This window comes from Ovis aries, chromosome 3 (genome assembly GCF_016772045.2).
Source record: "Ovis aries strain OAR_USU_Benz2616 breed Rambouillet chromosome 3, ARS-UI_Ramb_v3.0, whole genome shotgun sequence".
Taxonomy (NCBI): Eukaryota; Metazoa; Chordata; class Mammalia; order Artiodactyla; family Bovidae; genus Ovis; species Ovis aries.
In genome coordinates this window covers 13,183,548-13,312,285 of record NC_056056.1, presented here as the reverse complement: position 1 = coordinate 13,312,285, position 128,738 = coordinate 13,183,548, and the positions used below count along the sequence as shown (strand labels likewise).

Below are 128,738 nucleotides of genomic sequence, written 5' to 3'. Positions count from 1 at the left end.
GGTACACGTGTCTCTTTCAATTCTGGTTTCCTTGGTGTGTATGCCCAGCGGTGGGATTGCTGGGTCATAAGGCAGTTCTATTTCCAGTTTTTAAGGAATCTCCACACTGTTCTCCATAGTGGCTGTACTTGTTTGCATTCCCACCAACAGTGTAAGAGGGTTCCCTTTTCTCCACATCCTCTTCAGCATTTATTGCTTGTAGACTTAAATGGTCGCTATGTTACTGGGCCAATTCCTTTCATTTTAGTCATATCTATTTTCCATTCATTCTTCCATTGCCCCACAACACATATGCAACTTGTGGTCTTCAAAGCACCAAACTCCATATTGGTGAGATATGTGATTGGTCATTCTAAATACATTGTGCTTTTCTTTTCTTTTTTTTTTAGTATTTATTTATTTGGCTGTGTTTTAGCTGCAGCACACAGGATCTTTGTTGCATCATGTGGGATCTTTCTTTGCAGCACACAGACTCTCTGGTTGTGGCCCAGGGGCTCAGAAATTGCCACAATGCAGGCTTAGCCGCTCCGTGGCATGTAGGATCTTAGTTTCCTAACTGGAGGTTAAACCTGTGGCCCCTGCTTGCAAGGAAAATTCTTAACCCCTGAATATGTTGCCCTATTGTTTTAACTTCCTGAAGAGAGAAAGACTTGCTAAGACAATAACACACATCAACCACCTCTCTTTAAAAGGAAAATATGACAGTGGCATTTTGTGCTTCCTTTTTAATGATGAAGCCAGGCTTGTTTTAAATGAAGGCTAAGATTAGAGGTGTGAAATATGGTTGTATGTTGGATCAAGCTGTACCTTCATGGGCTTCTCAGGTGGCTCTAGTGGTAAAGAAACTGCCTGCCAATGGAGGAGATGAGGGTTAGATTCCTGGCTCAGGAAGATCCTCTGGAGTAGAACACGGCACCCCACTCCAGTATTCTTGCCTGGAGAATTCCATGGACAGAGGAGCCTGGCGGGCTACAGTCCATGGGGTCACAAAGAGTCGGACTGAAGCCGCTTAGCAAGCATGCATGCATGTACCTTCTCATACCCTGGGTTTCTGATACTCAGGTGGTAGATGGTCAGAATTCTCTAATGTGTTACAACACTTCACTTTCTATAATGAAATGAGCATTTTGGAATCTCAAGTAGAGTCAGATTAAGTTTTACGGAATATTCTTTTGATAAGTTAAAGAACCCTCCTTAGTAATAGGTGATATAACTTTTCGTTATAACTTAGAATTTCTATCTGCTTAAGTAAATTAGATATAAACCTTTAGAAATAAGTCCTTTATTCTTTCTTGTCTAGTGTTTTCCAGACACAAATATTCAGTTAAGTTTCTAATTTTTACTTTTAATGAAGTCCAGAATGCTAGCTTCTCACTGCAGAATCTAGCTAATAAAGTACTTTTGATGGTTTGCTAAAACTGAAATAGACTCTAATTTGATTGTACCCGTGACAGTAGCAGACCACAGAGTAGTCAATCTGATTACCAAATTTCTCCATTCTAGGAAAACTATAATTTTTCCATCTAAATTAGATTTTTGTGTTGAGAACAGCCTCCTGCTCTCTGATTAATTTTAGTATGGGAAAATAAGGGTTGTCTTTTACCCAGACATCACACTTTTAATAGGAAAAAACTAAACACATGAACTTACAGTTAATGCACACAAAAATATTTACTGCATGACTACTAGGTGTCAGGCAATTTTCTACATTCTAGGAATACAAGTTAAAAAAAAATTGATCTGCTTGTAGAGTTTACATTCCAGCTTGCCTGATCCTGCTCATTATGCTCCTTTTTTTTCTGTAGTAGTTTTGAACCTTCCAACACACCATAAGCTTTTTACTTATTTTTTGTCGTTGTTACTTTACTGGAAAGTAAGCTCTACAGAAGATGGGTTTCTGTCTGATATAGATAAGTTCTAGGTTTGTTGGTAGGTAAAAACTTCTATGAATAAAGGAGACTTAAAAAGGGGGATCAAGAGTGCTAGGGGTGAGGTCTGACTCTTTGCAACCCCATGGACCGTAGCCTGCCAGGCTCCTCTGCCCATGGAATTCTCCAGGCCAGAATACTAGAGTGGGTAGCTGGTCCCTTCTCCAGACAATCTCCCCAGCCCAGGAATCAAACCCAGGTCTCCCACATTGCAGGCAGATTCTTTTCTGTCTAAGCCACCAGGTAAGCCCATCACAAAAAGGGGGTTCAAGAGTGCTAGGGGTGAGATTCATAATTTGATTTCACATGGTCCAGGTAGAGTTCATTGAAAAGATAACATCCAAAGTTGTTAGTGAGGACAGGTAAGTGAGCCATGGAGCTATCTGGGCAAAAGCATTTGAAGCATGGAAATTAGCACCTAGAAATGCTCTGAGGTGAGATGGTGCCTGGCCTGTTCCAGGGACACTGAGGGGCCTCTATAGCTGGACAGGGACGAGTAGGGGAGGGATGGCAGGTGGTGAGTTTAGAGACATCAGAGAACCAGATCTGTAGGGTACTTAAGGTCATAGCAGGTGTATTAGTCAAGGTTCTCTAGAGAAATAGAACGAATAGGGTGTGTGTGTGTGTGTGTGTGTGTGTGTGTGTGTGTGTGTGTGTGTGTGTGTGAAAGAGAGAGATTCATTGGAATTGGCTTGTGTAATTGCAGATACTAGCAAGTACAAATTTGGCAGCGTGGGTTGGCAGCCTGGAACCCATGGACAAGTTGCAGTTTGAGTCTGAAGGTAGTCTGGGGACAAAAGTGCCTCTTCTTTAGGAGAATCACTCTTCTTCTGGTGGCTCAGTCGGTGAAGAGTCTGCCTGCAATGTGGGAGATTCGGGTTCAATTCCTCGGTCGGGAAGATCCCCTGGAGAAGGGAATGGCAACCCACTCCAGTATTCTAGCTCAGAGAATTCCATGGACAGAAGAGCCTGGTGGGTTACAGTCCATAGGGTCATACAGAGTCAAACACGACTGAATGACTAACACTTCCTTCAACTAATTGAATAAGGCCCACCTACATTATGGGGGACAATCTGCTTTAATCAGAGTCCAGATTGCAATGTTAATCTCATCCAAAAATACCTTCATGGAAACATCTAGAGTTGTGTTTGACCAAATAGCTGAGTCCTGCAGCCTAGCCAAACTGACACATAAAATTAACCATTCTAGTAGACTTTATGGTTTTCATTCTGAGGATTTGGGAACCCGTTGAAAGGGATTCAATAGAGGAAAAACATGGTCATACTTGATTTTGTTATTGTTTCTTTAAAAGCACATGGATTTGGAAGGTTATAAATGGCATACAATAAACTTTGTATGTCTAAAGTACACTATTTGCCCAGTTTTGACATTTGTATAGCTCATAATGATTATGAATTTTCCTAATGCCTACCTTACTGCTCTCTCTTTGCTCCTCCCATCTGTCCCCCAGGGAAAATACTAATCTGTTTCCGCTGCGTGGTTTAGTTTGCATCTTCTACAAGTTAATTTAAGAAGTTTATTTAAGTTTATTACAGTGTGTGTTCTTTCATTCAGCATAAGCATTTTGAGATTCATTTGTGTTGTACTGTGCATCAGTAGTTCATTTTTAAAAATTGATGAATAGTATTCCATTGTATGGACATGCCACAGATTTTTTTGATGGGTATGTGGCTGTTCCCAGTTTCTGGCTATTAAATAAAGCTGTTATGAAAATTCTTGTATAAGTCTATATATAGGTATATTCATTCATTTTCTCTGGACAAATACCTAATCATGCTAGGTAGTATATGTTGAATTTTCCCTCTTTTTGGTACTTCTATTTTAAAAAATATTTATTGGAATATAGCTTATGTTCAATGTTGTGTTAATTTCTGCTGTTCAGCAAAGTGAATCAGTTATACATATACACATATCCTCTTTTTTTTTTTTAAGATTCTTTACCCATATAGATCATCACAGAGTATTGAGTAGAGTTCCCTGTACTATGCAGTAGGTCCTTATTAGTTATCTTTTTTAGTATATATTTAATTTGGTATATATTTTGGTATATATAAATAAATTTCCAAACTGTTTTATTGTCCCACAAGCTGTTTATATGAGTTCCAGTTTGTCATAGCTTCAACAACATTTCAAATCAGTGGTCCTTTCCATTTTAGCCATTCTAATGGGTGTAAAGTAGTACTAACCAGTTTACAGACTTGGAGCCACTTGATTGGACAAATGTCTAGGTTTCTGAGAAAAAGTAGTCTTGTAACACTGGCTATTTTCTGAGCTTCTTGATTCTCCCTAGCTCCATGCTGATTTTTATCAGACCCCAGAGCTTTTCACCATTTACCTGCCATTCATTTTGCATTAACATTTTTTTTTTCTACACCTCCTCTCATCCGAGTATGTGTTCCACAAAAGGGATTTATTTCTGTTGATATTATTTGCTGTTTTGTCTCCAGAGCATAAATAAGTGTTTACTTTAAAGAGAGTCTTAATGATTATTTAAGTGAATGAGTGAATGAATAAATGAACAGATGAATTCATTCAATAATTACTAACCAGAATTGTCTATCATGAGCCATAGCTGATCCTTGTCAATGTCCAAAGACATTGACAACAAACCCTACCGTTTGTTAAGCTTTCATTATGTGTTCATGCAAGCATCCTTCAAACTCACATGAAGAATATGATCATTGTTTCCAAGTTGAAGAAACTGAATCTGAGCTCTTTGATAACTTGCTCAGGTGTGCTCTCTTACTAGAGGAAGAGCCCTGAGTCTTTTTTCCAGAGTTATAGATTCAATAAAAGTGAATGTGAAAGTTGCTCAGTTGTGTCTGACTCTTTGCAACCTCATGGACCATACAGTCCTTGAAATTCTCCAGGCCAGAATGTGGGATTGTTGCCTCTCCCTTCTCCAGGGGATCTTTCCAACACAGGTATCGAGCCCTACTCTCCCACATTGCAGGTTAATTCTTTACCAGCTGAGCCACATTCTACTTCAATTGAAATATGTACAGAGCCCTGTACATTTTTAAATTAATTCACTAATTTTAATTGGAGGCTAATTACTTTATAATATTATAGCGGTTTTTGCCATACATTGACATGAATCAGCCACGGGTGCGCATGTGTTCCCCATCCTGAACCCTGCTCCCACCTCCCTCCCCATCCCATCCCTCAGGGTCATCCCAGTGCACAGGCCCTGAGCGTACTGTCTCATGCATTGAACCTGGACTGGCAATCTATTTCACATATGGTAATGAGAGTCATTTCCTAGGCAGATCGATAAGAAGTCCAGGGATCCCCAAGGAGAGAGGGGTCTGGAATTCTCAAGGAGGAAGAAAAGACAAAATTTTTTCCCCTCTACATTCCTTAGGATTATATAACAATAATGTATCCTGCTTGAGAACAGTCTCTAGAAAAAACCTTCTGGCTGATCCTGTTATCTTAAAATGTAAATTATGGGAGTAGGTCTAGTGAGGTCTTTACAACCTCCAGACATTCTTTTGATTCACTGTAATAGCTAATTGGAGAGTATATAACTCCATTGCTAACACTAGCAAGGAGGTACTCTTCCTGCCCCCTTCTGATGCGTATGTCAGAAGCTTTCTCTATCTCCTTTATACTTGAATAAAATTTTATTACACAAAAGCTCTGAGCAATCAAGCCTTGTCTCTGGCCCTGGATTGAATTCTTCTCCTCTGGAGGCCAAGAATCCTGGTGTCTTTTCGTGGTTCAGCAACAGCCTTTCAGTAATACACATGTTTCAATGTTATTCTCTCAAATCATCCCACCCTCGCCTTCTCCCACAGAGTCCAAAAGTCTGTTCTTTACATCTGTGTCTCTTTTGCTGTCTCTCATATAGGGTCATTGTTACCATCTTTCTAAATTCCATATATGCATTAATATACTATACTGGTGTTTTTCTTTCTGACTTACTTCACTCTTTATAATAGGCTCTAGTTCCATCCACCTCATTAGAACTGATTCAAATGCATTCTTATTAATAGCTGAGCAATATTCCACTGTGTATTTGTATTACAGCTTTCTTAATCATTCATCTGCCAATGGACATCTAGGTTGCTTCCATGTCCTAGCTATTGTAAACAGTGCTGTGATGAACATTGAGGTACATGTGTCTCTTTCAATTCTGGTTTCCTCGGTGTGTATGCCCAGCGGTGGGATTGCTGGGTCATAAGGCAGTTCTATTTCCAGTTTTTAAGGAATCTCCACGCTGTTATCCATAGTGGCTGTACTAGTTTGCATTCCCACCAGCAATGTAAAAGAGTTCCTTTTTCTCCGCATTCTTTCCAGCATTTATGCTCAACATCATTCATTATCAGAGAAATGCAAATTAAAACCACAATGAGGTACTATCTCACACCAGTCAGAATGAATGCTATCAAATAGCCCTGTACATTTTAAGGGGCTTTGTGTTTTAATGGAAGCCTGTGTATGTGTTGTGGAGCCTGCAGAAGCTTGCTGAGTTCCTTACACTGTCTGTACCATACACTGCCATACAGAGAATCTGAACTCATGGAGCAGAAGCTGTGGGCAATAAGCGGACTTCCACTTCCCACCCAGAGGTTTGACCAGAAGCCCAGGGTACCACTGACTTTAGGGACAATATCTCCTGTGGCCCCAGGTATAGCTCAGCCTCTCTGGACCCTAAACATACTCCCCATCAAGGGGCCAGGAGGAAGCTGGGCAATTAGCCCCAGTTGACTGCTTCTCTAGTCAGGGGTTGGTGGCTGTTTCCCTCTGGGGTTTCTTTCTGATGAGTCAAAGAAGACCTTCTTGCCTGTTGTTTTGAGGTTGCTGAATAGACATGAGAGTCTATAAAGGTCCTTGAGCCACCAAGGTTTGCTCTTTTTCTTTGGATACTGGGTCTTTTGAGCAGAAAGTGAAGAGTCACGTGACAGAAAGAAGCAGCAGAAGGTATCTGAACTTATAGCACTGTTATAGCTCAGAAGAAGGTCAGAAATCTCCAAATTGTTCATGCGTGTCTGTGTGTAAATGTGTGCATGTGTGACCATGAGAGAAATTGCATGTATCTGTGTGTGTGTGTGTTGTGTTGTATGACTATGTGTGTATGTGTAATTGGAATTCCAGAGAAGCTGGAGATTTCCTATCAGTGTGTGCTCCTTTTACTTCCATTCGTTGCTTGTGTGCTGAATGTAAGGCCTTATGCATAATTCATGATTTGAATATGTATGACTTCTTGGTCTACAATGTCTGTGGTATAGGATGCTTGAGAGTTCTCTGTGTGTAGCTGTACTGCACATGTGCATTTTTTTGTGAGTTTTGCATAGATTTGAAGCTGACTCACATCCTGACTGTATTCATCTACTAATAGTTTGAGCATGTGTGTGTGTATGTGTGTGCAAAGTCATTTTTGACTGTTTTGTGACCCAATGAACAATAGCACACCAGGCTCTTCTGTCCATGGAATGTTCCAGGCAAGAATACTGTAGTGGGTTGCTATTTCCTACTTCAGGGGATTTTCCCAACCCAGGGATTGAACCCGGGTCTCCTGGGTCTCTTGTGTCTCCTGAATTGGCAGGCAGATACTTTACCATTGTGGTACCTGAGAAGCCCAAGTTAGAGAAAAATAAAAATCCATTTGGGAGGTGTTTGTCTGTGATACTGTGTAAGTACCTTTGTGCCAAAAAAACCACTCCACATCTTGACTTACTTCACACAGAAGATACAGGTGTGTGTGTGTGTGTGTGTGTGTGCATAATGGTCTCATATTTTAGCCTTCCATTTGGATGAGACCAGAATGCACACAGGCAGCTCTAAAGGCAGCCCCTTTGAGGCACTTCTGGCATCCATTTGTCAGTGATGTAAATATTCCAACAGTACTGGAAACCCAATACTTTTGACACACTTTTTCAATTTTGGTAATACATTTTAGAAACACAATGTTAATTTCTGGTGTCACATATGTATACACTCAAATCTTTGTCTTTTCCCCACTTAAGAGCTTTGGATTTGGCCTTGGTGATGCTCAGCATCCTCTACTGTCAATGGAATCCTGATGATTGCTGAAAGATCTTGTGTGTAAGATGCTCCAGACATTCTAGACATATTGCAAGCACTTTTTCAATAGTAAATTGTAGACTCATGGAGGCTGAGACACCTGACCCTCCATTTCTCTACTTCTCAGGAGAAAAAATTTGGTATGAAGACAGGAAAATTAGACCCATCCATAGGTTCTCTCCCAATCCTCTCCGGACTGCACTCCCCCAGATTGCCACTTCTCTCTTTATTACTGAGCAATTCCCTGGCCACCTCTTTCCACATGGTGTTGATGGAATCATAGCACCACTTCTGTCTTGTTCCCAGCTCCTTGTTTTCATTATGTGTTCTGGTTGTCTTCCAAGAGATCTTTGTGATCCTGGGTTAAGTCTGACCTAGCAACTTTCAGGGAGAAGGCAGTCCTTGGCAGAATGGTTCAGAGCCTGGACCCTTCTGTCCTATGAACTGAGTCAATTAATGACCTCAAGTAACTTCCTGGTCTGGAGCAGGCATCTAGTGAGAGATTCTTATACAATGTTAATGTTTATCTTTCTCTCCCAAGCATATTTTACCTTTTTACTTTAACTTTTCACATTTCACATTTAAGTGTTGCCTCTCTACCACCCATAAAAATAAATGAGTGGGTTCTCACTCTAGTGGAAAGATTATCAGAAAATCAACCTTTGAGACCAAGCTCCACTATACAGTATCTATGTGAGGTTATTTAATTTATTTCACTACCCCTGTTAGTAAAATGATGGAAAAAATTACTGTCTTCTCTATTTTCCAGATACAAATAAACATTGATGGACTGAACAAAATTGAAGGCAAATAAAAGCCATTTACAAACTAAGTGAAGTCACTCAGTCATGTCTGACTCCTTGCGACCCCATAGACTGTGGTGTACCAGGCTCCTCTGTCCATGGGATTTTCCAGGCAACAGTACTGGAGTGGATTGCCATTTCCTTCCCCAGGGGATCTTCCCAACCCAGGGCTCAAACCCAGGTCTCCCACATTGTAGACAGATGCTTTAACCGTCTGAGCCAGGGCTGCAGGAATATGACTGTTGACAGTTATCTAAGCAGAGAGAATCCTTAAAATCTTGAAATAACATTTTTTAAGATCCTCCCTATTCTAACCAGAGAGAAAGAGAAATAGTAGAGTCACAAGAGCAGAGATTCCAATAAATTTTAAAAAACACGAGAGAATTGTGACTATAGAAGTTACTATATGATCATGCTAGCTTCCTACTGCTTCTCAGTATGTTCAAAATGAAGTTTAATAACACCTACTTCTTAGGACTGTTGACAAAATTTAATGAGGCTATTTTCCAAAAATGTATTAGTCTGACATAGTGTTCATTAAATGTCAGTAACTACCCAGCGTGAAGATCAATATTGGGAAATAGTGAACAGTCAGTCAGGTAACTGAATTCTAATAGACCCTTCACTCCTTCAGTATCTCTCAGCTCTCAGACCCCAGATCTCAGATCTCAGGTGTCTTCCTACATATGAACATCCAGACCTGAGCCAACATGAAAAACCAGAAATGGATGGAAATACATGTACAGAAAGAAGGTTTGTTTCTTAGCCAGAAGATAAACATGCATTAAGACAAGTTTTACCAGGGAATTGACACCAGTGATATCTGAACTCAGTTCACCTTAGTGTCAACGCTCAGATAGATGCAAATTTTAGGCCAGTTTTTGGACCTTTGTGCTGACCATCTCATAATACTGTTTTATTAAATCCTTGAATTTGATACTGAGTTTTTTGGATACTTGTCCTGTCATAAAAAATAATTGAGAAAATTTTGTATGTATTTTATGTAGGACGCTGTTCTTAGATATTAATATGCCTTGAATTAGAATGCTCTTATTAACTTTACGAATGTATGATATTGGTATCTTTGCATTATAGAGGCACATATGAAGCCAAGAGAGATTTAGTATCCCAAGTCATATAGCTAAAAAGATGTGGGGCCAGGATTGCAACACAAGGAATTTGGCTTCAGGTCCATAATGTTAACCAGTCCTTTGGCAGGTGTTCCCTAGAGGATTAGTATCCAGAGAGAAGAGGTCCTGCGTGACCTGTTTATTCCTGTATCTCCAGTCAAAAGCTTAATGCCAGAAACACGGTTAATTAAAAAGAAAACTTAAGAATGAATTTGCTCTGGTTTTCACCAAAAAGAATCATATTGAGCACTGAGGATGTGTTGCTTGCTCTGGCAACATTAGGTGATAAAAGGAATTTAGGAGAAAATTCTTTTTCTCTGAGAGTAAATTAGAGACCCTAGTGTAGTCAAAGCTTCTGACATTTTCCCACTCTCCTTCATCCGCAGAAGACAGAAGAGAAGCATGAGGAGGGAGAACCAGTGCATCGTGTCCAAGTTCCTCCTCCTGGGGCTCCCCCTCCGGCCAGAGCAGCAGGGCGTGTTCTTTGCCCTGTTCCTGGGCATGTACCTGACCACAGTGCTGGGCAACCTGCTCATCATCCTGCTCATCAGGCTGGACCCTCACCTCCACACCCCCATGTACTTCTTCCTCAGCCACTTGGCCTTCACTGACGTCTCCTTCTCATCTGTCACTGTCCCTAAGAAGCTGATAAACATGCATATTTTGGATCAATCGATCCCTTATGAAGGGTGTATAACACAGATGTACTTTTTCATATTTTTTGGTTGTGTTGACAATCTTCTTCTTGCAGTGATGGCCTGTCACCCTCTCCACTACACCACCATCATGTGAGGAAACCTGTGTATTTCACTAGTGGCTGTGTCCTGGATCTTCTCCTATAGCAGTGCAATGTCCCACACTCTCAGCCTGGCCTGGCTGTCCTTCTGTGCTGATAACACAATCCCTCATTTCTTTTGTGATCTTGCTGCCCTGCTTGCTCCCCTGCTCAGACACCTCCCTCAATGAGTTGGTCATCTTCACTGTGGGGACACTGGGAATCATCATACCACTAACTGGCATCCTAGTCTCTTATGTCCACATCGGGGTCTCCATCCTGAGAGTCCCCTCTACCAAAGGGATTCACAAAGCCTTGTCCACCTGTGGCTCCCACCTCTCTGTGGTTTTCCTATTCTATGGGACAATTATGGTTCTGTACATTTTCCCATCATCAAACAACTCCAATGACGAAGACATAATTGCTTCAGTGATGTACACAAGTGGTCATGCCCATGCTGAACCCTTTCATCTATAGTCTGAGGCACAGAGACATGAAGGGGGCTCTTGGGAGATTTTCCAGGAGGGAGATCTTCTTCTCCAAGTAACAATACCTCACCTTCTCAGTTTCTCATTCTGAAGAACAAAATGGCACCAGTGTCAGAGATTCCCCTTTGGAAATCTGTGCCAAAGACCTTGCCTGTTGCTGGAACCCACCACACCTCCCTGTTTCCAGCCACTTGCTTTGCTTGTTGTTGTTGTTGTTGTTGTTTTCTGTTTGCTTTTCCTGAAACCAGTGAGTTCCAGGCATGGACGCAGCAAGTGCTATTTGTTGTAACCATCTGTGTTTTTTGAACAAACTTCTTTTTGCTTTAGCTTTATTTCATGTCTCTATTTCATAAGCCTTGAGATTTGGCAATACACTAGAGGACCATCATCTTAGTTGTCTTCAAAGTGCCAAATGTCTTTTAAGTCATGAGTAGGAAGTATCATCTTTTACAATTACACTATTGACTTTTAGTTATGAATAGGCAGAAAGATTCCTTACTTTGATACATATGTTTCCTCTTTAAATAAAAAGAAAATTTGACTGCAAATTTATTTGTTCTTTAAACGTATTAGAGCAAATAACAATTTTTGAATTTTTTAAATTTAATTTTATTTATTTTAATTGGAGGCTAATTACTTTACAATATTGTATTGGTTTTGCCATACATCAACATGAATCCACCACAGGTATACATGCGTTCCCCATCCTGAACCCCCCTTCCTCCTCCCTCCCTGTACCATCCCTCTGGGTCATCCCAGTACACCAGCCCCAAGCATCCTGTATCCTGCATCGAACCTGGACTGGCGATTCATTTCATATATGATATTATACATGTTTCAATGCCATTCTCCCCAATCATCCCACCCTCTCCCTCTCCCACAGAGTCCAAAAGACTGTTCTATACATCTGTGTCTCTTTTGCTGTCTCGCCTACAGGGTTATCGTTACCATTTTTCTAAATTCCATATATATGCGTTAGTATATTGTATTGGTGTTTTTTCTTTCTGGCTTACTTCACTCTGTATAATAGGCTCCAGTTTCATCCACCTCATTAGAACTGATTCAAATGTATTCTTTTTAATGGCTGTGTAATACTCCATTATATATATGTACCACAGCTTTCTTATCCATTCATCTGCTGATGAACATCTAGGTTGCTTTCATGTCCTAGCTATTATAAACACTGCTGCAATGAACATTGGGATACATGTGTCTCTTTCAATTCTGGTTTCCTCAGTGTGTATGCCCAGCAGTGGGATTGCTGGGTCATAAGGCAGTTCTATTTCCAGTTTACAAAGGAATCTCCACAGTCTTCTCCATGGTGGCTGTATTAGTTTTCATTCCCACCAACAGTGTAGGAGGGTTCCCTTTTCTCCACACCCTCTCCAGCATTTATTGCTTGTAGACTTTCGGATAGCAGCCATTCTGACTGGCGTGAAATGGTACCTCATTGTGGTATTGATTTACATTTCTCTGATAATGAGTGATGTTGAGCATCTTTTCATGTGTTTGTTGGCCATCTGTATGTCTTCTTTGGAGCAATGTCTATTTAGTTCTTTGGCCCATTTTTTGATTGGGTCATTTATTTTTCTGGAATTGAGCTGCAGAAGTTGCTTGTATACTTTTGAGATTAGTTGTTTGTCAGTTGCTTCATTTGCTATTATTTTCTCCCATTCTGAAGGCTGTCTTTTCACCTTGCTTATAGTTTCCTTTGTTATGCAGAAGCTTTTAATTTTAATTAGGTCCCATTTGTAGATCTCAATTACAGGAGAAAAATTATTAAAAATTCTAACATATGGAGGCTGAACAACACGCTGCTGAATAACCAACAAATCACAGAAGAAATCAAAAAGAAATCAAAATATGCATAGAAATGAATGAAAATGAAAACACAACAACCCAAAACCTGTGGGACACTGTAAAAGCAGTGCTAAGGGGAAAGTTCATAGCAATACAGGCATACCTCAAGAAACAAGAAAAAAAGTCAAATCAATAACCTAACTCTACACCTAAAGCAACTAGAAAAAGAAGAAATGAAGAACCCCAGGGTTAGTAGAAGGAAAGAAATCTTTAAAATTATGGCAGAAATAAATGCAAAAGAAACAAAAGAGACCATAGCAAAAATCAACAAAGCCAAAAGCTGGTTCTTTGAAAGGATAAATAATATTGACTAACCATTAGCCAGACTCATCAAGAAACAAAGGGAGAAAAATCAAATCCATAAAATTAGAAATGAAAATGGAGAGATCACAACAGACAACACATAAATACAAAGGATCATAAGAGACTACTATCAGCAATTATATGCCAATAAAAAGGACAACGTGGAAGAAATGGACAAATTCTTAGAAAAGTACAACTTTCCAAAACTGAACCAGGAAGAAATAGAAAATCTTAACAGACCCATCACAAGCATGGAAATTGAAACTGTAATCAGAAATCTTCCAGCAAACAAAAGCCCAGGTCCAGACGGCTTCACAGCTGAATTCTACCAAAAATTTAGAGAAGAGCTAACACCTATCCTACTGCAGAGGAAGGTAAACTTCCAAACTCAATCTATGAGGCCACCATCACCCTAATACCAAAACCTGACAAAGATGCCACACAAAAAAAGAAAAGAAAAGAAAAGAAAAGAAAACTACAGGCCAATATCACTGATGAACACAGATGCAAAAATCCTTAACAAAATTCTAGCGATCAGAATCCAACAACACACTAAAAAGATCATACACCATGACCAAGTGGGCTTTATCCCAGGGATGCAAGGATTCTTCAATATCTGCAAACCAATCAATGTAATACACCACATCAACAAATTGAAAAATAAAAGCCATATGATTATCTCAATAGATGCAGAGAAGGCCTTTGACAAAATTCAACATCCATTTATGATAAAAACTCTCCAGAAAGCAGGAATAGAAGGAACATACCTCAACATAATAAAAGCTATATATGACAAACCCACAGCAAACATTATCCTCAATGGTGAAAAATTGAAAGCATTTCCCCTAAAGTCAGGAACAAGACAAGGGTGCCTACTTTCACCACTACTATTCAACATAGTTCTGGAAGTTTTGGCCACAGCAATCAGAGCAGAAAAAGAAATAAAAGGAATCCAAATTGGAAAGAAGAAGTAAAACTCTCACTGTTTGCAGATGACATGATCCTCTACATAGAAAACCCTAAAGTCTCCACCAGAAAATTACTAGAGCTAATCAATGAATATAGTAAAGTTGCAGGATATAAAATCAACACACAGAAATCCCTTGCATTCCTATACACTAATAATGAGAAAATAGAAAGAGAAATTAAGGAAACAGTTCCATTCACCATTGCAATGAAAAAAATAAAATACTTAGGAATATACCTACCTAAAGAAACTTTTGCTGCTGCTGCTGCTGCTGCTGCTAAGTCGCTTCAGTTGTGTCCGACTCTGTGTGACCCCATGGACGGCAGCCCACCAGGCTCCCCCATCCCTGGGATTCTCCAGACAAGAACACTGGAGTGGGTTGCCATTTCCTTCTCCAATGAAAGAAAGTGAAAAGTGAAAGTGACGTTGCTCAGTTGTGTCCGACTTTTAGCGACCCCATGGGCTGCAGCCTACCAGGTTCCCCCGTACATGGGATTTTCCAGGCAAGAGTACTGGAGTGGGATGCCATTGCCTTCTCCACCTAAAGAAACTAAAGACCTATATATAGGAAACTATAAAATACTGGTGAAAGAAATAAAAGAGGACACTAATAGATGGAGAAATATACCATGTTCATGGACCTGAAGAATCAATATAGTGAAAATGAGTATACTACCCAAAGCAATCTACAGATTCAATGCAATCCCTGTCAAGCTACCAACGGTATTTTTCAAAGAGCTAGAACAAATAATTTCACAATTTGTATGGAAATAGAAAAACCTCGAATAGCCAAAGCAATCTTGAGAAAGAAGAATGGAACTGGAGGAATCAACCTGCCTAACTTCAGGCTCTACTACAATTTTTGAAGTTTAGTTATTTTTTAAAATAACATTTTTTAAAAGCTGTATCTTCTCAAAGTTTCTGATGCATATATCAAGAATACAAAAAATGTCAGAACTAGACAGAAGTACTAGAATGGCTTTACAGTTAGTAATAATATGTATTTTAGCCATCACTCCTTAGTTTCACTCTCAATATTTATAATAATTTTTTTCTAGAACTATAAATCTCAACTTCAAAGTTTAAGGTAAGGACATTCAAAATGCTGGCTAATCTAATGGAGAAGATGACAGAGAAATGCTTCTTATGGTTTTTCAAAATCTTAACACAATATCACACTTTTGGCAACTTATTCTAATGCACAGCCAAGACTGATGACACTTGGACTAAAGTGATTAAGAAAAGCACAGGGAACTGAATCAAGATACATATTCTAAAAATAAATGCCTGCAATTACACTGGGAATTCTATAGAGAATTTATATGGTAGAATCCAGGAGGAAATTTTTGCCAAAGTTTTGCCACAGTTGAAAGAACATCTTATCCTTGGGAGCCTTGTAGATAACGAAATGTGGACCAAAACCAAATACAAAGAATAATAGCTTAATGAGACATTACAATACAGCAGATATAACTGAACTCTTTAGATAGTTCAGTTCAGTTCAGTCGCTCAGTCATGTTTAACTCTTTGCGACCCCATGGACTGCACCACACCAGGCTTCCCTGTCCATCACCAACTCCCAGAGTTTACTCAAACTCATGTCCTTTGAGTTGGTGATGCCATCCAACCATCTCATCCTCTATCGTCCCCTTCTCCTCCTGACCCCAATCCCTCCCAGCATCAGGATCTTTTCCAGTGAGTCAGTTCTTCGCATCAGGTGGCCAAAGTATTGGAGTTTCAGCTTTAGCATCAGTCCTTTCAATGAATATTCAGGACTGATTTCCTTTAGGATGGACTGGTTGGATCTCCTTGCAGTCCAAGGGACTCTCAAGAGTCTTCTCCAACACCACAGCATCAATTCTTCAGCGCTCAGCTTTCTTTATGGTCCAACTCTCACATCCATATACGACTACTGGGAAAACCATAGCCTTGACTAGATGGCTGAGTGCAAAAGACAGGCTTCCAAAAGGATCTGCTTTGAAAAATGAAGATGGATAAAAATACATTTCCATGTTTAAAAAAAAATACATTTCCATGTTTAATATTTTTGTGTAATGTCTTTGTGCGGAAAGTATTCCCTAGTGAGAAAATTGTGTTAATTAAGATAATGGCAGGGGGAGGTCTCATTGGAAAATATTTCTGTTGTTTGGGGGCTCTGGCTTATTTCTTATTTCTTCATTTTCATTTACAGTTTTATTGGGGTATAATTGATATACAGTCTTTAAAAGTTCAATTGAAGATATTTTAACATACACATGAACAGATGGCACCTTGATCTTTTACTTCCTAGCCTCTAGACCTGTGCCAAAAGGGGTCTACCAAAGTGGCTGTACCAATTTGTGTTCCTACTAGCACTGAACCAGGGTTCTTGTTGCTTCACATCCTCACTGGCATTTAGCATTGTCAGTGTTTTGGATTTTGACTTAGCCTTGTTACTCCTTTGTCTGTAGATAGGGAACTGATCTACTGATTATAACAATTATTGAGACCCTTCTATGTGGGCAGGCCAACTGTGGTAGGCAGTTGGACAAAGGAAAACATCAACCAAAGGGTCTTTGGCATAAATACAACTTTTTATGGTCAGAATAAATGAACCTCATCCTATTTGGAGGCAAATATGTGTGCCTCGAGCCTGATGATTTGGGAAGCTTCTTAAATTGATACACAGCCTTGAGCAGGACCTAGAAAATCATGCATTTTTGAGAGATGGAGAACACTGGAGGCAGCCATCCCAACAATTATATTGGTGGCAACTGTGACTGTGGGTTAGTTGAGAATGGCAAGGCAAAATGTAGATTTAGTATATTAATCTATTCTCTACAGATTTAATAAATTACTTGTTGGAGTGTGAAGTTTCCTCCTCAGAAAGAAATTTCCTCTTCCTTTCCTTAAATGTTATGAAAACATTCTCATTTGAATCAACTATTTTTTATTCATATCTAACTTTCTCAGGACACCTACTCTGACCACTTTGCTTAAGTGTATTTATAGTCACTTCTCATATCCCTGTCCTGATCTGTTAACACCATGATGCTTTTTACCAACTGCCAAGTCATAGACTGTTCTATTTTGATTTTTTGTGTTCTTGTTTTACTATGTAGACTTGTTTTGTTTCAAGTTTTTGTTTGTTTCCTCCCCTTAAACTGTAAGCTATGCCAGATAACATGGACTTCCCTGGTGGCTCAGGTGGTAAAGAATCTGCCTGCAATGCAGGAGACCTGTGTTTGATCCCTAAGTTGGGAAGATCCTCTGGAGACGGGAAAGGCTACCCACTCCAGTATGTTTGTATTTTATTCACTCTGTGTTCCACAGCCTAGGTTGTCACGTTTATAAAGTCTTTAGTCAATATATATGAGAAAGAAGAAATGAATACATGAAGTTAATTAAATGTCCTGAGATTTAAAAATTTTTGCTGATGTCCCCTAACAGTTACTACACATTTTCATGTACCAGGCACTGCAGTAAGAATGCTAATGTGTATTATCTCATTTAATCTTCACAACAACCTTTTGAGGAAGGTACGATTTATAGCCCCAAGTTACATTTCAGACTGAATACTGTAGAACTGAATTATATAGTTTAGGAGCTCACAGTAAGTGGCAGAGCCTAAAATCAATTCCAACAGTATCTTTGTCATAACCTATGGGGTCCATTCTGTTCTTCAATCTTCTGAGCTAGGCTCAGCCCCTGCTCTATAGGAGCCTATCCAGGCAGTGGAGAGACCAGTGAACTCTAGGCATGGCTTGTGTCAGAGGTCCAGGAGCCTTGCTCTGACATGGGAGCAGGCTTACTTTATCTCTATGAATACTTATGAGGCCCAAGACTGACTTTGGTCCCTTTGCCACCCACCCAAACAAGCAGATCAGACAGAAAGGAGACCAAGGTATCACTAGCATCAGAAACACTGTCCCCAGGGACTCCAGGGTTTCAGCCCCTCTGGCCCTTGCACAGGCTCCTCCCCTAGAGGCCAGCAGGAATGTTGTTCAATTAGCCCACATTGACTGTTTGTTTATTGATGATCCTGGGTTTTTTCCCTCGTGTCTTCCTTCTGCTATAAAATAAAAGCCTCCTGCCGGTTGTTCTGTTACTGATAAACAGACATGCAAGTCTGTGACAGTTCCTGAACCACAGAGACTGTATCTTGTCCTTTGGCTCCTGGGTCTGTTGGAAAGAAAGCGAGGACTAAGGTAATACCCCAGAGCAGAAGGTATTTGAGCATATTGATTACAAACATAGGTCAGAAGGGGCTCGTGTAAACTGATGCGTGTATGTGATTATGAGACTGGGTGTGCATGTTCTGTATTTTCTATATGTGTGTTGCTGACTCATGTATGGAAAATCTCCACCTGGGATGTGCATTGACCAGGCATGGCTAGAAATCTATGAGCAGTATATGTGCTTTAGTGGTTAAGTCTATGTTGCCTGTGTAGTGTTTGTGTGACTCTCTGTGTTGTGATTTGAATATTTATGATTGTCTGGGAGTGCCTGTACATATGCATTTCTATTACATTTTTTTGGTCAGTTCTTTGTGGGACTCTTTGTATGTTATGTGTGCTTTGCCTCTATGAGAGAATGCTTATTTATGAACTTTCTGTGAAACAGATTTGGACCCTGATCATCTTCATCTATGGCATGCATATGTCAGAGAGAATAGAAAATTATCATTTAACAGTATGTGTGTTGTGAAGTATATGTGTGGGAGAAAGAGAGAAATTACAGGTGTAGAGGTGTCTGTACTATATTTAACAAATTCACATCTCTACTAAATTCACCTAGAAGTGATAGGGGAAATGTGAGGGCTTAAATTCTAATAAAGCTGTGTGTGTGTGTAGGTGTGTTTGTGTATACATGCACATGTGTGCCTATGTATAGGACAGTCTTTCCAGTGTTCCTTGACTCAGACCAGAACCCACCAAGGCACTTTCAAATTGGATCCTCCTCAAGACCTATTGCTGCCATTGGACTTGGTGAGCTGACTTTTCCTATAATGTACCCAGAGCCCTAAACATGTCCCACTCTGGCCTTCCATATTGTTCATATTGACACTTTAGGAGCATGGTAACCTGGTTCAGTGTCCAGGTTCTGGTGCCCTAGGAATCTGGTGGTGCCATGCAATAGTTTTCTGGGCTTACATTTGATCTCTCTGAGGTCCAGAGCCTTAAGTGTAAAATAAGGTAATAATATGCTATGAAATATTGTCTGAATGTCAGGCATATAGTAAGACCTAGACAGCTGTATATTATTTCCCAAATGGAGGCTAATGTCCCTGACTCTTCTTCAGGTAACTCTAACATGAGAGAATATGTCATGTCAGTTAAAACAGAAAGTTCATGCAAAGATTCTCTCCCAAACATTAGGTTACAGCTTCAGTCCTGAGTATCTCTCACATTGCCATTTAAACACATGATGAACGCTTCCTTTCTTCTGGTTCACCTCTTGAGTCAGCTCTGTGCCTACTTCAGGCTTCCTGGTCACCCCATCCCTCACACTCCCTTCCAGAGAAGCCAGAGCTCTTGGTTGAGGTTTCACCCCAAAATTGTCAATAAGCATCCAGGCCCCATAGAGTGGGAGGTCACTTCCTTCCTCATAGTGTCCTTGTGTTCTTGAGAATCACCTTGTCTGGAATAAGAATCTGCTACTATCAGATATGCAGTCCTGCGTGTTAATGACACTTACCTATTCTAGGCATGCATCATGCATGCTAAGTTGCAAAATGCATCAGGTTAAGTTCTATCAGGAAATTAACCACAGGGCCTAGGGTGTGTAAGTCTCTGCATCTCCCTTGGGGCATTGGGAGACCATGTAGATTAACACAGCTTTGAGATCAGCTATCTGGTCTCCTCTCATTCCTGGTGTAATGAGTGGGTTTCTGAAGATTAATCCAGGATGTATCTGGATACTCACACTGGTGTGAAGATATTAAATGACATATCTGTGCCCTTACTATGTTGTTCTAATGTCATAACTCACATTGAATCATTTAATTCTTCTACAATCCCTATGTGTAGGTGTTACTGTGAGTATTCGTAGAGGTTCAACATGAAGCTGGGAGAGAGTAAGTTGATGCAAATAACTAGAAAGACTTGGAGTCAGAACCCACTAGAAGTCTCGTCACAATTATGATGAACTGAGCACATTTCTGAAGAGGCTACTCCTGAGCATATGAGCTCCCTGAAGGAAGGGTCTTTCTCTGTCTTTGTTTTCTCCAGCAAAGAGTACAGTGTCTCTCATATTGTTAAATGAGTAAATAAGTTCTCCCTGGTTTACACTGAAGGACAATTTTTGCTCATTGGAGTTTTGATAACTTCCTCCTGCTCCACTGAGGGAGGGTGGGGATCGAGGTGATAGCATGGGAGGAATATCCTGAGGAATTCCTCAGTGGAAAGCAGATAGTCCTACAGTGATTGTCATTATCATGATTTATCATCTGGGACATTTCTAATCTAAGCAGAGAGACAAGGAGCATGAGGAGGGAGAACCAGAGCAGCGTTTCTGAATTCCTCCTCCTGGGGCTCCCCATCTGGCCAGAACAGCAGGGTGTGTTCTTTGCCCTGTTCCTGGGCATGTACCTGACCACAGTGCTGGGCAACCTACTCATCATCCTGCTCATCAGGCTGGACCCTCGCCTCCACACCCCCATGTACTTCTTCCTCAGCCACTTGGCCCTCACTGACATCTCCTTTTCATCTGTCACCGTCCCTAAAATGCTGATAAACATGCAGACTCAGGATCAATCCATCCTCTATGCAGGCTGTGTAACACAGACATATTTCTTCCTCTTTTTTACTGATCTGGATGATTTCCTGCTCACCTCGATGGCTTATGATCGGTACGTGGCCATCTGCCACCCTCTCCACTACAGCACCGTCATGGGACAGGGGCTGTGCACCTTACTAGTAACTGCGTCCTGGATTCTCTCCTGTGCCAGTGCCCTGTGTCACACCCTCCTCCTGACCCGGCTGTCCTTTTGTGCTGACCACAGCATCCCCCATTTCTTCTGTGACCTTGATGCCCTGCTGAAGCTCTCCTGCTCAGACACGTCTCTCAATGAGCTGGCCATTTTCACAGCAGGAGTGGCTGTCATCGTCCTCCCACTAGTATGCATCCTGATCTCATATGGCCGCATTGGGGCCACCATCCTGAAGGTCCCTTCCACCAAGGGGATCTGCAAAGCATTGTCCACATGTGGCTCCCACCTCTCTGTGGTTTTCCTATTTTATGGAACAATTATTGGACTGTATACTTTACCCTCATCCAGCACCTCCAGGGACAAGAACATAATAGCTTCAGTGATGTATACAGTGGTCACTCCCATGCTGAACCCTTTCATCTACAGCCTAAGGAACAGAGACATGAAGGGGGCTCTCAGGAGACTTTCCAGGAGAGAGATCTTCTTCTCTAAGTAGCAATACCTCACCGTGTCAGTTCTTCCTTCAACGAATGGCACCAGTGTCAGACATTCCTCCATGGAAAACCATGCCGAAGACCATCCCTGTTGCTGGTATCCACCCCGTTCCCCTGTTTCCAGCCACTTGCTTTGCTTTTTCTTTTCTGTTTGCTCCTCCTGAAACCAGTGAATTCCAGGAATAGACACACCAAGTGCTATTTGTTGTAATCATCTGTGTTCTTTTGAACCAACTTCTTTTTGTTTTAACTTTATTTTATGTCTCTATTTCATAAGCCTTGGGATCTGGCAACACTAGAGCACCATCATCTTAGTTGTCTTCAAAGAACCAAATGTCTTTTAAGTCATGAGTAGAAAATGTCATCCTTTACAATTACACTATTGACTTATAGTTATGGATAGACCAAAAAAATCCTTACTTCGATACATATGTTTCCTCTTTAAAGAAAAAGAAATTTTGCCTGCTAATTCATTTGCTATTTAGATTTGTTAGGCATTTTAAATAGCTGTGTCTTCTCATTCTATAAGTTTCTGATGCCTATGTTGAGAATATTAGAAATGTCAGATGTGCTGTGGTTTGGAAATGGTTGTCTTTCATAGTGCTTATGTGAATCTCTTATATGAGTTTGTATCAATGTTTGTGAAACTTAGTCATGTTGGTAATTAGATCACTCTTAAAATGGTTGTATAAAATTAATAATAATCTATATTTTAGCAATCAGCTCCTTAGTTTCACTCTCAATTTTTATCATATTTTTTTCTATAGCTGTCTAAACTTAACTTCAAAGTTTAAGAACATTCAAAGGTAAGAACATTCAAAATTCTGGTTTAGCTAAAGGATCAGCTGATCAATTAAATGCTTCTTATGGGTTTTCAAAGTCTAAACACAATACTAAACTTCTGGCAGTTGATTCTAATGCACAGTAGAGGTTGAGGACACTTGGACTAAATGATTAAGAGAAGCACATAAAACTAAGTCAAGATTCATGTCTTAAAAACACCTGTACCTACACTATACTTTCCTGGTGGCTCAGATGGTAAAGAATCTGCCTGCAATGCCAGGGACCTAGTTATGATCCCTGTGTCGGGAAGATTCCCTGGAGTAGGAAATGGCAACCCACTGCAGTATTCTTTTACATATATATATATATATATATATATATATATATATATATATATATTTAATTGGAGGCTAATTACTTTACAATATTGTATTGGTTTTGCCATACATTGACATGAATCCACCACAGGTGTACATGTGTTCCCCATCCTGAACCCCTCTCCCACCTCCCTCCCCATCCCATCCCTCTGGGTCATCCCAGTGCACCAGCCCTGAGCACCCTGTATCATGCATCAAACCTGGACTGACCAGTATTCTTGCCTGGAGAATTCCATGAACAGAGGAGCCTGGTGGGCTACAGTTCATGGGGTCACAAAGAGTCAGACACGACTGAGCAACTAACACTTTCACTTTTGTACCTATACTGGGAATTGCTATAAAGAATGTATATGGTAGAACATGAGAGTAAAATTTTGCCAAAGTTTTGCAATTATCCTTGGGAGCCTTGTAGATAATGAAATGTGGACCAAAACCAAACACAAAGAATCATCCCTTGATTAGACATTACAATATGGCAGATGTAACTCTGATCTCCCATCCTTTAGACAGTTAGCTGGATGGAAAAAAAAGCTTATTTTTTCCAAAGGAATCTTCTTGGAAAATGAAGATGGAGAAAAAGATATTTCCATGTTAATTTTTTTGTGAAATACATTTGTGTGAAAGTATTCCCTGATATGAAAATTGTGTTAATTAAAATAATGGGGGAGGAGGGTCTCAATGGAAAATTTCTCGGTTGTCCAAATAAGACTCCTGCATGTCTTATTTCTTCATTTTCATTTATAGTTTTATTGGGGTGTAATTGACATATAGTTTTTAAATGTTCAGCTGAAGGTATCTTGACATCCACACGTGGAACAATTATCATAATCAAGATAACGATCATATCTATAATCCTCAAAGGTCACCCTGAACAGTTTCCTCACATGCTTCTGTAAGCCTACCCTCCCTTCACTTATACTTAATATTTTAATCTGTATCTTTTTTTTTAATCAGCTTGGTTGACAAACTATTATTTTCTTCAAAGAACCAATTTTTGGTTTTATTGTATTGTATATTGCCTTTTCTGTTTTCTCTTTCACATATTTCTGCTTTTTTATTATCATTTTCTTTGTTTTGCCTACTTTGGGTTTTGGATTCACAAAAGACCCTGAATAGGTGAAGTAATCTTGAAGGAAGAAAAACACTTGAAGCAGCACATATCATGATTTCTAACTATATTACAAAGTTATAGTAATCAAAACAGTATGACATTAGCTTAAAACGGATGCATAGATTAGTGAAACAGGATAGAGAGACTGGAAGTATTTATAAACCGACATGTATATGGTCAATTAAATTTACCAAAAAAGTACCAATAATATACAATGGGGAAAGGACAGTCTCTTCAATAAATAGTGTTAGGAAAACTGGACAGCCACATGAAAAAGTGAAACTGGGCTACTATCTTATACTCCTAAAACAAGTACAAAAATTAACTCAAAATGGATTAAAGACTTGAACATAGACTTGAAACCATAAAAATCCTAGAAAAAGACATAAGCAACAATCTCCTAGACACTGTTTTTGGTGGTGATTTTTTAAAATTTTGACACCAAACACAAAGGCAACCAAAGCAAAAGTAAGCAAGTGGTACTACATAAATGTATAAAGCTTCTGCACAGCAAAGGAAACCTCCACAAAATGAAAAGGCAATCCAACAATGGGAGAAAATATTTGCAAATAATGTATCTGATAAGGGATTACTATCCCCCCAAATTATAAAGAATTTATACAACTCGATGACAATCAGACAATCCAATTAAAAAAAATGAGCAGAGGATATGAAATGGATATTTTTCCAAAGAAGACATACAGGTGGCCAATAGGCACATGAAATGATGCTCAACATCACTAATCATTGGTTTCTTCGCTAAGTGGTATCCAACTCTTGTGACCCCATGGACTGTAGCCCACCAGGATCCTCTGTCCATGGGATTTCTCAGGCAAGAATACTGGAGTGGGTTTCCATTTCCTTCTCCAGGGGATCTTCCTGACTCAGGGATAGAACCTGGGTCTCCTGCATTGCAGGTGGACATTGAGAAAATGCAAATCAAACCATAATGAGTATCACCTCACTCCTATTAGAATGGTTATCATCAAAAAGACAACAGTAATAAGTGTTGGCAAGAATGCCGAGAAAAGGAAATGGTTGTGTACTGTTGGTGGGAATATAAATTGGTGCAGCTGCTGTGGAAATCAGTATGGAGGTTCCTCAAAAAATTAAAAATAAAGCTACCATATAATCCAGTAATTTCACATCTGGGGTGTTATCCAAGTAATATTTATTTGAAAAAAATTATACAAATTTATTTCAGAGAAAATGAAAACAGTAATTTAAAAAGCGATATATGCATCCAAATATTCATTACAGCATTATTTACAATAGCCAAGATATGGAGGCAACCTAAGTGTCCATCAGTGAGTGAATGGATAAAGAAGATAATTGTATATATATATATATGTGGGTGAAATGGGCAAAAGGAGTCCAAAGGTGTAATTTTCCAGTTTTAAAATAAAGAAGTCCTGAGGGTGTAATGTACAGCATGGTGACTATAGTTATTAATAATAATAGTATATTGCATATTCAAAAGTTGCTAAGACTGTAGATCTTAAATGTCCACATCACAAGAAAAAATATTTTAGAACTATGTATGAGGACAAATGCTAACTAGACTTATTGTGGTGATTATTTTATAATATATAAATATCAAATATCAAATCATTATGTTGTACACCTAAAGCCAATATAATATTACATGTCATTATACCCTAGTTCTAAAAACTCTTATAAAAGAATAAAACACTTCTGATAAAGAACATCTCTTTTTAAAAACCTAAAGAGCATATTATATTTCATGGTAACATTTTAAGCTTGCCTTGAGAACCCCATGAACAGTTGAAAAGGCAAAAGATAGGACACTGAAAGATGAACTCCCCAGGTTAGTAGGTGCCCGATGCTGGGAAAGATTGAGGGCAGGAGGAGAAGGGGACGACAAAGGATGAGATGGTTGGATGGCATCATCGACTCGATGGACATGGGTTTGGGTGGACTCCAGGAGTTGATGATGGACAGGGAGGCCTGGCGTGCTGTGGTTCATGGGGTTGCAAAGAGTTGTACATGACTGAGCAACTGAACTGAATCAAGATTTTTAATGAGACAAAGATTAATAATTTTTACTCTACTTTCCAACCAGAGCCTTTATACTAGTATGATAAAACTGGCAGTGTTAAGAACTTAATCTATGAATGTTACAATCTTTCAGTTCAGTTCAGTCACTCAGTCGTGTCCGACTCTTTGCAACTCCATGAATCGCAGCACACCAGGCCTCCCTGTCCATCACCATCTCCCAGAGTTCACTCAGACTCACGTCCATCGAGTCAGTGATGTCATCCAGCCATCTCATCCTAGGTCGTCCCCTTCTCCTCCTGCCCCCAACCCTCCCAGCATCAGAGTCTTTTCCAATGAGTCAACTCTTCGCATGAAGTGGCCAAAGTACTGGAATTTCAGCTTTAGCATCATTCCTTCCAAAGAAATCCCAGGGCTGATCTCCTTCAGAATGGACTGGTTGGATCTCCCTGCAGTCCAAGGGACTCTCAAGAGTCTTCTCCAACACCACAGTTCAAAAGCATCAATTCTTCGGTGCTCAGCCTTCTTCACAGTCCAAATCTCACATCCATACATGACCACAGGAAAAACCATAGCCTTGACTAGACGGACCTTAGTTGGCAAAGTAATGTCTCTGCTTTTGAATATGCTATCTAGGTTGCTCATAACTTTTCTTCCAAGGAGTAAGCCTCTTTTAATTTCATGGCTGCAGTCACCATCTGCAGTGATTTTGGAGCCCCCAAAATAAAGTCTGACACTGTTTTCCCATCTATTTCCCATGAAGTGATGGGACCGGATGCCATGATCTTCATTTTCTGAATGTTGAGCTTTAAGCCAACATTTTCACTCTCCTCTTTCACTTTCATCAAGAGGCTTTTTAGCTCCTCTTCACTTTCTGCCATAACATTGTTTTGGTCAGATTCTCAGTCACGGCTACTCTGCAAACACCCGAGGTAAAGAGAAATGCTTCTATTTAGGGTGCTCTAGGGGCACTCTGATGCTTGTACTTATATTTAGGTCTTTGGGTTTTTTGCTTGCTTGTACATACTCTTTGGGTAGTCAGAATCAGCAATCCCACCCCACAAATATTGTGATTATTGTGTTACATTAATGACTCTATGCCATAATGACTTGATCTCCCAATGCTTTGTCCTCCATCTCTATTACTGTTGGTATCCAGCCACCACCAGTGATAATTTGAACAATCAGGATGCTACCATATCCCAAATGTTATCTACCACTCATTGTCATGAAGGTGACTCAGGTGCTTTTCAAATATATGAGCAACCCAATCTCAGAATTCTGGTTTTAGTCTGTCTGTCTTTTAGCAAGGACAATGCCTGCTATCAATTACTACTTTATGTAGGGTCCTGACAACAAACAATTATACACTCAGATGGTGAGAAGGAGATACCTTTCATAGTTATGAACACAGAAGATATGAAAACACTGTCAGCATAGTTAACGTGCTCAGTCATACCTGACTCTTCATGACCCCATGAACTGTAACCTGTCAGGCTCCTCTATCCATGGAATTTTCCAGCAAGAATACTGGAGAATACATTTCCTACCCAGGGAGCTCCCTTACCCAGGGATTGAACCTGTGTCTCTTGTATCTCCTGCATTGGTAGGAAGATTCTTTACTACAGCACCACTCAGTATAAGCATGAGTATTCTAGCTGTGGGCAAGAGGCTACTTGAGATGAACTACAGCCTATAGGTACAGGGACAAAGGCAAAACAAACCTTAGTCTGGCAGAGAAGAGGAAATCTCAACCTCAAATCTCCTCCCATGGCTGAACCCTACAAGAAGTCAGAGGCCCAAGAATATCAGAAACAGAAAAACCTAGGTTTGAAATAACACTGAGGAAATAATCCTAAATGTTATTGTTTTGAAAAATATAGAAAATAACCTTCAAATATATATCCAAAAACTCAGAGAAAGGAAAAATAGGTAAGTCACCTTGGGGCATGCATCCTAAGTAGCTTCAGTTGTATCTGACTCTTTGCAACACTATGGACTGTAGCCTGCTAGGTTCCTTTGTCTATGGAATTCTCCAAGCAAGAATACTGGAGTGGTTGGCCATGCCCTCCTCCAGAGAATCTTCCCAATCCAGGATTTTGTTCCCATGAACTCCCATCTCCCATAACTCTCTGCATTGCAGGCGGCATGCTGTATCCGTCAAACATGACTGCCACCTGGGAAGCCATTCCAAAATCATCCTACCCTGGTAGCAGTGTTAAATAGTTTAACTTGAGTTGGAAAACCAATCAAAGCAAGTGAAATAAAGTGAAATGTTCAGAGGGAATTGTTACAATCTACTGCATAAAGTGAAAGTCGCTCAGTTGTATCTGACTCTTTGCAACCCCATGGACTATACAGTTCATGGAATTCTCTAGGTCAGAATACTGGAATGGGTAGCCTTTCCCTTCTCCAGGGGAATCTTACAAACCCAGGGATCTAACTCAGGTCTCCTGCATTGCAGGTGGATTCTTTACCAACTGAGACACAAAGGAATGCTGAGTTGTGGTGGCTTAGACGGTAAAACATCTGCCTACAGTGTGGGAGACCTGGGTTCGATCCCTGCACCAGGAAGATCCTCTGGAGAAGGAAATGGCAACCCACTCCAGTACTCTTGCCTGGAAAATCCCATGGATGGAGGGGCATAGTAGGCTACAGTCCATGGCGTCACAAAGAGTCAGACACAAGTGAGTGACTTCACTTCTTCACTGTATAAAGAAAGGCAATGCCAAAGAATGCTCAAACTACCGCACAATCACACTCATCTCACATGCTAGCAAAGTAATGCTCAAAATTCTCCAAACCAGGCTTCAGCAGTACATAAACCGTGAACTTCCAGATGTTCAATCTGGTTTTAGAAAAGGCAGAGGAACCAGAGATCAAATTGCCAACATCCGCTGGATCATGGGAAAAGCAAGAGAGTTCCAGAAGAACATCTATTTCTGCTTTATTGACTATGCCAAAGCCTTTGACTGTGTGGATCACAATGAACTGTGGAAAATTCTGAAAGAGATGGGAATACCAGACCACCTAACCTGCCTCTTGAGAAATCTGTATGCAGGCCAGGAAGCAACAGTTAGAACTGGACATGGAACAACAGACTGGTTCCAAATAGGAAAAGCAGTACATCTAGGCTGTATATTGTCACCCTTATTATGTTTTTTTTTAAATTTTTATTTTTACTTTATTTTGCTTTACAATACTGTATTGGTTTTGCCATACATTGACATGAATCAGCCCCGGGTGTACATGAGTTCCCAATCCTGAACCCCCTCCCACCTCCCACCCCATATCATCTCTCTGGATCTTGATGCAGAGTACATCATGAGAAACGTTGGACTGGATGAAGCACAAGCTGGAATCAAGATTGCTGGGAGAAATATCAATAACCTCTGATATGCAGATGACACCACCCTTATGGCAGAAACTGAAGAAGAACTAAAGAGCCTCTTGATGAAAGTGAAAAGGAGAGTGAAAATGTTGGCTTAAAGCTCAACATTCAGAAAACGAAAATCATGGCATCTGGTCCCATCACTTCATGGAAAATAGATAGGGAAACAGTGGAAACAGTGTCAGACTTTATTTTGGGGGGCTCCAAAGTCACTGCAGATGGTGACTGCAGTCATGAAATTAAAAGACTCTTACTCCTTGGAAGGAAAGTTATGACCAACCTAGACAGCATATTCAAAAGCAGAGGAATTACTTTGCCAACAAAAGTCCATCTAGTCAAGGCTATGGTTTTTCCAGTGGTCATGTATGGATGTGAAAGTTGGACTATAAAGAAAGCTGAGCACAGAAGAATTGATGCTTTTGAACTGTGGTGTTGGAGAAGACTCTTGAGAGTCCCTTGGACTCCAAGGAGATCCAACCACACCATCCTAAAGGAGATCAGTCCTGAGTGTTCATTGGAAGGACTGATGTTGAAGCTGAAACTCCAATACTTTGGCCACCTGATGTGAAGAACTGACTTATTTGAAAAGACCCTGTTGTTGGGAAAGATTGAAGGCAGGAGGAGAAGGGGACGACAAAGGATGAGATAGTTGGATGGCATCACCGACTCAATGGACATGAGTTTGGGTAAACTGCGGGAGTTGGTGATGGACAGGGAGGCCTGGCCTGCTGTGGTTCATGAGGTTGCAAAGAGTAGGACACGACTGAGCAACTGAACTGACTGACTGACTGCATAATTAGTATTTACTTGTGTCCCTCCAAAATTCATACATTGAAACCTATTCCTCAGTATGATGGTATTTAATGTTAATTAGGTTATAAGGGTGGAGCCCTCATGAATGGTATCAGTGCCCTGAAAAAGAGACCCTAGAGAGCTCCCTTGCCCCCTCTGCCCAGTCAGGACACAGCAAAAAGATGACTGTTTATGAACTAGGAAGCAGGCTCTCACCAGACACCAAGTCTGTTAGCATCTTGGTCTTGAACTCCCCAGCCTCCAGGACTATGAGAAAACAATGTTTGTTGCTTACGCTACCCAGTCTTTGGTATTGTATTATAGTAGCCCAAACAGATTAAGATATGCTCTTATCTACAAAAAGAAGAAATAAAGATGCAAAGTGGCCAAGATGGCAGAGTAAGAAGACCCTGAGCTCCTCGTCTCCCACAAGCACACCAAAATTACAGCTACTTACAGAGCAACTATCTAAGATAATGACATGAAGACTAGCAGGAAAGATTTTCCACAACTAAATATATAAAGAAGGAAACAGTGAGACAAGTAGGAGGGGTAGACATGTGATACTATCAAAATCCATATCCCTGGAAAGGTGACCCACAAAAGGAAAGATAATCACAACTGAAGAAGTTCTCGCCTAAAAGCCAGGAGTCCAAGCACCATATCAGGCTTCCCAGCCTGGAGGTTCTGTACAGGGAAGACAGGCTTCCAGAATGTCTGGCTTTGAAAGCCAGCAGGGCTGGCATGTGGGAGAGGGCTGTAGGAAACAGACTCTACTTTGAAAGGGCACATGCTAAATCTCGCATGCTCTGAGTCCCCATGTAGAGACAATAATTTGAAAGGAGCCCCTCAGATTCACTCGCTGATCTTGGAGAACCTCCCAGAGAGACAGGAGCCAACCAACTAGGACTCCATCTGGGAGCATAGATGCTGGCAGCAGCCATTCGTAGAAGCTTGTTCTACCATAAAAAGACTGCTGCTGGCAAGTGCCATGTGGGGTTCTCCCTCTGGTCCATTAGCACCAGAGGTTTACCCAACCACCAGTCCTGGGTCCCTCAACAGCCAGTGACCTAGTTACCCCCACCAGTGGGCTAGCATCAACCTAGGGATGACTTAGTAGTCACACCAGACCTGGCCCCACCCAGCCCCACCCAATTGAAGCCAGCAGCCAACACATGAAGTAGAGCCAGGCAGCCAACTGGGTAAGGGACCAGTCTTACCCACAAGTTCCCTACAACAGCCAGTCCTTCCATAGCAGAAGGACTCACACAGCCCACATAGGGGACATCCCTAGAACATATAGCTTAGATGGCCAGGGGGTAGCATGCTGTTAGGTACATAGTACATGTGGATAGTCCTATGTAGGATTACTTCTCCGATACTGGGAAACATAACCAATGTACCTAATACATAGAAATAAATACAGAGAAGTAGGTAGAAGTGGAGACAGAAGAACATATTCCAGAAAAGGAATAAGACAAAGCCCCAGAAGAACTAAGGAAAGTGAAGATAAGAAATCTAACAGATAGGGTTCAAGGCAATGGTCACTGTCATTTAATCGCTAAGTCATGTCCAACTCTTTGCGACCCCATGGACTGCAGCATGCCAGGCTTCCCTGTCCTTCCCCATCTCCCAGAGTTTGCTTAAACTCATGTCCATGGAGTCAGTGATACCATCCAACCATCTCATCCTTTGTCACCCCCTTCTCCTCCCGTCCTTAATCTTTCCTGGCATCAGGATCTTTTCACATCAGATGGCCAAAGTATTGGAGCTTCAGCATCAGTCTTTCCAATGAATATTCAAGGTTGATTTGCTTGAGGATTGACTGATTTGATCTCCTTGCAGTCCAAGAGACTCTCAAGAGTCTTCTCTTAACACCACAGTTCAAAAGCATTAGTTTTTAGGCACTCAGACTTCTTAATGGCCCAACTCTCACATCCATACCTGACTATTGGAAGTGCCATAGCTTTGACTGGATGGACCTTGTCAGCAAAGTGATGTCTTTGTTTTTTAATGCACAGTCTGGGTTTGTCATACTTTTCCTCCAAGGAGCAAACGTCTTTTAGTTTTGTGGCTGCAGTCATCATTGACAGTGATTTTGGAACCCAAGAAAATAAAGTCTGTCACTGTTTCCTTTTCCCCCATCTATTGGCCATAATGTTGAGTCTTAAGCCAACTTTTTCACTTTCCTCTTTCACCTTCATCAAGAGGTTTTTAAGTTCTTCTTTGCTTTATACCAATAGGGTGGTATCATCTGCATATCTGAGGTTGTTGATATTTCTTCCAAGAATCTTAAAGATGCTCAATGAAATTAAGAAAAGAATACATGAACATAGTGAGATGCTTATGAGTTAGAAAATATAAAGAAGAGATAAAAGAATACAAAACAGATCTCAAGAGCACAAAAACTGAAATAAAAATACACTAGAAGAAATCAATATATCAATAGATTAGATAAGACAAGAAAGTGGAAATCACCAAAGTGAACAGAAAAAAGAAGAAAAAGATTTTTTTTTTTAATGTGGATGAGTTAAGAGATTTCTGGGACAACTTAACGTTCACATTATAGGGGTCCCAGAAGGAAAAGAGAGAGAGAAAGAGTCGAGAATTTATTTTAAAAAAATAATTTCTGAAAACCTCTTTTACCTGGGGGAAGTAAACAGATATCTAGATCCAGGAAGTACAGAGACTCTATACAAAGACACATTATAATTAAAGTGACAAGAATAAAAGATAATGAGAGAATGTAAAAAGCAATAAGAGAGGGCTTCCTTGGTGGTCCTGTTGTTAAGAATCCACCTTGCAATGCAAGTGACACCAGTTCGATCCCTGGTGCGGGAAGATCCCACATGCCTCAGAGCAACTAAGCCAATGCACCACCACTACTGAGCCTGTGCGCTAGAGCCCATGCTCTGCAATAAGAGAAGCCACCGCAATGAGACCTGTGTACTGCAACGAATAGTAGCCTCCCCCAACGAAACCAGAGAAAGCCTGCGTGCAGCAATGGAGAACCACTTACAGTCAAAAATAATAAAATAAATAAATCTTGGTTAAAAAAGCAGTAAGAGAAAAGCAGCTAGTTATGTATATAAGACTAGCAGCTGATTTGTCAGCAGGAACTCTGCAGACCAAAAGGAAGTAACATGACACATTCAGAGTTCTGAAAGGGAAAACTGCAACCAAGAATACTATATTCAACAAGTCTATCATTCAGATTTGAAGGAGAGACAAAGAATTTTATAGACAAGCAAAAGCTAAAAGACTAAAATGGCTTTCAAGAAATGATAAAGGGACTTCTCTAAGCAGAAAAGCCGATAACTGGAAAAATGAAAATGACAAAAGGAAAAATCTTGTTGGTAAAGGCAAACATAAAGTAAAAAAAAATTATATGTAAAATGGGCAGCTAGTGACAACCTGTCATTAAGCACAGGAAGCTCAGCTCAGTGTTCTGTAGGTGGGTGGGAGGGAGGCCCAAGAGGGAGAGGATATATACAAGTAGCTGATTCACTTCATTGTACAGCAGAGGCTTGCACAACGTTGTAATGCAATTCTACTCCAATAAAAATAATAAAATCACCAGACATAAAGCTGGTAGAAAGGGTAAAGGAAAAGGCAATAGAATCATCTATAGTCACAATAGGCAGTTCAGGGATGCACAAAATAAAAAGATGTAAAATATGATGCAAAAAAAATTAAATGTAGTTAGAGGGAGTAAGAATACAGGGTTGTTAGACTGTATTCAAACTTAAGAGATCATCAACTTAATCATAATGTGTAAACAAACTGTAGTCCATTCCCCAGGATCCAGTTGTGGTGATGAGACATAAAATCCCTCAATCTTTTGTTCAGAGAACAAGAGTATTAAAGTGTTTCTGGTGTTCTTGAAATAACATGGAATCCAGAAACAAGAGACTTTGGTTAACTCACTCAAGCTCCAGTTTGGTTTGTTATAGACTCTGAAACACATTTTCCCCAATGTCAACTGAGAAAGCAAAAAGCTTTGTGAATCACCAAGTTCTTAAAAGTTGCTGTGTGGTTATTATCCATTATTCCTGTGGGGTGAACTCTCCTATTTCCTGCTGTCAGCAGACAGTTTTTCCCTCAAGGGAACCAAAGACAATGAAGGAATTATTTCCCATTTGTCTCTAACCTGTAACTAGCAGGGGGGTTCCCCTGCCACCCCCAATCTGGTCCTCTCCATTATTCATAAATTTCAAAGCCACTCCCATTGCTCAGGGGTTATAAGAAAATGTATGTCAGTACATCTATCTTATTTGGTTTTGAACTATAATTCTCCCCTTTGCAAGGTTTCTTCAATGTCCTTAGAGCCTCCACTGTTTCAGTGTACTCTTTGTCTTCTAGAGAGAAATGGAAGAACATTCCCATGCCTTGTAGCTGAAGGTATATGTGCTCACCACCTAAGAGGCAAGAGTGGGAGTAGAATTTATGCAGAGCTGTGATACATATGTTTGTGTGTGTGTGTGTGTCCAGTGTGTATTATTGATCCCTCTTGTAGTTCTACCACTTTTCTCACCAGCATATAACAGACAGTTCCATGTAAAATAATTTATCTCAAACTGATCCTCTAGCCAATCTTTGAGAGGATAGGGAAAACTATATCTCTTCTTACTTATCTTTCTTCCTCATTGTTGTCTTTTGGCTTTTCTAAATTTTATCCTAAATCTGTGATGATCTTCATCTCTGCTGTTATGATCCAGGTGTAAGCAGGCATTCTTTCATACCTGAACTACTGCAATAAATAGCCTCCTATTAAAATTCTTGCTAACACTCTTGTCTTGCTATTAATGTAATCTATTCTCTATCCAGTAGCCAGCATACAAATTAGAATTTTTCATTCACTCCTTAACTTAAATATTTTCATAGGTGTCTACTGCTCTGAGAATAGAATCAAAGCTTTCAATTACAGCTGAAAAGGTCTTAAATAAGCTGACTCCTAGATAATTCTCCAACCATGTAAGTTTCCTGTGCTTACATTGCTCCTGAATTTTACCTATTCCTCAAACACCATAGTCCTGTATTATCCAACATAACTACAAAGCCTGTTTTTATAAGCTTTATTCAACAGGATTTTTATTATCTAGAATTCACTTTAAAGAACCCGTAAGAACAGACTTCCTTACCATCTCAGCTTGTAATTTAACAAAATCACTGCAGATGGTGATTGCAGCCATGAAATTAAAAGACGCTTACTGTTTGGAAGGAAAGGTATGACCAACCTAGACAGCATATTCAAAAGCAGAGACATTACTTTGCCAACAAAGTTCCGTCTAGTCAAGGCTATGGTTTTTCCGGTAGTCATGTATGGATGTAAGAGTTGGACTGTGAAGAAAGCTGAGCGCCTGAAGAATTGATGCTTTTAAACTGTGGTGTTGGAGAAGACTCTTGAGAGTCCCTTGGACTGCAAGGAGATCCAACCAGTCCATTCTAAAGGAGATCAGTCCTGGGTATTCTTTGGAAGGAATGATGCTAAAGATGAAACTCCAGTACTCTGGCCACCTCATGCAAAGTGTTGACTCATTGGAAAAGACTCAGATGCTGGGAGGGATTGGGGACAGGAAGAGAAGGGGATGACAGAGGATGAGATGGCTGGATGGCATCACTGACTCGATGGACGTGAGTGTGAGTGAACTCCAGGAGTTGGTGATGGACAGGGAGGCCTGGCATGCTGCGATTCATGGGGTGGCAAAGAGTCAGACATGACTCAGTGACTGAACTGAACTGATTACTATCATGAATTTATACAGCCTCCAATACCATTTCTAGGAATTTATCCTACAGATATATAAGCTAACGTGAAAAAGGCATTTGAACAATGTTACTAGTGAGGTATCATTGGGAATGGTAAAACATTAGAAACAATCTAAATGCCCATAGACAGCTAGTTGGCACTTTTATTGCGATAAACTGATTAGTATTAGCATAGTAATAATTAGCAACACTGAATGTATAATTCATCTCAGGTAATAATATTAAGTAAGTAGGATTTTTAAATGCAGTAAATTGGGGAATATAGAAATTGTAGAGATAACTTGAGTCAAATTGGGAGAATTGGTAGATAATGCAAATTTCAGTTGACCCTCAGCAGGAAAGATGAGTTCTGTTGTGAGATACTTTCTCAGCTTCCAAAGAGACAGAGAGCTTTAGAGTAAATGTGCTTATATAGTATGCGAATTTTATTTTTTAGTCAATGGACCACCATGTTCTCTTGCTCTATTATTTCATGAACATTCCCATGAGCAAATCTAATTGACATGAAGAAGAAAGAAAAATGATAATTTTAGCAAAGTGTTAGAATACAACAAGGAAATATCAGTTATGAATCACTGGCATAAAACCTAGGTTAGGACTATGAAAGTTATTCAGTAAATTATATCTGCCAGATACTTAAGATGAGCTCTTTTTTTTTTTTTGACAGATCCAGGACATGATTGGAAAAAGCCAAAGCATTTACTGATTTTTAAAATTAAATTAAATTAAATTAAATTTATTTACTGGTGTTTCGAAAACTTGAATAAAATAATCTGGTTAGAATCGAGGGAATAAGTTTGGAATTTAAAAGGGAAACTGTTTTTTTTCCTCCATGTCCCATGAAAATCTCTCTACAAAGAATGATGGCAGATTGAAAATGCTGAGGAATGGGAAGCCATTCTCTTAAGAGAAGAACTGATCATATTACATGGTATGTCACTAGATCTTTTATGTTATTGACAAAGACTCCTGTCTTTAGTGCCTTCATTTGATCAGTTACATGTTTTTACCAAGTCTCCAAATCCCAGTTTCTGGGGGATACAGAGCAGTCCATTGGGTTGTCTCATCTTGATCCAATCCACAAAACAAAGTATAAGCTAAAGTGTGTGAGAGGCATGCGGAAGGTTAAGAAAGGCCAGCAGATCAATTGTAGAGTCTCTACTAGTATTTCTAATAACTGGTTACTGACATAGCCATGCAGCCTAATATTCTATTAATAATCTCAGATTTCTGTTATAAACTCCTGAACTCCTCAGGTTTGAGCCTGATTTGATATAATAATAATTCTAATGTTACATGGTTTCTCCAAAAGAAATAGTGCTGGTTTCTAGGTGGACATTTTTATCCAGACCATCACTAGTCCATTAGTGGAGCAAAGAGCATGAGCCACTCAGGCTAAGATTCATGTACTAACTTGTTCAAAAGTATGTTTCATTATGTGATAGTCATAATGATTTCTCATGCTTCCACATTTTCATCTCTTTTTTTTTCATCTCCAGCAAAAGAGACCATGGGGAGGGAAAATCAAAGCAGTGTGTCTGAGTTCCTCCTCCTGGGGCTCCCCATCCGGCCAGAGCAGCAGGGTGTGTTCTTTGCCCTGTTCCTGGGCATGTACCTGATCATGGTGCTGGGCAACCTGCTCATCCTCCTGGTCATCAGGCTGGACCCTCACCTTCACACCCCCATGTACTTCTTCCTCAGCCACTTGGCCTTCACTGACATCACTTTTTCATCAGTCACAACTCCAAAGATGCTCATGAATATGCAGACACAGAGTCAATCCATCTCGTATGCTGGGTGCATTTCCCAGGTGTATTTTTTCTTAATGCTTGGGTGTCTTGACAGCTTTCTTCTCACCTCAATGGCCTACGACAGGTACGTGGCCATCTGTCACCCCCTCCACTACATCACAGTTATGAGTCAGAGCCTGTGTTTCCTGTTAGTAATTGTGTCCTGGGTCCTATCCTCTGCTAGTGCCATCTTACACACCCTCCTCCTGGCCCATCTCTCTTTCTGTAGAGACAACCTTCTCCCTCACTCCTTCTGCGACCTTGCTACCTTACTTAAACTGTCAACCTCAGATACCACAGTCAATGAGCTGTTTATCCTCACTGTGGGAGTGGTAGTCATTACCCTCCCATTTGCATGCATATTGGTCTCTTATGGCTGCATTGGGGCCACCATCCTTAGGGTCCCCTCTACTAAGGGACTCTACAAAGCCTTGTCTACATGTGGGTCCCACCTCTCTGTAGTGGCTCTGTACTATGGAACAATTATTGGACTGTACTTTTTTCCCTCATCTAATAACTCCAATGACAAGGATGTTATTGTGGCCATATTGTACACTCTGATCACTCCCATGCTAAATCCTTTTATCTACAGTCTGAGAAATCAGGATATGAAAGGAGCTCTGGGAAATATACTTAGTAGAGGAACATTTTCATAAGGATAACTTTTGTTTCCCTATTAACTGAATCCCACACATACAATGTGAGTATCCTTTCCTCTCTGATTAGTTACTTCTTAGTGAGTCTCGATGTGGCCTTCTATCTTTAGTCTCTGCTTCAGCTTGGACATAGCTTTCTTCTCTGTTTAATTTTTTGCTAACTATAGAGAGGGAGAGATTTTACAAATATACCTGCACAACTACCATTTCCTTCCCCCCTCCTTTTTTCTGTGATATTCATTGTTCCACAAACACTGAAGAAAAGTTTTTGTAGTCACAACTCTCACTATTTTGGTGAGGGGGTGTGGATAATTTACAGACCTTATGTAACAAAGCATTTTTCCCTTCTCAAGATAACAAAAATATTATTTCTAGTTGGCTTATGATTTTATTTTATAGTTTAATTCCACAATACATTTAAAAGTTATCTTTTGAGTGACCTTAATTAGAAATCTATTATTAATTCTATCTGTAATTTCTTCTCAAAATATTACTATATTTTTACTTTTAAAACAACCTCCTGTTCCATTTTTAAAATCCCTATCTTTTAAGCTTTCATTGAAACATTTCTTTTTCTGTGGCTTTTTTTCACAAATATAATTGTATATATTTAAAGTGTACAATGTGAAAATTTGATAAACCAGACAACAATAAATGCTATATGGTATCACTTATATGTGGAAACTTTTTTAAAATGCTGATTTCATAGGAACAGAGAATAGAATGGTGGTTACCAGGGGCAGGGTGTAGGGGGAAGTGGGTAATGTAGGTCAAATGGTTCAGTTTTAGTTTGAAGAAGAATAAGTTCTGAGGACCAAGTGTAGTGTGATGGCTAGTTAATAACATGGTATTGCATACTTGAAAGTTTCTGAAGATGGTTCACAAGCATTATCAGTACACACATGAAAAGATTAACTAAAGGAAGTGATAGATGTGTTAATTATCTTAATCTTGGTAATCATTTCACAATATATATGTATTTTAAATCATCACCTCCAATTAAAATAAATAAATTTATATTTAAAAAATCATCACATTGTATACTTTTGTTTATAATCTCTTATAAAAGAAACACTAATCTGTTTTATTCTCTATGGCTTTTTTGTTTATTTTCAGCATTATGTTATTATGAAAATGAAGTGACAAATATTTTTGTGCATTACTTATTGTGTACAAGCAAGAGATTACATAAATTATATACCCAGAAAAAGAGTTATTGGACTGTAGATGTGTATGTTCAATTTAATTATCACTGCTAAATCTTCTGAAATAGTTGTACCAAGAAGTCAATTTGAAAAGACTACATACTGTAGGATTCCAACTATATAAGATGCTGGAAAAGGCAAACTGCAGAGAAGACAAAAATTTCAGTGGTTATCAGGGGTCCAGAGTTTGAGGTGGGAGAAAAATAAACAGAAGAGAGGGGATTTTTAGTTCAGTGAAACTATTCCATATGATAATATAACAGTGGATACATGTCATGATGTATTTGTCAAGAATTTTAAAACTGTACAACACAAAGAGTGAATTCTAAATATAACTATGGGCTTTAATAAAATATATCAATGATGGTTCACTCATAACAAATGTACCAAATGGATGTAAGATGTTTATAACTGGGGAGCTTAGGTAAGGGTCGGGCAGAAGTTCCTGGACATTTTCTGCTCAATTCTTCTTAAACCAAAAACTACTCTAAGAAATACTCTATTAATTTTTTAAAAATCAGCTTTAAATCAGTATAATTTAATTATTATTGTCTGATAATCTTTAAATGTCAAATATTTTCCATTAGAGCTTTTTTTCCATTTCTATAATTTTATTTATTTATTTATTTATTTTTGTTGTTGTTTTAAATTTCCTTTATTGCAATCTCTTTATTTTATTTTTTGATATAAATTTATTTATTTTAATTGGAGGTTAATTACTTTACAATATTGTATTGGTTTTGCCATACATCAGCATGAATCCGCCACAGGTATACACATGTTCCCCATCCTGAACCTGACTCCCTCCTCCCTCCTCGTTGTCTGAGTATGAGAGCTCCTATTATTTTACTTCTTCAATAATACTTGATACTAATAAATTTCTCAAGTTTTTACAATTCTGGTGAGTAGAAAATTGTATCTCATTGTAGTTTTATTTTATATTTTCCTGGTAATTGATGACATAGAACATCTTATCCAATGCTTATGGGATGTTTGTGGCAGAGATGGTTAGCTGTCCACCAGAATTTATGATCTCTTTCCCAAGTGTGAAGCTGGCTCTGGGAGACAGCTGCCACATTTCCTGCTAATCTAGGTGTGGCTCTGTGGCGTGTCCTCCCCAAGGGAAAACAATGTGTGCTATTTTCTGGCTAGAATTTTAAAGAAGGATGTGTATTTTCTCTATTGTCTGGAAGCAGATTTATCTGCAGTCCTGAGAGATCACTGGTCTTGGTCCCTCATTTACCACGTAGTGAAATGCCATCTACCCACTAGAAAACCCACTCTGCAACATTTGCAGCCATCATTGTTCCTACTGGTACAAGATTTTCTTCTGTGAGATAAATGATAATGTCTTTTCCCGCTTTTCTATTGAGTTATTTCTCTTTTTTTATTGCTGTACAGATAGACTTCATATAGTCTTCAGATTAATCCTTTGTCGTATTTGTATATATTGTAAATGCTGCCCATTATTGGAAGCTTGCTACTTTTGCTTCTTACTTTCTATTGATGTCTTAATTTTAAAGTGATTAGAATTATTAATGTATCATTTTATGATTTGTGTTATTGACTTTAAAGTGCTTCCTTGAGAAAGTCACCTTGAAAATGGCAAACATTGTATTTTACAAACAAGAAAAGGATGTGACATCAGAAAAAGTGCAGGATCTGAAGAAAGGTGGACTCAGATTTCTTGTCAGCATCATAAACGTGCATAAATAGTAGGAATACCCCAGTATCAGTTCAGTTCAGTTCAGTTGCTCAGTCGTGTCCGACTCTTTGCGATCGCATGAATTGCAGCACGCTAGGCCTCCCTGTCCATCACCAACTCCCAGAGTTCACCCAGACTCACGTCCATCGAGTCCGTGATGCCATCCAGCCATCTCATCCTCTGTCGTCCTCTTCTCCTCCTGCCCCCAATTCCTCCCAGCATCAGAGTCTTTTCCAATGAGACAACTCTTCCCATGAGGTGGCCAGAGTACTGGAGTTTCAGCTTTAGCATCATTCCTTCCGAAGAAATCCCAGGGCTGATCTCCTTCAGAATGGACTGGTTGGATCTCCTTGCAGTCCAAGGGACTCTCAAGAGTCTTCTCCAACACCACAGTTCAAAAGCATCAATTCTTTGGCACTCAGCCTTCTTCACAGTCCAACTCTCACATCCATACATGACCACAGAAAAAACCATAGCCTTGACTAGACGGACCTTAGTCGGCAAAGTAATGTCTCTGCTTTTGAATATGCTGTCTAGGTTGCTCATAACTTTTCTTCCAAGGAGTAAGCATCTTTTAATTTCATGGCTGAAATCACCATCTGCAGTGATTTTGGAGCCCAGAAAAATAAAGTCTGACACTGTTTCCACTGTTTCCCCATCTATTTTCCATGAAGTGATGGGACCAGATGCCATGATCTTCGTTTTCTGAATGTTGAGCTTTAAGCCAACTTTTTCACTCTCCTCTTTCACTTTCATCAAGAGGCTGTCTAGTTCCTCTTCACTTTCTGCCATAAGGGTGGTGTCATCTGCATATCTGAGGTTATTGATATTTCTCCCAGCAATCTTGATTCCAGCTTGTGTTCCCTCCAGTCCAGCGTTTCTCATGATGTACTCTGCATATAAGTTAAATAAGCAGGGTGACAATATACAGCCTTGACGTACTCCTTTTCCTATTTGGAAAAGTCTGTTGTTCCATGTCCAGTTCTAACTGTTGCTTCCTGACCTGCATACAGACTTCTTAAGAGGCAGGTCAGGTGGTCTGGTATTCCCATCTCTCTCAGAATTTTCCACAGTTTCTTGTAATCCATACAGTCAAAGGCTTTGGCATAGTCAATAAAGCAGAAATAGATGTTCTGAAACTCCCTTGCTTTTTCGACGATCCAGCGGATGTTTGCAGTTTGATCTCTGGTTCCTTTGCCTTTTCTAAAACCAGCTTGAACATCAGGAAGTTCATGGTTCACATATTGTTGAAGCCTGGCTTGGAGAATTTTGAGCATTACTTTACTAGCATGTGAGATGAGTGCAATTGTGCGGTAGTTTGAGCATTCTTTGGCATTGCCTTTCTTTGGGATTGGAATGAATCCTCTAATACAATTTACTATAGGTGAGTTCAACATTAGGTGTGTCTGCCTTGTACAGGGTAGAGTTGTTTAGCAAAATAATCTACAGCGAAACAGTTATGGTATGTGGGTTAACTGACTGTCACAAACATCAATCTGGTGGGGGATGTTGAGAGTCAGGGGGGCTGTGGGTATGCTGTGACAGGGGTATATAGGAACTCCATGCTTTACACTCAATTTTGCTGTAAACCTAAAACTTTAAGATCTATAAACAGTAAGATCCATAATTTAAACAGTAATATGTATAATTTTAAAAAAGACAGATATGGTACTGTAGTGTCAGTGTCAGTCTTTCAAACTCAAACATCAATTACTATCAACTGAACACACACAAACACTGTATGACAAACAGCTGTTATGTGCAAGGCATTGTCCAGAGTCCAGGGGAGGTTCGTGACTTTGGAAAATAGCAGCAATTGAGCATCTAGAGTAAAACCATGCCCCTGACCTTGTTAGTACAGCGCAAGAACCTGAGCTAGTGGTCATCAGAAATAGAATAATAAAATATCAGTAGTATATCCCTTTTTAAAATATAAATTTATTTTAATTGGAGGTTAATTACTTTACAATATTGTATTGGTTTTGCCATACATCAACATGAATCTCCCACAGGTATACACGTGTTCCCCATCCTGAACCCCCCTCCCTCCTTCCTCCCCATACCATCCCTCTGGGTCGTCCCAGTGCACCAACCCCAAGGATCCAGTATCATGCATCGAACCTGGACTGGTGATTCATATCATATATGACATTATACGTGTTTCCATGCCATTCTCCCAAATCATCCCACCCTCTCCCTCTCCCACAGAGTCCAAAAGACTGTTCTATACATCTGTGTCTCTTTTGCTGTCTGGCATACACACACACTGAGGAATCCAGAACTGAAAGAGACACGTGTACCCCAATGTTCATCGCAGCACTGTTTATAATAGCCAGGACATGGAAGCAACCTAGATGTCCATCAGTAGATGAATGGATAAGAAAGCTGTGGTACATGTACACAATGGAGTATTATGCAGCCATTAAAAGAATACATTTGAATCAGTTCTAATGAGGTGGATGAAACTGGAGTAGTATATCTCTTGCTAACAATTGAACAGGCTTCAGTTTTTGTAACACTTTGGACATCTATGTCTCAGTAGGGTTTTGTTCTAGCATTTGGTAGTATATTGTGTGATTTTCAGTGTGGTTTGTATGAAATATATCTGAATTTTTCAAAAGCAAAAAAGTATTTTCCTGACTCATGTACATAAAGATAGTGTGACATTTATGTAAAAATTAAAAATTTTGCCTCTGGTTCTTGTTATGTTTTGGCTATACCACGTGGTTCGTGGGATCTTAGTTCCCTGACAGAGATCGAACTCTGGTCCTGGGCAGTGAGAGTATGGAGCCCTAACTACTGGGCAGCCAGGGAATTCCCTGCCTTTAGTTCTTAAAACACATGGAGTTGTTTTTAATGCAGTAGGAAATGAAGATTTTGTATAATGTTTCTTCATAGTAATAAGGAACTTCTAAAATTTAATTTTTAAAGAGTTCGTCCTTTCTTCACCACTCTACAATAGATGTCCCTGACTAAAATTGAAAGTATCAATCTGGCAATTTCATCTCTATACCAAAAAATAGACTCAGATAAATGATGGGTAATTTTGATGTGGAAGTATTCCATAAGGATTTGCTCAGAAGAGTAGAACAACGGTGCTTGCTTAGCCAACTATTGCAAGAGCTGGAGAATGAAGGTCAGAGGAGTGGCCCTTGAAGGTTAAAATAGCAACAACTGAAGATTTCAGCCTAAAACGTGAAATAGATGGTTTTAAAAGTTTGATGGTTAGTAGCTGAAAAATCTCAAGCAATACTGACAGACTCCTAAAAATATCTCAACGTGCTGCAGCCATGCAGACAGCTCTTAGAAGCCCACCGGGAAATTTCTGTGAACTTCACTTTTGCTTATTTCTGCCTGTAATGTAATTACCTCCAGAAAGTAACGCCTTCTCCTTTTCTGCCCTGTAAATTTCTCATGAGTTCTCATTGCAAAACATTAAACTTGAACAATACAAAAAGGAAAAATCTGGAAGTGTTTCCAGCCTCACCGCTACAAGGAGGGGAAGACTTAGCAGCGGGTGATGAAGATGCTAAATTCGCAACAGTCTAGTAGTGCATAAGGACAAGAAAGGTGGGGTGGGGTAGGAGTCTGCAAGTCCTAGGAAGAAGGTGAGGGATGTGTGATTCAAAACCACCCCAAATGAGCCCATTTAGATCAGCTAACCTTGTGTCTCGATGGCACCCCACTCCAGTACTCTTGCCTGGAAAATCCCATGGACAGAGGAGCCTGGTAGGCTGCAGTCCATGGGGTCGCGAAGAGCCGGACATGACTGAGTGACTTCACTTTCACTTTTCACTCTCATGCATTGGACAAGGAAATGGCAACCCACTCCAGTGTTCTTGCCTGGAGAATCCCAGGGAAGGGGGAGCCTGGTGGGCTGCCGTCTATGGGGTCGCACAGAGTTGGACACGATTGAAATGACTTAGCAGCAACCTTGTGTCTCAGCTGGTAAATAATCCCCTTGCAATAATCCCCTGGGTTCGATCCCTGGGTTGGAAAGATCCCCTGGAGAAGGGAAAGGCTACTCATGCCAGTATTCTGGCCTGGAGAATTCCATGGACTATACATGTCTCAAAAAGTCGGACATGACTGAACGACTTTCACTTTCACTTTTCAAACTGCAGCTGGCCACAGAAGCATGCGTGAGACCAGCCACATCCAGAAAAACCACCATTCTGAACTGAATCAGCCAAGCTTCAACCAACCCTCAGAATTGTAAGTAACATAAACATTTTTTTTCCAAAAGAAACATCTTTACAAAAACCTCTCATGTCCTCCTCTTAGCATTTTTTAGATCTAACAATCTAGATCTTTAGCCTTCCTCTAGTTTGGGAGTCTCAGGAGTTACGGAATTGATTATTGGACATTTCCTATAAACATCTTCACTTTATGTCTTACAACTCACTTTGGTACCTGGTGTCTATCAGATCTTGGTTCCTCAGTTGAAACAGCCAGTTTGTTGTCCTGAAACACACTGCCCCCTCTACCAGTTATCATCAGGATGAGATAGAATGTGTATGTCTGGATGATTTGGATTTGTTAAGTCTCAAGTAAAGAGACATCTTCTCTAGGAAGCTTTTCATGTATCCTCTGCCACTAGGCTGAGCTAACTATTCCTCGCCAGGACACAGTGTTCCGCATACATGACTATAGGCCTTGGCAATGCCAATGCAGGAGATGCAGACTCAATCCCTGGGTTGGGAAGATCCCCTGGAGAAGGAAATGCCAACCCACTCCAGTATTCTTGCCTGGAGAATTCCATGGACAGAGAAGCCTGGCGGGCTACAGTTCATGGGGTTGCAGAGTTGGACATGACTGAGCTACTAAACAATAACAAAAACCACTCTGGAGTCAGACAGCCAAGATTCAATCCTTCTTTTCACTAATTGTGATCCTAAAGTGTTCTCCACCTCTTTGAGCCTGAGTTTCTCAACATATCTCTGAGGGTTGTTGTCAGGATTAAAGTAGAAGATTTTATCACATAGTAAATTTTTTTTTTTTACTTTACAATATTGTATTGGTTTTGCCATACATTAACATGAATCCGCCACAGGTGTACACATGTTCCCCATCCTGAACCCCCCTCCCACCTCCCTCCCTGTACCATCCCTCTGGGTCATCCCAGTGCACCAGCCCTGAGCATCCTGTATATGTATTGAACCTGGACTGGCGATTTGTTTCACATATGATATTATACATGTTTCAATGCCATTCTCCCAAATCATCCCACCCTTTCCCTCTCTCACAGAGTCCAAAAGACTGTTCTGTACATCTGTGTCTGCTGTCTTGCATACAGGGTTATCATTACCATCTTTCTAAATTCTATATATATGCTTTAGTATACTGTACATACTGTACATAGTAAACTCTTTGACTGGCACCTGAAACAATAGAGGTGACATTTATTTTGTTATTCATTATCTGCAAGGGTCTTGGGAGAAAGTAAGTCTGGGTTATATTCCTGAAGGACAAGAGAAGTACATTTATTATGTGGGAAGAGAAAAATTGAATATGTTCTGGGGAACTTCCCTGGTGGTTCCACTGAGGGGGATGTGGGTTCGATCTCTGGTTGGGAAATTTAAAAGATCGCGCATGCCTTGCAGTGTGGCCAATAAAATAAAATAAAATAAAATAAAATTATTTTTCTTTCCCTGAACGATCTAACAGGACTCAGGGTCTCTGGATGCCTAGGTGTCTGGGTGCAGGAGGAACCATATTCTCACCAAAATGGAAAATTTTTTAGATACAGGGATGTGAACATTCAAGCACATTTTATAAAACTTTAAAATCTGGGGAAGGGCCAGCCCTGACAGCTTCCATTTAATGGCACTAGCCAAAGTGACATAGCATCTTCAAAGTATTTTCCAATCCCCATTATCCAAGAAAAGAGCAAATTAAGTTCTATAAAGCATATCCCACCTTATTATTCCCCCAACAAGTGTAAGAATACTGTCAATAAAGATTTCTGAGTGACAGCTAAGAAAGGGAGACAAGGGAACCGTATTTTCAATAATTTGTATTTACCTGTAATTGAGGAAATAGAATCACAGGGACTGTTTTTAAAGGAAAGATAAATATCAGTTGGAAGAATATGTTCTCTTGCTCAAGAGTTTTCTCAAGGCCCCTTTCATGTCTTTATTTCTCAGGCTATAAATAAAGGGGTTCAACATGGGAGTGACCACAGTGTACATCACTGAAGCAATTATGTTACTGTCATTGGTGCCGTTGGATGATGGAAGAAAATATACACCAATAATTGCCCCGTAGTAGAGAGTCACTACTGAGAGATGAGAGCCACATGTGGACAAGGCTTTGCAGATGCCCTTGGCAGAGGGTACCCGGAGGATAGTGGCCCCAATATGGCCATAAGAAACCAGGATGCATACAAATGGAAGCATAATGGCTGTTAACCCTGCAGTAAAGATTACCAACTGGTTGAGGGAAGTGTCTGAGCAGGACAATTTGAGCAGGGCAGCAAGATCACAGAAGAAGTAGGGGATAGTGTTGTCAGCACAGAACGACAGCTGGGCTAGGAGAAGGGTGTGCAAAAGAGCACAAGCACAAGCAATGACCCAGGATCCAAGCACCAGCTTGACACAGACACTCTGGCTCATGATGGCGGTATAATGCAGAGGGTGGCAGATGGCCACATACCTGTCATAGGCCATCGAAGTAATCAGGAAGCTGTCCAGATCAGCAAGGAGTATGAAAAAATATGTCTGTGAAAGGCACCCTGCATAGGGGATGGATTTGCGCTTAGTCTGCATGATCATAAGCATCTTAGGGACAGTGACAGATGAGAAAGTAATATCAGTGAGGGCCAAGTGGCTGAGGAAGAAGTACATGGGGGTGTGGAGCCGAGAGTCTAGCCTGATGAGCAGAATGATGAGCAGGTTGCCCAGCACCGTGGTCAGGTACATGCCCAGGAACAAGGCGAAAAACACACTCTGCTGCTCTGGCCGGATGGGGAGCCCCAGGAGGAGGAACTCGGACACACTGCTCTGGTTCTCCACAGTCATCAGCTGGAGGGGATTAATAGGGAAAGTTGAAGGGAAAAGGTGAATGTCTTGGGATAATAAGGTGATCATCATGGCAGAGAATGATAAAGATGTTCTTTTAATTTAGGGAAGATCTTCATCGTTATTATCTTACATTTGTACCATATTTTGCTGTATAAATGTAGCAAAAGTGTAGGTTTCTTTCTCAGTCTGGTGCCAGACTCTGCAAATGACAATATTAACAGTTAATTTTTGTTAAATACTATCCTTATTCACTGTTCTTATAGCTTCTGTGTAGTAACTGATGTAATATTCTTCAGAATGGGAGCTAGGTAGGCACTATTAATATTATTATTTCCACTTTCCAGATGGGGTACCTGAGGCAGACAGTCTCCAGACCCTGAAGTAAGAAGGGAAGTTGGGATTTGGACCCAAGCACGTTGACTCCAGAATTTGTTCTCTGGAAGCAAAACAAATTATTTGACATCAGAAATCTCTTTGCCCTTCACAATTTTGTGTGTAATAACGTTTAATTCTGCACCCTCTTCTTCTGTATACCCTCCACGATTATTTCTAATTTGTTCATTGTTTGTAGACCCAGAATCTATCAAAGACAGTTAATGCATACACATTGTAAGTTTGTTGATCAAATACAAGATGTCACATCCAATTAAAATCGTTATGGTGGCCTCTTTAAGAAACTTACATCAAGGATCATTGAAGTGCATGTGTCTTTTTGAATTATGGTTTTCTCAGGGTATATGCCAGTAGTGGGATTGCTGAGTTACATGGTAGTTCTATTACTAGTTTCTTAAGGAACCTCCATACTGTCTTCCATAGTGGTTGGATCAATTCATTTTCCCACCAACAGTGCAGGAGTGTTCCCTTTTCCCCCACATCCTCTCCAGCACTTACTGTTTGTAGATTTTTTGATGATGGCCATTCTGACCAATGTGAGATGCAGATATAGAGAACGGACTTGCAAACACAGCAGGAGAAGGAGAGGGTGGGATGAAACTGAGAGAGTAGAACTGACATATATACATTAGCATGTGCAAAATAGATAGCTAGTGGGAAGCTGCTATACGGCACAGGGAGCTCAGCTTGGTACTCCATGATAGAGAGGTGGAATGGGGTGTGGAAGGAGGCTCAGGAAGGACGGGGTATATGTACACTTACAGGTCATTCATGTTGTTGTAGAGCAGAAACTAACACAACATTTTAAAGCAGTTATCCTTCAATTAAAAAATAATAAATACATTTTAAAATGCTAGTGTGAAGGAAGAAATAGATCAGCAATAGGGCTGCCACTGTTGGGGAATTGGGTGAGGAGTGTGCTGTGATGGGGGAAGAATAAACAGTGGTTTGGGAACAACAAGCAGGCTATTAAAAGGTTAGACAAGAAAAAAAACCAGAAACTTACACCAGGTCTTGTCCAAGACCCAGGCTAAATCCTAATCATCCAGGGGCCCCATGTTATTTATTTGCTATACAGTATGACAATCAAATGAGAACAATCTAAAAGCCAAATGGATGAATGGATGGATGGATAAAAAATTTGTGGTATATATACACAATGGAATATTACTCAGCCGTAAGAAGGAACACATTTGAGTCAGTTCTGATGAGGTAGATTAACCTAGAACGTATTATACAGAGTGAAGTGAGTCAGAAAGAGAAAGATAAATATTGTATTCTAATGTATATATACAGAATCTAGAAAAAATGGTACTGAAGAATTTATTTACAGGGCAACAATGGATAAACAGACATAGAGAATAGTCTTATGGACATGGGGAGAGGGGAGGAAAGGGTGAGATGAATGGAAAAAGTAACATGGAAACTTACATTACCATATGTAAAATAGATAGCCAACCGGAATTTGCTGTATGGCTCAGGAAATTCAAACATGTGCTCTGTATCAATCTAGAGGTGTGGAATGGGGCAGGAGATGGGAGGGAGGTTCAAAAGCGAGAGGATATATGTATACCTATGTCTGATTCATGTTGAGGTTTGACAGAAAACAACAAAATTCTGTAAAGCAATCATCCTTCAATTTAAAAAAAAATTAAAAGCCAAATGTAATTTTTAAAAGGAATTCTAATCTTTTTCAGTGTCTCTAAAATAGCCTATGAGATATTTATCTCCTTACCCAAATCAGTATTTATCCAAATTTCTATAAATATTTTAAAAAGAGGAGGTAAGAAATCACTAGAACCTATCAAACTTTATTATAAAGCGATACCAGTTACAACAAATGATATAATTTCAGAAGCACAGACCAATAAGGCAGTGGAGAGGAACAGAGAGTCTAGAAACAAAGACACATTTATAATGAGGACTTGGCCTCACCATCACTCTGTCAACTGGATTCCAGAGGACACCATGTACCGCCATGAAGTAAGAGACCCTGAAGTATACTAATGTATATATATGGAATTTAGAAAGACGGTAACGATAACCCTGTATGAGAGACAGCAAAAGAGACACAGATGTATAGAACAGTCTTTTGGACTCTGTGGGAGAGGGAGAGGGTGGGATGATTTGGGAGAATGGCATTGAAACATGTATAATATCATATATGAAATGAATCGCCAGTCCAGGTTCAATGAATGATACTGGATGCTTGGGGCTGGTGCACTGGGACGACCCAGAGGGATGGTACAGGGAGGGAGGAGGGAGGGGGGTTCAGGATGGGGAACACGTGTATACCTGTGGCAGATTCATGTTAATGTATGGCAAAACAAATACAATATTGTAAAGTAATTAACCTCCAATTAAAATAAATAAGTTTATATAAAAAATGTGGGAATCAGATATCAGATTAGCATATCTATGAATTCGTTACCTTTAAGTCTCTCGAGAAACCTATATGCAGGTCAGGAAGCAACAGTTAGAACTGGACATGGAAAAACAGACTGGTTCCAAATAGAAAAAGGAGTACATCAGGACTGTATATTATCACCCTGTTTATTTAACTTATATGCAGAGTACATCATGAGAAATGCAAGGCTGGAAGAAGCACAAGCTGGAATCAATATTGCCAGGAGAAATATAAAAAACCTCAGATATGCAGATGACACCACCCTTATGGCAGAAAATGAAGAGGAACTAAAAGCCTCTTGATGAAAGTGAAAGAAGAGAGTGAAAAAGTTGGCTTAAAGCTCAATATTCAGAAAACTAAGATCATGGCATCTGGTCCCATCACTTCGTGGGAAATGGATGGGGAAACAGTGGAAACAGTGTCACACTTTATTTCTGGGGACTCCAAAATCATTGCAGATGGTGACTGCAGCCATGAAATTAAAAGATGCTTACTCCTTGGAAGGAAAGTTATGACCAACCTAGATAGCATATTCAAAAGCAGAAATATTACTTTGCCAACAAAGGTCTGTCTAGTCAAGGCTATGGTTTTTCCAGTGGTCATGTATGGATGTGAGAGTTGGACTGTGAAGAAAGCTGAGTGCCAAAGAACTGATGCTTTAGAACTGTGGTGTTGGAGAAGACTCTTGAGAGTCCCTTGGACTGCAAGGAGATCCAACCAGTCCATTCTAAAGGAGATCAGTCCTGGGTGTTCATTGGAAGGACTGATGCTGAACCTGAAACTCCAATACTTTGGCCACCTCATGACTCATTGGAAAAGACTCTGATGCTGGGAGGGATTGGGGGCAGGAGGAGAAGGGGACGACAGAGGATGATGGCATCACCGACTCGATGCACATGAGTTTGAGTGAACTCCGGGAGTTGGTGATGGACAGGGAGGCCTGGCATGCTGTGATTCATGGGATTGCAAAGAGTCGGACAAGACCAAGCGACTGAACTGAACTGAACTGAAGTCTCCCAGAAACAGATGAAAGATAGTTTGCTACTTAGTCCTAGAGGCAGAAGCTTTTCTGGCCAGATTTCTAGCACCTCAGACCCAACCCCTAACCCCAACTCTTCATGGAGTGTGGGAAATGAGCAATGCAATACTCTCTTTTAATTTTCCCAAGATTCAGATATTGGGGGACAGCTTTTCTTGGGGCAACATGCAGAGTTATGCCTGTGCAGTGTGATTTGCAGATCCGCATAGAACCTCCTGTATCTCTACCCAGAATTCCACCCTCCACAGGCTGCTGGTACCTAACATTCTTTCAGTTAGATAAAAACTTAAAGGTTCCAATTATAGATTAGGTTTAGAAATAAGTAATACTGGGAGAGAGAGCCATAGGGATTCACTGAGGCAGAATGACTGGGAACTGTTCATATTTGGGGACCAGATTTGAGTGGCTGAAAAAGGGCACTGACCTCTTCAGACAAAGCGAGGAGGGACAAAGTGGGAAGTATAGGAAGAAGAAGAGTGGAGGCTGTGGACGCTGAGGGTCAGTTTACTATCTTTCCAGTTTGGCTGAATGACTACGATAGGGCTAGAAATAGACACGTTGTTAACAAAATCTTATTCGGCACTTGATCTGCACCAGGTAATTTTCAAATACTCTTTACTTCTTCCCTAAACTTTTCAAAATAGGTATTCAGATCCTCATTAGGGAGGTGAGCATTGAGACTCAGTGACAAAACTTGCCCAATCTTAGAGTACTAGTATATGGTGACCCTGGGATTTGATCCCACGTCTACCTGGCTTCAAAGATCATATTCTTCCCACTGTATTACATGCCCTCATTAACTATATCCTCAGATAAGACAGTACTTGCTGCCTCAGTTCAGTTCAGTTGCTCAGTCGTGTCCGACTCTGTGCGACTGCATGAATTGCAGCACGCCAGGCCTCCCTGTCCATCACCAACTCCCGGAGTTCACTCAAACTCACGTCCATCAAGTCGGTGATGCCATCCAGCCATCTCATCTTCGGTCATCCTCTTCTCCTCCTGCCCCCAATCCCTCCCAGCATCAGAGTCTTTTCCAATGAGTCAGCTCTTCACATGAGGTGGCCAAAGTATTGGAGTTTCAGCTTTAGCATCATTCCTACCAAAGAACACCCAGGACTGATCTCCTTTAGGATGGACTGGTTGGATCTCCTTGCAGTCCAAGGGACTCTCAAGAGTCTTCTCCAACACCACGGTTCAAAAGCATCAATTCTTTGGCACTCAGCTTTCTTCACAGTCCAACTCTCACATCCATACATGACTACTGGAAAAACCATAGACAGAACTAGACAGAACTTTGTTGGCAAAGTAATGTCTCTGCTTTTGAATATGCTATCTAGGTTGGTCATAACTTTCCTTCCAAGGAGTAAGCGTCTTTTAATTTCATGGCTGCAGTCACCATCTGCAATGATTTTGGAGCCTAAGAACATTCAGAAATACAGGGAAGGAAATCAGGAAGTTTGAGGATGAGTGGAAGATTTGTGGTTTCAAGATAAGTGCCTAGATGATCATGTCAACGATACTGATAATAAAATTATAATAACAATCATCTTTTAGCCACATATCTATTGTTTGAATAACATGGGTCAGCTGCTGCAATGTACTTTATATCATATTATATCTAAAAGGACCACAAAAATGCATCATTCTCACTAAAACAGTTGGAAAGTTGGACTTACAAGTGTAAATAATTTGCCCTAAATCATTCAGCAAGAAAATGATGGACAGATCATTCGATTCCATATTTATCTTATTTCAAGCACATGTTCCCAGTCGCCATGCTACACTGACTCCAGAAAAGTCAACTGACAGAAAGGAAACATCTGGTTACATATTCCTCAGTAAAGAGAAAAATGTGAGATCTGTTATTTCCCCCAAAGCTTTTGGGTGGATGTACTGCATCAGTCCTTAAATAAATAATCAGAAGTCAATAGAGAGACTAGGAGACCAGCTACTGAATTTATAAAGACAACTGCTTACAAAATGAATTTCTCAGAGCCCCAGTACAAAAGGAGATCAAACTCTGATCAGTATTTTTCATAGACTACCTAATTTCTATCAATAAGTGAAAGGTTAAGACAATTATGGTACACATCTATTGGAAGTAACATCATGTAGCTGATAAAATGAATTCATTAAGCTTATAATATGATTTTTGAAGGAACATAATAGAAAGCTTCCCAGGTGGTACAGTGGTAAAGAATTGATCTGCCAGTGCAAGAGACACAGGACAGTTGGGTTCGATTCCTGGGTTGGAAGATCCCTTGGAGTAGGAAATGATAACCCACTCTAGTATTCTTACCTGGAAAATTCCATGGACAGAGGAGTCTGGCAAGGTACAGCCATGGGGTCACAAAGAGTCAGACATGAATGAGTAACTGAGCACACACATATGTTTACTACTATTTGCAAAAAAAAATAAAATACAGATTATATTATTATTATTAAACCTGGAAGGTTTTGCTCTCAGCTTGCATGCATGCCAGATACCCATTGTGAAAAAGAGAACAATTTATTAAAAGGGAAGGTATAAATGCCAGGGAATTATGGTTATTACATCTAACTAAGTTATTGAGATGACACAACAAAATTATAAAAGTGCTAAGCACAGTATAATCATCTTCCAGATTTTGTACCAGACCATTCATACACACACACACACACACACACACACACACATACACACACTACTGAGTGAAATCTATACATACCACCCTTACCTAACTCAGGAGTGATGAATTCAGATACTCTGAGCTCAAAGTTATGACATGACTGAAGCGACCTAGCATGCAGCATGCGAGGGTATGAATATGAACTAATTTTTCATTTTCTGTCCAAAATACTTTGATCTGGAAAAAGAAAAAAGTCACGCACTCAGTCTTGAAGTGGGAGGAGGTACACTCTTCTTTTCACCAGATCCAAGGCAATGACAAAGGTATCCATTTTTAGCAGCTAGGTTGGGACCCAGGAGACCAAGGGTACCAATTTCTGGCAAGGAACAACTTGGTAGTGATAAATGCACTTCCCTTAACCATTCCCAGTAGATGTATCTTCTCCAGATACTACAGATAGTCGATTCCTTTGGGAATACAAATGAGGACTCATTATTTCACAGTCATTTAAATAATGTTTGCTTCTAGGAATTCATTTAACCTTCTCAATCACTTTTGAGGTAGATAGTAGCTTTCCCATTTTATCACAATGCATACTTTCTCGGTCGCTCAGTCATTTCTGACTCTGTGTGGCCCCATGGGCTGTAGTCCACCAGGCTTCTCTGCCCATGAGATTTTCCAGACAAGAATACTGGAGTGGGTTTCCATTTCTTCTTCCAGGGGATCTTCCTGACTCAGGGATCAAACCCACATCTTTTATGTCTCCTGCATTGGCAGGCGGATTCTTTACCACTGAGCCACATGGGTAGCTCTTTATCGCAATAAGAGTGGCTCAAAAGAAAATGGTCAAATGAGGATTCAAACACAAACACGCTAACTTCACATCTAAAGCCCTGCTCCATTGCACCATGATGCCTGTCTTTTCACAGTGGGCTCTGAATAGTGTGAATTTCTTCCTTCCACATTCAGTCTGGAACTGGGAGGAAAGTTGCTATTAATTCAGTCTTGAACTGGGAGGAAAGTTGCTATTAATTCAGTCTTGAACTGGGAGGAAAGTTGCTATTAATACTTGTCCCTGGGGAATAAAGACATTTAACAATGAATCATTCGGTTTCTTCTTCTCAGAAATAGAATTTTTTCCTTCTTACAGAAATAATTGAATCTATACAGGGATTTTTCGGTGGTCAGTTGTGACAAAAACAGTAGCTGGCACATAATTAGGGCTTAAAATATATTCTTTAGCCATAGGTATGAGTGTGAGAAGCCATCAGTGTCAGAAATCTACTCCATTTTGACTGGCAAAATTAAAAAAAAAGAGATACAGAATCAAGTGGAGGAGATAGCATTTTACTCAATATTTTCCAAGAGTGTCTATTTACTCATTCATAAAAATATTTTTTAACTACTATGTGGCAAGGGTTTTGTGAGGGACTTTGAATAAAGATTTGAAAACATTTCTTTTCTCTAAAAGAGCGCCCCATCTAGTGAGCAGGAGAGACAAAACCGTGTGTGTCAAGTGTTGTAACAAAGGCAAGTGATGAGAGTTATGGGAGCACAGAGGAAGGGTGCCAAATCCAAATTCAAGGAGTCAAGTAAGGTAGGTTTTAGGAAGTTACAGAAAAGCAGAGACCTAAGACAAAAAAGAAAAGGGGAATGACAGAGGATGAGATGGCTGGATGGCATCACCAACTCAATGGACGTGAGCCTGAGTGAACTCCGGGAGTTGGTGATGGACAGGGAGGCCTGGTGTGCTGCGATTCATGGAGTTGCAAAGAGTCAGACACGACTGAGCGATCGAACTGAAGACAAAAAACAAGTCAAAGGTGACATGGAGAGTGTGAAGACAGAGCACTTGAAAGAGAGAAAAACAGAGGAACAGGAAAAGTCATGGGAAAGAGAAAAGGCAAGAAATTCAGGAAACTATTCAGGAAAAGTGAAAGGCTGAAATGTACACTTCATCAGGGGAAGAAGTTCAGGATGTGGCAAGAGAAAGTAGCGGGAATGAATGGTGCAGAACCTTGGAAGTCATGTTGAATTATTTGCACTTTTTAATGTTTGCCTTGTACTGAAAAAAGCTTTCTTTAGAATTATAATTAGGAAAATATCTAATTGTGGTATACTTTTTTAAAAGATAATAAGTAGTTATAGCTTAGTTTCTATCAACGAGGGAGGGGTAAAAGTCACTGTGGTATACTCCCATTGGAATATTATGTAACTGTTAAACTGATGTTTATGTAAAGCTTATGTATAATTTTTGAAATAACATAATAGAAAATTTGTATATAGGCATATTTACAGCAATTTGCAAAGATGCAGATTATGATTTTCTTAAAACCTAGAGTCATGTGCTCCAAAATGTTAAAAAGAGTATTTTGTTGTTGAGAGCAGAGACATATATGTATTTTTTAAAAACTTCTGGCTGTAATATTTATATAACCCTGCCTTTCCAGTGTTCTTCCCTGGAGAATCCCAGGGACAGGGGAGCCTGGTGGGCTGCCATCTATGGGGTCGCACAGAGTCGGACACGACTGAAGCGACTTAGCAGCAGCAGCAGCAGCAGCAGCAGCAGCAGCAGCAGCCTTTCCTTTATAAGTATCGAAAGTATTAGTTCTGTGAACTGTTGCTGAGTCATGGGAAAGGGAGAGTCCAGGAAGAAAAATCCATTGGTTGACAAACTTTAAGAAGAGGATAGGGACTTCCCTGGTGGTCCAGTGGTTAAGAATCTACCTGCCAATACAGGGCACATAGGTTCAATCCCTGGTCCAGGAAGACTTAACATGCAATTAAGTCTGAGAGTCACAACTACTGAAGCCCGAGTACTCTAGAGCCCAGGCTCTGCAACAAGAGAGGCCGCTGCCATGAAAAGCCCAGGCACGGCAACTAGAGGGTAGCCCTTGCTCACCACAACTAGCGAGAGCCCATATGCAGCAATGAGGACCCAGAAGAGCCAAAAATAAATTAGTTAAAATTTTCTTTTAAAAAAGAAGAGAAATGTAGGTTGAAAAAAAGACCGTCAAAGATTATCTCAAGCTGTAAACACCACTTTGTCCTGTGTACCTCACTCTTAACAATCACTAGTGGCACAACAAACGATCATTTTCTTCAAAAAGTCAATTTGAAAGAATCTGAAGCTGTTAAATTTTGAGTCAACTTTTCTGGGTCATGTGTGTCAACACCCTTTCCCATTTCCAAGTTTGTTTCCTTTGTGGGTTATTTTTCATCTATTTTCTTTCCTTCTTCCCCTCCTTCCTTCTTTCTTCCCTTCTTTTTTTCCTTCCTTGAGAATTGTTTTCATTTGATGTAACCAAACCCAAGTTTGTCAAGAAAGCAACAAAATCTCTAAACAAAAAACTGCCTCTTGCCAGTTTGCATTGCATGATGACCACCAGAGAAATAAAACACAAAATCATTTCCTTTGGGTTACCTGGTGGGTATGGCCCAATAAAAGTCTTTTGAGTGGGATAGAGTTCTACCTAAATTCTCAGACACCACTTGGTCATTTGGCTACCTGGACCTCACTGGAACCAGTAATTTTTTAAAAATAACTCTCTCGAGTTTATCTTACACCAAAATGTGAATAAAGCTGGGAAACAGAGCCTGAAACAGAAGGAAAACTGAGGGTGCCTGAGATTCTTCCTCCGTGGGCTCATTCTATAAGGTTCCAACACAAACATCCTTCCCAAGGGACAGATTTCCTAGAGAAATCAAGGGGGAAATTGGGCAATTAACCCAAGTCTGATGGACATCTTTAAACTGTAAATTACAAGTTCTTTTCCCCATCCCCTAGGGTTCCTTCCTTGGCTAGTTATACTCCTCCATTCATAGATGTGGGGCTGGTAGATAGGAGTGAGAATCTGAGCTTGTAGCTTTTCTTTTTGATGCTCAAGAAACATTGATGACCTTGGGAGCTGATATTCAGGTCCCCTAAAGACAATCTCAGGACGTATTTACCACCACACACTGAGTCATAAATGCTCTTAAGGTCAGTATTGGGGATGGAATGGATTTTTTTTTTTCTCAGCAATATATAAGTTAAAGTAGGTAATGCTGCTGCTGCTGCTGCTAAGTCACTTCAGTCGTGTCCGACTCTGTGACCCCATAGATGGCAGCCCAGCAGGCTCCGCCATCCCTGGGATTCTCCAGGCAAGAACGCTGGAGTGGGTTGCCATTTCCTTGTCCAATGCATGAAAGTGAAAAGTGAAAGTGAAGTCGCTCAGTCGTGTCCGACTCTCCACGACCCCTTGGACTGCTGCCTACCAGGCTCCTCTGTCCAAGGGATTTTCCAGGCAAGAGTACTGGAGTGGGTTGCCATTGCCTTTTCTGAAAATAGGGTATGGAAGAGGAAAAATCAGAAAGCTGATTTTGGCATGGAAAAGGGAGAAGTAAAAAGAGAAAATAAGAGAGAGTAGGGAGAAGGAATAGAGACAAAGAATGGAGATGCAGAGGCAGAGAGAATGAGGACTGAGAGAGAAAGTAGGAGGAAATGAAAGGAAAAGAAAGTGAAGGTGGGAACAGGAAGAGAGGAAAAAGCAAAAAGAGAGAAAAGTGAACCAGGAGATAAAACAGAGATTCAGAGAAGCAGTCTTTCAGGAGAAATTCTACTTGCTTTGGGTCCTGACAGAGTCCAATTGCTGAATGCAGAAGGGATATTTTTGAGTCACCGTTGTGACCAATAGCAAATGCTTCCAATGGGTAGTAACCTCATGTCCTTATGTGTTAGGTAGGAGTTTGCTCTGGGAAGCTATTGTTTTTTTGTGGTATACAAGGTGTAAGTTAAGGGAGGACCCAGGGATTTTGTTGCGCATTGGTGCCCAAATAACCAAAGTATTTGAATATGCCTGAAATCCCTCCATTATTGGTATATCCGTTTCTTATTGCCACTCTAACAAATTGCACAAACTTAGTAACTTAAAAAAACCCCACATATTTATTGTGTTACAGCTCTGAAGGTCAGAAGTCTGACTTTTGGCGTTTCTCCTGAAGACTCTAAAGGAGAATTGTCTCCGTGCCTTTTCCAGCTTCCAGAAGACACTTGCACTCATTGCTTGTAGCCCCTTCCTCCATCGTCTATGCCAGGAGCATAATGTCTTAAAATCTCTCTCTAACAAACTTCTGCTCTCCACTTCTACATTTAAAGACACCTGTGATTACACTGGGCCCACCAAGATAGTCCAAGGTAATCTCATATTAAAGTCAGATGATTAGCAGCCTCAATTCCACCTGTAGCTTAATTCCTCTCCTGCCATATCCACAGATTCTGGGTATCAGAACATGGACATCTTTGCAGGTTACTATTTCTGCTTACCATAACCAACTAGCAGGTGTATTAAAAGGTAGGATCCAATAAGGAGATGAAAGTTCGGGATAGAGCTAAAATTTCACTTATTTTGGCATCTTTTGATAACAGTCCTTATTTTTTTAATGAGATGTTATTATGTTGCATAGAGAGGAAAGAGAATGTATTAAAAATGATATACTTTGTATATATAGGGCTTCCTTTATAGCTCAGTTGGTGAAGAATCCACCTACAATGCAGGAGACCCTGTTTAATTCCTGGGTCGGGAAGATCTGCTGGAGAAGGGATACGCTACCCACTCCAGTATTCTTGGGCTTCCCTTGTGGCTCAGCTGGTAAAGAATTCACCGGCAATGTGGGGGACATGGGTTTGATCCCTGGGTTGGGAAGATCCCCTGGAGAAGGGAAAGGCTACCCATTCCAGTTTTCTGGCCTGGAGAATTCCATGGACAGTACTTTGTATATATAAGATGTTACATCATCTCTTAGCCTTCTATGTAGAAAATGAACCATAAATAAATTTGCATGAAATATTTGCTGGGAGTCAGATTGGTCTTTGTTTCTTAACATAACATAGGATCCCAGAGAACGTACAACCACCAAAGAGGAGGAAGTCTAAATAACATCAAATGGAAATCTGTCTTTCCAGGAAAGCTGGAACAGAGATGTCAGCAAGATTGAGGACGGTGGGGATGAGGAAGAAGAGCTTGGAAACATAGGAGACACACACAGATTTCTTAGGGTCTTTAAACCATATTAAGGTTGTTTCACTTCATCTTAAGATCCACGGGAATCCTTTGAGAATTTTTAAACAGGGGAAGTCATTTAGGTTTTCAAAAAAGAAATATAGGTTTTTAAAAGAATCTCTCTTTGGCTGCAGGAGGGAGAATGGATTAACATAATCCAGAGTTTCTTAAGGACCCTCTGTGAATTGAAAAAAAAATACAAAATATGTGTATATGATGAGTGCTCTTTAGCAAATACAATACTTTTTATCGTTTCATATGAAAAGTATAACTGCCATACAAAATCTAACAATGGTTGTTCAAATCAACTCTTCTAAAGGTTGCTGTGCAATGGTTGATGATCCTCACCACAGAGCACTCGCGGGGCAGTAAAATAAATGGCTGCGTCATCATGTACTCACCCTCCGCGACACAAATAAATGAATGCTATTTTGCTAGTGAATCAAGAAAAGGTGGTTCTCTTTCACAGTCCCTCGCTGATAATTTTTTCTAATTCCCTTATGTGTCAACATATAAGGAGTATATAAGAAATACGTTGTTTCCCACTTCCCAAAATCAGATATATATATATTTACATGACTGCTAAAATTATTTCAGAGACCTTCATATTCTCAACCATTCTTCATCTGCAGCAGACAGGAGAGGAGAATGAGGAAGGAGAACCAGAGCAGCGTGTCAGAGTTCCTCCTCCGGGGGCTCCCCCTCCGGCCAGAGCAGCAGGGCATGTTCTTCGCCCTGTTCCTGGGCATGTACCTGACCACAGTGCTGGGCAACCTGCTTATCATCCTGCTCATCAGGCTGGACCCTCGTCTCCACACCCCCATGTACTTCTTCCTCAGCCACTTGGCCCTCACTGACGTCTCCTTCTCATCTGTCACCATTCCTAAGATGCTAGTGAGCATGCACACCCAGGACCAATCCATCCCCTATGGAGGCTGCATAGCACAGATGTATTTTTTCATATTTTTTACTGATCTGGACAGCTTCCTTATTACCTCCATGGCATATGACCGCTATGTTGCTGTATGTCGCCCCCTTCACTACACCACTATCATGAGGCAGGAGCTGTGTGCCTTCCTAGTGGCTGGATCCTGGATGCTGTCTGGTGCCAGCTCCCTTTCTCACACTCTCCTCCTGACCCAGCTATCCTTCTGTGCTGACCACACCATCCCCCATTTCTTCTGTGACCTTGGTGCTCTGCTCAAACTGTCCTGCTCAGACGTCTTCCTCAATGAGTTGGTCATGTTCATAGTAGGCGTGGTGGTCATTACTCTGCCATTCACATGCATCCTGATATCTTATGGGTACATCGGGGCCACCGTTCTAAGGGTCCCTTCAACCAAAGGAATCTGCAAAGCATTGTCCACGTGTAGCTCCCATCTCTCTGTAGTGACTCTATACTATGGGTCAATATTTGGGCAGTACCTCTTCCCAACACTGAGCGATTTCATTGACAAGGACATCATTGTGGCTCTCATGTACACGGTGATCACGCCCATGCTGAATCCCTATATCTACAGCCTTAGGAACAAGGACATAAAAGGGGCCCTGGGGAAACTCTGCAGTAGAGCAATGCTTTTCTTCCAGTGACACCCAACTTTTATGTAAATCAGAACCTCATTTTGATTCATCTCTTGTATTTGATCTTTCCATTTGAATATAACTCAAAACTTTAATGTCTCCAAACCCTAAGAAAAATGATGGCATGTTGTATTAACTTGACAAACGTTCATTGACCAGAATTTCATTCCCTTATTAGCAGTACTCTCCTGGTGTAGATAAAACTGTTGGTAGAAATGTAAGTTGGTTCAGTAACTATGGAAAATAGGATGGAGGTTTCCCAGAATTTCCATCTGATTTAGCAATCCCTCTCCTGGGCATATGCCCAAACAAAACTGTAATTCAAAAAGATATATGCACCCCTATTATGTTCATAGCAACACTATTTACAATAGTCAAGACATAGAAACAACCTAAATGTCCACCAACATTTAGATGAAGGGATAAAGAAGACATGGTATATATATACAATGGAGTACTACTCAGCCATAAAAAAGAATGAAATAACACCAGTAACAGCAACATGGATGGACCTAGGGGTTATCAATTGTACTTACATGAAGTAACTCAGAGAGAGAAAGGCAAATACATATGCTATCTCTTATACATGAAATCTAAAATATAACACAAATGAACTTATTTATGAAACAGATACAGACTCACGGACATAGAGAACAGACTTGTGGTTGCCAAGGAGAAGAGAAATGGGGGAGGGATGGACAAGAGGGTTAGCAGATGTAAACTATTATATATAGAATGGAGAAACAGCCATGTCCTATTGTATAGCACAGAGAACTATGTTCAGTACCTTATGATATACCATATAGTAAAGAATATTTTTAAAATGAATGCAAACTAGTACAGCCACTATGGAGAACAGTGTGGAGAGTCCTTAAAAAACTGGAAATAGAACTGCCTTATGACCCAGCAATCCCACTGCTGGGTATACACACCGAGGAAACCACAATTGAAAGAGACACGTGTACCCCAATGTTCATCGCAGCACTGTTTATAATAGCCAGGACATGGAAGCAACCTAGATGTCCATCAGCAGATGAATGGATAAAAAAGCTGTGGTACATATACACAATGGAGTATTACTCAGCCATTAAAAAGAATACATTTGAATCAGTTCTAATGAGGTGGATGAAACTGGAGCTTATTATACAGTAAGCCAGAAAGGAAAACACCAATACAGTATACTAATGCATATATATGAAATTTAGAAAGAAGGTAATGATAACCCTGTATGCGAGACAGCAAAAGAGACACAAATGTGTAGAGCGGACTTTTGGACTCTGGGAGAGGGAGAGGTGGGATGATTTGGGATAATGGCATTGAAACATGTATACTATCAGGTAAGAAATGAATCGCCAGTCCAGGTTCAATGCAGGATACAGGATGCTTGGGGCTGGTGCACTGGGATGACCCAGAGGGGTGGTATGGGGAGGGAAGTGGGAGGGGGGTTCAGGATGGGGAACACGTGTATACCTGTGGCAGATTCATGTTGATATATGGCAAAACCAATACAATATTGTAAAGTAATTAGCCTCCAATTAAAATAAATAAATTTATATTAAAAAATAAAAATAAATAAAATAAATAAATTTAAATTTAAAAATTGTAAAAATGTGTATCTATGTATAACTGAATTACTTTGCTATACAGCAGGGATTAACATGACATTGTAAATCAACTATACTTCAATAAAAAATTAAAAAAAAAACAGTGCTCTCCTTTGGAAACAACTTTTGATCAGAAAATGCTAAATTAATTTTATTACTTATTTCTACAACTTGAGGGCATTAATACAAAAATATACAGGTCATTTAGTTACCTTTTATTTGAGAATTTTGGAAACCGATATATTTTAGGCCCATAATCTCAGACTTTCACACTCCGAGAATCTAAAGAATTGCCTATATTATTACACTACACTCTTATGCAGACAATGCAGGATTTTCTTTTTGTCTTTATGGATCTATTAAATCATAGAATCCAAACTGTCACTTAAATAAAAGGAAACGCATAACTTTCTGCCTGTGGTATAAAATGTTACAAAAACAGCTCTGACGATAGGAGAACCTGGAGGAGATCCAGACTGGCCAGGTATTTCCCCTTTGCCAGCACAGCGTGCTTGACATTGATTAGCCCCCAACACAGTCAGCAGTGAAAGCACACTGAGTGCTGGCCTCCTTTGTATGTATAATGAAATGCACCAGATTATCCCAGTGCATAATCTCTGAAAATGTCATTGATTTTTGTTAATATCACTGCAGATTCAGCACTCTCTATCCTTCCTGGACTTCTTGCTTTCCCAAATAAAGAATGAAAGCAAGGCTTTTCAGACCTTAACATGCCTAAGAATTCCTGGAAAGCTTGTTCAAACAGAGATTCCTGAATCTATCTCCATGAATTCCAATTCCACAGTTGTGGGACGAGATCCAAGAATTTGCATTTCTAACAAGCTCCCACACGATGTGGACACTGCAGATTTGTGAACAATAATTTGAAGATCAGTGAAAAATTAAACTATGGAAGTGGTGGGATGCAGGTTTATAACACCTTCCAAGAATTCTGGGAGAGTGGGTAGAGTGAAACCAGAGAACACTTGGATTATTTAGGGAATAGAGTAATCAGTGGTTCATGGTGATATTTTCAGATTAATTCTAGCTAAAGTAAATTCCTTTTTTCAGTTTCTAATAGAAGAGGATCTTTCCTGAGCTATCAGATTCTCTTCTCTCTTTCACACACACTACAGACATATCAGACACTGCTGACTGTATATTCAATGAAAAAAACCCAAAGCTTTGAAAAAAACGGCATCGTATGTTCACTGGTATCTTCTTGTTTACATTAAGCTATGTGGAATTTCAGTGTGACTTGCAGTTTTGCTAATGTCACTCAAAAACATTTTAATATTTTATTTTTTAATTTATTTTTCATTTGGAGGAAAATTGCTTTACAAGGTTGTCTTGGTTTCTGCTGTACAACAATGCTAATCAGCCATAATTATACATGTATCCCTTCCTTCCCCTCCCCCACTTTAATATTTTCAACTAACAGCTATTTCACATATGCTGCCAAAAACTGTACATCTGTAATAAAGAATTAGCTGATCTCAGAGCATCTGTACCTCCACAAAGGGACCTTTGAGTTCTTTTTTAATAATTAATTATTTTTGGCTATGCTGGGTCTTCGTTGCTTTGCATGGGCTTTCTCTAGGTGCAGCAATCAGGGGCTACGCTGCAGTTGTGGTGTGCAGGTTTCTCACTGCATTAACTTCTCTTGTTGCAAAGTACAGGCTCTACACACATGGGCTTCAGCAGTTGTGGCTCAGGTGCTTAGTGGCTTAGGAGCTTAGCTGCTCCAGGGCAGGCGGAATCTTCCCAGACTAGGGATCAAACCAGTGTCCCCTGTATTGGCAGGCAGATTCTTATCCACTGGACCACCAGGGAAGTCCCACTTGAGTTCTTGATGGGACACTAAAAACGTTTTGTTGTATGATGCTATTTATGTCTAAAAGCCCTCATCTACCTTGCCATGTTTCTTGACACAGCACAAAGGATAGAATTTGTCTTAAATTCAATATTACGGGCATTGTGGCTACTTTACCCATCTTTTCCTTTTCTCTTTGTGTGTGTGTGTCTGCCCTATGTAAAATGCAATATGTTTATCCAATTTTGTACATAAATATAGGACTAATTAGTATGCAGCCAGCATCTGGAGTGGCATTTAGGGCTAAGGTGATGTCTCCAACTCTAGTCTGTTTGAGGTATGAAGATGGAAGTTAGAAATTTTGGTAGAAGCTTAGCATTTGATACACATGTAGAATATTTTGGTAGCAACTTTCTATTATTATTCATTTATTTCATTCATTAAGCTCTGACTTAGGCAATCCCTTAGGTGAATGAAGACAATCTGGCTGTGTTGTCTCTCTTTCCATGGGGTTCAGCCTAGACTTCCTTTCTTCATGTATTTTTATGGGTATTTTCAAAGTTCATGCTTCTCTTTTCAAAGGAGCAAGCTACAGGCCCTGGGGAACTAAGACAATGGAGCTCTTTAAAATAGATGCTTTGGAGATGTGAAAGTAACCTTGATCAGACAACCGACACAAGGCATTTCAAGTATAGTTTAATTGTTAATAAAGTTTCACAATGAATCATTGTGTTAATTCAATAAGAGATCAACTGAAACTTAAGAACTTTAAGTGGATTGATGTATTGATGCTGTGTACATTCTATGTATATGTATAGAAGCAGAAATGTAGATATTAAAATACAATAAAACTAAATTATTATAGAAAAGGAAAGCTATAAAATACCATGTGAAATAAATCCCATTTATGTAAACATAAAATTTTATGAATAAAAACCACTTTAGAAGGATAGAAAATGAATAACAGAAGTGTGAAGTACTTTGACTGTATCCTTTGTTTTCGTGTCTATGTTACTATATTTGGATTTCCATCATAAAGCAGATTTCATTTTAAAAGCAGCAAATCAAAAAGGAATTTCCACTTAGGAGAAAAATCCCTCTTCACTTCCCAAGCTGTGACTTAACTAGGAGAAGCAGTGCGCTGGAATAAATACTCAGAAACTACATGATAGCTTGAATTGCATTTGTTTCTAGGTAACCTCTTGTCCTAGTAATTCTTTATATAAACTGTGAATTCTATTTACTATTAATGATAGCTCTTGTGTATTAAATTGAGAAATTAACATCACTAGTAGAACTTAAGTCTCTAGTCTTATTTCCTGAGAAACTATTAGTTCATTTTTAAACAGCTTTATTGAGGTATATTTAACATATAAACATTGTATGTATTTAAATATTATGAAAAAAACAAAATGTACAGCTTGATATTTTGGTATGTATATGTTGTGAAATTATCACCATAGTCAAGTTAACTAAGGTATTTATCACCTCCATGTAATGGCCATTTTATTTTTATGTGTTTGGTAAGAAGACTTAATTCAAGAGCCACCTTCATAGTACATGACAAGCACACAATACAGTGTCATTCACTATAGTTATCCTGCCAAATATTTGATCTCAAAAAACTCATTCATCTTGCATAACTGGAACTTTGTACATTATGCTAGGTGAAATAAGTCAGACACAGAAAGACAAATAGTGTATGATTTCACTTACTTGTGGCATCTAACACGGTCAAATCATAGAAGCAGAGAATAGAATGATGGTTGCCAGGGGCCCAGTGAAAGAATGGAAATGCCTTCTTTGTTAAACACCCAATTTTTTAATGTCTTGATAACTTTTCCTTAAATCAGCCTGAGAATAATGGAGCCATTCAAATGATGGAGAGCAGGGATTAATTCTAATTTTTTAATTTTTAAATTCTAATTAATTCTAATTCTAATTTTTCACCAAGTTTGGCCATCACTGTCATGGTATAAAGATGGTTTTCCCACTGCCGAAGAGTTTACTCAAAGCCTCAGTCATATCTTTATTCCTCAAGCTGTATATGAAAGGGTTCAGCATGGGAATAATCACCATATAGAGAATGGCAGCCCTGCTCTCCCTCTCCTCAGAGTGAGTTGATGGAGGAAGTAAATACACACCCATAAGAGACCCATAGAAGAGCAGGACCACTGTGAGGTGAGATCCACATGTCGAGAAGGCCTTCCACCGCCCTCCAGGAGATGAGATGCCAAACACAGCCCAGGAAATGCGGACATAGGAGAGGACAATCAGCAGGAGGGGAGCAGTGAGGAACATCAGGCCCATGGTGATGATCATCAGCTCGTTAAGGCGGGTGTCTGAGCAGGCAAGCTTCAGGAGAGCACTGGGATCACAGAAGAAGTGGGGAATGGCCTTGTGGGCACAGAAGGCCACACGGGTCAGCAACAGTGTCAGTGCAGGACAGTTGGTTAGCACCCAGCATATGCTCAACATTAATGCACAGAGTTGGGGACTCATAGCTGTGCTGTAATGAAGTGGCTGACAGATGGCCACATAGCGGTCATATGCCATCACTGCCAGAAGTAAGTTGTCAAGGCCACCAAACACAAGGAGAAAATACAGCTGTGCAAAGCACCCAGAATAGGAGATGGTCTGACTCTGAGTATGCATGTTGACCAGCATTTTGGGGATGGAGGCAGAAGTGAAGCAGGCATCTGTTATGGATAGGTTGGCCAGAAAGAAGTACATGGGAGTATGGAGGTGAGGGTCAGAGGTGATGGCCAGGATGATGAGCAGGTTTCCCATCATAGTGACCAGGTACATGCCCAGGAAGATGACAAACAGGAGAGTTTGCTCCTCTGGCCGCTCAGAGATCCCTAGAAGGAGGAAGTCTGAAAGGGTGGTTTGGTTCACTCTGCTTCGTTTTCCCATCCTTTGTAGTTTTGCTATCTATGCAGATAAAACACTTCCACGTGTCAATATTTAAGTATTAGGTCAATTCACAGATAATATCTGTGTAGCCCAAACTGTTCCAGGAAAAAAAGAAGTGGACCTTGCCCATGAGAATCTCTGGATGTCATTATGATGTGAGAAAATACACATGGAACTTTAGAGAACAGGCAAACCAATACCCATGCAAACTGAACCATGTCTTCATAGCTGTATATAGTAGGGTCCTCAGGAAAGTGATCAGTTTGACCAGAGAAGTCCATGTTGGCAATTGGAGGGATAAGAATTGAGCATATCCTTAAAGGCAAGGTTGGAAAAGTCACTTTTGCTCACCAAGTAAAAAGGAAATACATGATCTTCCTTGCTGCCCCTCCCCCAACACCCACCCCTTGACATACACCATAGACAAGATAATCTATTTCTACTTGCCTCCTCAATCCCTAGAACTTGACCTCACCTATTTAGCTCCACTTTCTGTACTCTTACCTTACTAGGAACATGGATATATGGGCTGAGGCCAGGGAGTGTCATTCTCTGCATCCACAGTAGACAAACAGGACAGGGCTGCCCACCCTTGACCCTCATCACTCTCTCTCCTTTTTCCCTGAACTCTTCCCCTATTGCACATCTAGACATTTGAAAACTGGTATTTCTCTCCCCCTAGACTCTTGGACATAAGCACGATCAGTACCTCTTTGTAGATGCTTGCTATGTTCCAGAGAACTTGATGGCACTCTTTTGTTTTTTCGAGTCTGGTAGGTATTATTCTCCTCCACAATTCTGCAAATGGTGCAATTGAGTCTTAGAAATATTTGATGTACTCAAGATCAGAAAGCTAATGAATGTGACTCAGGAGCAGGTGTGTCTGACTCCAGTGTCTGTGCCTTCCCTCTACACTTGTAGTCTAACTCTCTGATATTTCTTTTCATCAAAGGGAAGGTAGAAGGAATCAGTGTCTGGTTCTCTGGGCTTGGAAATGGCCACTCTGATCTTCAGTTCTCCTAGGATTTAGAGCAAGCTTGTATAAGATGTCATTTCATGTCCTCCCTAACCTTATTAGATTTTGCCACTGTATTAGTACTCCATTTGTTCTTGGTTTATAGAGAGGCTTCTAATCTTAGGCAGACATTCAGATCGGCTACCCTAGAAACTTTTGCCTGGTCCTTGGGCTGGGGAGGGAGGTGTTTGTACAAGTATGTGTGTTTGTCCCCTACCCATCCAGATTCTCTCACCTATCAGAGCATGGATTGGTTTCAAGCATATTCAGATTCTCCAGTTCCCTCTTGTGTGTGGGAAGTTCACAATAAGGAACTCCCTGAGACCTTTCTGACCTTATAAAGCTGGGGTCTATTGAGTCCAGCAGTCATCAGGAATACCTAGAGTGTATAATGAATTTTTCAGACCTGGGAAGACAGGAGCTTTTCTTAGGGTTTTAAAGATCCCTAGAACATCATCCCCAAAGTGCTCATTAGAGCCAACCTCAGTGTCCCTTTGCAGCCTATTCTCTAGCCATCCCTGCCAAGGTCCTGGGAGAATAGAGGGCATCTCTTTCCCAGGGGTTAAGCTCTCAGATGGGGAACTTGGGGGTGAGATTCTGAGGCCTTTAGCTGGGATGCTGTGCACTCCAGCCTGACCAGCAGTCCTCCTGGGAACTCTTGCCTCTGTCCTGGACCATTTAATGCCAGTTTAACCAGGTTCTAGGTTAAACTGGATTGAGGGAGACATTAAGAGCTTAAAGTATAATGGTCCTGCTGGTGATTTCTCTAAATAGACTGTAGCCTGCCGGGCTCCTCTGATGATGGGATTATCCAAGGAAGAACACTGTAGTGGGTTGCCATGCCCTCCTCCAGGGGATCTTCCCAATCCAGGGATGGAATCCGCATCTCTTATGTTTCCTGCATTGGGAGGCGGGTTCTTTACCACTAGTGACACCTAGGTATTACCTCTCTAAACAGAGTAATGCCAAGAAGCAGCTCCCTCAAGTCCTAAACTCTCAGTTACATAAGGCAGCCTATGTAGAACACACCAGCCATAATATCTGATACACAACCACGGCAAAGATGTAACATCTTCAGTATTGTCATTAATACTAGTAGTACTGAGACTTCCCTGGTGATTCAGTGATTAAAACTTCACCTTCCAGTGCAGGAGGCATGGGTTTCTCCCTGGATGGGGAGTTAAGATCCCGCAAGCCTCGGGGTCAAAAAACGAAAGCATGAAACAGAAACAATATTGTAAAAAATTCTATAAAGACTTTAAAAATCATCCATATAAAATATCTTTAAAAAAATACTGTAGTACTTACTGCACACTTTCATTAAATGATCTCAAGTAATACAAGTTTATTAGGATAAAGAAACTATTGTTATCCCTATTTTACAGATGAGAAAACTGAGGCCCAGGAAGATAATGACTTGACCAACTAAATGGAGAGGATGGAATTCCAGTCTAGGTCTCCATGACGCTAGAGTCCACATTTTTTTATTTTTTGAGACAGATAGTGTGGGGTGTAGTGTTGGCAGACTGGAAAGGAGACAGAAGTAGAAAATCAGAACTTGGATGGAGACCTAGAGATGAAGAGTGTGCACAGGGGAAGGAAAAAAGGAAGAAAGGATGGAGTGGCTTGAGTCCATGCTCTTAACCACCGTAATTTGTCCCAGTATCATTGTTGATTTTATCATCAGCAATATCATTGGTACAGAATAATCTCATTTTCTATGTGAAAATCTCATTTTCTCTGTGTGTGCCTTTGGTTACTAGCAAGATCAACTACTTTTTTTTTTTCATTTGATTTTTAACTATGAGTAATTATTCTTCAAATTATCCTGTTAATATATTTGTCTTTTTCCTATTGGGGTGTTTGTGGTTTTAAAATGGATATTAGATACAAGAAAACAAAATTAAAACATTTTATTTGGGGTGTTTTTTATGTCCTTACCATTGAATATTTATAGAAGTTTTTTAAAAATTAATTTATTTATTTTAATTGGAGGCTAATTACTTTACAATATTCTGGTGTTTTTTGCCATACATTGACATGAATCAGCCGTGGGTGTACATGTGTCCCCCATCCTGAATTCCCCTCCCAGCTCCCTCTCCATCCCATACCTCTGAGTTGGCCCAGTGCACTGACTTTCAGTCCCTGTTTCATGCATCAAACTTGGACTGTTCATCTATTTTTTAAAACATAAATTTTTACTTTAATTGGAGGTTAATTACTTTGCAATATTGTATTTCTTTTGCCATACATCAACATAAATCCACCACAGGTATACACGTGTTCCCCATCCTGAACCCCCTCCCTCCTCCCTTCCTGTACCATCCCTCTGGGTCATCCCAGTGCACCAGCCCCAAGCATCCAGTATCATGCATTGAACCTGGACTGGCGATTCATTTCATATATGATATTATACATGTTTCAATGCCATTCTCCCAAATCATCCCACCCTCTCCCTCTGCCACATTGAAAGAGACAAGTATACCCCAATGTTCATCGCAGCACTGTTTATAATAGCCAGGACATGGAAACAACCTAGATGTCCATCAGCAGATGAATGGATAAGAAAGCTGTGGTACATATACACAATGGAGTATTACTCAGCCATTAAAAGAACACATTTGAATCAGTTCTGATGAGATGGATGAAACTGTAGCCGATTATACAGAGTGAAGTAAGCCAGAAAGAAAAACACCAATACAGTATACTAACACATATATATGGAATTTAGAAAGATGGCAATGATGACCCTGTATGCAAGACAGCAAAAAAGACACAGATGTGTATAGCAGACTTTTGGACTCAGAGGGAGAGGGAGAGGGTGGGATGATTTGGGGGAATGGCATTGAAACATGTATACTACCATGTAAGAATCGAATCGCCAGTCTATGTCCGATGCAGGATACAGCATGCTTGGGGCTGGTGCATAGGGATGACCCAGAGAGATGTTATGGGGAGGGAGGTGGGAGGGGGGTTCATGTTTGGGAACGCATGTACACCCATGGTGGATTCATGTCAATGTATGGCAAAACAAATACAGTATTGTAAAGTAAAATAAAGTAAAAATTAAAAAAAAAAAGTTACTGAACTATAGTTGTATAACAGTGTTGTGTTATTTTCTCTTTTCAGAAAACTGAATCTGCCATATGTATACATATACCCCTCCTTTTTTAATTTCCTTCCCCTTTAGGCCACCGCAGAGCTTTGAGTAGGGTTCCCTGTGCTATACAGTAGATTCTCATTAGTTGTTTCTTTTATGCACAGTAGTAAATGTCCAATGACAGGAATAGATACAGAAGTGGTGGCACATATATACAATGGAATATTATACAGCCACAAAACGTAACAAAAGTGAGCCATTGCCGAGACATGGATGGGTCTACATATTGTCTGGGTCTGACATACAAAGAAAAGAGAAAAATATATATTGTTTGTTAATGTCTATATATGAAGTCTAGAAAAATGGTAGTGATGAACCGATTTGACAGGCAAGAATAGAGAGGCAGACATAGAGAATGAATTTCTAGACACAGTTGCAGGTGGAGTTGTTGTTATTCAGTCACTAGGTCTTCTCTGACATTTTACAAGCCCATGGACTGCAGCATACCAGGCTGCTCTGTCCTTCACCGAGTTTGCTAAGGGAGAAGGAAAGGGTGGAAAAAACTGAGAGAGTACCATTGACATTTATACAGTTCAGTTCAGTTCAGTTCAGTTGCTCAGTTGTGTCTGACTCTTTGCAACCCCATGAATCACAGCATGCCAGGCCTCCCTGTCCATCACCAACTCCCAGAGTTCACCCAGACTCATGTGCATCGAGTCGGTGAGGCCATCCACCCATCTCATCCTCTGGCGTCCCCTTTTCCTCCTGCCACCAATCCCTCCCAGCATCAGGGTCTTTTCCAATGAGTCAACTCTTTGCATGAGGGGGCCAAGTATTGGAGTTTCAGCCTCAGCATCAGTCCTTCCAATGAACACCCAGGACTGGTCTCTGTTAGGATGGTCTGGTTGGATCTCCTTGCATTCCAAGGGACCCTCAAGAGTCTTCTCCAGCACCACAGTTGAAAAGCATCAATTCTTTGGCACTCAGCTTTCTTCACAGTTCAACTCTCACATCCATACATGACCACTGGAAAACCATAGCCTTGACTGACCTCAGTTCAGTTCAGTCACTCAATCGTGTCTGACTCTTTGTGACCCCATGAATCGCAGCACAAAAGCCTCCCTGTCCATCACCAACTCCCGGAGTTCACTCAAACTCACATCCATTGAGTCCGTGATGCCATCCAGCTATCTCAACCTCTGGCGTCCCCTTCTCCTCCTGCCCCTAATCCCTCCCAGCATCAGAGTCTTTTCCAATGAGTCAACTCTTTGCATGAGGTGGCCAAAGTATTGGAATTTCATCTTTAGCATCATTCCTTCCAAAGAAATCCCAGGGCTGATCTGAATGGATTGGTTAGATCTCCTTGCAGTCCAAGGGACTCTCAAGAGTTTTCTCCAACACCACAGTTCAAAAGCACCAATTCGATGCTCAGCCTTCTTCACAGTCCAACTCTCACATCCATACATGATCACAGGAAAAACCATAGCCTTGACTAGATGGACCTTAGTCAGCAAAGCAACGTCTCCGCTTTTGAATATGCTGTCTAGGTTGGTCATAACTTTTCTTCCAAGAAGTAAGCATCTTTTAATTTCATGGCTGCAATCACTATCTGCAGTGATTCTGGAGCCCCAAAAAATAAAGTCTGACACTGTTTCCACTGTTTCCCCATCTATTTCCCATGAAGTGATGGGACTGGATGCCATGATCTTCATTTTCTGAATGTTGAGCTTTAAGCCAACTTTTTCACTCTCCACTTTCACCTTCATCAAGAGGCTTTTTAGTTCCTCTTTACTTTCTGCCATAAGGGTGGTGTCATCTGCATATCTGAGGTTATTGACTGACCTAGAGGGCTGCAAAGCATGGGGAGGGTGGGGAGGGAGGATCAAGAGAGATAATATATGTATACTTAGAGCTGAATCACATTGTTATATAGCAAAAACCAACAAAATATTGTAAAGTGATGATTTTCCAATAAAAAGTAAGTAAAAAATTAAATACATTTTTAAAAAGAAATAAATTCCTAGGAATAAGAGGAGAGATGAAGTACTACCAGCTATAAAAATGCTCAGCCTTATAGACAAGATCAAAAATCAAGAACATGAACTCAAAATTCATAATTTATGCTAATGAACTGATAGGAAATATACAATAATTGTAAAGGAATACAATTCAACTATCAAACATTTACTGAGTACTTATTCCATGCTGGGATCAAATCTAGGGATGTAGAATCTGAGGTTTTGTGAATACTCATGGCTGTTATAAAGATGAGCAAATGTCATTGAGATAAGAGTTTTGCCCTGTGCAAGAGTCTCTCCAGGGCACCCTTCATGTCCCTGTTCCTGAGGCTATAAATGAAGGGGTTCAGTAGTGGAGTGACCACTGTATACATCACAGAGGCAACGGTGCTCTTGTCCCTGGAGGTGCTGGATGAGGGGAAAAAATACAGTCCAATAATTGTTCCATAATACAGAGACACTACAGAGAGGTGGGAGCTACATGTGGACAATGCTTTGCAGATCCCCTTGGTGGAGGGGACCTTCAGGATGGTGGCCCCGATACGTCCATAAGAGATCAGGATGCTTACTAGTGGGAGGACGATGCAGGTCACTCCTACTGTGAAAATGGCCAGCTCATTGAGGGATGTGTCTGAGCAGGAGAGCTTCAGCAGGGCATCAAGGTCACAGAAGAAATGGGGGATGCTGTGGTCAGCACAAAAGGACAGCTGGGTCAGGAGGAGGGTGTGACACAGGGCACTGGCACAGGAAAGAATCCAGGACACACTTACTAGGAAGGTGCACAGCCCCTGTCCCATGACGGTGCTGTAGTGGAGAGGGTGGCAGATGGCCACATACCGATCATAGGCCATCGAGGTGAGCAGGAAATCATCCAGACCAGTAAAAAAGAGGAAGAAAAACATCTGTGTTATGCATCCTGCATAGGGGATGGATTGATCCAGAGTGTGCATGTTTATCAGCATTTTAGGGACGGTGACAGATGAAAAGGAGACGTCAGTGAGGGCCAAGTGGCTGAGGAAGAAGTACATGGGGGTGTGGAGGCGAGCATCCAGCCTGATGAGCAGGATGATGAGCAGGTTGCCCAGAACTGTGGTCAGGTACACGGCCAGAAACAGGGTGAAGAATATGCCCTGCTGCTCTGGCTGGATGGGGAGCCCCAGAAGGAGGAACTCAGACACGCTGCTCTGGTTTTCCTTCTTCATGCTCCTCTCCTGTCTGCTGGGAATGAAAGGACAGTGAAAGAAGCACATTTTGATTGCAGCAGACATATATAAGTGAGTCCTTTCTCTTGGTGAATATGTTAGTGTCTGTCTGTATTGCCCTGCAAAAACCCCTAAGATGAATGGTATTACCATGTATAGGGAGGTAAGTACCAACCAAGAATTGAGTTTGATACGGAAGAGAAACTGGCTCAGTGGCATTTTTCCACCACCTCAGTAAAGAGAAAGTATCACACTTTCTTAGCAGAGAAATAGTAAGTTAAAGACCCCCCTAATTTCTCTTCTGTTTCTTGATATACAATCATAAGGTTTGACCTTCAGGTTGTGACATATTGACCTATGGAAATCTGACTTCAAAGTCCTTTCATATGTAAAGTATAAGGAGGATTGTTCAACAACAAATTCTCGAAGTAAAGTGGGTCAAAAATACACAGCCAAGGAATTTCCTGACAGTCCTGTGTTTAATACTTCACGTTGCGAATCAGGGGTTGTGGGTTCAATCCCTGTTCCACATATAAAGAAATCACATGCCTTATAGCTAAAAATGGAAGCATGAAGCAAAAATATGTGGTAATAAATTCAGCGAAGAATTTTTAAAATGATCCACATCAAAAAATTCTTTAAAAATAAATAAGCAACTAAATAGCCAGATTCCATTATGTATAAAGGTTGAAGAAAAAAAAGGAAGCTTACTTGTCAACTGAACTCAGATTTTCTAAGAGCTCAATCTTGTAATATCATGCTCTATGAAGTAAAAATATTACTGGCAGTTATATATATAGTTTTACTAACACTCATATTAATCATTCACCAATATCCTCCTGATTCAACAAAATCTCTTGTTGAAGAGTTCCCTAATCCCAAATAAAAACAGTTGCTGCCAAGAGATGTCAAAGAGATATGCCCTGATATGCCTTCTCCACTCAGCTTTAAGAACTAGTTTTAAAAAGTATCGTAGACAGAGCACAGAGAAATGCTGAACATCTGTATACACACACACACACACACACACACACACACACACACACACACACCTGCTATTGCCGTAGGATACCCAGTACTTTTCTGAACTTTATGCTTGATTGATCTAGTTGCCTTGAGTAAGAACTGGTTTCTCAGCTTCTCTGTAAGACACCTGGAGACAAGACTTATCCACTACTGTGGTCCTGGACCACTCACCAGCAACAGAGATAAAAGAGCTTGATCTTCAGTTCACCGACTTCAGACATGAAGATGTGAAGACTGCTCTGTCCACCAGGGAGGGGATCCAAGGGGACAGGGCTCCAAACTCTTGGTTAGAGACATGCATTAAACATGTATTAATTGCTCAGTTTTCTTTTTTCTCCCTCCAGGACACATGCCCTAGGGCAGTGGTTCCTAAACTTTGATGTTCCCTAGAATGCCCTGGGGAGTTTATTAAAGAGGCAGATCCCAGCTCCAACTCCACTGATGCTCATTCTTGAACTCTGCAGCAAGAGAATTCTGATGTACATGGTCCTAAGGGCCAACACTAAGAAAACAGTGTCCTTAGGAAGAACGTCATGATGACGCCCCATGGGTGTGAGCCTGAAGGAGATGTGGAAAGACCTCCTCACTGACCCTTCCTACAAGCTTCAAGTTTCCCCTAGTTAAGTCAAAGCTTGGGATGTGAGGATGGAGTTTTCTCCCAAGCCGAGATGCCTTCTTAATTTGTTGCCTTTTAAATAAATCTGCTTCATGGTAGAAATCCAAATACAATATGAGAAAGTCAAAGTATTCCCCCTGTCTTTTATTCATTTTTTATACTTATAAAATGGTTTTTCTTCATAAAACTTTACATTTGTTGTTCTATGAAAATGTTAGTCGCTCAGTCACTTCTGACTTTTTGCAACCCCACAGACTGTAGCTCACCAGGCTCCTCTGTCAGTGGAATTCTCCAGGCAAGAATACTGGAGCTGTTGTTCAACTCCAGTGGCTGTTGTTCACTATCTAAGCCATGTTTTACTCTTTGTGACCCCATGAACTGCAACATGCCAGGCTTCACTGTTTTTTGCTATTTTCTAGAGTTTGCTCAAACTCAAGTTCATTAAGTCAGTAATGCCATCCAACCATCTCATCCTCTGTCATCACCTTTATATCCTTCCCTCAATCTTTCCCACCATCAAGGTCTTTTCCAGTGAGTTGACTCTTCGCATCAGATGGCTAAATTATTGGAGTTTCATCTTCAGCATCAGTCCTTCCAATGAATATTCAGGGTTGATTTCCTTTAGGATTGACTGGTGTGATCTCCTTGCTGTTCAAGGGACTCTCAAGAGTCTTCTCCAGTACCACATTTGGAAAGTATCAATTTTGCCACTCAGTCTTCTTTCTGGTCCAACTCTCACATCCGTACATGACTACAGGAAAACCACAGCTTTGACTAAATTACCTTTGTTGGAAAAATAATGTTTCTGCTTTTTAATAGGTTGTGTAGAAATGTCATAGCTGTTCTTCCAAGGTCAAGTGTCTTTTATTTTCATGACTGCAGTTACCAAATGAAGTAATTTTGAACCCAAGAAAATAAAATCCGTCACTGTTTCCACTTTCCCACAATCTATTTGCCATGAGCAACGGAACAGAGTGCCATGAGCAACGGAACAGACTGCCATGATCTTTGTTTTGTGAATGTTGAATTTTAAGCCAGCTTTTTCATTCTCCTCTTTCACCCTCATCATGAGGCTCTTTAGTTCCTCTTCACTTTCTGCCATTAGAGTGGTGTCATCTGCTTATGTGAGGTTATTGATATTTCTCCCAGCAATCTTGATTCCAGCTGGTGATTCATCCAGTCTGACATTTTGTGTGATGCATTCTGTATATAAATAAATAAGCAGGATGACAATATACAGCCTTTATGTACTTCTTTCCCAATTTGGAACCAGCCAGTTGTTCCATGTCCCATGCTAACTATTGCTTCTTGACCTGCACACAGGTTTCTCAGGAGGCAGGTAAGGTGCTCTGGTATTTCCATCTCTTGAAGAATTTTCCAGTTTGTTGTGATCTACACGGTCTTAGGTTTTAGCATACTCAGTGAAAGAAGAGTAGATGTTTTTCTGTAATTCTCTTGATGTTTCTATTATCCAACAGATGTTGCCAATTTGATCTCTGGTTCCTCTGCCTTTTCGAAATCTAGCTTGGACTTCTGGAAGTTCTTGGTTCACATACTGCTGAAGCCTAGTTTGAATGGCTTTGAGTATAATCTTGCTGGCATGTGAAATGAGTGCAGTTGTACTATAGTTTTAACATTCTTTGGGCTTGCCTTTCTTTGGGATTGAAATATAAACTGCCTTTTTCTAGTCGTGCGGCCACTGGTGAGACTTCCAAATTTGCTAGCATATTGAATGCAGCTGTTTAACAGCAACATCTTTTAGGATATATTTACATAAACAGGATTTATTTTGCATGATATCTTAGAGCTTTTTCCAAATTTATTGCAATAATATTTGCAATATCAGTGCATATATTTGCTTATCAGTGCATAAAATATATATAACATCAATATATTAATCTTCTCAAATTTTTAGTTGCTCTCTTGTTTTATTAACTGAATGATTCTTTAACAAAGAATCTTTGAAACTTCAATAAGGTAAAATTTTGTTAAATATTACAGTGCAATCTGAAATCTTCTCCTGTGTCAGTTGTCTGATCAAGGTTACTTTATTATCTGCAAAGCATCCATTTTAACTGGCTGTATTGTCTTAGTTCCCCCGTGCCTGTGGCTTGCTCCTTTGAAGAGAAAACAACCGAACTTTGAAAATGTCCATGAAAATACTTGAAGAATGGAAGCCTAGGTTGAACTCCATGGAAAGGGAGGCAATAAAGCCAGACTGTTTTCATTCACCTAAGGAATCATCTAAGTCAGAGCTTATGGAATGAAATAAATGAATAATAAAGGAAAGTTGCATCATATTTTATACATGTATGAAATATCAAAGTCCTTCAAAATATTGTGATTTCCAACTTTACACCTCAAACAGACTAGAGTTGTGACATTACCACAGCCTTCCATGTCACTCCAGCTGCTGGTTACATATGAATTAGTTTAATTAGTGCTTATGTATAATATTGGTAAACATACTACATTTTGCATAGTGCAGGCATACACACACACAAAAGGGCAAGATGGAAAAAAGGGGTAAAAACCTGATGCTCAAAAAGAGACATATCTATGTTGATAAGAGAGATCAGATGAATAGTACAAACTAATCTGAAAAAGCCCAATAAAGAGGGAAAAGTAAAGAAACAATCGTTGTCCAAATCTATTTGCAATAAGTGAGTTTTCCAAGGTAGCAGCATTACGAAGTTGGTCAATAAAGAACAAAAATCAATGATACTTTATATCCTAACAGTGAGCACTGAGAATTGAACATTTTAATATACTATTTATAACAGTTTAAAAAGCAAAATATACATATGGATGAATTTACCAAAATACCAGTACATTAAAAACTACAAACTCATTCATGGTAAATTTAAAGAGGATGAAAATGAATAGAGATACACTTTGCACATAGACTGGATAGCTCAATATTGTTATGGAGCCAAGTCTCTCCTCCAGTTGATCTACAGGGTCAGTGCAATCAAAGGCAACATATCAGTAGCCTACTTGTAGAAGGCGATTCTTAATATTATATGGAAGTCAAAGGGAAGACAAAAGTCTTAAAATGAAAAGCAAAATGCCATAATTTATCAAATTTAAAAAACTTTTTATAATCCATCAAAAGGAAAATAAAAATAATTGCATGAGAATGGGAATATAGATCAATAGAACAGCAAATAATTTTTAAATAGATCAATACAAATAAGGTCAATTAATAGTTTACAGTGGACCAAGGCAATGTAATGTGGCAAGCATAGTGTTTCAATAAATGGTACCAGCATGGTTCAGTATCAATATGGCTTAAGTGAACATGGATTCTTGAGCCGCCTGACATGCAAAGCATAACTCAAAATGGGTCAAATGTGTAAGAACTATAGCTATAAGACTATTTTGAAGAAAAGATTGGACAAAATCTTGGTAAAAGTGAGGTAGGTTGCTGGGGTCCAGCCCCGGTGGATCCAGGGAATTTGAAGGTGGGGACAGCGTTGGCGTCTTTGGAAAAATACATATTTAATTACAGATATAGAGAGAGATTAGAAAAGGATAGTGTAGTAGGAGATAGTGTAGAAAAAGAGGCTGAATAACTTGGTCTACATGGAATAGCATCCATGCTCCAGATGGGAATTCAGCCAGAAAAACGAGGAGCAAGAAAGAACAACATGGGGGAATCAGTCTTTCTGGAAACTGATCCGATTTCTTTATTTTTAGGTTTGCTTATATACCTTTTGTTACACATAGGGATGAATACAGAGTCACGCGGGGGTCAGCAGTCCTGACCTTTATCAAAATCAGGTGCTTCACATAAAAAGGTCTTAGGGATTTTATGATCCTTTCTTTCTGATAACCGAAAACTTATTTTTTCCAAGGGTGTTTTTTCTTAAACCAGGCACCACCCTCCAAATAAAGTTACATTCCTATAGGGTGAGGGTGTAGTGAGCTACAATCAAGAAAGGAATTTATTTAACCCAAGGTTAACATGATTAATCTTAAAGGTTAATACTTATTTCTCCTATATACTTAAAGGTTAATGCTTATTTCTCCTATATGCTAGTTATATTCATTATAAGGGCAGGGAATATGGAGATTGAGCAGCAAACATCAGCCCAACAAATGAAAATCCTTTCACCAATGTTCCCCTTAAGATCTATTTAGTCTTAAGATAGTGATAAAGTTACATTTTTACATAGCAAGGACACAGTGATTTATAACAAATTACAGTGATCTATTACAAAAGAGAAAATTCATTAACTCAAAAGTCTAGTATTGCTAACCTTAAAAACTACTATATTTCCTTTTCTATGTTCCAAATACATTGATTAATATATTCCCAGGTGCCTAAGGATATGGAGGCCTGGCGGCAATCATTGACTCAACAAGAAGAAAAAGCCCTATGCTAATTAAGACTCTCAAAATACTCCAAAACTCTCTGTGCTGTTTATGGTTAAGAGGTAGTAAACAATCACGTGCGTAGTGGCAGGAGTATGGATAATCCTGTCACACAAGCTAGTCTGTCAGCAGAGAGGTTTGACCTGAAACATCCTTGTCCCACCCAGGGGAGGGAATTAGCAGCAATTATTGACACAACAAATGAAAAAACTCTTCACCAATATAATTCCTAACCAACCCACTGTACTAATAATTTCTAACTCCCCCAAAGAATTTGCCTTTAGTAAGTCTAAAACATCTCGTGCCTCTTAGGTTGGGAAGCTGTAAACAATCACAAGTGGCTGGACGAACCTATACAGTTGGGCTAGATAACCTTCAGAGGAGTCTGTAAGCTGAAACACTCTAGTCATGCCCAAGAATTTTAATTGCCTTGGAGCTGCACGTTTATTCCTTCTCCTAGAGAAACGGTTATGGGGGAGAGCCCCCTGTAAAGTCACAGGTGTAGGTGAGAGCATAAAACAGACTCTGGTTTTGGGGTTAGATGCTCGGAAACAGGGGGTTTCCTGAGGCTTGATCACGCCTTTGCGTATGCCAAGCCTCCTTCCTCATGACATTTGCCATGGGCGGAGTTCCTCACACTGGCCCCCCAGCAGTAGATAATATTTTCTTAAATAGGACACAAAAGTCATGAACACTAAAAGGAAAAGATAGAATCTTGATTTCATAAAAATAAAATGCATTTGCTCCTCCAAAGAACTTTTTTAAATAAGTTGTTGGACTATAGTTGCTTAACAACATTTCATTATTTTCTGATCTCAGTAAAATGAATTTGCCATACGTCAAGGCTATGGTTTTTCCAGTGGTCATGTATGGATGTGAGAGCTGGACTGTGAAGAAAGCTGAGTGCTGAAGGATTGATGCTTTTGAACAGTGGTGTTGGAGAAGACTCTTGAGAGTCCCTTGGACTGCAAGGAGATCCAACCAGTCCATCCTAAAGAAGATCAGTCCTAGGTGTTCATTGGAAGGACTGATGGTAAAGCTGAAACTCCAATACTTTGGCCATCCGATGTGAAGAACTGACTCATTGGAAAAGACCCTGATGCTGGGAGGGATTGGGGGCAGGAGGAGAAGGGGACAACAGAGGATGAGATGGCTGGATGGCATCACCGACTCGAGTGACATGGGTTTGGGTAAACTCCCGAAGTTGGTGATGGACAGGGAGGCCTGGCATGTTGCAGTTCACAGGGTCGCAAAGAGTCAGATACGACTGAGCGACTGAACTGAACTGAACTGAGACATATGTATGCCCCTCTTTTTAAAATCTCCTTCCCATTTAGGTCACCACAGAGCTTTGAGTAGAGTTCGCTGTGCTATGCAGCATATTCTCATCTGTCATCTATTTTATGCACAGCAGGAGACGTCCACTGACAGAGGGATAGATACAGAAGGTGTGGCACCCATGTGCAGTGGAACACTACACAGCCACGAGCGAAACAAGACTGTGCACTGCGGGACGTGCACGGGTCTACGTGGTGTCCGGGTCGGACACACAGAGTGAAAAAAGTCAGAAGGTGTGGCACACGTGTGCAGTGGAACACTACACAGCCACGAGCGAAACAAGACTGTGCACTGCGGGACGTGCACGGGTCTACGTGGTGTCCGGGTCGGACACACAGAGTGAAAAAAGTCAGAAGGTGTGGCACACGTGTGCAGTGGAACACTACACAGCCACGAGCGAAACAAGACTGTGCACTGCGGGACGTGCACGGGTCTACGTGGTGTCTGGGTCAGACACACAGAGTGAAAAAAGTCAGAAAGAGAAAGCTAAATATTTCATGTTAATGTCTACGTACGGAATCTAGAAAAATGGTAGTGATGAACCGATTTGACAGGCAAGAATAGAGAGGCAGACATAGAGAATGCATTTCTGGACACAGTTGGAGGAGTAGTTGTTGTTACAGTTGCTAAGTCTTGTCTGACTGTTTGCAAGCCTGTGGACTGCAGCACACCATTCTCCCCTGTCCTTCACAGAGTTTGCTCAGGGGGAAGGAGAGGGTGGGAAAAACTAAGAGAGTACCATTGACATACATGCACTACCATGTGTAAATTAGATTGCTAATGAGAAACTGCTCCATAGCACAGGAAACTCAGTGTGGTACTCTGTGATGACCTAGAGGGCTGCAAAGCATGGGGAGGGTTGGAGGGAGGATGAAGAGAGAGAGAATATATATGTACTTAGAGCTTATTCATGTTGCTGTATAGCAAAAACCAACAAAATATTGTAAAGCAATTATCCTCCAATGAAAAATAAATGAATAATTAAATACATTTTAAAATAGAAATAAATTTCCAGGAAATAAGAGGAGAGACATAAGTACTAAGAGCTATATAAATTCTCAGCCTAATAGACAAGATCAAAAATCAAGAACCTAAACTCAAAATTCCAAATTTATGCTAATGAACTGTTAGGAAATAGACAATAATTGTAAAGGAATGCAATTCAACTATCAAACATTTACTGAGTATTTATCCCATGCTGGGATCAAATCTAGGGATGTAGGATCTGAGGTTTTGTGAACACACATGGCTGTTATAAAGATGAGCAAACATCATTGAGACAAGACTTTTGCCCTGTGCAAGAGTCTCTCCAGGGCCCCCTTCATGTCCCTGTTCCTGAGGCTATAAATGAAGGGGTTCAGCAGTGGAGTGACCACTGTGTACATCACAGAGGCGACGGTGCTCTTGTCCCTGGAGGTGCTGGATGAGGGGAAAAAATACAGTCCAATAATTGTTCCATAATACAGAGACACCACAGAGAGGTGGGAGCCACATGTGGACAATGCTTTGCAGATCCCCTTGGTGGAGGGGACCTTCAGGATGGTGGCCCCGATACGTCCATAAGAGATCAGGATGCTTACTAGTGGGAGGACGATGCAGGTCACTCCTACTGTGAAAATGGCCAGCTCATTGAGGGATGTGTCTGAGCAGGAGAGCTTCAACAGGGCATCAAGATCACAGAAGAAATGGGGGATGCTGTGGTCAGCACAAAAGGACAGCCAGGTCAGGAGGAGGGTGTGACACAGGGCATTGGCACAGGAGAGAATCCAGGACACAGTTACTAGAAAGGTGCACAGCCCCTGTCCCATGACGGTGCTGTAGTGGAGAGGATGGGAGATGGCCACATACCGATCATAGGCCATCGAGGTGAGCAGGAAATCATCCAGATCAGTCAAAAAGAGGAAGAAATACATCTGTGTTATGCACCCTGCATAGGGGATGGATTGATCCAGAGTGTGCATGTTTATCAGCATTTTAGGGATGGTGACAGATGAAAAGGAGACGTCAGTGAGGGCCAAGTGGCTGAGGAAGAAGTACATGGGGTGTGGAGGTGAGCGTCCAGCCTGATGAGCAGGATGATGAGCAGGTTGCCCAGAACCGTGGTCAGGTACATGCCCAGGAACAGGGCGAAGAACATGCCCTGCTGCTCTGGCCAGATGGGGAGTCCCAGGAGGAGGAATTCAGACACGCTGCTATTTTCCTGCCTCTTCATGCTCCTCTCCTGTCTGCTGTGAACAAAAGGATAGTAAAGTAGCACATTTTCACTACAGAGGCAGAAAATAATGAGTCCTTTCTGCTGGTGAATGTCAGTGTCTGCCTGCATTGCCATGTCCCTGCAAAACCCTTAAATGTATGGCGTTACCATGTAAAACAGGGAATTTACCAACCAAGAAGAGGTTTGATACAGAACAGAAACTGGCTCAGTGGCACTTTTCCATCATCTAGGAGAGGGGCCATCTCTAAGTCATAATTTGCAGCTGTGTCTTTTCAACAAAGAGAAAATGTCACAGCATCTTAGTAGAGGGATAGATAGTAAGTTAAAATCTCCCTCATTTCTATTCTGTTTCTGTACATTTAAGAACAATCCTATGGTTTGACTTTCAGATTGTGACATAATGATTTTTCTGAAATCTGACTTTAAAATCCTTTCCTAAGTAAAGTATAGGGAGGAAGTTTCAACAACAAATTCTCACAGGGAAGTGGATCAAAAATACATTGCCAAAGTTTCAATTATGTATAAAGGCTGAAGAGAAAAGAATCATATCTCTTGATTGAACTCAGAGGGTCGTATATCTCAGCCTTGCAATATCACTGCTTTACAAAGTAAAAATATTACTGTCAGTCACATATTTTTTACTAGTACTCATATTTATCATTATCTAATCTTCTCTTGATCCAACAAACTCTCCTGACCTCATGAATAGGCACACCCATAATAAAAAGAGCTGTCGTCAAGAGTCAAAGTGATAAGCCATGATATGCCTTCTCCCCTTGTCTTTAGGTACTAGCATGAGAACTGACATAAATAAGACCACTTGTGCACATACATACATACACACACACACACAAATACACACCTGCTATAGGGAAAGGAAACCAGCTATGCTCTGAACTTTATGCTAATGTGATTTGGCTGCTGAGAGTAAGGACAGGTTTCTCAGTTTCTCCGTAGGACACCTGGAGACCATATGTAGCCAATTCTGTGGTCCTGAACCTCTTACCAGCATCAGAGAGAAAAAATCCATGAGCCTTGGAGTTTGTCTCCAAGGAGTTCATCTCCAAGTTCAGAATGGAGTGTGAACACTATCATCTGCCCAACAGGGAGAAGACTCAAGGGAACAGACCCCAAACTCCTGGTTAGAGACATGCATTAAACAAAGATTAATTGCTCAGTTTTCTTCTTACTCTCTCCAAGACAGATGCCCTCGGGCAGTCGTTCCTAAACTTTGATGTACCACAGAATCCCCTAGGGAGCTTGTTAAAGTTGCAGATCCCAGCCCCACCTCCAGTGATGCTCTTTCTTGAACTCTGCAACCAGGGAATTCTGATGCATATGGTCCTAAGGGCAGATTTTGAGGAAACATTGTCCTTAGGAAGAACATCATGGTGATGCCCTGTGGATGTGAGCCCCCCAAAAGATGTAAAAGACCTTCTTACCCTTCCCTTAATGCTTCCCTGAATTAAGTCATAGCCTGGTATGTGAGCAGGGATTTATTTTCCAAGTGGAAATTCCCTTTTGACTTTCTGCTTTTAAAATTAATTCTTCTTTTTTTTTTAATTTTAGTTTTTTATTTTTTAAATTTTAAAATCTTTAATTCTTACATGCATTCCCAAACATGAACCCCCTCCCACCTCCTCCCCATGCACCAGCCCCAAGCATGCTGCATCCTGCGTCAGACATAGACTGGCGATTCAATTCACATGATAGTATACATGTTAGAATGTCATTCTAAAAGTCCATTATACACATCTGTGTCTCTTTCCTGTCTTGCATATATGTGTTAGTATACTGTATTGGTGTTTTTCTCTGACGGCTGAGTAATACTCCATTGTGTATATGTACCACAGCTTTCTTATCCATTCATCTGCTGATGGACATCTAGGTTGTTTCCATGTCCTGGCTATTATAAACAGTGCTGCGATGAACATTGGGGTACATGTGTCTCTTTCAATTCCTATTTTGCAATGGTTCTCCATAGTGGCTGTACTAGTTTGCATTCCCACCAACAGTGTAGGAGGGTTCCCTTTTCTCCACACCCTCTCCAGCATTTATTGCTTGCAGATTTTGGATCGCAGCCATTCTGACTGGTGTGAAGTGGTACCTCATTGTGGTTTTGATTTGCATTTCTCTAATAATGAGTGATGTTGAGCATCTTTTCATGTGTTTGTTAGCCATCCGTATGTCTTCTTTGGAGAAATGTCTATTTAGTTCTTTGGCCCATTTTTTGATTGGGTCGTTTATTTTTCTGGAATTGAACTCAGACATAAATCACAGCAGGATCCTCTATGATCCACCTCCCAGAATTCTGGAAATAAAAGCAAAAATAAACAAATGGGATCTAATTAAAATTAAAAGCTTCTGCACAACAAAGGAAACCATAAGCAAGGTGAAAAGACAGCCTTCTGAATGGGAGAAAATAATAGCAAATGAAGCAACTGACAAACAACTAATCTCAAAAATATACAAGCAACTTATGCAGCTCAATTCCAGAAAAATAAACGACCCAATCAAAAAATGGGCCAAAGAACTAAATAGACATTTCTCCAAAGAAGACATACGGATGGCTAATTCTTCTTCATGATGGAAACCCAAATACAATAACATAGATATGAATGGAAACAAGTACATCAAAGAACTTCACCCTTCTGTTATACATTTATCCTTCTAAAGTGGATTTTATTCAAGAAATTTTATATTTACATAAATGGGATTTATTTTATATGGTATTTTATAGCTTTCTTTTCCTATAAGAATATATCACAATAATATTTGCATATCTACATCTATGCATATAAATATAAAGAATACATATAACATCAACATATCAATCTACTTAAAATTTAAAAATTTTAGCTGCACTCTTGCTGAATAGTTCTGATGAACCAACTCATTGCAAAGACACTGATGCTGGGAAAGATTGAGGGCAGGAAGTGAAACAGGTGACAGAGCATTAGATGGTTGGATGGCATCACCAACTCAATGGACATGAAAAGTGAAAGCCCTCAGTCATGTCCAACTCTTTGTGACCCCATGGACTATAGCCCGCCAGGTTCCTCTGTCCATGGAATTCTCCAGGCAAGAATACTAGAGTGGGTAGCCATTGCCTTCTCCAGGGGATCTTCCCAACCCAGGTATTGACCCAAGTGCCCTGCATTACAGGCGAATTTTTTACCATCTGAGCCACCAGGGAAGCACAAGAATACTGGAGTGGGTATCCTATCCCTTCTCCAGTGGATCTTCCTGACCTAGGAGTTGAACGGGTGTCTCCTGCATTGCAGGCAGATTCTTTACCAGCTGAGTTACCAGGGAAGAGTTTGAGCAACTGTAGGAGGTGGTGAAGGACAGGGAAACCTGACATGCTGCAGTCCATGGAGTCACAAAGAGTTGGACACAACTTAATGACTAAACAACAACAAAATTGTTGAATTAACTCAGTGATTCTTTAATAAAAAATCTTGAATTCTTTAATAAAGTTAAACCTTACTAAAGATTATACAATGCCTTGAAATCTTCTCTGTGTCAGTTGTCTGATCACGGTTACTTTCACATCTCCAAAGCTTCCAGTTTTACAGGCTCCATTATCATGATTCCCCCATGCCCGTGAGGAACTTCATGCTCCTTTGAAAACAGAAGAACCTAACTTTGAAATGTCCAGGAAAAATACATGAAGAATGGAAGGTTAAATTGAGCTCTGTGAAAAGAGAGGTAATAAAGCCAGACTGTCTTCATTCACCTAAGGGATTGCTTAAGTCAGAGCTTATAGAATGAAATAAATAAACAGTGAAGTAATTTGCTATTGTAATATTCTATACCTGTATCAAATATCAAACTCCTTCCAACATTTTGATTTCCTTCGTTACACCCAAACAGACTAGAGCTGGGGACATACCACAGACTTAAATGTCACTCCAGATGCTGGTTACATATTGTTTAGTCTTACGTTTATGTATAAAGTTGGTAAAGATCTTACATTTTGCATAGCACCAGCACACACACAAAATGACACCATAGAAGGACTGGGATAAAAACCAATGCTAAAAGAGACATATACCTAATAAGATAATAATAGAGATAAAATGAACAAGTAAGAAATAAACTTATCTTTAAAAAGGCAGAAAAAGAGGGAAAAGAAAACAAAAAAGAATCTCCCTCCAAATCGGTTTGCATTAAGTGATTTTGCAAGGTAGCAGGATTACAAAGCTGATGAACAAAATCCAAAAATCAATGGTACTTTATATCCTAGCATGGAGAATTGAAAAGTTTTAATATACTATTTATAACAGTATAAAAACTGAAAAATACATATGGATGAATTTACCAAAATACCTGCAATACTAGTACATTAAAAAGCACAAAATATTTATGGTGAAATAAAGAGGATGAAAATAGAGATATACCTTGCACACAGACTGGATAATTCAATATTATCATAGAGCTGGTTCTCTCCCCCATTTGACCTACAAGGTCAACGCCATCAAAGCTAAAAACATTAGCAGCCTACTTTTTGAAGATACCTCTTAATTTTACACAGACATGAAAGGGAAACCATAATAATTTAAAATGAGAAAAAAACTGCCAGACTTACTTTACCTAATTTCAAAACTTTTATAATCCGTAGCAAAGAAAATAATAATATTGGCATGAGAATAGGAATATAGATCAATAGAACAGTGAATAATTTTGAAATCAGTCAATACACACAAGGTCAATTAATAGTTTATGAATGCACCAAGGCAATTTAACGTGGCAAGGATATTGTTTCAGAAAATGATGTCAGCATGACTCAGTATCAATATGTCTTAAGTGAACATGGACTTTTGGCTGCACTACATGCAAAACATAACTTGAAACAGAGCAATTGTGTAAAACCTATAAGTATAAAACCATGGTGTAGGCAACATTTCCTTAGATAAGCCACAGAAGTCACGAACTCTTAAAAAAACATAATCTTGACTTCGTAATAATAAAATGCATCTGCAATTCAAAAGAAACTCTTCTTTAAAAATTTTTATTGGAGTATAATTACAGTATTTATTAGTTCCCGCTCTTGAGGAAAGTGAATTAGCCATACGTATACAATTCTGTTGTTGTTCAGTTGATCAGTCATGTCCAACTCTTTGCGACCGGATGGACTGCAGCATGCTAGGCTTCCCTGTCCCTTCTCCCATCTCCCAGAGCTTGCTCAAACTCATGTCCACTGAGTCAATGATGCCATCCAACCATCTCATCCTCTGTTGTTCCATTCTCCTGCCTTCAATCTTTCCCAGCATCAAGGTCTTTTCCAATGAGTCAACTCTTCATATTAGGTGGCCAAAGTATTGGAGCTTCAGCATCAGTCCTTCCAGTGAGTACTCAGGATTGATTTCCTTTAGGATGGACTGGTTGGATCTCCTTGCAGTCCAAGGGACTCTCAAGAGTCTTCTTCAACACCACAGTTCAAAAGTGTCAATTCTTTGGCTCAGCTTTCTTTATGGTCCAACTCTCACATCCATGTATGACTACTGGAAAAACCATAGCTTTGGACGGATCTTTGTTGGCTAAGTAATGTCTCTGCTTTTTAATATGCTGTCTAGGCTGGTCATAGCTTTTCTTCCAAGGAGTAAGGGTCTTTTAATTTCCTGGCTGCAATCACCACCTGCAGTGATTTTTGAGCCCAAGAAAATAAAGTCTGTTTTGGTTTCCACTGTTTTCTCATCTGTTTGCCATGTAGTGGTGGGACCGAATTCCATGATCTTAGTTTTTTGCATGTTGAATTTTAAGTCAACTTTTTCACTTTCCTTTTTCACCTTCATCAAGAGGCTCCTTAGTTCCTCTTGGTTTTCTACCATAAGGGTGGTGTCATCTGCATATCTGAGGTTATTGATATTCCTCTTGGCAATGTTGATTCCAGCTTGTGCTTCATCCATACTGGCATTTCTCATGATGTCCTCTGCATAGAAGTTAAATAAGCAGGGTGACAATAAACAGCCTTGAGGTACTCCTTTCCCAATTTGGAGCCAGTCCATTGTTCCATGTCCAGTTCTAAATGTTACCTCTTGACCTGCATTCAGGTTTCTCAGGAGGCAGGTCAGGTGGTCTGGTATTCCCATCTCTTGAAGACTTTTCCAAAGCTTGTTGTGATCCACACAGTCAAAGGCCTTAGTGCAGTCAAAGAAACAGAAAAGAAAGTAGAAAGAAAGTGAAGTCGCTCAGACATGTACAACTCTATGAGACCCTGTGGACTGTAGCCTGTCAAGTTCCTATGTCCATGGGATTCTCCAAGCAAGACTATTGGAGTGGGTTGCCATTTCCTTTTCCAGGGGATCTTCCTGACCCAGGGATCAGACCCGGGTCTTCCACATTGCAGGCAGATGCTTTACTCTCTGAGCCACCAGGGAATGAAGCAGAGGTAGATATTTTTCTGGAATTCTCTTGCTTTTTCTATGATTGAACAGATGTTGGCAATGTGATCTCTGGTTCCTCTGCAGTTTCTAAATCCAGTTTGAACATTTTTAAGTTCTTGGTTCACATACTGTTGAACCAGTCTAGCTTGGAGAATCTTGAGAATTACTTTGCTAGCATGTGAAATGGTTGCAACTGTGCAGTTGTTTGAAAATTCTTTGACATTGCCCTTCTTTGGACCTGGAATGAAAACGGACATTTTCCATTTCTATGGCCATTGCTGAGTTTTCCAAATTTGCTGGTATATGGAGCTCAGCACTTGAACAGCGTCATCTTTTAGGATTTGAAATAACTCAGCTGGAATTCCATCACTTCCACTAGCTTTGTTTGTAGTGATGCTTCCTAAGGCCCACTTGACTTTGCACTCCAAGATGTCTGGCTCTAGGTAAGTGACCACACCATCATGGTTATCTGGGTTATTCAGATTTTTTTGTATAGTTCTCTTGTGTATTCTTGTCATCTCTTCTGAATATCTTCTTCTTCAGTTAAGTCCATACCATTTGTGTTCTTTATTGTGCCCATCTTGGCGTGACATGTTCCATTGGTATTTCTAATTTTCTTGAAGAGATCTCTAGTCTTTCCCATTCTGTAGTTTTCCTCTATTTCTTTGCATTGTTTACTTAGGAAGGCTTTCTTATCTCTCAGTGCTCTTCTATTTAATATATGGTAGTATTTAACACATACTTGGAGAAGGCAATGGCAACCCACTCCAGGACTCTTGCCTGGAAAATCCCATGGGCGGAGGAGCCTGGTAGGCTGCAGTCCATGGGGTCGTGAAGAGTCAGACACGACTGAGTGACTTCACTTTCACTTTCATGCATTGGAGAAGGAAATGGCAACCCACTCCAGGGTTCTTGCCTGGAGAGTCCCAGGGATGGTGGAGCCTGGTGGGCTGCCGTCTATGGGGTCGCACAGAGTCTGACATGACTGAAGCGACTTAGCAGCAGCAACACATTACTGATGCTGCTGCTGTTGCTGCTGCTGCTGCTAAGCCACTTCAGTTTTCTCTGACTGAACCCCTCTCCCTCCTCCCTCCCCATTTAAATATAATAGTTTAGCACAGGGAACTGTACAGCACAGAGAACTCTTCTCAACGCTCTGTGGTGGATTTCCTTTCCATTTAGGTCACCACAGAGCACTGAGAAGAGTTCCCTCTGCTGTACAGTAAGTTCTCATTATTTATCTTTATAATACATAGTACTAAATGCCTGGTTGCTTTTTTTTCTTTTTTTTTTTTTTGATCTCTGGTTCCTCTGCCTTTTCTAAACTCAGCTTGGACATCTGGAAGTTCTCAGTTCACGTATTGCTGAAACCTAGCATGCAAGATTTTGAGAATAATCTTACTAGCATGGGAGATGAGAACAAATGTTTGGTGGTTTGAAAGGAAAGGAGTTAGACAAGGTTGCTTACTGTCACCCTGTTTACATAACTTATGGGCTGAGCACATCATGAGAAATACCGGCTGGATGAGTTATATGCTAGAATCAAGATTGGCGGGAGAAACATCAACAATTTCAGATAGGAGGATGATACCACTCTAATGGCAGAAAGTGAAAAGGAACAAAAAGAACCTCTTGATGAAGGTGAAGGAGGAGGGTGAAAAACCAGATGAAATCTAAATATTAAAAAAAACTAAGATCAAGATTGCCTGGAGAAATATCAATAACCTCAGATATGCAGATGACATCACCCTTATGGCAGAAAGTGAAGAGGAACTAAAAAGCCTCTTGAAGAAAGTGGAAGAGGAGAGTGAAAAGTTGGCTTAAAGCTCGGTATTCAGAAAACTAAAATCATGGCATCTGGACCCATCACTTCATGGCAAATAGATGGGGAAACAGTGGAAACCATGCCAGACTTTATTTTGGGGGGGCTCCAAAATCACTGCAGATGGTAACTGCAGCCATGAAATTATAAGATGCTTGTTCCTTGGAAGAAAAGCTATGACCAACCTAGACAGCATATTCAAAAGCAGAGACATTACTTTGCCAACAAAGGTCCATCCAGTCAAAGCAATGGTTTTTCCAGTAGTTATGTATGGATATGAGGCTTCGACTATAAAGAAAGCTGAGCACCAAAGAAATGATGCTTTTGAACTGTTGTGTTGAAGAAGACTCTTGAGAGCCCCCTGGTCTGCAAGCAGATCCAATCAGTCCATCCTAAAAAAAATCAGTCCTGAATATTCACTGGAAGGACTGATGCTGAGGCTGAAACTCCAATACTTTGCCCACCTGATGCGAAGAACTGACTCATTGGAAAAGACCCTGTTGCTGGGAAAGATTGAATGTGCGAGGAGAAGGGGATGACAGAGGATGAGATGGTTGGGTGGCATCACTAACTCAATGGGCATGAGTTTGATTAAACTCTGGGAGTTGGTGATGGACAGGGAGGCCTGGCGTGCTATAGTACATGGGGTCACAAACAGTCAGACACAACTGAGTGACTGAACCAAACTGAACTGAAAGGGGAGGACAAAAATGATAAGATGAAAAGCAAAATGCCATAGCTAATTTACCTAATTTCAAAACTGTTTTATAATCCAAAGCAAGGAAAATAAAAATAATTACATAAGAATAGAAATATAAATCAATAGAACAGTGAATAATTTTGAAATACATCAATACATATAAGGTCAGTTAAGAGTTTACCAATGCACCAAGGCAATTTAACATGGCAAGGATAGTGTTTCAGTAAATGGTACCAGTGTGGTTCAGTATCAATATGTCTTAAGTGAACATGGATGCTTGTGCCACACCATGTGCAAAACACAACTCAAAGTGGATCAATAGTTTAAGATCTATAACTACAAAACTATCTTCAAGAAAAACTTGGATAAATCTTGGTAAATGTGGGGTAGGCAATATTTTCTTAAACAGGACACAAAAGTCATGAACACTAAAAGGAAAAGAGTAGACTTTTGATTTCATAAAAATAAAAAGCATTTGCTCTTCCAAAGAAACTTTTTTTAAAAAAAAGTTACTGGACTATAGTTGTATAACAGTGTTGTGTTATTTTCTCTTTTCAGAAAACTGAATCTGCCATATGTATACATATACACCCCCCTTTTTAAATTTCCTTCCCCTTTAGGCCACCACAGAGCTTTGAGTAGAGTTCCCTGTGCTATATAGTAGATTCTCATTAGTTATTTCTTTGATGCACAGTAGTAAATGTCCAATGACAGAGGAATAGATACAGAAGTGGTGGCATATAAATACAATGGAATATTATACAGCCACAAAACGTAACAAAAGTGAGCCATTGCTGGGACTTGGATGAGTCTACATATCGTCTGGGTCTGACATACAGAGTAAAGAGAAAAATAATACTGTTTGTTAATGTCTATATATGAAGTCTAGAAAAATGGTAATGATGAGCCGATTCGGCAGGCAAGAATAGAGAGGCAGACATAGAGAATGAATTTCTAGACACAGTTGGAGGTGGGGTGGTTGTTATTCAGTCACTAGGTCTTGTCTGACTTTTTGCAAGCCCATGGACTGCAGCATACCAGGCTACTCTGTCCTTCACAGAGTTTGCTAAGGGAGAAGGAGAGGGTGGAACAAACTGAGAGAGTACCATTGACATTTATACACTTCAGTTCAGCTCAGTTGCTCAGTTGTGTCTGACTCTTTGCAACCCCATGAATCACAGCATGCCAGGCCTCCCTGTCCATCACCAACTCCCAGAGTTCACCCAAACTCATGTGCATCGAGTTGGTGATGCCATCCAGCCAACTCATCCTCTGGCGTCCCATTCTCCTCCTGCCACCAACACCTCCAAGCATCAGGGTCTTTTCCAATGAGTCAACTCTTCACATGAGGGGCCAAGTATTGGAGTTTCAGCCTCAGCATCAGTCCTTCCAATGAACACTCAGGACTGGTCTCCTTTAGGATGGACTGGTTGGATCTCCTTGCATTCCAAGGAACTCTCAAGAGTCTTCTCCAGCAACACAGTTGAAAAGCATCAATTCTTTGGCACTCAGCTTTCTTCACAGCCCAACTCTCACATCCATACATGACCACTGGAAAAACCATAGCCTTGACTGACCTCAGTTCAGTTCAGTCGGTCAATCGTGTCCGACTCTTTGTGACCCCATGAATCACAGCACGCCAAGCCTCCCTGTCCATCACCAACTCCCAGAGTTCACTTAGACTCATGTCCATCAAGTCAGTGATGCCATCCAGCCAACTCATCCTCTGGCATCCCCTTCTCCTCCTGCCTCCAATCCCTCCCAGCATCAGAGTCTTTTCCAATGAGTCAACTCTTTGCATGAGGTGGCCAAAGTATTGGAGTTTCAGCTTTAGCATCATTCCTTCCAAAGAAATCCCAGGGCTGATCTGAATGGATTGGTTGGATCTCCTTGCAGTCCAAGGGACTCTCAAGAGTCTTCTCCAACACCACAGTTCAAAAGCATCAGTTCGGCGCCCAGCCTTCTTCACAGTCCAACTCTCACATCCATACATGACCACAGGAAAAACCATAGCCTTGACTAGATAGACCTTAGTCAGCAAAGTAATGTCTCCACTTTTGAATATGCTATCTAGGTTGGTCATAACTTTTCTTCCAAGGAGAGAGCGTCTTTTAATTTCATGGCTGCAATCACCATCTGCAGTGATTTTGGAGCCCCAAAAAATTAAGTCTGACACTGTTTCCACTGTTTCCCCATCTATTTCCCATGAAGTGATGGGACTGGATGCCATGATCTTCATTTTCTGAATGTTGAGCTTTAAGTCAAATTTTTCACTCTCCACCTTCACCTTCATCAAGAGACTTCTTAGTCCCTCTTCACTTTCTGCCATAAGGGTGGTGTCATCTGCATATCTGAGGTTATTGACTGACCTAGAGGGCTGCAAACCATGGGGAGGGTAGGGAGGGAGGATCAAGAGAGAGAATATATGTATACTTAGAGCTGAATCACATTGTTATATAGCAAAAACTAACAAAATAGTGTAAAGCAATTTTCAAATAAAAAGTAAGTAAAAAATTAAATACATTTTTAAAAAGAAATAAATTCCTAGGAAATAAGAGGAGAGATTAAGTACTACAAGCTATATAAATGCTCAGCATTATAGACAAGATCAAAAATCGAGAACATGAACTCAAAATTCATAATTTATGCTATGAACTGATGGGAAATAGACAATAATTGTAAAGGAATGCAATTCAACTATCAAACATTTACTGAGTATTTATTCCATGCTGGGATCAAATCGAGGGATGTAAGATCTGACGTTTTGTGAGCACTCATGGCTGTTATAAAGATGAGCAAACATCATTGAGACAAGACTTTTGCCCTGTGCAAGAGTCTCTCCAGGGCCCCCTTCATGTCCCTGTTCCTGAGGCTATAAATGAAGGGGTTCAGCAGTGGAGTGACCACTGTGTACATCACAGAGGCAACGGTGCTCTTGTCCCTGGAGGTGCTGGATGAGGGGAAAAAATACAGTCCAATAATTGTTCCATAATACAGAGACACCACAGAGAGGTGGGAGCCACATGTGGACAATGCTTTGCAGATCCCCTTGGTGGAGGGGACCTTCAGGATGGTGGCCCCAATGCATCCGTAAGAGATCAGGATGCATATTAATGGGAGGATGATGACGGCCACTCCTACTGTGAAAATGGCCAGCTCATTGAGGGATGTGTCTGAGCAGGAGAGCTTCAGCAGGGCATCAAGGTCACAGAAGAAATGGGGGATGCTGTGGTCAGCACAAAAGGACAGCCGGGTCAGGAGGAGGGTGTGACACAGGGCATTTGCACAGGAGAGAATCCAGGACACACTTACTAGGAAGGTGCACAGCCCCTGTCCCATGACGGTGCTGTAGTGGAGAGGGTGGCAAATGGCCACATACCGATCATAGGCCATCGAAGTGAGCAGGAAATCATCCAGACCAGTAAAAAAGAGGAAGAAAAACATCTGTGTTATGCATCCTGCATAGGGGATGGATTGATCCAGAGTCTGCATGTTTATCAGCATTTTAGGGACAGTGACAGATGAAAAGGAGACGTCAGTGAGGGCCAAGTGGCTGAGGAAGAAGTACATGGGGGTGTGGAGGCGATGGTCCAGCCTGATAAGCAGGATGATGAGGAGGTTGCCCAGAACTGTGGTCAGGTACACGCCCAGGAACAGGGCGCAGAATACGCCCTGCTGCTCTGGCCAGATGGGGAGCCCCAGGAGGAGGAACTCGGACATGCTGCTCTGGTTTTCCCTCTTCATGCTCTTCTCCTGTCCGCTGGGAATGAAAGGACAGTGAAAGAAGCACATTTTGATTGCAGCAGACATATATAAGTGAGTCCTTTCTCTTGGTGAATATGTTAGTGTCTGTCTGTATTGCCCTGCAAAAACCCCTAAGATGAATGGTATTACCATGTATAGTGAGGGAATTACCAACCAAGAATTGAGTTTGATACGGAAGAGAAACTGGCTCAGTGGCATTTTTCCATCACCTCAGTAAAAAGAAAGTATCACACTTTCTTAGCAGAGAAATAGTAAGTTAAAGACCCCCCTAATTTCTCTTCTGTTTCTGGACATACAATCATAAGGTTTGATCTTCAGGTTGTGACATATTGACCTACGGAAATCTGACTTCAAAGTCCTTTCATATGTAAAGTATAAGGATTGTTCAACAATGAATTCTCAAAGTAAAGTGGGTCAAAAATACACAGCCAAGGAATTTCCTGACAGTCCTGTGTTTAATACTTCAAGTTGCAAATCAGGGGTTGTGGGTTCAATCCCTGTTCCACATATAAAGAAATCACATGCCTTATAGCTAAAAACTGAAGCATGAAGCAAAAATATATGGTAATAAATTTAGCAAAGAATTTTTAAAATGATCCACATCAAAAAATTCTTTAAAAATAAATAAGCAACTAAATAGCCAGATTCCATTATGCATAAAGGTTGAAGAAAAAAAAGGAAGCTTACTTGTCAACTGAACTCAGATTTTCTAAGAGCTCAATCTTGTAATATCATGCTCTATGAAGTAAAAATATTACTGGCAGTTATATATATAGTTTTACTAACACTCATATTAATCATTCACCAATATCCTCCTGATTCAACAAAATCCTCTTGTTGAAGAGTTCCCTAATCCCAAATAGAAACAGTTGCTGCCAAGAGATGTCAAAGATATACACCCTGATATGCCTTCTCCGCTCAGCTTTAAGAACTAGTTTAAAAAATATCATAGCCAGAGCACAGAGAAATGCTGAACGTCTGTATACACACAAACACACACACACAGACACACACACACACAGACACACACACTCACACACACAAATACACACCTGCTATTGCCGTAGGATACCCAGTTCTTTTCTGAACTTTATGCTTGATTGATCTAGTTGCCTTGAGTAAGAACTGGTTTCTCAGCTTCTCTTTAGGACACCTGGAGACAAGACTTATCCACTTCTGTGGTCCTGAACCACTCACCAGCATCAGAGAAAAAAGAACTTGATCTTCAATTCACCGACTTCAGACATGAAGATGTGAAGACTGCTCTGTCCACCAGGGAGGGGATCCAAGGGGACAGGGCTCCAAACTCTTGGTTAGAGACATGCATTAAACATGTATTAATTGCTCAGTTTTCTTTTTCTCCCTCCAGGACACATGCCCTAGGGCAGTGGTTCCTAAACTTTGATGTTCCCTAGAATGCCCTGGGGAGTTTATTAAAGAGGCAGATCCCAGCTCCAACTCCACTGATGCTCATTCTTGAACTCTGCAGCAAGAGAATTCTGATGTACATGGTCCGAAGGGCCAACACTAAGAAAACAGTGTCCTTAGGAAGAACGTCATGATGACACCCCATGGGTGTGAGCCTGAAGGAGATGTGGAAAGACCTCCTCACTGACCCTTCCTACAAGCTTCAAGTTTCCCCTAGTTAAGTCAAAGCTTGGGATGTGAGGATGGAGTTTTCTCCCAAGCGAGATGCCTTCTTAATTTGTTGCCTTTTAAATAAATCTGCTTCATGGTAGAAATCCAAATACAATATGAGAAAGTCAAAGTATTCCCCCTGTCTTTTATTCATTTTTTATACTTATAAAATGGTTTTTCTTCATAAAACTTTACATTTGTTGTTCTATGAAAATGTTAGTCGCTCAGTCACGTCGGACTTTTTGCAACGCCACAGACTGTAGCTCACCAGGCTCCTCTGTCAGTGGAATTCTCCAGGCAAGAATACTGGAGCTGTCAGCTCCAGTGGCTGTTGTTCACTGTCTAAGCCATGTCTGACTCTTTGCGACCCCATGAACTGCAACATGCCAGGCTTCACTGTTTTTTGCTATTTTCTAGAGTTTGCTCAAACTCAAGTTCATTAAGTCAGTAATGCCATCCAACCATCTCATCCTCTGTCATCACCTTTATATCCTTCCCTCAATCTTTCCCACCATCAAGGTCTTTTCCAGTGAGTTGACTCTTCGCATCAGATGGCTAAATTATTGGAGTTTCATCTTCAGCATCAGTCCTTCCAATGAATATTCAGGGTTGATTTCCTTTAGGATTGACTGGTGTGATCTCCTTGCTGTTCAAGGGACTGTCAAGAGTCTTCTCCAGTACCACATTTGGAAAGTATCAATTTTGCCACTCAGTCTTCTTTCTGGTCCAACTCTCACATCCGTACATGACTACAGGAAAACCACAGCTTTGACTAAATTACCTTTGTTGGAAAAGTAATGTTTCTGCTTTTTAATAGGTTGTGTAGAAATGTCATAGCTGTTCTTCCAAGGTCAAGTGTCTTTTATTTTCATGACTGCAGTTACCAAATGAAGTAATTTTGAACCCAAGAAAATAAAATCCGTCACTGTTTCCACTTTCCCCCAATCTGTTTGCCATGAGCAACGGAACAGAGTGCCATGATCTTTGTTTTGTGAATGTTGAATTTTAAGCCAGCTTTTTCACTCTCCTCTTCCACCCTCATCAAGAGGCTCTTTAGTTCCTCTTCACTTTCTGCCATTAAAGTGGTGTCATCTGCTTATGTGAGGTTGTTGATATTTCTCCCAGCAATCTTGATTCCAGCTGGTGATTCATCCAGTCTAGCATTTCGCGTGATGCATTCTGTGTATAAATAAATAAGCAGGATGAGAATATACAGCCTTTATATACTCTTTTCCAAATTTGGAACCAGTCAATTGTTTCATATCTCATGCTAACTATTGCTTCTTGACCTGCACACAGGTTTCTCAGGAGGCAGGTAAGGTGCTCTGGTATTTCCATCTCTCGAAGAATTTTCCACAGTTTGTTGTGATCTACACGGTCAAAGGTTTTAGCATACTCAGTGAAAGAGGAGTAGATGTTTTTCTGTAATTCTCTTGATGTTTCTATTATCCAACAGATGTTGCCAATTTGATCTCTGGTTCCTCTGCCTTTTCGAAATCTAGCTTGGACTTCTGGAAGTTCTTGGTTCACATACTGCTGAAGCCTAGTTTGAATGGCTTTGAGTATAATCTTGCTAGCATGTGAAATGAGTGCAGTTGTACTATAGTTTTAACATTCTTTGGCCTTGCCTTTCTTTGGGATTGAAATATAAACTGCCTTTTTCTAGTCGTGGGTCCACTGGTGAGATTTCCAAATTTGCTAGCATATTGAATGCAGCTGTTTAACAGCAACATCTTTTAGGATATATTTACATAAATGGGATTTATTTTGCATGATATCTTAGAGCTTTCTTTTTCCAAATTTATTGCAATAATATTTGCAAGTCTACTTCTATGCTTATTAGTGCATAAAATACATATAGCATCAATATACTAATCGTCTCAAATTTTTAGTTGCTCTCTTGTTTTGTTAACTGAATGATTCTTTAACAAAGGATCTTTAAATCTTCAATAAGGTAAAATTTTGTTAAATATTACAGTACACTCTGAAATCTTCTCCTGTGTCAGTTGTCTGATCAAGGTTACTTTATTATCTGCAAAGCATCCATTTTAACTGGCTGCATTGTCTTAGTTCCCCCATGCCTGTGGCTTGCTCCTTTGAAGAGAGAACAATCAAACTTTGAAAATGTCCATGAAAATACATGAAGAATGGAAGTCTAGGTTGAACTCCATGGAAAGGGAGGCAATAAAGCCAGACTGTTTTCATTCACCTAAGGAATCATCTAAGTCAGAGCTTATGGAATGAAATAAATGAATAACAAAGAAAAATTGCATCATATTTTATACATGTATCAAATATCAAACTCCTTCAAAATATTGTGATTTCCAACTTTACACCTCAAACAGACTAGAGTTGTGACATTACCACAGCCTTCCATGTCACTCCAGCTGCTGCTTACATACTAATTAGTTTAATTAGTGTTTATGTATAATATTGGTAAACATACTACATTTTGCATAGTGCAGGCACACACACACACAAAAGGGCAAGATGGAAAAAAGGGGTAAAAACCTGATGCTCAAAAAGAGACGTATCTATGTTGATAAGAGAGGTCAAATGAATAGTACAAACTAATCTAAAAAAGGCAAATAAAGAGGGAAAAGTAAAGAAACAATCTTTGTCCAAATCTATTTGCAATAAGTGAGTTTTCCAAGGTAGCAGCACTACAAAGTTGGTCAATAAAGAACAAAATCAAAGATACTTTATATCCTAACAGTGAGCACTGAGAATTGAACATTTTAATATACTATTTATAACAGTTTAAAAAACAAAATATACATATGGATGAATTTACCAAAATACCAGTACATTAAAAACTACAAACGCATTCATGGTAAATTTAAGGAGAATGAAAGTGAATAGAGATACACTTTGCACATAGACAGGATAGCTCAATATTGTTATGGAGCCAAGTCTCTCCTCCAGTTGATCTATAGGGTCAGTGCAATCAAAGGCAATGTATCAGCAGCCTACTTGTAGAAGGTGATTCTTAATATTATATGGAAGTCAAAGGGAAGACAAAAAATCTTAAAATGAAAAGCAAAATGCCATAATTTATCAAATTTAAAAAACTTTTTATAATCCATCAAAAGGAAAATAAAAATAATTGCATGAGAATGGGAATATAGATCAATAGAACAGCAAATAATTTTTAAATAGATCAATACAAATAAGGTCAATTAATAGTTTACAGTGGACCAAGGCAATGTAATGTGGCAAGCATAGTGTTTCAATAAATGGTACCAGCATGGTTCAGTATCAATATGGCTTAAGTGAACATGGACTCTTGAGCCACACGACATGCAAAACATAACTCAAAATGGGTCAAATGTGTAAGAACTATAGCTATAAGACTATTTTGAAGAAAACATTGGACAAAATCTTGGTAAAAGTGAGGTAGGTAATATTTTCTTAAATAGGACACAAAAGTCATCAACACTAAAAGGAAAAGATAGAATCTTGATTTCATAAAAATAGAATGCATTTTCTCTTCCAAAGAAACTTTTTTTAAAAAGTTATTGGACTATAGTTGCTTAACAATGTTTTGTTATTTTCTGATCTCAGTAAAATGAATTTGCCATACGTCAAGGCTATGGTTTTTCCAGTGGTCATGTATGGATGTGAGAGCTGGACTGTGAAGAAAGCTGAGTGCCGAAGAATTGATGCTTTTGAACTGTGGTGTTGGAGAAGACTCTTGAGAGTCCCTTGGACTGCAAGGAGATCCAACCAGTCCATCCTAAAGAAGATCAGTCCTGGGTGTTCATTGGAAGGACTGATGATAAAGCTAAAACTCCAATACTTTGGCCACTTCATGTGAAGAGCTGACTCATTGGAAAAGACCATGATGCTGGGAGGGATTGGGGGCAGGAGGAGAAGGGGATGACAGAGGATGAGATGGCTGGATGGCATCACTGACTCGATGGACATGGGTTTGGGTAAACTCCCGAAGTTGGTGATGGACAGGGAGGCCTGGCATGTTGCAGTTCACAGGGTCGCAGAGTCAGACACGACTGAGCGACTGAACTGAACTGAACTGAGACATATGTATGCCCCTCTTTTTAAAATCTCCTTCCCATTTAGGTCACCACAGAGCTTTGAGTAGAGTTCGCTGTGCTATGCAGCATATTCTCATCTGTCATCTATTTTGTGCACAGCAGGAGATGTCCACTGACAGAGGAATGGATACTGAAGGTGTGGCACCCGTGTGCAGTGGAACACTACACAGCCACGAGCGAAACAAGACTGTGCACTGCGGGACGTGCACGGGTCTACGTGGTGTCCAGGTCGGACACACAGAGTGAAAAAAGTCAGAAGGAGAAAGCTAAATATTTCATGTTAATATCTACATACGGAATCTAGAAAAACGGTAGTGATGAACCGATTTGACAGACAAGAATAGAGAGGCAGACATAGAGAATGCATTTCTGGACACAGTTGGAGGAGTAGTTGTTGTTACAGTTGCTAAGTCTTGTCTGACTGTTTGCAAGCTGTGGACTGCAGCACACCATTCTCCCCTGTCCTTCACAGAGTTTGCTCAGGGGGAAGAAGAGGGTGGGAAAAACTAAGAGAGTACCATTGATATACATGCACTACCATGTGTAAATTAGATTGCTAATGAGAAACTGCTCCATAGCACAGGAAACTCAGTGTGGTACTCTGTGATGACCTAGAGGGCTGCAAAGCATGGGGAGGGTTGGAGGGAGGATGAAGAGAGAGAGAATATACATATACTTAGAGCTTATTCATGTTGCTGCATAGCAAAAACCAACAAAATATTGTAAAGCAATTATCCTCCAATGAAAAATAAATGAATAATTAAATACATTTTAAAAAAGAAATAAATTCCCAGGAAATAAGAGGAGAGACATAAGTACTAAGAGCTATATAAATTCTCAGCCTAATAGACAAGATCAAAAATCGAGAACCTAAACTCAAAATTCCAAATTTATGCTAATGAACTGTTAGGAAATAGACAATAATTGTAAAGGAATGCAATTCAACTATCAAACATTTACTGAGCATTTATTCCATGCTGGGATCAAATCTAGGGATATAGGAGCTAAGGTTTTGTGAACACACATGGCTGTTATAAAGACGAGCAAACATCATTGAGACAAGACTTTTGCCCTGTGCAAGAGTCTCTCCAGGGCCCCCTTCATGTCCCTGTTCCTGAGGCTATAAATGAAGGGGTTCAGCAGTGGAGTGACCACTGTGTACATTACAGAGGCGACGGTGCTCTTGTCCCTGGAGGTGCTGGATGAGGGGAAAAAATACAGTCCAATAATTGTTCCATAATACAGAGATACCACAGAGAGGTGGGAGCCACATGTGGACAATGCTTTGCAGATCCCCTTGGTGGAGGGGACCTTCAGGATGGTGGCCCCGATGCATCCATAAGAGGTGAGGATACATAGTAATGGGAGGATGATGATGACCACTCCTGCTGTGAAAATGGCCAGCTCATTGAGGGATGTGTCTGAGCAGGAGAGCTTCAACAGGGCATCAAGATCACAGAAGAAATGGGGGATGCTGTGGTCAGCACAAAAGGACAGCCGGGTCAGGAGGAGGGTGTGACACAGGGCATTGGCACAGGAGAGAATCCAGGACACAGTTACTAGGAAGGTGCACAGCCCCTGTCCCATGATGGTGCTGTAGTGGAGAGGGTGGCAGATGGCCACATACCGATCATAGGCCATTAAGGTGAGCAGGAAATCATCCAGATCAGTAAAAAAGAGGAAGAAATATGTCTGTGTTACACAGCCTGCATAGGGGATGGATTGATCCTGAGTCTGCATGTTTATCAGCATTTTAGGGATGGTGACAGATGAAAAGGAGACGTCAGTGAGGGCCAAGTGGCTGAGGAAGAAGTACATAGGGGTGTGGAGGCGAGTGTCCAGCCTGATGAGCAGGAGGATGAGCAGGTTGCCCAGAACCGTGGTCAGGTACATGCCCAGGAACAGGGCGAAGAACATGCCCTGCTGCTCTGGCCAGATGGGGAGTCCCAGGAGGAGGAATTCAGACACGCTGCTATTTTCCTGCCTCTTCATGCTCCTCTCCTGTCTGCTGTGAACAAAAGGATAGTAAAGTAGCACATTTTCACTACAGAGGCAGAAAATAATGAGTCCTTTCTGCTGGTGAATGTCAGTGTCTGCCTGCATTGCCATGTCCCTGCAAAACCCTTAAATGTATGGCGTTACCATGTAAAACAGGGAATTTACCAACCAAGAAGAGGTTTGATACAGAACAGAAACTGGCTCAGTGGCACTTTTCCATCATCTAGGAGAGGGGCCATCTCTAAGTCATAATTTGCAGCTGTGTCTTTTCAACAAAGAGAAAATGTCACAGCATCTTAGTAGAGGGATAGATAGTAAGTGAAAATCTCCCTCATTTCTATTCTGTTTCTGTACATTTAAGAACAATCCTATGGTTTGACTTTCAGATTGTGACATAATGATTTTTCTGAAATCTGACTTTAAAATCCTTTCCTAAGTAAAGTATAGGGAGGAAGTTTCAACAACAAATTCTCACAGGGAAGTGGATCAAAAATACATTGCCAAAGTTTCAATTATGTATAAAGGCTAAAGAGAAAAGAATCATATCTCTTGATTGAACTCAGAGGGTCGTATATCTCAGCCTTGCAATATCACTGCTTTACAAAGTAAAAATGTTACCGTCAGTCACATATTTTTTTTTACTAGTACTCATATTTATCATTATCTAATCTTCTCTTGATCCAACAAACTCTCCTGACCTCATGAATAGGCACACCCATAATAAAAAGAGTTGTCATCAAGAGTCAAAGTGATAAGCCATGATATGCCTTCTCCCCTTGTCTTTAGGTACTAGCATGAGAACTGACATAAATAAGACCACTTGTGTACATACATACATACACACACACACACACACACAAATACACACCTGCTATAGGGAAAGGAAACCAGCTACACTCTGAACTTTATGCTAATGTGATTTGGCTGCTGAGAGTAAGGACAGGTTTCTCAGTTTCTCCGTAGGACACCTGGAGACCATATGTAGCCAATTCTGTGGTCCTGAACCTCTTACCAGCATCAGAGAGAAAAAATCCATGAGCCTTGGAGTTTGTCTCCAAGGAGTTCATCTCCAAGTTCAGAATGGAGTGTGAACACTATCATCTGCCCAACAGGGAGAAGACTCAAGGGAACAGACCCCAAACTCCTGGTTAGAGACATGCATTAAACAAAGATTAATTGCTCAGTTTTCTTCTTACTCTCTCCAAGACAGACGCCCTCGGGCAGTCGTTCCTAAACTTTGATGTGCCACAGAATCCCCTAGGGAGCTTGTTAAAGTTGCAGATCCCAGCCCCACCTTCAGTGATGCTCTTTCTTGAACTCTGCAGCCAGGGAATTCTGATGCACATGGTCCTAAGGGCAGAGTTTGAGGAAACATTGTCCTTAGGAAGAACATCATGGTGATGCCCTGTGGATGTGAGCCCCCCAAAAGATGTAAAAGACCTTCTTACCCTTCCCTTAATGCTTCCCTGAATTAAGCCATAGCCTGGTATGTGAGCAGGGATTTATTTTCCAAGTGGAGATTCCCTTTTGATTTTCTGCTTTTAAAATTAATTCTTCTTCATGATGGAAACCCAAATACAATAACATAGATATGAATGGAAACAAGTACATCAAAGAACTTCACCCTTCTGTTATACATTTATCCTTCTAAAGTGGATTTTATTCAAGAAATTTTATATTTACATAAATGGGATTTATTTTATATGGTATTTTATAGCTTTCTTTTCCTATAAGAATATATCACAATAATATTTGCATATCTACTTCTATGCATATAAATATAAAGAATACATATAACATCAACATGTCAATCTACTTAAAATTTAAAAATTTTAGCTGCACTCTTTCTGAATAGTTCTGATGAACCAACTCATTGCAAAAGACACTGATGCTGGGAAAGATTGAGGGCAGGAAGTGAAACGGGTGACAGAGCATTAGATGGTTGGATGGCATCACCAACTCAATGGACATGAAAAGGGAAAGCAAGTGAAAGCCCTCAGTCATGTCCAACTCTTTGTGACCCCATGGACTATAGCCCGCCAGGTTCCTCTGTCCATGGAATTCTCCAGGCAAGAATACTAGAGTGGGTAGCCGTTGCCTTCTCCAGGGGATCTTCCCAACCCAGGTATTGACCCAAGTGCCCTGCATTACAGACGAATTTTTCACCATCTGAGCCACCAGGGAAGTGCAAGAACACTGGAGTGGGTATCCTATCCCTTCTCCAGTGGATCTTCCTGACCTAGGAGTTGAACGGGTGTCTCCTGCATTGCAGGCAGATTCTTTACCAGCTGAGTTACCAGGGAAGAGTTTGAGCAACTGTAGGAGGTGGTGAAGGACAGGGAAACCTGACATGCTGCAGTCCATGGAGTCACAAAGAGTTGGACACAACTTAATGTCTAAACAACAACAAAATTGTTGAATTAACTCAGTGATTCTTTAATGAAAAATCTTGAATTCTTTAATAAAGTTAAACCTTACTAAAGATTATACAATGCCTTGAAATCTTCTCTGTGTCAGTTGTCTGATCACGGTTACTTTCACATCTCCAAAGCTTCCAGTTTTACAGGCTCCATTATCATGATTCCCCCATGCCCGTGAGGAACTTCATGCTCCTTTGAAAACAGAAGAACCTAACTTTGAAATGTCCAGGAAAAATACATGAAGAATGGAAGGTTAAATTGAGCTCTGTGAAAAGAGAGGTAATAAAGCCAGACTGTCTTCATTCACCTAAGGGATTGCTTAAGTCAGAGCTTATAGAATGAAATAAATAAACAGTGAAGTAATTTGCTATTGTAATATTCTATACATGTATCAAATATCAAACTCCTTCCAACATTTTGATTTCCTTCTTTACACCCAAACAGACTAGAGCTGGGGACATACCACAGACTTAAATGTCACTCCAGATGCTGGTTACATATTGTTTAGTCTTACGTTTATGTATAAAGTTGGTAAAGATACTACATTTTGCATAGCACCAGCACACACACAAAATGACACCATAGAAGGACTGGGATAAAAACCAATGCTAAAAAAGACATAAACCTAATAATAATAGAGATAAAATGAACAAGTAAGAAGTAAACTTATCTTTAAAAAGGCAGAAAAAGAGGGAAAAGAAAACAAAAAAGAATCTCCCTCCAAATTGGTTTGCATTAAGTGATTTTGCAAGATAGCAGGATTACAAAGCTGATGAACAAAATCAAAAAATCAATGGTACTTTATATCCTAGCATGGAGAATTGAAAAGTTTTATGACACTATTTATAACAGTATAAAAACTGAAAAATACATATGGATGAATTTACCAAAATACCTGCAATACTAGTACATTAAAAAGCACAAAATATTTATGGTGAAATAAAGGAGATGAAAATAGAGATATACCTTGCACACAGACTAGATAATTCAATATTATCATAGAGCTGGTTCTCTCCCCCATTTGACCTACAGGGTCAACGCCATCAAAGCTAAAAACATTAGCAGCCTACTTTTTGAAGATACTTCTTAATTTTACACAGACATGAAAGGGAAACCATAATAATTTAAAATGAGAAAAAAACTGCCGGACTTACTTTACCTAATTTCAAAACTTTTATAATCCATAGCAAAGAAAATAATAATATTGGCATGAGAATAGGAATATAGATCAATAGAACAGTGAATAATTTTGAAATCAGTCAATACACACAAGGTCAATTAATAGTTTATGAATGCACCAAGGCAATTTAACGTGGCAAGGATATTGTTTCAGAAAATGATGTCAGCATGACTCAGTATCAATATGTCTGAAGTGAACATGGACTTTTGGCTGCACCACATGCAAAACATAACTTGAAACGGAGCAATTGTGTAAAACCTATAAGTATAAAACCATGGTGTAGGCAACATTTCCTTAGATAAGCCACAGAAGTCATGAACTCTTAAAAAAAACATAATCTTGACTTCGTAATAATAAAATGCATCTGCAATTCAAAAGAAACTCTTCTTTAAAAATTTTATTGGCGTATAATTACAATGTTTATTAGTTTCTGCTCTTGAGGAAAGTGAATTAGCCATACGTATACAATTCTGTTGTTGTTCAGTTGATCAGTCATGTCCAACTCTTTGCGACTGGATGGACTGCAGCATGCTAGGCTTCCCTGTCCCTTACCATCTCCCAGAGCTTGCTCAAACTCATGTCCACTGAGTCAATGATGCCATCCAACCATCTCATCCTCTGTTGTTCCATTCTCCTGCCTTCAATCTTTCCCAGCATCAAGGTCTTTTCCAATGAGTCAACTCTTCATATTAGGTGGCCAAAGTATTGGAGCTTCAGCATCAGTCCTTCCAATGATTATTCAGGACTGATCTCCTTTAGGATGGACTGGTTGGATCTCCTTGCAGTCCAAGGGACTCTCAAGAGTCTTCTTCAACACCACAGTTCAAAAGTGTCAATTCTTTGGCTCAGCTTTCTTTATGGTCCAACTCTCACATCCATGTATGACTACTGGAAAAACCATAGATTTGGACAGATCTTTGTTGGCTAAGTAATGTCTCTGCTTTTTAATATGCTGTCTAGGCTGGTCATAGCTTTTCTTCCAAGGAGTAAGGGTCTTTTAATTTCCTGGCTGCAATCACCACCTGCAGTGATTTTTGAGCCCAAGAAAATAAAGTCTGTTATGATTTCCATTGTTTTCCCATCTGTTTGCCATGTAGTGGCAGGACCTAATGCCATGATCTTAGTTTTTTGCATGTTGAATTTTAAATCAACTCTTTCACTTTCCTTTTTCACCTTCATCAAGAGGCTCCTTAGTTCCTCTTGGTTTTCTACCATAAGGCTGGTGTCATCTGCATATCTGAGGTTATTGATATTCCTCTTGGCAATGTTGATTCCAGCTTGTGCTTCATCCATACTGGCATTTCTCATGATGTCCTCTGCATAGAAGTTAAATAAACAGGGTGACAATAAACAGCCTTGAGGTACTCCTTTCCCAATTTGGAGCCAGTCCATTGTTCCATGTCCAGTTCTAAATGTTACCTCTTGACCTGCATTCAGGTTTCTCAGGAGGCAGGTCAGATGGTCTGGTATTCCCATCTCTGAAGAATTTCCCAAAGCTTGTTGTGATCCACACAGTCAAAGGCCTTAGTGCAGTCAAAGAAACAGAAAAGAAAGTAGAAAGAAAGCGAAGTTGCTCAGACATGCACAAGTCTATGAGACCCTGTGGACTGTAGCCTGTCAAGTTCCTATGTCCATGGGATTCTCCAAGCAAGACTATTGGAGTGGGTTGCCATTTCCTTTTCCAGGGGATCTTCCTGACCCAGGGATCAGACCCGGGTCTTCCACATTGCAGGCAGATGCTTTACTCTCTGAGCCACCAGGGAATGAAGCAGAGGTAGATATTTTTCTGGAATTCTCTTGCTTTTTCTATGATTGAACAGATGTTGGCAATGTGATCTCTGGTTCCTCTGCAGTTTCTAAATCCAGTTTGAACATTTTTAAGTTCTTGGTTCACATACTGTTGAACCAGTCTAGCTTGGAGAATCTTGAGAATTACTTTGCTAGCATGTGAAATGAGTGCAACTGTGCAGTTGTTTGAAAATTCTTTGACATTGCCCTAATTTGGAACTGGAATGAAAACGGACATTTTCCATTCCTATGGCCATTGCTGAGTTTTCCAAATTTGCTGGAATATGGAGCTCAGCACTTGAACAGCGTCATCTTTTAGGATTTGAAATAACTCAGCTGGAATTCCATCACTTCCACTAGCTTTGTTTGTAGTGATGCTTCCTAAGACCCACTTGACTTTGCACTCCAAGATGTCTGGCTCTAGGTAAGTGACCACACCATCATGGTTATCTGGGTTATTCAGATTTTTTTGTATAGTTCTCTTGTATATTCTTGTCATCTCTTCTGAATATCTTCTTCTTCAGTCAAGTCCATACCATTTGTGTTCTTTATTGTGCCCATCTTGGCGTGACATGTTCCATTGGTATTTCTAATTTTCTTGAAGCGATTTCTAGTCTTTCCCATTCTGTAGTTTACATCTATTTCTTTGCATTGTTTACTTAGGATTTCTTATCTCTCCTTGGTATTCTATTTAATATATAGTAAAGGCAATGGCAACCCACTCCAGTACTCTTGCCTGGAAAATCCCATGGGCGGAGGAGCCTGGTAGGCTGCAGTCCATGGGGTCGTGAAGAGTCAGACATGAATGAGAGACTTCACTTTCACTTTCATGCATTGGAGAAGGAAATGGCAACCCACTCCACTGTTCTTGCCTGGAGAGTCCCAGGGTTGGGGGAGCCTGGTGGGCTGCTGTCTATGGGGTCGCACAGAGTCTGACATGACTGAAGCGACTTAGCAGCAGCAACACATTACTGCTGCTGCTGCTGCTGCTGCTGCTGCTGCTGCTAAGTCACTTCAGTTGTCTCCGACTCTGTGTGACTCCACAGATGGCAGCCCACCAGGCTCTTCTGTCCATGGGATTTTCCAGGCAAGAACACTGGAGTAGGGTGCCATCACCTTCTCCCAACACACAATACTGCTATGTATTAAAATACAAAAATTTAATATAACACTACTATATTTTATTTTATTATTTTTTTAATATGCCCAACCTTGTTTTTCCTTTTTTTAATATAAATTTATTTATTTTAATTGGAGGTTAATTACTTTACAATATTGTATTGGTTTTGCCATACATCAACATGAATCCGCCACAGGTATACACGTGTTCCCCATCCTGAACCCCCCTCCCTCCTCCCTCCCCGCTTAAATATAACAGTTTAGCACAGGGAACTGTACAGCACAGAGAACTCTTCTCAACACTCTGTGGTGGATTTCCTTTCCATTTAGGTCACCACGGAGCACTGAGAAGAGTTCCCTCTGCTATACAGTAAGTTCTCATTAGTTATCTTTATAATACATAGTACTAAATGTCTGGTTGTTGTTTTTTTTTTTTATCTCCGGTTCTTCGCCTTTTCTAAACCCAGCATGGACATCTGGAAGTTCTCAGTTTGCATAATGCTGAAGCCTAGCATGCAGGTTTTTGAGAATAATCTTACTAGCATAGGAGATGAGAACAAATGTCTGGTGGTTTGAAAGGAAAGGAGTTAGACAAGGTTGCTTACTGTCACCCTGTTTATTTAACTTATGGGCTGAGCACACCATGAGAAATGCCGGCTGGATGAGTTATATGCTAGAATCAAGATTGGCGGGAGAAACATCAACAATTTCAGATGGGAGGATGATACCACTCTAATGGCAGAAAACAAAAAGGAACAAAAAGAACCTCTTGATGAAGGTGAAGGAGGAGGGTGAAAAACCAGATGAAATCTAAATATTAAAAAAAAAAACCAAGATCACGATTGCCTGGAAAAATATCAATAACCTCAGATATGCAGATGACATCACCCTTATGGCAGAAAGTGAAGAGGAACTAAAAGCCTCTTGATGAAAGTGAAAGAGGAGAGTGAAAAAGTTGGCTTAGAGCTCGATATTCAGAAAACTAAAATCATGGCATCTGGACCCATCACTTCATGACAGATAGATGGGGAAACAGTGGAAACCATGTCAGACTTTATTTGGGGGGGGGGCTCCAAAATCACTGCAGATAGTGACTGCAGCCATGAAATTAAAAGATGCTTATTCCTTGGAAGGAAAGTTATGACCAACCTAGATAGCATATTGAAAAGCAGAGATACTACCTTGCCAACAAAGGTCTGTCTAGTCAGGGTTATGGTTTTTCCAGTAGTCATGTATGGATGTGAGAGTTGGACTGTGAAGAAAGCTGAGCACCAAAGAATTGATGCTTTTGAACTGTGGTGTTGGAGAAGACTCTTAGGAGTCCCTTGGACTGCAACCAGTCCATTCTAAAGGAGATCAGTCCTGGGTGTTCATTGGAAGGACTGATGCTGAAGCTGAAACTCCAGTACTTTGGCCACCTCATGAGAAGAGTTGACTCATTGGAAAAGACTCTGATGCTAAGAGGGATTGGGGGCAGGAGGAGAAGGGGACGACAGAGGATGAGATGGCTGGATGGCATCACCGACTCGATGGACATAAGTTTGAGTAAACTCCAGGAGTTGGTGATGGACCGGGAAGCCTGGCGTGCTGTGATTCATGGGGTTGCAAAGAGTCAGACACGACTGAGCGGCTGAACTGAACTGAACTGAACTGAATATTCCATTGTGTATATGTACCACATCTTCTTTGTCCATTCATCTGTTGATGGACATCTAGGGTGCTTCCATGTTCTAGCTATTGTAAATAGTGCTGCAATGAACACTGGGGGTACATATGTCTTTTTCAACTTTGGTTTCACTTGGGTATATGCCTAGGAGTGGGATTGCTGGGTCATGTGGCGGTTTTATTCCTAGTTTTTTAAGGAATCTCCATACCATCTTCCATAGTGGCTGTATCAATTTACATTCCCACTAACAGTTATGTGCCACATTTTTATCTATTCCTCTTTCATATACGTTTACTGTTGTTGTCGTTCAGTTGCCCAGTCATGTCTGACTCTTCATGACCCCATGGACTGCAGCATGTCAGGCCTCCCTGTCTCTCACCATCTCCTGGAGTTTTCCAGAGTTCATGTCCATTGCATCAGTAATGCTATTGAAACATCTTACCCTTGTCTCACTCTTCTCCTTCTGCCTTCAGTCTTTCTCAGCATCAGGGTCTTTTCCAGTGAGCTAGCTGTTCACATCCGGTGACCAAAGTATTGGAGCCTTTTTCACCCTCCTCTTTCACTTTCATCAAGAGGCTTTTTATTTCCTCTTCACTTTCTGCCATAAGGGTGATGTCCTCTGCATATCTGAAGTTATTGATATTTCTCCCAGCAATCTTGATTCCAGCTTGTGTTTCTTCCAGTCCAGTGTTTCTCATGATGTACTCTGCATAGAAGTTAAATAAGCAGAGTGACAATATACAGCCTTGACGTACTCCTTTTCCTATTTGGAACCAGTCTGTTGTTCCATGTCCAGTTCTAACTGTTGCTTCCTGAACTGCATACAGGTTTCTCAAGAAGCAGGTCAGGTGGTCTGGTATTCCCATCTCTTTCAGAATTGTCCACAGTCTATTGTGATCCACACAAAGGCTTTGGCATGGTCAATAAAGCAGAAATAGATGTTTTTCTGGAACTCTCTTGCTTTTTCCATGATCCAGTGGATGTTGGCAATTTGATCTCTGGTTCCTCTGCCTTTTCTAAAACCAGCTTGAACATCTGGAAGTTCATGGTTCACGTATTGCTGAAGCCTGGCTTGGAGAATTTTGAGCGTTACTTTACTAGCGTGTGAGATGAGTGCAATTGTGCGGTAGTTTGCGCATTCTTTGGCATTGCCTTTCTTTGGGATTGGAATGAAAACTGACCTTTTCCAGTCCTGTGGCCACTGCTGAGTTTTCCAAATTTGCTGGCATATTGAGTGCAGCACTTTCACAGCATCATCTTTCAGGATTTGAAATAACTCAACTGGAATTCCATCACCTTCACTAGCTTTGTTCCTAATGATGCTTTCTAAGGCCCACTTGACTTCACATTCCAGGATGTCTGGCTCTAGATTAGTGATCACACCATCATGATTATCTGGGTCTTGAAGCTCTTTTTTGTATAGTTCTTCTGTGACTTCCTTGGTGGCTCAGATGGTAAAGCATCTGTCTACAATGCAGGAGACCTGGGTTCAAGCCCTGGATTGGGAAGATCCCCTGGAGAAGGAAATGGCAATCCACTCCAGCACTGTTGCCTGGAAAATCCCATGGACAGAGGAGCCTGGTACACTACAGTCTATGGGTCACAAAGAGTTGGACACGACTGAGCAACTTCACTTCACTTCACTTCTGTGTATTCTTGCCACCTCTTCTTAATATCTTCTGCTTTGGTTAGGTCCATACCATTTCTGTCCTTTATCGAGCCCATCTTTGCATGAAATGTTCCCTTGGTATCTCTAATTTTCTTGAAGAGATCTCTAGTCTTTCCCATTCTGTTGTTTGCCTCTATTTCTCTGGATTGATCACTGAAGAAGGCTTTCTTATGTCTCCTTGCTATTCTCTGGAACTCTGCATTCAGATGCTTATATCTTTCCTTTCCTCCTTTGCTTTTTGCTTCTCTTCTTTTCATGGATATTTGTAAGGCCTCCCCAGGCAGTCATTTTGCTTTTTTGCATTTCTTTTCCATGGGGATGGTCTTGATCCTTGTCTCCTGTACAATGTCACGAACTTCTGTCCATAGTTCGTCAGGCACTCTGTCTATTAGATCTAGTCCCTTAAATTTATTTCTCACTTCCACTGTATAATCATAAGGGATTTTATTTAGGTCATACCCGAATGGTCTAGCAGTTTTCTCCACCTTCTTCAATTTAAGTCTGAATTTGGCAATAAGGAGTTCTGATCTGAGCCACAGTCAGCTCTCGGTCTTGTTTTCGCTGACTGTATAGAGCTTCTCCATCTTTGGCTGCAAAGAATATAATCAATCTGATTTCAGTGTTAACCACCTGGTGATGTCCACATGTAGAGTCCTCTCTTGTGTTGTTGGAAGAGAGTGTTTTTTATGACCAGTGAGTTCTCTTGACAAAACGCTGTTAGCCTTTGCCCTGCTTCATTCCGTACTCCAAGGCCAAATTTGCCTGTTACTCCAGGTGTTTCTTGACTTCCTTCTTTTGCATTCCAGTCCCCTATAATGAAAAGGACATCTTTTTTGGGTGTTAGTTCTAAAAAACCTTGTAGGTCTTCATAGAACCGTTCAACTTCAGCTTCTTCAGTGTTACTGGTTGGGGCATAGACTTGAATTACCTTGATATTGAATGGTTTGCCCTGGAACGAGCAGAGACCGCTCTGTCGTTTTAGAGATTGCATCCAAGTACTGCATTTCGAACTCTTTTGTTGACCATGATAGCTATTCCATTTCTTCTGAGGGATTCCTGCCCGCAGTAGTAGATATGATGATGATCTGAGTTAAATTCACTCATTCCAGTCCCTTTTAGTTTGTTGATTCCTAAAATGTCAATGTTCACTCTTGCCATCTCCTGTTTGACCACTTCCAATTTGTCTTGATTCATGGACCTAACATTCCAGGTTCCTATGCAATAAATATTGCTCTTTACATCATCGGACCTTGCTTCTATCACCAGTCACATCCATAACTGGATATTGTTTTTGCTTTGGCTCCATCCCTTCATTCTTTTTTTTTTTTTTTTTAGTTTAAACACATTACTAAAACTCCATCAAATTTTATTATAAATGAACAATATTTTCCATATTATGACAAGTCTTGTCATTTTCCTTCAACCAGACATTATTTAAATTTAGAACCTTGTGATTCTTACATGTTAATAACACCACCCACTTACCTATGTCTTCTGGAGTTATTTCTCCACTGATCTCCGGTAGCATATTGGGCACCTACCGACCCAGGGAGTTCCCCTTTCTGTAGCCTATCATTTTAACTTTTCATACTGTTCATGGGGTTCTCAAGGCAAGAATATTGAAGTGGTTTGCCATTCTCTTCTCCAGTGGACCACATTCTGTCAGACCTCTCCATCATGACCCTCCCATCTTAGATGGCCCCCACACAGCATGGCTTAGCTTTTTGAGTTAGACAAGGCTGTGGTCCATGTGATCAGACTGGCTAGTTTTCTGTGGTTTTGGTTTCAGTGTGTCTGCCCTCTGATGCCCTCTCGCAACACCTACCATCTTACTTGGGTTTCTCTTACCTTGGACGTGGGGTATCTCTTCATGGCTGCTCCAGCAAAGCGCAGCCACTGCTCCTTACCTTGGATGAGGGGTATCTCTTCACTGCCACCCCTCCTGACCTTCGACGTGGAGTAGCTCCTCTCACCCCTCCTTGCCCATGCAGCCACCGCTCCTTGGACATAGGGTTGCTCTTCTCAACCACCTCCCCTGACCTCGGACATGGGGTAGCTCCTCTCAGCCAGTAATGGAATATTACTCAGCCATAAAAAGAAACACATTTGAGTCAGTTCTAATGAGGTGGATGAACCTAGAGCGTATTATACAGAGTGAAGTAAGTCATAAAGAGAAAGATAAATATCACATACTAATGCATATATATGGAATCTAGAAAGATGGTACCAAATAATTTATTTGCAGGGCAGCAGTGGAGAAACAGACATGGAGAACAGATTTATGGACATGGGGAGAGGGGAGGAGAGGATTTGAGGTATGAAGATGTGGCAGATATACACAATGGAATATTACACATCCAAAAAATGGATCAAATTGTGCCATTTTCTGAGACATAGACTGACCTACAGACTGTCATATAGAGTGAAGTAAGTCAGAAAGAGAAAAAATATATCATATGCTAATGCATATATATGGAATCTGGAAAACAGTACTGATGAACCTATTTCTAGGTCAGGAATAGAGATGCTAACAGACGCACAGAACAGACCTATGGACACACCAGGGAAGGAGAGGGTGGCACAAATTGGGATATTAGGATTGACACATATACACTACCATGTGTAACATAGACAGCTAGTGGGAAGCAGCTATATAACACAGGGAACTTAGCTCAGTGACTGTGATGACCTAGATGGGTGAGAAGGCTGGGTGGTGAGAGGCAGACTCAAGAGGGAGGGAATACATGTATACTTACAGCTGATTCGTGTTGCTGTACATCAGAACCAACACAACATTCTAAAGCAATTATCCTCCATGCAAAGTAAAAAAAAATAAAATAAAATCTGAAAAAAGAAAAATAAATAAAATACAAAATTAAGTAAAATATGTAAATGAGAGGAGAAACATAAGTACTGCCAGCTGTGCAATTTCTCAGTTTAATACACAAAATTTATAATCAAGAATATCAACTTAAAATTAACAATTTATGCTAATGAATTGTAAGGAAGTAGACAATAACTGTCATAGGATGCAATCCAAGTTATAAAATATTAACTGAGAATTTATTCCATGCCAGGATCTGGGGTTCTGTTAACACATGTGTCTGTTATAAGATGAACAAATGTCATTGAGATAAGACTTTTGCCCTGTGCAAGAGTCTCTCCAGGGCCCCCTTCATGTCCCTGTTCCTGAGGCTATAAATGAAGGGGTTCAGCAGTGGAGTGACCACTGTGTACATCACAGAGGCGACGGTGCTCTTGTCCCTGGAGGTGCTGGATGACGGGAAAAAATACAGTCCAATAATTGTTCCATAATACAGAGACACCACAGAGAGGTGGGAGCCACATGTGGACAATGCTTTGCAGATCCCCTTGGTGGAGGGGACCTTCAGGATGGTGGCCCCAATGTGTCCGTAAGAGATCAGGATGCATATTAATGGGAGGACGATGACGGCCACTCCTACTGTGAAAATGGCCAGCTCATTGAGGGATGTGTCTGAGCAGGAGAGCTTCAGCAGGGCATCAAGGTCACAGAAGAAATGGGGGATGCTGTGGTCAGCACAAAAGGACAGCCGGGTCAGGAGGAGGGTGTGACACAGGGCATTGGCACAGGAGAGAATCCAGGACACAGTTACTAGTAAGGTGCACAGCCCCTGTCCCATGATGGTGCTGTAGTGGAGAGGGTGGCAGATGGCCACATACCGATCATAGGCCATCGAGGTGAGCAGGAAATTGTCCAAATCAGTAAAAAATATGAAAAAATACAGCTGTGTTATGCACCCTGCATAGGGGATGGATTGATCCAGAGTGTGCATGTTTATCAGCATTTTAGGGACGGTGACAGATGAAAAGGAGACGTCAGTGAGGGCCAAGTGGCTGAGGAAGAAGTACATGGGGGTGTGGAGGCGAGGGTCCAGCCTGATGAGCAGGATGATGAGCAGGTTGCCCAGAACCGTGGTCAGGTACATGCCCAGGAACAGGGCGAAGAACATGCCCTGCTGCTCTGGCCAGATGGGGAGCCCCAGGAGGAGGAACTCGGACACGCTGCTCTGGTTCTCCTTCCTCATGCTCCTCTCCTGTCTGCTGGGGAGAAAGGACAGTGAAAGAAGCAGAAACTAACAATCAGGCACATCAAAATGAATCCCTAGCATAGCAGAGGGATGATAAGTTAAAATCTACCTCATTTCTATTTTGTTTCTCTACCTTTAAAAACAGTCATAAGGTTTGAACTTTAGGTTGTGACATATTGAACTTTTGAAATTTGAAAATCCTTTAGTAAGTATAGTGAGGAAGTTTCAATAAATTCTCAAAGGAAAGTGGATCAAAAATAAATAGTCAAAGTTTCCATTATGTATAAAGACTGAAGGAAAAAGAAGCTTATCTGCTGGTTGAACTCAGAGTGCCTTAGAGCTCAGTCTTGCAATATCACTGCTTTACGAAGCAAACTTATTACTGGCAGTTGCATATTTTTACTAGTACTCGTATTTTTCATTCTCCAGTCTCCTCCTGATCCAACAAGTTCCCATGACCCCTTGAACTTCCACAATTCATAGTAAAAAATGCTGTTGTCAATAGGTGTCAAAGAGATATACCGTGATATGTCTTTTCCTCCACCACCATCTTTAGAAACTTATAATAAGAAATGACATAAGCCAAGAGCACAAAGAGGTGATGACCACCTGTACACATACACACACACACACACACACACACACACACACACACACACAGTTGCTTTTGGTTGAAAGAGACTAAGTTCTACTCTGAACTTTATGCTCAAGTGATCTAGTTGCAGGGAATAAGGACTGGTTTCTCAGCTTCTCTGGGCCTTCCCTGGTGGCTCAGATGGTAAAGAACCTGCCTGCAATCCAATGAGGGAGACCCCGGTTCAATTTCTGGGTTGGGAAGATCCCCTGGAGAAGGGAATGGCAACCCACTCCAGTATTCTTGCCTGGAGAATTCTATGGACAGAAAAGCCTGGTGGCTACAGCCAGTGGGGTCACAGAGAGTCAGACAAAATGGCTTCAGCTTCTCGATAGGATACTCCAAGACCAGATTTAGCCATCACATCTGTGGTCCCGAACCTCTCACCAGGGACTTCCTTGGTGGCTCAGATGGTAAAGCGTCTGTCTACAATGCCGGAGACCCAGGTTCGAGTCCTGGGTTGGGAAGATCCCCTGGAGAAGGAAATGGCAATCCACTCCAGTACTATTGCCTGGAAAATGCCATGGATGGAGGAGTCTCGTAGGCTACAGTCTATGGGGTCGCAGAGTCGGACATGACTGAGCGACTTCACTTCACTTTCACTTACTTTCTGTGGTCCCAAACCTCTCACCAGCATCAGGGCTAAATAAGCAGACTCCTCAATCCACAGTTTCAGAAATGGAAATATTAAGACTATGCTCTGCCCACCAGGGAGGGGACCACAGGGACTGGGCACCAAGTTCTTGGCTAGAGACATGCATTAAACATCTATTAATTACTCAGTTTTCTTTATACTCCCTTCAGGAAAGATGCTCCCAGGCAGTGGTCCCTAAACTTCAACATTCCCCAGAATCCCTTGGGAGCTTGTTAACGATGAAGATCCCAGCTCCACCTCCAGTGATGCTCATTCAGGAGCTCCAGGGCCAGGGAATTCTGAGGCATGTGATTCTAAGCGCCGACATTGAGGAAACACTGTCCTGAGGAAGAACATCAGGGTGATGCCCTGTGGGTGTGTGCCCAAAGGAGATATGGAAAGATCTCCTTACTGCCCCTTCCCCATGGCTTAATGTTTCCTCTAGTTAGGTCATAGCTTGGATATAGGGATGGATTTTTTTCTCCCAAGTGGGAATTCCTTTTCGATTTGATGCGTTTAAAATTAATTCTGCTTTATGATGGGAATCCAAATACAATAACATAGACATAAAAACAAAGGAGAAAGTCAAAGTACTTCACTCATCCATTATTTATTTATCCTTCTAAGATGGTTTTTTAAATTAATTTATTTTAATTAGAGGGTAATTACTTTACAATATTGTGATGGTTTTTACCTTACATCAACATGAATCAGCCATAGGTATACATATTTCCATAAATGAACTTTACTTTATATGATAATTTATAGTTTTCTTTTCCTAATGTAATTTATTATAATAATTGTGTATATACTTCTATTCATTTCAATACATAATGCATCTGTTCTTCAAAACAAACCCTTTTGAAAAAAATTTTATTGGACTACAGTTGCTTTACAATGCTGTGTTATTTTCTGCTATACAGGAAAATGAATCAGCCATATGCATACATACATCCCTCTGTTTTTGGATTTCCTCCCCATTTAGGTCACCATAGAGCATTGAGCTGAGTTCCTTATGATCTACAGTATGTTCTCATTAGTTATCTTTTTTATACATAGTAGTAAATGTCCATCAAGAGAGGAGTAGATAAAGATTTGGCACTTACATACAATGGAATATTAATCAGCCATAAAATGGAACAAAATTGTTCCATATAAGGAGACATGGATGGACTTACAGACTGTCATACAGAGTGAACTAAGTCAGAAAGAGAAAAACAAATATCATATATTAACACAAAAAAAATGGGAAGGACTGATGCTGAAGGTGAAACTCCAATACTTTGGCCACCTGATGCAAAGAACTGACTCATCGGAAAAGACCCTGATGTTGGGAAAGATTGAAGGTGGGAGGAGAAGGGGATGACAGAGGATGAGATGGTTGGATGGAACCACCAACTCAATGGACATGCATTTGAGTAAGCTGCAGGATTTGGGGATGGACAGGGAAGCCTGACATGTTGCAGCCCATGGGGTCACTAAGAGTAGGACACAACTGAGTGACTGAACTGAACTGAACTGAACACAAAGGAAATTCAAAATAGAAAGACAGGCTTCAGACTGGCAGAAAATATTCTCAAAATGTATTTCTGATAAAGACTTGAATCCAGAACATATACAAAAGACAAGCAATCCAATTATTTGGAAAAAAAAATGTGAAAAATTTAAACAGATATCTCACCAAAGGAAGATATATAGCAAATTAGTGTATATAAAGACACTCAATGTCATTAGTCATTAGATTAATGGAAATGAAAACCACAATGATATAGGACAACAAACCCACTACAATGGCCAAAATTCAGATAAATGGCAATTCCTAGTGGTAGTGAGGATGTTAGAACTCTCATACATTACAGGCAGTATTGCATAATATAGAACTGTTTAGGAAATAGTTTGTCAGTTTCTCCTGTAGTTAAATATACCCTTGGCCCTGCAATTCCACCCTTAGGGATTTATGCAAAAGAAATATAAATTTCTCACACAAAGATCTGAATGTACAGCTATGTGCAACTGTGCTGTATTTAGTCAGGCAGTTGTGTCTGACTCTTTGCAGCTCCGTGGACTGTAGTCTGCCAGGCTCTTCTGTCCATGGGGATTCTCTAGGCAAGAATATTGGAGGGGGTTGCCATGCACTCCTCCAGGGGAACTTCACAACCCAGGGATTGAGTCTAGGTCTTCCACATTGCAGGCAGGTTTTTCACTGTCTAACCCACCAGAGAGCCCATGAACACTGGAGTGGGTAGCCTATCCCTTCTCCAGTAATCAAAGTGGGGTCTCCTGCATGCAGGCAGATTCTTTACCAGCTGAGCTACCAGGGAAACCCACACAGCTATACACATACTCATATATTGGTACATATGGCAAAGGTGATCCTGAAATGCCACAAAGAAAAGATGGATTTTCAACAAAGGGTGCTAGGGTAGTTGAATATTCATAGAGAAGAAAAATGAATTATAATTCACACCATAGGAGAATCAAAGATGGCGGAGGAATAGGACGGGAAGACCACTTTCTCCCTCACAAATTCCTCAAAAGAACATTTCAACGCTGAGCAAACTCCACAAAACAACTTCTGTAGGCTGGCAGAGGACATCAGGCAACCAGAAAAGCAGATCATTCTCTTCAAAAACAGGTAGGAAAAAATATAAAAGATGAAAAAGGAGACAAAGGAGGTGGGGAGGGAGCTCCGTCCTGGGAAGGGAAGCCCGTCCCGGGAAGGGAATTTTAAGAAGAGAGGTTTCCAAACACCAGGAAACACTCTCCCTGCCGAGTCTGTGGCGAGCCTTGGAAACACAGAGGGCAACATAACAGGAAGGGAAAAATAAATAAATAATTAAAACCAAGAGATTACAAGCCCACCAGTAACTCCCCCAGCGGAAAAGCAGCACAGACACCTGCATCCGCCATTGGGAAGTGGGGGCAGGGCAGGGACGTGCGGGAGGCTCGGGCTGCAGTGCTTTGTCAGAATCGGGCAGGAACGCCCGACGCACAACCAGAACAATCTAACTTGGGCTAGCAAACCAGACTGTGGGGTAGCTACCACGTGAAAAGCTCGAACATAAGATACTGCCAGGACCGAGCACAGAACAAAGGACGGAATGGAAAAAGCCGGCTGCAGACCATCCCCCACCGGGGACAGGCAGCCAGAGCCATAAGGACTGGCAAGGGGCAATTGCAGACCCAGAGAGACCTTACTTACCTAACTGCAAGCAGGCTTCTTTGCTAAGACTTCTGGGGGTGCTGGACAGTCACCATCTGCCTCACAAGGGGTGCTAGCAGTCCACCCAGAAAACTGAGCAGCAGAGGCAGAAAAGGCGACAAGTCGCAGCGAACGTGCTCGCCAAACTCCTGAGCTACTCGGACCTGGGAAGGGCACAAAACGCAGTCGCAACTGAATCTGTGCCTCTGAGGGCTGCCTGAGTGCTGAACCTGAGCGGCTTAGACTGGGGAAGTGCACGCAGCCTAGGGCCAGCCTCAGACGGTTCCCGGCTGAGCATCGTAGATGCTCCCTGCCGCGAGCAGGGACAGGTCAAGCGGGGCTGAGACACTGTGTGCACATGACAGTGCTATTTGTTTGCAGCATCCCCCCTCTCCACAGTGCGACTGAACTAGTGAGCCTAAAAAACCAGCAAACAGAAGAAGTTAAACAGAGGGAACTGCCTTGGAAGTGACCCCACACTGCCCACAACATCAGAGAAGAGCCAGAAATATTTTTACTATTTTTAAAATCATTCCTTTTTTTTCTAACTTTTTTAAATTGTTAAGTCTTTTATTTCTCCTCTAATTTTTATTTCTATAACTTACTATTACTATTTTAAAAAAAGACTTTTTTTTTTTAAGGCAAACACCATATATAGTCTTTGGGTGGTTGTTGGTGTGTTTTCTTGTTTTGTTTTGTTTTTTTTTTTGTTAATAATTCTTGTTTTTGTTTTTGTTTTTCTCTCTCTTTTTTTCTTTCTTCCTTTTTCCTTCTGCTTCTTTTCTTTAATATTGTATTTTTGAAAATCCAACCTCTACTATAGATTTTCAATCTTTGCTCTTTGATTTTTGTTGTCAATTTTGTACATTTAAAAACCCAAACTTCACTACCCAATTTTACCTGAGAGCGAGATTACTGGCTTGACCACTCTCTCCTCCTTTGGACTGTCCTTTTTCTCCACCAGGTGTCCTCTGTCTCTTTCCTCCCCCATCTCTTCTCTATCCAACTCTGTGAATCTCTGTGTGTTCCAGACCTAAGGAACTGGTTACTGGCAGGATTTGTCTCTCTCCTTCTCATTCCTCTCTCTTATCCTCCTAGCCACCTCTGTCTACTTCCTCCATCTCCTTTTCCCTGTATAACTCCATAAATACCTCTAAGCGGTCCAGACTATAGAGCGCACATAAGGAAGTGACTACTGGCTAGCTTGCTCTCTCCTCTTTTGATCTCACCCCATCTCATTCCAGTCACCTCTAACTACCCCCTCCCTCTTCTCTTCTCCTTGTAACTCAGTGAACTTCTCTGAGTGTCCCTCAATGTGGAGAAACTTTTCATCTTTAACCTAGATGTTTTATCATCGGTGCTGTATAGATGGAGAAGTCTAGAGGCTACTGTAAAAATAAAACTGAAAACCAGAAGCAGGAGGCTTAAGTCCAAAGCCTGAAAACATTAGAGAACTCTTGAAGTCAGGGAACATTAAGCAATAGGAGCTCATCAAATGCCTCCATACCTACACTGAAACCAAGCTCCACCCAAGGGCCAACAAGTTCCAGAACAAGACATACCTCTCAAATTCTCCAGCAACACAGGAACACACCACTGAGCTTCAATATACAGGCAGCTCAAAGTTATTCCAAAACCTTTGATGTCTCATAACCCATTACTGGTCACTCCACTGCACTCCAGAGAGAAGAAACCCAGCTCCACCCACCAGAACTCCAACACAAGCCTTCCTAACCAGGAAACCTTGACAAGCCACTGATAGAACCCCACCCACAGTGAGGAAGCTCCATAATAAAGAGAACTCCACAAATTATCAGAATATAAAAAGGCCACCCAAAACACAGCAATATAACCAAGATGAAGAGACAGAGGAATACTCAGCAGGTAAAGCAACAGGAGAGTTGCCCACCAAACCAAACAAAAGAAGAAGAGATAGGGAATCTACCTGAGAAAGAATTCCGAATATTGATAGTGGAAATGATCCAAAATCTTGAAATCAAAATGGAATCACAGACAAATAGCCTAGAGACAAGGATTGAGAAGATGCAAGAAAGGTTTAACAAGGACCTAGAAGAAACAAAAAAGAGTCAAAATATAATGAATAACGCAATAAATGAGATCAGAAACACTCTGGAGGCAACAAATAGTAGAATAATGGAGGCAGAAGATAGGATTAGTGAAATAGAAGATAGAATGGTAGAAATAAATGAATCAGAGAGGAAACAAGAAAAATGAATTAAAAGAAATGAGGACAATCTCAGAGACCTCCAGGAAAATATGAAACACTCCAACATTCGAATTATAGGAGTCCCAGAAGAAGAAGACAAAAAGAAAGACCATGAGAAAATCCTTGAGGAGATAATAGTTGAAAACTTCCCTAAAATGGGGAAGGAAATAATCACCCAAGTCCAAGAAACACAGAGAGTTCCAAATAGGATAAACCCAAGGCGAAACACCCCAAGACACATATTAATCAAATTAACAAAGATCAAACACAAAGAACAAATATTAAAAGCAGCAAGGGAAAAACAACAAATAACACACAAGGGGATTCCCATAAGGATAACAGCTGATCTTTCAATAGAAACTCTTCAGGCCAGGAGAGAATGGCAAGACATACTTAAAGTGATGAAAGACAATAACCTACAGCCCAGATTACTGTACCCAGCAAGGATCTCATTCAAATACGAAGGAGAAATCAAAGCTTTACAGACAAGCAAATGCTGAGAGAATTCAGCACCACCAAACCAAGCTCTCCAACAATTTCTAAAGGATATTCTCTAGACAGGAAACACAAAAAGGGTGTATAAACCCGAACCCAAAACAATAAAGTAAATGGTAACGGGATCATACTCATCAATAATTACCTTAAACGTAAATGGGTTGAATGCCCCAACCAAAAGGCAAAGACTGGCTGAATGGATACAAAAACAAGACCCCTCTATATGCTGCTTACAAGTGACCCACCTCAAAACAAGGGACACATACAGACTGAAAGTGAAGGGCTGGAAAAGATATACCACGCAAATAGAGACCAAAAGAAAGCAGGAGTGGCAATACTCATATCTGATAGAATAGACTTTAAAACAAAGGCTGTGAAAAGAGACAAAGAAGGCCACTACATAATGATCAAAGGAACAATCCAAGAAGAAGATATAACAATTATAAATATATATGCACCCAATATAGGAGCACCACAATATGTAAGACAAATGCTAACAAGTATGAAAGGGGAAATCAACAATAACACAATAATAGTGGGAGACTTTAATACCCCACTCACACCTATGGACAGATCAACTAAACAGAAAATTAACAAAGAAACGCAGACTTTAAATGATACATTAGATCAGTTAGACCTAATTGATATCTATAGGACATTTCACCCCAAAACAATGAATTTCACCTTTTTTTCAAGTGCTCATGGAACCTTCCCCAGGATAGATCACATCCTGGGCCATAAATCTAAACTTGATAAATTGAAAAAAATAGAAATCACTCCAAGCATCTTTTCTGACCATAATGCATTAAGATTAGATCTCAATTCCAGGAGAAAAACTATTAAAAATTCCAACATATGGAGGTTGAACAACACACTTCTGAATAACCAACAAATCACAGAAGAAATCAAAAAAGAAATCAAAATGTGCATAGAAACTAATGAAAATGAAAACACAACAACCCAAAACCTGTGGGACACTATAAAAGCAGTGCTAAGAGGAAAGTTCATAGCAATACAGGCATACCTCAAGAAACAAGAAAAAAGTCAAATCAATAACCTAACTTTACAACTAAAGCAACTAGAAAAGGAAGAATTGGAGAACCCCAGAGTTAGTAGAAGGAAAGAAATCTTAAAAATTAGGGCAGAAATAAATGCAAAAGAAACAAAAGAGACCATAGCAAAAATCAACAAAGCCAAAAGCTGGTTCTTTGAAAGGATAAATAAAATTGACAAACCATTAGCCAGACTCATCAAGAAGCAAAGAGAGAAAAATCAAATCCATAAAATTAGAAATGAAAATGGAGAGATCACAACAGACAACACAGAAATACAAAGGATCATAAGAGACTACTATCAGCAGTTATATGCCAATAAAATGGACAACGTGGAAGAAATGGACAAATTCTTAGAAAAGTACAACTTTCCAAAACTGAACCAGGAAGAAATAGAAAATCTTAACAGACCCATCACAAGCACGGAAATTGAAACTGTAATCAGAAATCTTCCAGCAAACAAAAGCCCAGGTCCAGATGAATTCTACCAAAAATTTCTAGAAGAGCTAACACCTATCCTCCTCAAACTCTTCCAGAAAATTTCAGAGGAAGGTAAACTTCCAAACTCATTCTATGAG

At 40.5% G+C, this 128,738-nt stretch overlaps 5 protein-coding genes and 2 pseudogenes across 6 annotated transcripts; 2 read left to right on the top strand and 5 right to left on the bottom strand.

Moving 5' to 3' along the window:
- Positions 1-10,315: 10,315 nt before the first annotated feature.
- Positions 10,316-21,712, top strand: LOC101118262 (olfactory receptor 1J4-like; annotated as a pseudogene).
- Positions 21,713-37,459: 15,747 nt separating this feature from the next.
- Positions 37,460-62,406, top strand: LOC105612728 (olfactory receptor 1J2). The gene is made up of 2 exons (XM_012163629.4): positions 37,460-37,948; positions 61,456-62,406. Exons 1-2 carry the CDS (start codon positions 37,460-37,462, stop codon positions 62,404-62,406), a joined length of 1,440 nt encoding a protein of 479 aa, XP_012019019.3.
- Positions 47,383-48,336, bottom strand: LOC101117748 (olfactory receptor 1J1). Its single transcript, XM_012175926.4, has one exon. It carries the CDS (start codon positions 48,322-48,324, stop codon positions 47,383-47,385), a length of 942 nt encoding a protein of 313 aa, XP_012031316.3. The 5' UTR covers positions 48,325-48,336.
- Positions 62,407-67,782: 5,376 nt separating the features above from the next.
- Positions 67,783-68,765, bottom strand: LOC105614040 (olfactory receptor 1N2). Its single transcript, XM_027965880.2, has one exon. It carries the CDS (start codon positions 68,728-68,730, stop codon positions 67,783-67,785), a length of 948 nt encoding a protein of 315 aa, XP_027821681.2. The 5' UTR covers positions 68,731-68,765.
- A 6,358-nt stretch (positions 68,766-75,123) lies between these two features.
- LOC114114134 (olfactory receptor 1J4-like) lies at positions 75,124-76,065 on the bottom strand. Its single transcript, XM_027968327.2, has one exon. It carries the CDS (start codon positions 76,063-76,065, stop codon positions 75,124-75,126), a length of 942 nt encoding a protein of 313 aa, XP_027824128.1.
- An 8,628-nt stretch (positions 76,066-84,693) lies between these two features.
- Positions 84,694-98,292, bottom strand: LOC114113881 (olfactory receptor 1J4-like; annotated as a pseudogene).
- A 6,764-nt stretch (positions 98,293-105,056) lies between these two features.
- LOC114114132 (olfactory receptor 1J4-like) lies at positions 105,057-119,913 on the bottom strand. Of its 2 annotated transcripts, none has more exons than XM_027968323.2 (2): positions 119,417-119,913; positions 105,057-105,999 (listed from the first exon to the last, which is right to left on the bottom strand). In XM_027968323.2, the coding sequence occupies exons 1-2, from the start codon at positions 119,911-119,913 to the stop codon at positions 105,057-105,059; spliced, it is 1,440 nt and encodes a 479-aa protein (XP_027824124.2). The 2 variants fall into 2 exon arrangements, with proteins under 2 accessions (XP_027824124.2, XP_027824125.2); XM_027968324.2 differs by lacking the exon at positions 119,417-119,913 and adding an exon at positions 107,871-107,878.
- Positions 119,914-128,738: the final 8,825 nt, after the last annotated feature.

What these genes read in the sequence shown, in the direction of transcription:
- LOC105612728 (XM_012163629.4), top strand. Translation starts at nt 37,460, where the DNA reads ATGGGGAGGGAAAATCAAAGCAGTGTGTCTGAGTTCCTCCTCCTGGGG. An exon ending in TCTTACACACCCTCCTCCTG is followed by an intron (nt 37,949 to 61,455) that starts GCCCATCTCTCT and finishes TGCAGCAGACAG; the next exon opens with GAGAGGAGAATGAGGAAGGA.
- LOC101117748 (XM_012175926.4), bottom strand. Translation starts at nt 48,324, where the DNA reads ATGACTGTGGAGAACCAGAGCAGTGTGTCCGAGTTCCTCCTCCTGGGG.
- LOC105614040 (XM_027965880.2), bottom strand. Translation starts at nt 68,730, where the DNA reads ATGGGAAAACGAAGCAGAGTGAACCAAACCACCCTTTCAGACTTCCTC.
- LOC114114134 (XM_027968327.2), bottom strand. Translation starts at nt 76,065, where the DNA reads ATGAAGAAGGAAAACCAGAGCAGCGTGTCTGAGTTCCTCCTTCTGGGG.
- LOC114114132 (XM_027968323.2), bottom strand. Translation starts at nt 119,913, where the DNA reads ATGAGGAAGGAGAACCAGAGCAGCGTGTCCGAGTTCCTCCTCCTGGGG. An exon ending in ACCCTCCTCCTGACCCGGCT is followed by an intron (nt 106,000 to 119,416) that starts GTCCTTTTGTGC and finishes ACAGGAGAGGAG; the next exon opens with CATGAAGAGGCAGGAAAATA.